Source organism: Hevea brasiliensis, chromosome 2, assembly GCF_030052815.1.
Source record: "Hevea brasiliensis isolate MT/VB/25A 57/8 chromosome 2, ASM3005281v1, whole genome shotgun sequence".
Lineage (NCBI taxonomy): Eukaryota > Viridiplantae > Streptophyta > Magnoliopsida > Malpighiales > Euphorbiaceae > Hevea > Hevea brasiliensis.
In genome coordinates this window covers 88,224,810-88,368,988 of record NC_079494.1, presented here as the reverse complement: position 1 = coordinate 88,368,988, position 144,179 = coordinate 88,224,810, and positions in this window count along the sequence as shown.

Sequence of the window (144,179 nt, the reverse complement as noted above, 5' to 3'; positions counted from 1 at the left end):
TAAATTTCGAGGACGAAATTTAAATTAGAGGGGAAGAGTTGTAACACCCTCTCGGTAGCAACTCCGTACATTCTACTATTTCGGCGACCGGTGTCAGTCCGGACAGCTAGAGCATCTGGAAAAATATTTAAACTAAAGTCAGGAACCATAATTAACTCAAATATTAATAAGAAAAATTTAGGAAAAATTTTTGAAATAAAATACAACCAAGTTAAACGAGCCGGTGCCTAAGCGATGGGTAACCAGAGGGAAGTTGCGGTTCTCGCAACGAGGAGCCCTAGACCAGGGAAAAAATTCATAAAATAATTTTTGGGACTCCAGAGAAGGGTCATTGAGGTTCCTATGGCATTAGAATGCTAAGAAAATATTTAGAAAAATTTTTTAATCGGTACAGACAATTTTGACCCGTTAAGCCAAACGGAGGGCGTTTTGGCCATTTCGCCTTCAGAGACGATTTTTGGCCGACTTGTCCAGTCGAGTAAATAATTATTATGACATAAAATGTAAATAAATATTGCTAAAAATTAAATTGAAAATGAGTAGAGAAGAGAAGAAAAGAAAATGAAAGAAAATGCTAATTATGACATCATATGATGTCATTTAAATTTCCTCCACCAATCACAATTTGTTAAACTCATTAAAAGAGATAAAAGAGATCAAAAATATGAAAAACCAATCTGCATCTTCAACCTTGGGCAGCCTAAAAAACGTTGAGAGAGAGAGAGAGAAGAGGTTCCACCATTAAAGCTCCCTTAAGCTTCATTTCCCACTTCAAACCACCTCAAAACCTTGTCCTCCCTTCACTAAAAATTTCCCTTACCACTAGAGCAAGACTTGGGCAGCAATTAGAAGAAGAGAAAGTGGAAGAAAGTGAGGTGTGAACAAGCTTAGAAAATCACCAAAGAGGTTAGTGCCATAACCTTTGCTTTTACATCTTTTTAATCATGAATTTGAGCTAAGTTAAGTTAAAAATTTGACAAAAATTGAATTAATGAAGCATGGTTATATTCCATGAAGTTTTGGCAGCCTTGACATGAGTTAGGGTTAGGAGAAATCTTTGGTTTAAAGTGACATATTGCTGCCCCTCTTATAAATTATATGATTAGTATAGCAAATTAGGAGTGGGATGCATGAATTGGAGGCTTGGTCAATTGGAATTAGGGTTTTGGGAGTGAAATTTAGACTTGGCTTATGAAGTGGTAAGTGAACATTATAAGGGTCAATTAGTGACCATTTGAGGTAAGTTGACCATAATTTGAAGAGATTTAGAGTAATACAAACTGGATTGGTGGGCTGCCTAATGAGTGCAGCAGGGTGGCTGTGAGTCCAGCCTGTTTGGATTGTCATATCTTTGGCTGTGTAGGTTCAATTGGTGTTTGGCCAATTGGAAATGAAACTAGACATATAATGGCACATTTTTGCGGAAGAAACCATGCCCAAAAGACCAAAGCAAGTGGACCAAAAGTTGGCCCCAATCCGGGTACCCTGTAAGCCAATTCTGCAGAATGACCAAATGAACAGTAACTGCTCATTTGGCCATAACTCACTGTAGAAATGGTCAATTGACCTGAACTTTTTACAGCAACAAGATAAGACATATACAAACAACTTTCATGAAGAAACCTACCCCAAATTATGACCATAATCCAACAAGGCAGTGGCAGTCACTGTTCATGGTACTGTAGATTTGGTAAATTCTGCAGAATTGAAATCCGGCCAGCTATGGTTTTTGGATCATATCTGGAGCTACAAAACTCCAAATGGAGTGATTCAAAAAATGAAATTCAACTAGACAAAATAAGGAACAACTTTCATGTTTACCATTTCCTCAAATTCCCATTGCAACAGGACCCAATGGAACAGTAAAATTGGCTCACAAAAACTGAAAATTCTGCTCTTTTGGTTTTAGGTTTGGAAATGGATTTGGTGGTTAATTCCAACAAGTTTTAAATGTAAAATGTGGTACATTGGGGGTGCTAAAACCAATGTACCTATTTTCTATCCAAAATTCAATATTTTTGTTGACCAATGAGGTGAATAGTGACACCAAAACTTGAAATTCAAAATTTGAAATTAGAAATGCATCTAGGGGACTTTAAATTGCAATTGGCAATTAATACTAGCAAATGTAAAACTCAAAATGTGGGATCTTGGTGTAATTAGAATTAATATATCCATTAAGTATGAAAAAGTCAACATTTTGATTGACTAGTAAGGTGAATAGTAATCTAAATTATTAGTAAATTAAGATGAAAACCTAGAACCAATTCTAAGCTTAAATGCTTAGAATTGTATGACAAATGTAGACTTTGCATCCTAGTCAAAATTGTTAAAAAGGAATTAAGGCCATAAATTTGAAATCCATGAAATGTTTATGGATTACTTGAAACATGAAAAATAAGTCACCTAATTGATGTGAATAGATAGTTAGGGCTTATATGCCCATCACAAATGGAATTCATAAAATATTAGTAACTCAACTTGAAATATAAAATTTGTAATTACATAAGTAGATTCTTGAATGTATAAATGAGAAAGGAAAAATGTTTTGAATACAATGGAACATGTGAACCATTGTTTAGAATTGTGATCAATATGAATAACATAATGAATGAATAAATGAACCATATTAATGTATGAATGAGACATTAGTTCTCATTATTGTAGAGAGGAGAAGTATTTTGAGCACAATAATATAAAAGGATAATTGATGTGAATTGTGATCATATAAATGATCAAATGAATGTATGAATTGTAATTGAAATTTATCATGAAATAATAAACTCATAAAACACAATATATTAATATTTAATGATATTATGTGCCCTTGTATTGCCTAGACATGTGTGTCAGATTGGATAGTTTGGCATGCCAATAGGGTATTGTTTTAGCAGTACTGCGAAAGGCTTTATGCCTATATTCATGGCTTTATGCCCGTATTCATGGCTTTATGCCAACATTTATGGCTTTTATGCCCGATTGTGTTATCATGGCCTTTTTAGCCATACTGACTGCATACGTGGTTGACGTTCTGCGTCCCATGGTATGACGGCCCGAGGCACCACGGCGTCCAGTGCCAACAACCCGTTATCCAGTTTAGTCAGCCTGTCATACGTTACTTGGGCAGTGAAAGTTATTGAAATAAGTTAAGAATATTAGCAATTAAAAATATTAGATATTAAATAAAAGAAATGAGTAAGTTGACTTAAAATAAATTAGAATAGTTATTTATTAAAAAGAATCGAAATGAACTGGACCGATATCAAAATTTACTTATTATGAAATAATTTGAGACAACCTAGAAAGTATTGAGAAAAAGCTAAAAGATTAGCAAGAAAATTATAACACACATAAATATTGCAAATGTGACTTACATGATAATATAAGCATATATTTATTATTTTTAAATCATTTTTCTTTGTACATTATTTCTGTAGATTGGCGAAATAAACACTTTCAAAGAAGACTAAATTAGGATAAAACATATCAAATTTTAGAAACCGCATGTGAAGTATAAATAAATCTTAATTATTTAAATTATGTTTTATTTCTATCTTTATTTGTATATTATTTCCTTGTTATATTATTGCACCACTAAGCAGCAATGCTTAGCGCGATGGAATTGTTTCCTCGCGCAGGTACTGAAGTTAAAGCCCAGCAAATACTAAACAGAGATTTTGGAGATTCGATCTGCAGAGCGTTCAAGGTTGTCACCTCCTCAGCAATGCATGTAGATAGGGCTCACATTAAGCATATCATGTATTTTGTGTATGTTATTTATTTCTTATATTGCAATGTAAATTAGCAAATTGTAATTAATTTGTATATCATGTAAATTAAAGATCTATTTAATTATTGCATATGATGTAAATTAATGAAAATTTGAGAATTTTGCTATAAGAATGGAGCATGAATGAATTTGTACAAATGAGTATAGATTTGAATTACATAATGATTTTTCAAATAATGATATGAGTGTGGAAATGATTATGAAATTGAAATGTATGGATAAGATTTTATTTTAGAAATATTGTTGAATTTCAAACAGGTGAATATTGAAATACGCCAAACGATAATAAAATAGGGGAAACTCCGCTGGTTTCTCCGTCGAAAAATAATTGATATTAAATTAAATGAATTCAAAATTATTTAAGAAAAATAAAGTAAGATAAGTTAGGGTGCTCCTGCACCGAATGTAGCACACTTTGCTCGGCTACACTGTAGTCGGGTGAGGTGGTGTTACACCTACTCCAGCACCGCAGTTTCTTGCTCTGTTTGTACAGCAGATGGCTACGTTTTTCTAGCAAATGGCGTGTAATGTGCCACCCCAAGTTCAGATACAAGCACCTGTAGCACAACCACAGCCCTCAGCTCGGCAGTATGAAAAATTGATGAAATTTGGGGCCATCGAGTTTAAAGTCACTGTGGATTCACTGGAGGCAGAACAGTGGTTGGAAAGAATGGAACGGGTTTTTAGAAAGCTGCAGTGTACTAAAGAATTAAAATTTGAGTATTCAGTATCTCTTCTCCGAGGGGATGCGTATGAATGGTGGAAGACCATCCCCCACAGCCTGGTTGAGCCACCTGTATTAACACAGTCGGACTTTTGAGGAGTTTCGGCGAAGTGGGTTCCCGATGCATATGTGGATATGAAATTACAAGAATTCTTGAGTTTGAAACAAGGGGATCGAACCATAGCAGAGTATGAGAGAGACTTCTCAAGGCTAAGCCACTATGCTGGAAGCTTAGTCTCCACCCCCAGAGATAGATGTAAGAGGTTTGAGTCTGGGTCAAGGTCGAATCTGAGAATGCAAGTTGTGGGTTTTCGACATTAGAATTTCGCTGAGTTGATCTCACAGGCCCTGGAACTAGAAAGGATAGAATCTGAAGGGGCAGTAAAGAAGGGTACACAAGAGAAAGAGAAGACTGAAAAGACTACGGGACAAACATCTGAGAGTGGTTCTGGAAAGAGGAAACAGTTTGGGGGATCCAGCTCCCGTAGATCTGGCAAAGGCAGATTTTCTGGCCAAAGACCACTCCGGTCTGATCAGCAGACCCAGCAGGCAACCCAAGGAGCACTATTAGTACGGCAGTGTGAAACTTATGGTAGAACTCATGGTGGGGTTTGTTTCAAAGCTATCGGTGCATGTTTTAACTGTGGAGGGAGCGGACATTTCGCTAAGGATTGCACTAGTCCGCGCTGGTCTAGACCTTCTGCTACATCTGAAGGATCAGCCCAAGTCTCTGCACCTAGAGGGTCGCAGTTAGCTGCCAGAGGTAGAGGTAGAGGTAGGGGTCCTGGTAACACTCCTGGAAGTCAAAGCACTGTTAACCAGCCAGTACCCAGTGGCACACCAGTCAGAGTGTATACCATGTGTCAGAGGGAGGAGGCTGAAATATCAGATGTTGTAGCTGGTAATTTTTCCATCCTTGACCAAGATGTACATGTGTTATTTGATCCTGGCTCCACACATTCGTATGTTAGCGCTAGTGTGATGTGTTCTACTGCTATTCAGTGTGTACCAATGGACTATGATGTGCTAGTAACTAGTCCATTAAGCCAGGAGGTCAGGGTAAATAGGCTATATAGGGACACACTTTTCTATCTGATTTAATTGAAATGCCCTTCAGAGATTATGACATTATCTTGGGCATGGATTGGTTAGCCAGGCATCATGCAATGATTGACTGTAGACTGAAGATAGTCACTTTTTGTCTTCCTCAGTATGCTGATGTAGTAATTCATGGGGAGAGGTAGCTATTGCCTTCAAACATCATTTCAGCTGCACTGGCCAAAAAAATGATTAGGAAAGGGTGTGAGGCGTACTTAGCACATGTGATAGACACCCAAACGAGGAATCCAGCACTGAGGGAAATTCCTACTATATGTGACTTTCCGGATGTGTTTCCTGATGAATTGCCAGGATTACCTCCAGAAAAAGAAGTGCAGTTTGAAATTGATATTATGCCTGGTGTGAACCCAATCTCCATAATGCCATACAGAATAGCACCAGCAGAACTAAAAGAATTGAAAGTACAGTTGCAAGAGCTGTTTGATAAGGGCTTTATCCGCCCTAGTGTGTCACCTTGGGGAATGCCAGTATTGTTTGTAAAGAAGAAGGATGGCACTCTCCGGTTATGCATTGACTATCGGCAGTTGAATAAAGTGATAATAAAGAACAGATACCCATTCCCCCGCATTGATGACTTATTTGATCAGTTGAGGGGTGCAACTGTGTTCTCCAAAATTGACCTGAGATCAGGTTATTATCAGCTGAGAGTAAAAGAGTAGAGTATTTCTAAAACTGCCTTCAGAACCTGCTATGGCCATTATGAGTTCTTGGTCATGCCATTCGGGTTAACTAATGCTCCGGCTGCTTTTATGGAGCTGATGAACACTATCTTCAGACCATACCTCGACCAGTTTGTTGTGGTATTTATTGATGATATATTGGTCTATTCAAGGAATGTAGAAGAGCATGATAGACATCTGCGGATGGTACTGCAGACTTTTAGGGAGAAACAGCTATATGCCAAATTGTCGAAATGTGAATTTTGGCTGAAGGAGATATCCTTTTTGGGGCACATAGTATCAACAGAGGGTATTAAGGGAGATCCTAGCAAGATTGAAGCTGTCCTTAATTGGAAGCCACCTAGAAATGTTACAGAGATTCGCAGTTTTCTGGGGTTAGCTGGATACTACCGTAGATTTGTGAAGGGATTTTCCATGTTGGCATCTCCATTGACCAAGCTGCTTAGAAAAGATGTGAAATTTCAGTGGACGGACAAATGCCAGCAAAGTTTTGATGAATTGAAAAGATGTTTGACTGAGGCTCCAGTCCTAACTTTACCTACACCGGGTAAAGAATATACAGTTTATAGTGATGTTTCTCACAATGGGTTAGGCTGTGTATTGATGCAAGATCGAAATGTCATTGCCTATGCATCACGCCAGCTAAAACTGCATGAGAGGAATTATCCAACACATGACTTAGAGCTTGCAGCTATTGTGTTTGCTTTTAAGATGTGGAGACATTATTTGTATGGGGAGAAGTGCTACATCTACACAGATCATAAGAGTTTGAAGTATTTGGGCACCCAGAAAGAGTTGAATTTGAGACAGAGGAGATGGTTAGAGTTGATAAAAGACTATGATTGTCTAATAGACTATCAGCCAGGGAAAGCTAATGTTGTGGCTGTCGCCTTAAGTCGCAAGACTATGGCAAGTCTACGGGTTACTCCTTTGTCTTTGGTGCATGAGTTAAGGTCACTGCATGCCAGCTTAGAGATTAATGATAATGGGCAGACGGCAGTTGCATGGCATGTACGGCCAGTGTTGATTGATCAGATCAAAATGGCTGCTCAGAATCATGAAAGGTATCAAAAGTTATTAAAAGAAGTCCAGCAGGGCAAGAAACCAGAATTCTCAATCAGAGATGATGGTTTACTATTACACCAGGACAGAATGTGTGTTCTTAATGATGTTGATTTGAGGCAGATCATTTTGAAGGAAGCACATGAGTCTCCTTTTTCCATGCACCCTGGTGGTACAAAAATGTATAGAGGGCTAAAGGAGCATTATTGGTGGATGGGTATGAAAAGAGATGTGGTAGAGTTTGTATCCAAATGCCTAACTTGTCAGCAAGTAAAGGCAGAGCATCAAGTACCCACTAGGTTGTTACATCCACTACCAATGCCAGAATGGAAATGGGAAAGAATAACGATGGATTTTGTAATGGGACTTTTGAGGACACAGAAGAGTCATGATGTAGTATAGGTCATTGTTGACAGACTGACTAAGTCTGCTCATTTTTTGCCAATCTGAATGGACTACAGTTTAGACAGATTAGCCAGGTTGTACATCGATGAGATTGTGAGACTTCATGGAGTGCCAGTATCCATTGTATCAGACAGAGATCCTAAGTTCACTTCTAGATTCTGGGGTAGTCTTCAGAGAGCCCTAGGAACTAGATTGAACTTCGATCGCATTCCACCCACGCATGCATGGCCACCGAGAGAGTAATTCTGATCTTGGAGGACATGCTACGGGCTTGTGTGATGGAGTTTGAGGGTAGTTGGGATACACACTTGCCTTTGATTGAGTTTGCTTATAATAACAGCTACCAATCAAGCAATGGGATGCCTCCATATGAAGCTTTGTATGGCAAAAAATGTAGAACCTCGTTGTGTTGGGATGACATGGGTGAAAGAAAAATGATTGGACCCAAAATTGTTCAACAGACTGAAGAAAAAATCAGGGTGATCAGAGATCGACTTAAAACTGCATCAGACCGTCAGAAGTCCTATATTGATTTGAAAAGAAGGGATGTTGAGTATGCAGTGGGTGAGAAAATTTTCCTCAAGCTTTCTCATTAGAAGAGGATTATGAGATTCAGCAGAAAGAGGAAACTAAGTCCTCATTTTATCGGGCCATATGAGGTTCTGGAAAGAGTGGGTCCTTTGGCATATCATTTAGCACTACCTCCAGAGTTGGAGAAGATACATAATGTCTTCCATGTGTCTATGTTGAGGAGGTATCGATCAGACCCATCACATGTACTACCAGTAGAAGAAATTGAAGTGAATCCAGACCTCACATATGAGGAAGAACCCATAAAGATTCTAGCTTATGAGGTGAAGCAGCTACGGAACAAGCAGATACCATTGGAAAAAGTGCTATGGAACCATCATTCGGGCCAAGAAGCTACTTGGGAACGAGAGGAGGACATGAGGAGACAACACCCACAACTGTTCAGAGATTGATACCAAGTAAAATTTCGAGACGAAATTTATTTTAAGGGGGGGGGGGGGGGAGGGGGGGGAGAATTGTAACACCCCTATTGGTATAGCCTGGTATATTTCACTGTTCCAGTGACCGGAGTCGGTCCGGACAATTAAGGGGAATAGAACCACACTTAAGTCAATTAGAGAAGCCATAAACACAAATAATTAGCAATGTTCAATTAGTTAAGTATAAATAAGAAAAACAGAACATAAGAGGTTAAATGAGCCGAGAGTCACAGCGATGGGTGACCTTCTCGGGAACGACTGCGAAGTCATTTTAAACTCAAATTTCGAACCATAAAATGTGACACTGCAGTCCTTAGGACCCTTATGAACACAGTGGAAAAGTGAAAATCATGAAAAAGGACTGTTAAGTCAGTCAAATAATTAGGTTAGGGAGCCAGAAGAAATATTGAATTATTTGCAAACCGGGATGAACTGGCGAGGGGTAATTTGGTCAATTGACCCCGAGAGCTGACTCCTGACCTAACTTTCAAATAAAATCGGAGAAAAGAAAATTTAGGAGTCGGGAATTAAATTAAAGAACTAATAGAAAAATAAATTAAAAAAAAAGAAAAAAGAAAAAAAAAGTGTAGGGAGATGACATCATGCATGACATCATGCATGATGTCATAAAAGTAATAATTAATAAATTAAATTAAGTGGGATTTTGGGGTCTTCCATAGGACAAAATAAATAAAGAAAGGAAAAGGAAAAAAAAATAAATTTCATTATCTTCTTCCCTAGCTGCCGCCTCTCTCTCCCAGCTCTCTCTCAAACTTTTCCTCTATGAAAGCTTACTTTTAAGCTTCCTAAATATTAATCCCACCATAAATCGTTTGATTTTCTTGAAGAAAAATTATAAACAAATCTTGGAAGGAAGATTAGAAGGAGAAGAATTGAAGAAAATTGAGAGGAAGTGAAGATCAAAGACTTCATTTAAGCTGAAAAAGACTTGGAAACTCGGAGAGACTGAGTCAAGGCCTAGAGGCGACTCACGTCAGGTCTGTGCACAGTAATTTTTGTTTAAATATATGATTCTTGAAAATTTGATTTTTTTTTGAGTTGATTATGAATTGTGTTGCCATTTATGATTGTGAATATGACTTTGAAAATTTACCAGATTTCTCATAAATTATTTGAATAAATTGTTTTGAATTGATTTTGTGTTCACACTTAGCATGACAGTATCACATTATCCCTCCTCCATTTATGGGGTTGAGATCGTTCATTTTTCTCCCTCTCTGGCTTACCAGTTGAGGTCGAGATCGGATGAGTACTCATTAGCTAGCTAGCCACCTCCCTCATTGATTTCAATTAGTGAGGTTGTAGATTTCTTTGTCATGGTGTACAACACGGCATTGATAAAAAATTTTGTGTTATGGCTTAAGTTGGGTATGATTTTGGCAACACTATGTTTATTAAATTATTTGATTAAATTGTGTTATTCTAAGTTTTGATAATTGTGAAATGTGACTGAGAAATAATTAAATTGTGTTTTGGCAATGAATGATTTATGTATTGTATTTCAAATTTTTATTGTGCACCACTGAGTATTTTTATACTCAGCGATAGCTTATTTTGCTGTCGCAGATAAGAGCAAGGAAAAAGCAGCAGAGTGAGCTGCTATTGAATTGAGGACTACATCGGTCTTTTTATACGGGTATTATTTTATACCCTCATAGTTAATTTTGATGTAAATATAGAAATGTTATATATATCAATGTAAAGTTGAGCAGTTGTAAAATAAATTGTAATAATATTATTTTTGTATTTCCTTCTGTAAATTAATATTTGTGCTTGTGAATTTCATACTCTATGCCTTGTGAATGAAGTTAGTAAATATTTTGAGAGGATAAATTTTGATTTGGATTGTGGAATTATTTTGAAGTGAATTGAATTGAATTGATTTGAGATTTATTAGAGGTTGGGAGCTGAGAAAATTATTGGAAGTGCTTTTTTTTAGGTATTTGAAGAACTGTTTTCTCCAAATACAAACTAAACTCTGTCAAAATATTTATAAAATTTGCGGCAAAATTTAAAATGGACAAAAATTTTTACTAGTATTTAAACTTTGAATAAATGGTTTTTAATTCCTACCAAAATGCTCACCACTCCCAAAATGTAAGAAAATTGTTTTAAAATCCCTTGTAATGTACTTAATGAATTATCGGTAGGTGAAGTTCGGTAGTTCATTAGGTATTCTACGAGATCATGTCATGCCTTACAGAGGGGTGAGGTGTGACAAGACCAATATGATTAGATTTAATTCTTTTATTTTCTTTGGGATGTAATAATTAATTTTATTTATAGAGACATGTAATATAAGTGTTATATTACTTAGGATGTAATTTCATTTGTTTAAGGACTCTAAAGTCCATATTTTGTAAACTCACCTTGGTATGCCAAGGGTTACTTTGTAATTGGATTACAAAAGGGATGAGGAGATCAAGAACATTGGTGGGACCAGTGGGAGCACATCAAGATCAAGGGTTGATTATGTATTCCTTCAGCATCTCTTACAATAGAATAGATGAAATGCACCCAAGAAATGCCTTAATTCAATTCTTGGTGGCTCAAAATTGAATCCCTTAGAAAGTTCGTGATCATGCCATTTTATTTAATTGTTCATATATGCATGAGATATGTATGAATGGATGCTTGTATGTGATATATGCATGCCAAACGTATAATGTGCAAAGTGTGTAACACCCCTATTTGCATAGCCTAGTATATTTCATTGTTCCGATAACTGGTGTCGATCCGGACAACTAAGAGGATTAGAACCACATCTAAGACACCCAGATAAGCCTTGAACACAAATAATTAGTAATTGTCAAATAGTTAAGTATAAATAAGAAAAACAGAACACAAAAAGTTAAATAAGTCGAGAGTCACAGCGATGGGTGACCTTCTCGGGAAGGACTGTGATGTCAATTTAAACTCAAATTTCGAATCATAAAATGTGACGCTGCGGTCCTTAGGACTATTATGAACATAGTGGAAAAGAAAAAATCACAAAAAAAAAAAAAAAAAACTGTTAAGTAGGTCAAATAATTAGGTCAGAGATCCGGAAGAAATATTGAATTACTTGCAAACTGGATTTAACCGGCGAGGGGCAATTTGGTCAATTTACCCCTAGAGCAGACTCCTGACCTAACTGTCCAATAAAATCGAAGAAACGAAAATGTTAGAAGCGATAATTAAATTAAAGAACTAAGGAAAAATAAATGAAAAAAAAAAGAAAAGAAAAAAAAAGAGAAAAGAAAAAGATTATTACATCATGGATGACATCAATTATGATGTCATAATTGAATTTATTTTTCCTACCAAATTTGACTAAGTTAAAATCTATTAATTATGATAAAATAACATAAAAAATAGAAACTATCATCTTCTTCCCTCACCCAAAAGCCGAACCCTCTCTCTCCCTCTCATCTCCATGCTTGTCCACCATGGAAGCTTGCACTCAAGCTTGAAATCCCTCACTTAACCTTAATATTTCCCATAAATACCTCATAAAAGTTTGTTACCTCAACTTAAGAAAGGGATTGAAGAAGAAAGAAAGAAGGAAGAGAGAAGAACTTGGTGGAGTGAACTCCAAAGTTGAGGTAAGGAATTAAATTGACATTTTTAGTTTAAAATACATGTTATGAGTCAAATTAACTTAGATTTCAACTTTAAAATCAAAAGAAAATATGGTTGAGGGACCAAACATAAATTTTGGCCAACCTTAGTTAGAGTTTGAAATGAGTGAATTTGATGCATTTGAATGGTTGCTTAGGTTGAATTATGTATGTAAACTATGGATAGATGTTTAAAATGCATTAGATTTGAATTTTATGAATTAGGGTTCTTGGCACCTAGGGTTTAGGGAGAAAATTTTGAGAATTAGCCAAATGATGTAGTTAACCTTATTTGAGTTGAGTAATGGTCAAGTGTAACCATTTGAGGTGTGTATGAAGTGTTGGAACTAAGTTTAAATTTGGATTGGTTATGGTCATTCTGTAGGCGGCATGACCTAGGTCCCTTTTAGGGACCAAAACTAAAAATTTACCAACCCAATTGGTGTGAGGCCAATTGGGAATGAAACTGGACACAAAATGGCACATTTTTCATTTAGGAATTATGCCCAAAAAGTGATCATTACTTAGTGAACAAATTGGCCAAATCTGGATTAGGAAAATTGACCTGTACAAAATGACTAAATGAACAGTAGTTACATAAATGACCATAACTTGGTCTAGGAAGGCCCAAATGACCTGAAATTTTACTAGTAGAAAGCTGAGACATTGTGCTACAACTTTCATGAAGAAAAAAAACCCAAATTTTGACCATAACCTTTTTGAAAATCCACCTGCAGTCAACCACAAAAATTGCTAAAACCCAGAATTTGCCCAAAATTCTGGGTAAAAACCAAATCCGGCCAGCCATGTTCAAATGGCTATAACTTGGAGCGATTCAAAAAGGAAAATAAAGTTAAGACAATAAGGAACAACTTCTATGAAGAAACCTTAGCCAAATTCTAATAGCAACATGACCAATGGAACAGTACAAAACAGGACACCAAAACTGAAATTTTGAAATTTGTGCCTAAAAGACTTAAGATTTGAGAAAACAACTAAAACAAAAAAATTAGGTAACCAAAATGTGGTATGTGGGTGAAATTGGAATTCCCATACCTATTAAGCATTAAAAAGTCAGCAAATCGACTTAAATAGTGTCGTGAATGGTAACTCCAAAATACAAATTTTAAAGAATGTCATGTTTAGCATATTAAAACTAGGAATAAGTAGATTTGAATTCATTTTTGGACTTATGATAAATTGTGATATTGAAAAACTATGAAATTGTGTGTTTCAGTTGAAAAGAATATCGGGAAAGAACCCGAAGCATCGAGTCAAGGCCAAAAGATGACTCGTATAAGGTTTGTGCACAACATTAATATTCTTTAAAATTCATTTGCAAAGTGCATAAAATGAATTACTTATATTGCAAAATGTTAAATTGTTGAAAGTTTACTTGTATGTGTTTGAAATGGCAATAAATTTTTGATAAATTGCTAAGATAGTTTTGAAACCACAGTGTCATGACCATATATTTGAATGCCTCACTAGCATGACTAGTGGGGAAAATTAGTTTTGAATTTTGATTCCTTCTCTAGCTAAAGTGTTGAGGTGTGTGCCAGTAGAAGAAGAAATTGAATGGATATCCATATATTTGAGCTAGCTAGCCTTGTGATGTGATTTCTCATAAGCCTCTGGCTATTGAGATGATTATTATTTTGCATGGCATGATATAATTGTGTGTTTTTATGAAATTTGTTTGAGACTTTCGAAATGAAATTATTTGGATTAAAAGCTTATAAATCATGTTTTGTATTTATTGTTCATATTCAGTTCAATTTTTGAATAATTATGATTTAAATTATGCATAAAGGTTATTTTAGTATGTTGTGCACTACTGAGTCATAGTACTCCGCGATGGCTGTTATTGCTGTCGCAGATATAGAAACTAGGGGAACAGCAGAGTGAGCTGCTGAGGATCGTAGAGCCACCTTTCCTGAAGTTTTGTCGGGTATAAATTTATACCTTGAATGTAATGTTTATTTTGATGTTTGTAAATGTATGTACATGTAATAACTGGTCATGAGCAGTTATATAGAGCTTGTAATAATAGTATTTTGGATTTGTTAATGTAAAGTTTGGTTGATTAATGTAAAGTGAATTTACTATAATGAAAAATGAATGGAATTACTGAGTACTGTTTTTTTTATGACAACTGAGTTGGGAATTATCGATTTGAATTTTGAAGTTTGAAAAATTATGTTGAGTTGTGTTGAAGTAGTAGTGAGTTTGATGAAAAAGAATTATTGGAAGTGTTTTTCTTAAAATATAGACGGTACTCTACCGAAATTTTTCTAAACTTTGCGTAAAAATAAAATGGATAAAAATTTGAACTAGTTTTTAAACTTATTTTAAAAATAAGAAAATGCTCACCACTTTTAAAAAGTAAGAAAATGGTTTTAAAATCCTTTGTAGAGTACTTAATTAGTTATCGGTAGGTGAAGTTCGGTAGTTCATTAGGTATTCTACGGGATCATGTTATGCCTTACAGAGGGGTAAGGTGTAACAAAGTGAGACCTTAATAGTAATTATGTTGACCACAAAATCTTCCAATTAAATGATTAAATTGGTAATGGTATAATTATGGTAATTATATAATGGCTCTCCACTAGGGAAATTAAATTTGGAAATTTTAGACACTTAGATTGTCAGCTATGGATACATAGGGATAGTTTTTGTGGTCTAAGAGATTTTCTAAATTTAATTGTTAAAGGATGTGATGTTGTGAGTGTTAGTAGTATGCCCTAGAGCATATCATTTTGTATGTGTCTTGTACATGTTTTTATTAAGAAAAGGCATTTTCACTTTTCCGTTTACATAATATATTTATGTGTAAAATAAAAGTTCCATTGATATTTTGTTAGAAATTGTATTCTTAAGTTGTTAAGAATATGAGTGACAGTATTTCTAGTACAAAGTATCATAAATAGGTTCACAATCGAGGATACTTCACAATAAGGACATGACTTATCCAGAAAGATTGTATTCATGCTTGTTCTCAAGTTATTTATGTGAGATATAAATAAGATAGAATGGTGAGTCACATGCCATATAACAAATATGATAGGCACTTATACATGATAAGTAGGTTGAACCAGTGACACTTATGACAAGCACATGGAGTTTACTCTTGTCAATGCATTATCATAAATCATATCAGTGCATATAATCTTTAGACCTAAGATAGCATAGTTATCTTGTATATAGGTGGTTTGAGTTTGATACTGCTTTCATACTTGTACTGTGTATGGGTGTATGGGCATGCGTTGGCTCCTACTAGTTATATATGAAGGTAGGTGTTGATCAAGATGGAATATGTTCCTCTAAGTAAATAGGGATAAAATCCTATGTTCATTTAATTGTTTTTAAAGGAGAGATATATTTAATCAGAAAAGAGTTTCTGATGAGAAAAATCTTTTAATCAAGAACTAAAATTGAAAGAGAACATAATATTCATAGCAAATGGAGTTTGACATAAACCATGACTCCAGCTCGAATTGAGTTTTTGTAACAGGGAGATTCTAGTGCATGGTAACATATGATTATAGGTTCATTTAAGGTAAACCTTATTACTGATTGGGTGGCCATGGCATGCTTTGCTTGGTGTTAACCATGATCTATGAGGTGCATAAAATGGTTTAGAGAAATCATTTATGGTAAGAAAGAGTTCTGATGATATTAAGAGTTGATATCATATCTCATTGCCAATTAGTGATGAGCCTAGTAAGTCACACACATACACAAGTAATCACCAAATTAAATATGATTTAATTAATTAATTAAAGAGTTTAATTGATTAATTAAATAGGTTTGGTTCGTAATTAGATTGCAAAGTCCCTAGCATGGCTTGAAACCAAATCTAGATTATTGGATGTATAGTATAAATTAAATTTATATTTAAAGTGTTTAAATATGAATTTAATTAATGACAAATGAATTAATAGAGATTAATTAATTAATTAATTTATAGTTGATATAAATTGATTAAAAGAAAAGAAATAATTATTGTAATGATCGGGCTCCAACCACTAGAGGAACTGTCCGCTTTGGCCATATGCCTCACGGTTTTGTCCCATAGGTGGAATGGAGAACTTCCCAGGAGGTCACCCATCCTAGGATTTCTCTCAAGCGAGCACGCTTAACCCTGGAGTTCTTTCAACTCTCCAGGCTATTCCACCAAAAGGCGCCTCTAGTGATTATTTTCTCCATTTTATATATCATTACTTTTTGAACCCAAGACCATCTCCGTGCTTTGCCGATGTGGGATTTGCCTAAAACTCTTAGGCAAATCCCACATCGGCAAAGCACGGAGATGGTCTTGGGTTCAAAAAGTAATGATATATAAAATGGAGAAAATAATCACTAGAGGCGATCCCACATCGGCAAAGCACGGAGATGGTCTTAGGTTCAAAAAGTAATGATATATAAAATGGAGAAAATAATCACTAGAGGCGCCTTTTGGTGGAATGGCCTGGAGAGTTGAAAGAACTCCAGGGTTAAGTGTGCTCGCTTGAGAGAAATCCTAGGATGGGTGACCTCCTGGGAAGTTCTCCATTCCACCTATGGGACAAAACCGTGAGGCATATGGCCAAAGCGGACAATTTCTCTAGTGGTTGTAGCCCGATCGTTACAATTATTTTGGGTTGAGAACTCAAAATTAAGACATAGGGGCATTTTGGTCATTTCACAGGGTGACATATGGCACCATGAGATGGTGACACATGACACTATACATAAGCTTGCCAAATGTCTTTTAATTGTATAAGATGATTAAAATTAAGATTAAATATAGGTTTGACACTTGGCACAATGTGATTGAGTCAATTAAACCTAGAGCCAATCAGAAGGTGACATGTGGCAAGGGTTTTAAGTGGTGACCCAGCTATATAAGTGTTGTTATGAAAATAAAAATGACAATCAGCTGCTGCCTCCTTTGTGCCGCCACCCTTGAGGCTCCCATTCTCTCTTCTTGTTCATCTCTTATCAATTCCAAGAGATTAGCAAACAATCTCTTGAATTAAAAATACTAGAAATCGTTTCTAGTGTCCTGTTTACATCTTTAATCTCTTAAAAGGTAAAACTTGATTTTCTAATTCATAGAAAAAACTTTAAAAGCTGTTCAAGGGCTGCCATAGGTGATCTTGGCATGGACAAGCTAGAGAGACAACATCTAGTGTCCTAAAGACGCATCCCAAAGGTACAAATACGTTGCAGTGCATCAAGAGGTTAGTGTATTTGTTCTTGATTTAATCTAGGGTTCTAAAAATATCTGATTAATTCTAAAATCTTAAATGGCAAATAGAGATCCAAAAACATATTAAAAGAGATTTAATATGTTGTTTATCATTGAAATCAAATAGATAAAAATAAATCTTGCATGATGCATGTGACCCTAGGTGAAAACTTTTGAATTCAATGGTATAAACTTGTATTTTTCATGCTTTTGCTCCTTCAATTGGTATCAGAGCCACTACATTTGCCATTTAGATTGTTGATTATATGATTTAATTGTGTAATTTGATCATGAGATGATATATCCATTGCTAGTTGTAATGGATGTGTGGCGGCATGCTTGATGAACTCCAACATGGTGCGCATGGTTTGGGAAGATCATGGTGCGCATGGTTGTTATTAAATTTTGCAATTGTTGCATGATCAAAGGTTCATCAGATGACTAATTAAAATGTTTAATCAGGAGTTTTAATCACACAATTAAATTTTGGTTCAAATCAGAATTTTAAAAATTGTTTGAATATGATTCAAATCTGAATTTTAAAAGTTTTTTGAATGTGATTCAAATATGAATTTTTAAAGTTGTTTGAATCATATTCAAATCTGAATTTTTAAAGTTGTTTGAATAATATTCAAATCTGAATTTTTAAAAATTATTTGAATGTGATTCAAATCTGATTTTTAAAAATTGTTTGAATGTGATTCAAATCTGAATTTTTAAATTTGTTTGAATGTGATTCAAATCTAAATTTTTAAATTTGTTTGAATCATATTCAAATCTGGATTTTTAAGTTGAATATGAGATATTCAATTTAATTTAAGTATGTATGTTTATTTAATTGTTAAATAGTGATATGCATGATGGATGATCATGGACTATAAAGACCAATGTGATTGGATTTATTTCTTTAATATTTCTTTGGGATTGTAAATTAAATAATTTATTTTAATTTATTTTGGGCATGTATTATTAAGGTTGTAATAATTTTGGATTGTAATTTTATTTATTTAAGTTCTTGTAAATTCGCCTTGGTATGCCAAGGATTACTATGTAATTGGATTGTAAGAAGATCAAGGAAGTCAAGAGCATTGGTGGGACCAGTGGGAGGAATTCAATATCCAGTGTTGATTATGTACTCCTTCAGCAACTCTTGTAATATGAATGAATGAAATGCACCTAGGAATACCCTGATTCAATTCTTGGTGGCTCAGAATTAAATCTCTTAGAATGTTTATGATCATACCATATTTATTTATTGTCCATGAATGCGTGAGATGTATGTGAATGTATGCAGTATATGATATATGCATGCTAAATGGATAATGTACAAAGTGAGATCTTAATAGTAATTAGGATGACCATAAGTAAAGTAATTATAACATGGGCCCTCCATTGAGGTAATTATTTTAAGAAATTTTAAATAGTTACATAAGATGCAATTAATTTAAGAGATATTCTCAAGAATAATTGTTAAGCATGAGATGTTATAAATATGTAAATGGTTTGGTGGCCAATATTGGATGTACCTGAGGATATTAAAATTATTTGCATAATTAGTGGCTCAATGGGATCAACATAACTAATGCAAGATAAGTCAATAATGGATGTACCTGAGACTTTAAGCATTAGGGGCTAGGTAAAAGATTGAACCTCACATGAGATGTGATGGGCAAGGAGTTGCTCACTTATAGTTTATTGTAATTCCAATAATGGATGTACCTGAGGATGATCAATAGAATTATAAGAATTCAATCACCCACTAGAAATCCATCCAACTAGGATTTCCGTTTTCTACTTTGGAAGTGTAGGATTCGCTAAGTTAGTGAGAGGACCAATTTGATTAAAAGACTATAATCATTTTGGTTAATTACATGATATATTTACTAATTAATATGGTTATTTTTTTTAGTTAATTTTTTGATAATAATGAGCACAGAACAACCACCACCATCCAATATCCTTGTAAGCATACTTGATCGCAATAGGTTGACAGGACCTAATCTGTCTGATTGGCTAAAAATTTTGAAACTTGTCCTGAACCTTGAACATATAGGATATGTTCTAGACTCAAATGTTCCTGGTCCCTTACCTCCAGAGGCCACCCAAGAGGAATATGAAACTTTGGGCAAGTGGAAGGAGCATGATATGAGAGCTAAGTGTTACATGCTTGCTTCTATGAGTAATGAGTTACAAAAGCAGCATGAGAACATGCAGAGTGGGAGTGAGATCGTCCTTCACCTACAAAGTTGTATGGTGAGCACAGCAGGAAGGCTAGGTATGAGATATCTAGGTAGCTGTTCCGCATAAGAATGTCTGAGGGACAGAATGTTGGGGATCATGTCCACAAGATGATTCGGCTAATTAAGTAGCTAGAACATCTTAACTTTAACATGGATTTCCAATTGCAGACGGATTTGATCCTTCAGTCCTTTCTTGAGTCTTTTGGGAATTTTGTAACAAATTTCCATATGACTAAATAGGAATGCACATTGGCTGGTTTACTCAACATGCTGGTTATTGCCCAAAAGAATATGCTGGGCAATAAAGGAAAAGAAGTAGCTTTGACTACATCTTCTTCTGTTGGAAAGTCTATTAAGAAGAAGGGCAATAAGAAAAAGAAACCTCAGATTCCTGGTCCTTCCAAAAAAATAAGCTAAACAGAAAGGGAAGACTAAAGCTGACAATGGCAAGAGGAAAGTATTTCCACTGCCATAATGATGTGCACAGAAATAGGAACTGCCCAGAGTATAGCCAATAATAGAAGCTTACACTAATGAGATATTAGACTCCGGGTTGGCAAAAGCTCAACTGTTGAAACCTTAGCCACATGATCTAAATCTTTATATATGTGTGGACATGTTTTGTATTTAAATAAGGTTATGCATGTACTTAATGCCTTTTAAGAACATCATTTCTATATCTAGTTTGACTAGAGAGAGTTATGAATTTCAGTTCATAAATGATGTTTGCAATATTTATTTTGGAAATAAATATGTTGGTTTGGATTATATGCATGATGGACTTTATTATTTAGATAATAATGTTAAACACAAATTTAATGCAAGCAATCTAAAAGAATGTAATGCCATGATCAAGATCAACTCAAGTTCAAAATATATTTGGCACTTAAGGTTAGATCATGTTGCAGAAGATAGGATTGCAAAGCGGGGGAAAATGAGGATTTTATCCTCATTGGGTTTTGGACCTACTCCAACTTGTGAATCCTGCCTTCAGAGCAAAATGACTAGATCGCCCTTTGTTGGACAAGGACTAATGTTAGTAGTATGCCCTAGAGCATATCATTTAGTATGTATCTTGTACATATTTTTATTAATAAAAGGCATTTCTACTTTTCCGTTTACATAATATATTTATGTGTAATAGAAAAGGTCCATTGATATTTTGTTAGAAATATTCTTCTTAAGTTGTTAAGAATATGAGTGACAATATTTATAGCACAAAGTATCATAAATAGGTTCACAATCAAGGATACTTCATAATAAGGACATGACTCATCCAGAAAGATTGTATTCATATTTGTTCCTAAGTTATTTATATGAGATATAAATAAGATGGAATGGTGAGTCTCATGCCATATAACAAACATGATAGGCACTTATAAATGATAAGTAGGCCGAACCAGTGACACTTATGACAAGCACATGGAGTTTACTCTTGTCAATGTTTTGTCATAAATCATATCAGTGCATATAATCTTTAGACCTGAGATAGCACAGTTATCTTGTATATAGGTAGTTTGAGTTTAATATTGCTTTCATACTTGTACTATGTATGGGTATATGGGCATCTGTTGGCTCCTACTAGTTATATATGGAGGTAGGTGTTGATCAAGATGGAATCTATTCCTCTAAGTAAATAGAGATAAAATCCTATGTTCATTTAATTGTTCTTGATGTTTCAAGTTCCTGGCCAGGACAGATAGATTTATTTAGAAAAGAGTTTCTGATGAAAAAATCTTTTTAATCAAGAACTGGAATTAAAAGAGAACATAATATTCATAGCAAATGGAGTTTGACATAAACCTTGACTCCAGCTTGAGTTGGGATTTTGTAACAGAGAGATTCTAGTGCATGGTAACATATGATTATAGGTTCATTTAAGGTAAACCTTATTACTAATTGGGTGGCCATGGCATGCTATGCTAGGTGTTAACCATGGTCTATGAGGTTCATAAAATGATTTAGAGAAATCATTTATGGTAAGAAAGAGTTATGATGATATTAAGAGTTGATATCATGTTTCATTGCCAATTAGTGATGAGCCTAGTAAGTCACACACATACACAAGTTATCACCTATTTAAATATGATTTAATTAATTAATTAAAGACTTTAATTGATTAATTAAATAGGTTTGGTTTGCAATTAAATTGCAAAGTCCCTAGCATGGCTTGAAACCAAATCTAGATTATTGGATGTATAGTATAAGTTAAATTTATATTTAAAGTGTTTAAATGTGAATTTAATTAATGAGAAATTAATTTATAGAGATTAATTAATTAATTTATATTTGATACAAATTAGAATAAGAAAAATAATTATTTTGGGTTAAGAACTCAAAATTAAGACACAGGGACATTTTGGTAATTTCACAGTGTGACATGTGGCACCATGAGATGGTGACACTTGGGATTACACATAAGTTTGCCAAGTGTTTTTTAATCATGTAAGATGATTAAAATCAATATTAAATATAGGTTTGACACTTGGCACAATGTGATTGGGTCACTTAAACCTAGAGCTAATTAAAGGGTGACATGTCGCAAGGGTTTAATGTGTTAACCTAGCTATATAAGTGTTGTTATGAAAAAGAAAAATAACCAGCAGCCACTACTCTCCTTTGTCACGCCATTTTGAGGCTCTCTATCTATTCTTCTTCATCTCTCATCAATTCAAAGAGATTAGCCATCAATCTCTTGAATTAAGAACACTAGAAATTGTTTCTAGTGCCCTGTTTACATCTCTAATCTCTTAAAAGGTAGAACTTGAATTTCTAATTAATAGAAAAAGCTTTAGAAGCTGTTCAAGGGCTACCATAGGTGTTCTTGGTGTGGACAAGCTAGAAGGACAACATTTGGTGTCCTAAAGATAAATCTCAAAGGCGCAATCACGCTGCAGTACATCAAGAGGTTAGTGTAATCATTCTTGATTTAATCTAGGGTTCTAAAATTAATTTGATCAATTTTAAAATCTTAAATGGCAAATACAGATCAAAAAACATATTAAAAGAGTTTTAATATATCGTTTATCATTGAAATCAAATAGATAAAAATAAATCTTGCATCATGCATGTAACCCTAGGTGAAAAATTTTGAATTCAATGGTATAAACTTGTGTTTTTCACGCTTCCGTTCTTTCAACTAAAAGCTGAAAATATTTTGGAGCTAATACAAAGTGATGTATGTGGTCCATTTAAAGAAATGGCTAGAGGTGGTTTTCATTACTTTATTACCTTTACTGATGATAAATCAAGGTTTGGGTATTTGTATTTGATGAAATACAAACATGAATCCTTTGAAAAGTTCAAAGAATTTAAATCTGAAGTAGAAAATCAAATAGGAAAGAGTATTAAAGCTCTTCGATCAGATCGTAGAGGTGAATACTTGAGTACTGAATTTGATGAATACTTGAGAGAGCATGGCATTGTTTCCCAATTGACTCCTCTAGGAACACCACAGCTGAATGGTATATCTGAAAGGAGAAATCATACCCTATTGGATATGGTACGTACTATGATGAGCTATACTGATATGCCAATCTCCTTTTGGGGATTTACATTAGAATCAGCTTTGTATATTTTGAATAGGATTCCAACAAATTTAGTATCTTCCATTCCTTATAAGATATGGCATGGAAGAAAACCAAGTCTTAAGCATGTTAAAATTTGGGGTTGTCTAGCTTATATCAAAAAGCTGAACACTGATAAATTGGAAACCAGATCAGAAAAGGGTCAATTTATTGGATATCCAAAAGATAGTTTTGGATATTATTTGCTTACATCATAAAAGGTTGTGATAAGTAGAGATGCCACATTTCTTGAACAACAGTTTGTTCAAGGAGGCAAAGGAAGGCAAATAGAGTTAGAAATGGAGAATTCTGACCAACCAACAGATCAGATGGATATAGATCTATCTAGTCAACCTACACCTGTTGATGAAACATCTACAGCTATTACTCGTAGAACAACCAGGGTATCTCACCCACCAGTGAGATATGGTTTCCTTCATGAAGAAGAACAAGAGTTGTCTACTCATGAAGAAGTTGATCATGGAGATGATCCACTTACCTATGAAGAAGCTATATCAAATATAGACTCTTCAAAATGGATTGATGCTATGAAATTCAAGATTGATTCCATGTATAAGAATCAATTTTGGGATCTTGTTGACCCACCTGAAGATATTGTACCTATAGAGAACATGAAGGAACTGAAGTGTGAAAAACACAGGTTTATACCATTGAATTAAAAAATTTTCACCTAGGGTCACATGCATCATGCAAGATTTACTTTTATCTATTTGATTTCAATGATAAACAACATATTAAAACTCTTTTAATATGTTGTTGGATCTGTATTTGCCATTTAAGATTTTAAAATTAATCAGATTAATTTTAGAACCCTAGATTAAATCAAGAACGATTACACTAACCTCTTGATGCACTGCAGCGTGTCTGCGGCTTTGAGATTCGTCTTCAGGACACCAGATGTTGTCCCTCTAGCTTGTCCACACCAAGAACACCTATGGCAGCCCTTGAACAGCTTCTAAAGCCTTTTCTATTAATTAGAAATTTAAGTTCCGCCTTTTAAGAGATTAGAGATGTAAACAGGACACTAGAAACAATTTCTAGTGTTCTTAATTCAAGAGATTGATGGCTAATCTCTTTGAATTGATGAGAGATGAAGAAGAATAGATGAAAAACCTCAAAGTAGCATGACAAAGGAGAGGAGTGGCTGCTGGTTGCTTTTCTTTTCATAACCACACTTAAATAGCTAGGTTAACACATTAAACCCTTACCACATGTCACCCTTTGATTTGCTCTAGGTTTAAGTGACCCAATCACATTTTGCCAAGTGTCAAACCTATATTTAATCTTGATTTTAATCATCTTACATGATTAAAAAACATTTGACAAGCTTATGTGTAATCCCATGTGTCACCATCTCATGGTGCCACGTGTCACACTGTGAAATGATCAAAATGCCCCTGTGTCTTAATTTTGAGTTCTTAACCCAAAATAATTATTTTTCTTCTTCTAATTAATTTATATCAAATATAAATTAATTAATTAATCTCTATTAATTAATTTCTCACTAATTAAATTCATATTTAAACACTTGAAATATAAATTTAATTTATATTATACATCCAATAATCTAGATTTGGTTTCAAGTCATGCTAGGGACTTTGCAATTTAATTGCATACCAAACCTATTTAATTAATCAATTAAACTCTTTAATTAATTAATTATATCATTTTTAAATAGGTGATTACTTATGTATGTGTGTGACTTACTAGGCTCATCACTAATTGGCAATGAGACATGATATCAACTCTTAATATCATTATAACTCTTTCTTACCATAAATGATTTCTCTAAATCATTTTATGCACCTCATAAACCATGGTTAACACCTAGCATAGCACGCCATGGCCACCCAATTAGTAATAAGGTTTACCTTAAATGAACCTATAATCATATGTTACCATGCACTAGAATCTCTCTGTTACAAAATCCCAACTCAAGCTGAAGTCATGGTTTATGTCAAACTCCATTTGCTATGAATATTATGTTCTCTTTTAATTCTAGTTCTTGATTAAAAAGATTTTCTCATCAGAAACCCTTTTCTGTATAAATCTATATGTCCTGGCCAGGAACTTGAAACATCAAGAATAATTAAATGAACATAGGATTTTATCTCTATTTACTTAGAGGAACAGATTCCATCTTGATCAACACATACCTCCATATATAACTAGTAGGAGCCAACACTTGTCCATATACCCATACATAGTACAAGTATGAAAGCATTATCAAACTCAAACTACCTATATACAAGATAACTGTGCTATCTCAGGTCTAAATATTATATGCATTGATATGATTTATGACAAAACATTGACAAGAGTAAACTCCATGTGCTTGTCATAAGTGTCACTGGTTCGGCCTACTTATCATTTATAAGTGCCTATCATGTTTGTCATATGGCATGAGATTCACCATTCCATCTTATTTATATCTTATATAAATAACTTGGTAACAAACATGAATACAATCTTTCTAGATTAGTCATGTCCTTATTATGAAGTATCCTCGATTGTGAACCTATTTATGATACTTTGTGCTAGAAATATTGTCACTCATATTCTTAACAACTTAAGAATTATATTTCTAACAAAATATCAATGGACCTTTTCTATTACACATAAATATGTTATGTAAACGGAAAAGTGGAAATGCCTTTTATTAATAAAAATATGTACAAGATACATACTAAATGATATGCTCTAGGGCATACTACTAACAATCTCCCACTAGCACTAGAGCCATTCATTACAATACCTTAGACCCATCTTCTCATGATGTCGGTCTAAATGAGCTTATGACAAAAGCTTAGTGAGTGGATCAGCTAGATTTTTCAGCTGATGTTATTTTTCTGCATGGCTATATCGCCTTGCCCAACTATATATCTGATAATGTGATAGTGCCTTTCTATGTGTTTGGATTTTGGGTGAGACCTTAGTTCCTTAGCCTGTATGACTGCTCCATTATTGTCACAGTGTAATGAAACTGCTGACTCAATGGAAGGAACTACTGTAAGTTCTGTCACGAACTTCTTTATCCAAACAGCTTCCTTTGCAGCATCTGATGCAGCAATATACTCAACCTTTGTAGTGGAATCTGCAGTCGTGCTCTGTTTAGAACTCTTCCAACTGACTGCACCTCCATTACAAATGAACACATATCCAGAGTTAGACTTTCTATCATCGATATCTGATTGGAAATCAGAATCAGTATAACCATCCAATTGCAAGTCTCCACCTCCATAAATCAAGAATAAATCCTTAGTTCTTCTCAAATACTTAAGGATATTCTTGACAGCTATTCAGTGCTCCAAACCTGGATTGGATTGATACCTGCTAGTCAAACTAACAGCATATGCGATATCCGGCCTAGTACACAACATTGCATGCATTAAACTTCCAATAGCCGAAGCATATGAAATCCTGGCCATCTTATCTCTTTCTTCAGGTGTCTTTGGAGACATCTCTTTAGAAAGATGGATACCATGTCTCAGTGGTAACAATCCTCTCTTGGAATCAAGCATGCTAAACCTCTTTAACACCTTTTCCAAGTATAGACTTTGGGATAAACTAATTTTTTTTTCTCTATCTCTATAGATGCAAATCCCAACAATATAGGTTGCCTCCCCTAAGTCTTTCATGGAGAATGTATTTGACAACCATACCTTTATAGTTGTCAACATACCTGTGTCATTACCCATCAACAGTATGTCATCCACATGTAATACAAGGGAAGTGATAGCACTGTCACTAACCTTCTTATATACACATGGCTCATCCTCATTTTTGATAAAACCAAAGGATTTAATGGCTTCATCAAAACAGATGTTCCAACTCCTCGAAGCTTGTTTCAACCCATAAATGGATCGCTTTAGCTTGCATACCTTGGAACCATCTTGGGATTCAAATCCCCTAGGTTGTTCCATGAAAATGTTTTCTTCAATGTATCCATTAAGAAAAGCTGTTTTGACATCCATCTGCCAAATCTCATAATCATAGTATGCAACTATTGCTAATAAAATCCTAATTAATTTAAGCATGGCAACAGGCGAGAAAGTCTCCTCATAGTCGATTCCTTGCCTTTGGCGAAACCCGTTCGCTACTAGCCTTGCCTTATAAGTCTCTACCTTTCCATCAGAACCAATTTTCTTCTTGAAAACCCATTTGTTCCCTATAGGTACAATACCTTCAGGTGGGTCAATAAGATCCCAAACTTGATTCTTATACATGGAATCAATCTCAGATTTCATAGCATCAATCCATTTTGAAGAGTCTATATCTGATATAGCTTCTTCATAAGTAAGTGGATCATCTCCATGATCTACTTCTTCACGAGTAGGCAACTCTTGTTCTTCTTCATGAAGAAAACCATATCTCACTGGTGGGTGAGATACCCTAGTTGTTCTACGAGGAACAGCTGTAGATGTTTCATCAATGGGTATAGGTTGACTAGATGGATCTATATCCATCTGATCTGTTGGTTGGTCAGAATTCTCCAATTCTAACTCTATTTGCCTTCCTTTGCCTCCTTCTTAAACAAACTGTTGTTCAAGAAATGTGGCATCTCTACTTATCACAACCTTTTGTGAAGTAGGCAAATAAAAATAATATCCAAAACTATCTTTTGGATATCCAACAAATTGACCTTTTTCTGATCTGGTCTCCAATTTATCAGTGTTCAGCTTTTTGATATAAGCTGGACAATCCCAAATCTTAACATGCTTAAGACTTGGTTTTCTTCCATGCCATATCTCATAAGGTGTGGAAGAAACTGATTTTGATGGAATCCTATTCAGAATATACAAAGCTGATTCTAATGCAAATCCCCAAAAGAAGATTGGCATATCAGTATAGCTCATCATACTACGTACCATATCCAATAGGGTACGATTTCTCCTTTCAGATACACCATTCAGCTGTGGCGCTCCTGGAGGAGTCAGCTGAGAAACAATGCCATGCTCTCTCAAGTATTCATCAAATTCAGTACTCAAACATTCACCTCCACGATCTGATCGAAGAGCTTTAATAATCTTTCCTGTTTGATTTTCTACTTCAGATTTAAATTCTTTAAACTTTTCAAAAGATTCATGTTTGTATTTCATCAAATACAAATACCCAAACCTTGATTTATTATCAGTAAAGGTAATAAAATAATGAAAACCCCCTCTAGCCATTTCTTTAAATGGACCACATACATCACTATGTATTAGCTCCAAAATATTTTTAACTCTTAGCCCTTGTCCAACAAAGGGTGATCTAGTCATTTTGCCCTAAAGGCAAGATTCACAAGTTGGAGTAGGCTCAGAGCCCAATGAGGATAGAATCCCCATTTTCTCCAGTTTTGCAATCCTATCTTCTGCAACATGACATAACCTTAAGTGCCAAATATATTTTGAACTTGAGTTGGTTTTCACCATGGCATTGCATTCTTTTAGATCACTTGTATTCAATTTGTGTTTGTCATTGTTATCCAAATAATAAAGACCATCATTCATATAACCCGAACCAACATATTTATTTCCAAAATAAATATTGCAAACATCATCTGTGAACTAAAATTCATAGCCATTTCTAGTCAAACTAGATATAGAAATGATGTTCTTAAAAGCATCAGGTACATATAAAATATTATCCAAACACAAAACATGTCCAAACATGTAAAAAGATTTAGATCCTATGGCTAAAGCTTCAACAGTTGAACCATTGCCAATCCGGACTCTAATATCTTGAGAACGCAAGCTGCAACTGTTTGCTAGTTCCTGCATATCATTAGAAATCTGATAACTGGCACCAGTATCTAAAACCCAAGCTGAGATGAACTATGAGTATCATCAGAATCTAAATAACAAGATATGGACATACCTTCCGAAGGTGTATCCTTCTTGTCCTTCAGAGAAGCAAGATACTCTGGGCAGTTCCTTTCTAGTGCCCATCCTTTTGGCAGTGGAAACACTTTCCTTTACCTCCATCAGCTTTAGTCTTCCTTTTCTGTTTAGCTATTTTCTTGGAAGGACAAAGAATCTAAGGTTTCTTTTTCTTATTGCCCTTCTACTTGTTGGACTTTCCTGCAGAAGAAGATGCAACCAAAGCTACCTCTTTTCCTTTATTGCCTGGCATATTCTTTTGGGCAGTAACCAGCATGTTGAGTAAAGCAGCTAAGGTGCATTCCTGTTTAGTCATATGGAAATTTGTCACAAAATTCCCAAAAGACTCAGGAAGGGACTGAAGGATCAAATCCGTCTGTAGTTGGAAATCCATGTTGAAGTCAAGATGTTCCAACTGCTCAATCAGCCGAATCATCTTGTGGACATGATCCCCAACATTCTGTCCCTCAGACATCCTCATACGGAATAGCTGTCTAGATATCTCATACCTAGCATTCATGCTGTGCTCACCATACAACTCTTGTAGGTGAAGGAGGATCTCACTCTGCATGTTCTCATGTTGCTTCTGTAACTCATTACTCATGGAAGCAAGCATGTAACATTTAGCTCTCATATCATGCTCCTTCCACTTGTCCAAAGTTTCATGTTCCTCTTGTGTGGCCTCTGGAGGTAAGGGACTAGGAACATTTGAATCTAGAACATATCCTAATGTTCAAGGTTCAGGACAAGTTTCAAATTTCTTAGCCAATCAGACAGATTAGGTCCTGTCAACCTATTGTGATCAAGTATGCTTGCAAGGATATTGGATGGTGGTGGTTGTTTTGTGCTCATTTTTATCAAAAAATTAACTGCAAAAAATAACCAGATTAATTAGTAAATGTATCATGTAATTAACCAAAATGATTATGGTCTTTTAATCAAATTGGTCCTCCCACTAACTTAGCGAATCCTACACTTCCAAAGTAGAAAACGGAAATCCTAGTTGGATGGATTTCTAGTGGGTGATTGAATTCTTATAATTCTATTGATCATCCTCAGGTACATCCATTATTGGAATTACAATAAACTATAAGTGAGCAACTCCTTGCCCATCACATCTCATGTGAGGTTCAATCCTTTACCTAGCCCCTAATGCTCAAAATCTCAGGTATATCCATTATTGACTTATCTTGCATTAGTTAAGTTGATCCCATTGAGCCAGTAATTATGCAAATAGTTTTAATGTCCTCAGGTACATCCAATATTGGTCACCAAACCATTTACATATTTACAACATGTCATGCTTAACAATTATTCTTAAGAAAATCTCTTAAATTAATTGCATCTTATGCAACTATTTAAAATTTCTTAAAATAATTACCCCAATGGATGGCCTATGTTATAATTACTTTAATTATAGTATTTCCAACTTAATCATTTGTTTGGAAGATTTTATGGTCATTCTAATTACTATTAAGGTCTCACTTTGCACATTATCCAATTAGCATGCATATATCATATAATAGCATACATTCCATACATCTCATGCATTCATGGATAAGCAGTAAATATGGTATGATCATGGACTTTCTAAGGGATTCAATTCTGAGCCACCAAGAATTGAATCAGGGCATTCCTAGGTGCATTTCATTCATTCATTCATTTTACAAGAGTTGCTGAAGGAGTACATAATCAACACTTGATCTTGAATTCCTCCCACTGGTCCCACCAATGCTCTTGACCTCCTTGAACTTCTTGCAATCCAATATTATATAGTAATCCTTGGCATACCAAGGCGAATTTACAAGAACTGAAATAAATGAAATTACAACTCAAAAATTATTACAAACTTAATAATACATGCCCAAAATAAATTAAAATAAATTAATTAATTTACAATCCCAAAGAAACATAAAAGAAATAAATCCAATCACATTAGTCTTCTATAATCCATGATCATCCATCATGCATATCACTATTTAACAATTAAATAAAATATACATACTTAAATTAAATTGAATATCTCATATTCAACTTAAAAAACCAGATTTAAATATGATTCAAATAAATTTAAAAATTCAGATTTGAATCTCATTCAAACAAATTTAAAAATTCAGATTTGAATCACATTCAAACAACTTTAAAAATTCAGATTTGAATTACATTCAAACATTTTTTAAAAAATCATATTTGAATCACATTCAAACATTTTTTAAAAAAAAAAAACCAGATCTGAATTTTATTCAATCAATTTTAAAAAATCAGATTTAAATATGATTCAAACAACTTTGAAAATTCAGATTTGAATCACATTCAAACAACTTTTAAAATTCAGATTTGAATCACATTCAAAAAATTTTTAAAATTCTGATTTGAATCATAATTTAATTGTGTGATTAAAATTCTAATTAAACAATTTAATTAGACATAGGATGAGCTTTTAGATCATACAACAATTGCAAATTAAAAGCAAACCTTGCGCCACCTTGAAGAACCATTGTTGCCACCACCAATGGTGGCTTCACCATGTGTGCCGCCACACATCCATTGCAACCAGCAATGGATCAATCATCTCATGATCAAATCACACAATTAAATCATATGATCAACAATCTAAATGGCAAATATAGTGGCTCTGATACAAACTGAAGGAATGGAAGCGTGAAAAGCACAAGTTTATACCATTGAATTCAAAAATTTTCACCTAGGGTCACATGCATCATGCAAGATTTATTTTTATCTATTTGATTTCAATGATAAACAACATATTAAAACTCTTTTAATATGTTTTTGGATCTGTATTTGCCATTTAAGATTTTAAAATTAATCAGATTAATTTATAACCCTAGATTAAATCAAGAACGATTACACTAACCTCTTGATGCATTGCAGCGTGTCTGCGCCTTTGAGATTCATCTTCAGGACACCAGATGTTGTCCCTCTAGCTTGTCCACACCAAGAACACCTATGGGAGCCCTTGAACAGCTTCTAAATCCTTTTCTATTAATTAGAAATTCAAGTTCTGCCTTTTAAGAGATTAGAGATGTAAACAGGACACTAAAAACAATTTCTAGTGTTCTTAATCCAAGAGATTGATGGCTAATCTCTTTGAATTGATGAGAGATGAAGAAGAATAGATGAAAAACCTCAAAGTGGTGTGACAAAGGAGAGGAGTGGCTGCTGGTTGCTTTTCTTTTCATAACCACACTTAAATAGCTAGGTTAACACATTAAACCCTTGCCACATGTCACCCTTTGATTAGCTCTAGGTTTAAGTGACCCAATCACATTGTGCCAAGTGTCAAACCTATATTTAATCTTGATTTTAATCATCTTACATGATTGAAAAACATTTGGCAAGCTTATGTGTAATCCCATGTGCCACCATCTCATGGTGCCACGTGTCACACTGTGAAATGACCAAAATGCCCCTGTGTCTTAATTTTGAGTTCTTAACCCAAAATAATTATTTTTCTTCTTCTAATTAATTTATATCAAATATAAATTAATTAATTAATCTCTATGAATTAATTTCTCATTAATTAAATTCATATTTAAACACTTTAAATATAAATTTAATTTATATTATACATCCAATAATCTAGATTTGGTTTTAAGTCATGCTAGGGACTTTGCAATTTAATTGCAAACCAAACCTATTTAATTAATCAATTAAACTCTTTAATTAATTAATTAAATCATATTTAAATAGGTGATAACTTGCGTATGTGTGTGACTTACTAGGCTCATCACTAATTGGCAATGAGACTTGATATCAACTCTTAATATCATCAGAACTCTTTCTTACCATAAATGATTTCTCTAAATCATTTTATGCACCTCATAGACCATGGTTAACACCTAGCATAGCATGCCATGGCCACCCAATTAGTAATAAGGTTTACCTTAAATAAACCTATAATCATATGTTACCATGCACTAGAATCTCTCTGTTACAAAATCCCAACTCAAGTTAAAGTCATGGTTTATGTCAAACTCCATTTGCTATGAATATTATGTTCTCTTTTAATTCTAGTTCTTGATTAAAAAGATTTTCTCATCATAGACACTTTTCTGTATAAATCTATCTGTCCTGGCCATGAACTTGAAACATCAAGAACAATTAAATGAACATAGGATTTTATCTCTATTTACTTAGAGGAACAGATTCCATCTTGTTCAACACCTACCTCCATATATAACTAGTAGGAGCCAACACATGCCCATATACCCATACATAGTACAAGTATGAAAGCATTATCAAACTCAAACTACCGATATACAAGATAACTGTGTTATCTAAGGTCTAAAGATTATATGCATTGATATGATTTATGACAAAACATTGACAAGAGTAAACTCCATGTGCTTGTCATAAGTGTCACTGGTTCGGCCTACTTATCATTTATAAGTGCCTATCATGTTTGTCATATGGCATGAGACTCACCATTCCATCTTATTTATATCTCATATAAATAACTTGGTAACAAACATGAATACAATCTTTCTGGATAAGTTATGTCCTTATTATGAAGTATCCTCGATTGTGAACCTATTTATGATACTTTGTGCTAGAAATATTGTCACTCATATTCTTAACAACTTAAGAATAATATTTCTAACAAAATATCAATGGACCTTTTCTATTACACAAATATATTATGTAAACGGAAAAGTGGAAATGCCTTTTATTAATAAAAATATGTACGAGATACATACTAAATGATATGCTCTAGGGCATACTACTAACAGAACAAATGGGTTTTCAAGAAGAAAATTAGTTCTGATGGAAAGGTAGAGACCTATAAAACAAGGCTAGTAGTGAAAGGGTTTCGCCAAAGGCAAGGAATCGACTATGAGGAGACTTTCTTATCTGTTGCCATGCTTAAATAAATTAAGATTCTATTAGCAATAATTGCATACTATAATTATGAGATTTGGCAGATGGATGTCAAAATAGCTTTTCTCAATGGATACATTTAAGAAAACATTTTCATGGAACAACCTAAGGGTTTTGAATCCCAAGATTGTTCCAAGGTATGCAAGCTAAAGCAATCCATTTATGAATTGAAACATGCTTTAAGGAGTTGGAACATCCGTTTTGATGAAGCCAGTAAGTCATTTGGTTTTATCAAAAATGAGGATGAGCCACGTGTATATAAGAATGTTAGTGACAGTGCTATCACTTTCCTTATCTTATATGTGGATGACATACTGTTGATGGGTAATTGAAGGAACGGAAGCGTGAAAAACACAAGATTATACCATTGAATTCAAAAAAATTTCGCCTAGGGTCACATGCACCATGCAAGATTTATTTTTATCTATTTGATTTCAATGTTAAACAACATATTAAAACTCTTTTAATATGTTTTTGGATCTGTATTTGCCATTTAAGATTTTAAAATTAATCAGATTAATTTTAGAACCCTAGATTAAATCAAGAATGATTACACTAACCTCTTGATGCACTGCAGCGTGTCTGCGCCTTTGAGATTCGTCTTCAGGACACCAAATGTTGTCCCTCTAGCTTGTCCACACCAAGAACACCTATGGCAGCCCTTGAACAGCCTCTAAAGCTTTTTCTATTAATTAGAAATTCAAGTTCTGCCTTTTAAGAGATTAGAGATGTAAACAGGACACTAGAAACAATTTCTAGTGTTCTTAATTCAAGAGATTGATGGCTAATCTCTTTGAATTGATGAGAGATGAAGAGAAATAGCTGGAGAGGCTCAAAGTGGCGTGACAAATGAGAGGAGAGGCTACTGGTTATTTTTTCTTTTCATAACCACACTTAAATAGCTAGGTTAACACATTAAACCCTAGCCACATGTCACCTTTTGATTAGCTCTAGGTTTAAGTGACCCAATCACATTGTGCCAAGTGTCAAACCTATATTTAATCTTGATTTTAATCATCTTACATGATTAAAAAACATTTGGCAAGCTTATGTGTAATCCCATGTGTCACCATCTCATGGTGCCACGTGTCACACTGTGAAATGACCAAAATGCCCCTGTGTCTTAATTTTGAGTTCTTAACCCAAAATAATTATTTTCTTCTTCTAATTAATTTATATCAAATATAAATTAATTAATTAATCTCTATTAATTAATTTCTCATCAATTAAATTCATATTTAAACACTTTAAATATAAATTTAATTTATACTACACATCCAATAATCTAGATTTGGTTTTAAGTCATGCTAGGGACTTTGCAATTTAATTGCAAACCAAACCTATTTAATTAATCAATTAAACTCTTTAATTAATTAATTAAATCATATTTAAATAGGTGATAACTTGTGCATGTGTGTGACTTACTAGGCTCATCACTAATTGGCAATGAGACATGATATCAACTCTTAATATCATCAGAACTCTTTCATACCATAAATGATTTCTCTAAATCATTTTATGAACCTCATAGACCATGGTTAACACCTAGCATAGGATGCCATGGCCACCCAATTAGTAATAAGATTTACCTTAAATGAACCTATAATCATATGTTACCATGCACTAGAATCTCTCTGTTACAAAATCCCAACTCAAGTGAGTCATGGTTTATGTCAAACTCCATTTGCTATGAATATTATGTTCTCTTTTAATTCCAGTTCTTGATTAAAAGATTTTTCTCATCGAAACTCTTTTACGAATAAATCTATCTGTCTGGCCAGAACTTGAAACATCAAGAACAATTAAATGAACTTAGGATTTTATCTCTATTTACTTAGAGAGCAGATTCCATCTTGATCAACACCTACCTCCATATATAACTAGCGGAGCCAACACATGCCCATATACCCATACATAGTACAAGTATGAAAGCGATATCAAACTCAAACTACCTATATACAAGATAAGCTGCTATCTCGGTCTAAAGATTATATGCCTTGATATGATTTATGACAAAACATTGACAAGAGTAAACTCCATGTGCTTGTCATAAGTGTCACTGGTTCGGCCTACTTATCATTTATAAGTGCCTATCATGTTTGTTATATGGCATGAGACTCACCATTCCATCTTATTTATATCTCATACAAATAACTTGGGAACAAACATGAGTACAATCTTTCTGGATAAGTCAAGTCCTTATTATGAAGTATCCTCGATTGTGAACCTATTTATGATACTTTGTGCTAGAAATATTGTCACTCATATTCTTAACAACTTAAGAATAATACTTCTAACAAAATATCAATGGACCTTTTCTATTACACATAAATATATTATGTAAACGGAAAAGTGGAAATGCCTTTTATTAATAAAATTATGTACAAGATACATACTAAATGATATGCTCTAGGGCATACTACTAACAATCTCCCACTAGCACTAGAGCCATTCATTACAATATCTTAGACCTATCTTCTCAAGATGTCGGTCTAACTGAGTTCTGTGACATAGGCTTAGTGAATGGATCAGCTGGATTTTCAGCTGATTTTATTTTCTGCATGGCTACATCGCCACGCCCAAATATTTCTCTGATAATGTGGTAGCGCCTTTCTATGTGTTTGGATTTCTGGTGAGACCTTGGTTCCTTAGCCTGTATGACTGCTCCATTATTGTCACAGTGTAGTGGAACTGCTGACTCAATGGAAGGAACTCTCGTAAGTTACGTCATGAACTTCTTTATCCAAGCGACTTCTTTTGCGACATCGATGCGACAATATACTCGACCTCGATGAGTGGAATCTGCAGTCATGCTCTGTTTGGAACTCTTCCAACTGACTGCACCTCCATTACAAATGAACACATATCCAGAGGTAGACTTTCTATCATCGTTATGTGATTGGAAGTCAGAATCAGTATAACCATCTAATTGAAAGTCTCCACCTCCATAAATCAAGAATAAATCCTTAGTTCTTCTCAAGTACTTAAGGATATTCTTATTTGCTATCGATGTTCTAAACTGGATTGGATTGATACCGCTAGTCAAACTAACGACATATGCGATATCTGGCCTAGTACACAACATTGCATACATTAAACTTCCAATAGCCGAAGCATATGGAATCCTGGCCATCTTATCTCTTTCTTCGGGTGTCTTTGGAGACATCTCTTTAGAAAGATGGATACCATGTCTCACTGGTAACAATCCTCTCTTGGAATTAAGCATGTTAAACCTCTTTAACACCTTTTCCAAGTATAGACTTTGGGATAAACCTATTATTCTTTTCACTCTATCTCTATAGATGCGAATCCCAAGAATATAGGTTGCCTCCCCTAAGTCTTTCATGGAGAATGTATTTGACAACCATCCCTTTATAGTTGTCAACATACCTGTGTCATTACCTATCAACAGTATGTCATCCACATATAAGACAAGGAAAGTGATATACACATGGCTCATCCTCATTTTTGATAAAACCAAAGGATTTAATGGCTTCATCAAAACGGATGTTCCAACTCCTCGAAGCTTGTTTCAACCCATAAATGGATCGCTTTAGCTTGCATACCTTGGAACCATCTTGGGATTCAAATCCCCTAGGTTGTTCCATGAAAATGTTTTCTTCAATGTATCCATTGAGAAAAGCTGTTTTGACATCCATCTGCCAAATCTCATAATCATAGTATGCAGCTATTGCTAATAAAATCCTAATTGATTTAAGCATGGCAACAAAGCAGAAAGTCTCCTCATAGTCTATTCCTTGCCTTTGGTGAAACCCTTTCGCTACTAGCCTTGCCTTATAGGTCTCTACCTTTCCATCAGAACCAATTTTCTTCTTGAAAACCCATTTGTTCCCTATAGGTACAATACCTTCAGGTGGGTCAACAAGATCCCAAACTTGATTCTTATACATGGAATCAATCTCGGATTTCATAGCATCAATCCATTTTGAAGAGTCTATATCTGATATAGCTTCTTCATAGGTAAGTGGATCATCTCCATGATCTACTTCTTCATGAGTAGACAACTCTTGTTCTTCTTCATGAAGAAAACCATATCTCACTGGTGGGTGAGATACCCTGGTTGTTCAATGAGGAACAGCTGTAGATGTTTCATCAATGGGTATAGGTTGACTAGATGGATTTATATCCATCTGATCTGTTGGTTGGTCAGAATTCTCCAATTTTAACTCTATTTGCCTTCCTTTGCCTCCTTCTTGAACAAACTGTTGTTCAAGAAATGTGGCATCTCTACTTATCACAACCTTTTGTGAAGTAGGCAAATAAAAATAATATCCAAACTATCTTTTGGATATCCAACAAATCGACCCTTTTCTAATGTGGTCTCCAATTTATCAGTGTTTAGCTTTTTGATATAAGCTGGACAACCCCAAATCTTAACATGCTTTAGACTTGGTTTTCTTCCATGCCATATCTCATAAGGTGTGGAAGAAACTGATTTTGATGGAATCCTATTCAGAATATACAAAGCTGATTCTAATGCAAATCCCCAAAAGAAGATTGGCATATCAGTATAGCTCATCATACTACGTACCATATCCAATAGGGTACGATTTCTCCTTTCAGATACACCATTCAGTTGTGGCGTTCCTGGAGGAGTCAGCTGAGAAACAATGCCATGCTCACTCAAGTATTCATCAAATTCAGTACTCAAATATTCACCTCCACGATCTGATCGAAGAGCTTTAACATTCTTTCCTGTTTGATTTTCTACTTCAGATTTAAATTCTTTGAACTTTTCAAAAGATTCATGTTTGTATTTCACCAAATACAAATACCCAAACCTTGATTTATCATCAGTAAAGGTAATAAAATAATGAAAACCCCCTCTAGCCATTTCTTTAAATGGACCACATACATCACCATGTATTAGCTCCAAAATATTTTCAGCTCTTAGCCCTTGTCCAACAAAGGGTGATCTAGTCATTTTGCCTTGAAGGCAAGATTCACAAGTTGGAGTAGGCTCAGAGCCCAATGAGGATAGAATCCCCATTTTCTCCAATTTTGCAATCCTATCTTCTGCAACATGACATAACCTTAAGTGCCAAATATATTTTGAACTTGAGTTGGTTTTCACCATGGCATTGTATTCTTTTAGATCACTTACATTCAATTTGTGTTTGTCATTATTATCCAAATAATAAAGACCATCATTCATATAACCCGAACCAACATATTTATTTCCAAAATAAATATTGCAAACATCATCTGTGAACTGAAATTCATAGCCATTTCTAGTCAAACTAGATATAGAAATGATGTTCTTAAAAGCATCAGGTACATATAAAATATTATCCAAACATAAAACATGTCCAAACATGTAAAAAGATTTAGATCCTATGGCTAAAGCTTCAACAGTTGAGCCATTGCCAATTCAGACTCTAATATCTTAAGAACGCAAGCTGCTACTATTTGCTAGTTCCTGCATATCATTAGAAATGTGAGAACTGGCACCAGTATCTAAAACCCAAGCTGTAGATGAACTATGAGTATCATCATAATCTAAATAACAATATATGGACATACCTTCCGAAGGTGTATCCTTCTTGTCCTTCAGAGAAGCAAGATACTGCAGGCGCCTTCCTTCCAAAGGCCCATCCTTTTGGCAATGGAAACACTTTCCTTTGCCTCCATCGACTTTAGTCTTCCTTTTCTGCTTAGCTATTTTCTTGGAAGGACCAGAATCGAGGTTTCTTTTTCTTATTGCCCTTCTTCATGTTGGACATACCATCAGAAGAAGATGCAACCAAAGGTTCCTCTTTTCCTTTATTGCACGGCATATTCTTTTGGGCAATAACCAGCATGTTGAGTAAACCGGCTAAGGTGCATTCTGTTTAGTCATATGGAAATTTGTCACAAAATTCCCAAAAGACTCGGGAAGGGATCAAGGATCAAATCCGTTTGTAGTTGGAAATCCATGTTGAAGTCAAGATGTTCCAACCGCTCAATCACCAATCATCTTGTGGACATGATCCCCAACATTCTCCCTCAAACATCCTCATACGGAATAGCTATCTAGATATCTCATACCTAGCATTCTCTTTGTGCTCACCATACAACTCTTGTAGGTGAAGGAGGATCTCACTCGCACTCTACATGTTCTCATGTTGCTTCTGTAACTCATTACTCATGGAAGCAAGCATGTAACACTTAGCTCTCATATCATGCTCCTTCCACTTGTCCAAAGTTTCATGTTCCTCTTGTGTGGCCTCTGGAGGTAAGGGACCAGGAACATTTGAATCTAGAACATATCCTATATGTTCAAGGTTCAGGACAAGTTTCAAATTTCTTAGCCAATCGCATGATTAGGTCCTGTCAACCTGTTGTGATCAAGTATGCTTGCAAGGATATTGGATGGTGGTGGTTGTTTTGTGCTCATTTTTATCAGAAAATTAACTGTATAAAATAACCAAATTAATTAGTAAATGTATCATGTAATTAACCAAAATTATTATGGTCTTTTAATCAAATTGGTCCTCCCACTAACTTAGCGAATCCTACACTTCCAGAGTAGAAAACGGAAATCCTAGTTGGATGGATTTCTAGTGGGTGATTGAATTCTTATAATTCTATTGATCATCCTCAGGTACATCCATTATTGGAATTACAATAAACTATAAGTGAGCAACTCCTTGCCCATCACATCTCATGTGAGGTTCAATCCTTTACCTAGCCCCTAATGCTCAAAATCTCAGGTACATCCATTATTGACTTATCTTGCATTAGTTAAGTTGATCCCATTGAGTCAGTAATGTAACACCCTCCCTGTACCAACTCCGTACATTCTACTATTCCGGTGACCGGTGTCGGTCCGGACAGCTAGAACGTCCGGAAAAATATTTAAACTAAAGTGAGGAACCATAATTAACTCAAATATTGATAAGAAAAATTTAGTAAAAATTTTAGAAATAAAATACAAACAAGTTAAACGAGCCGGTGCCCTAGCGATGGGTAACCAGAGGGAAGTTGCGGTTCTCACAACGAGGAGCCCTAGACCCGGGGGAAAAATTATAAAATAATTTTTGGGACTCCAGAGAAGGGTTATTGAGGTTCCCATGGCATTAGAATGCCAAGAAAATACCTAGAAAAATTTTTCAATCGGTACAGACAAATTTGACCCGTTCAGCCAAACGGAGGGCATTTTGGTCATTTCGCCTTCAGAGGTGATTTTTGGCCGACTTGTCCAGTTGAGTAAATAATTAATATGACATAAAATATGAATAAACATTACTAGAAATTAAATTGAAATTGAGTAGTAATGAAAAGAAAAGAAAAATCAAAGAAAAGCTCATTTATGACATCTTGATGATGTCATTTATAAATTATGACCAATCACAATTGAGCTATCATTTGACTAACTATTAAAAGAGATAAAAGAAGACCAAAATAAGAAAAAATTGCAGCAGCCATCCTTCCCCCAAAAGCCAGCCGAAACCCATTCCATAGCCACCCTCCATTAAAGCTTTTTCAAGCTTTAGATTTCCATCATTTCCACCATATTTCTCTAACCTCTCTTCATTAAAATTTTACCCCACACCTTAAACAAGCTTTTGGCAGCCAAGAAAAGGAAGAAAAGTGAAGTTTGGGGCTTTGGAAATTCTGCCCATTCAAGGTTAGTGCAACTATAAACATAAAACTCTTAAATTTCATGATTTTGGACTTGAAATTTAGTAAGACTTGTAATTTAAATGAACAAAAACCTATGTGTATGAGCTCTTGAATTTCGGCTGCCCTAGAAAAGGAATATGTAGGAGTGTTTTTGATGAGCTTGAAGTGAAATAGAAACCATGTTTGAAGTTATAAACATATGAGTAATGCATTAGTAGCTAACCAAGGTAAATGGCATAAATCATGAAATTGAATTAGGGTTTAGGAAGGTGAAAATGTGACTTGGCTTAGGAAATTGTTAGAGAAATTTTTAGTGGTCAATTAGTGACTATTTTAGGTAAGTTGAGCACAATTTGGACTGAAAAATAGGATTGCAAAGAGAAGGAGTAAGCTGCCCTAGGACAGCAGCAATGGACTGAGATTTCAGTCCAATTACACAGCCATAACTTTGGCTGTGTTGGTCCAATTGGTGTTTGGCCAATTGGACATGAAACTAGGCTTATAATGGCACATTTTTGCTGAAGAAACCATGCCCAAAAGACCAAAGCAAGAGGACCAAAACTTGGCCCCAATCCGGACACTCTGCAACAGCCACTGCAGAATTGACCAAATGAACAGTAACTGTTCATTTGGCCATAACTCACTGTAGATTTGGTCAATTGACCTGAAATTTTTACAGCAACAAGTTAAGACATGGACAAACAACTTTCATGCAGTAACCTACCCCAAATTATGGCCAGAACCTAACCCAAATGGCAGTGGCAGTCACTGTTCATGTTACTGTAGATATGGTAATTTCTGTAGAATGCAAATCCGGCCAGCTGTGGTTTTTGGACCATATATGGAGTTACAAAACTCCAAATGGAGTGATTCAAAAAAAGAAATTCAACTAGACAAAATAAGGAAAAACTTTCATGTTTTACATTTCTTCAAATTCCCACAACAACAGTGTCCAATGGAACAGTGAATTTGACTCACAAAAACTGAAAATTCTGCTTGTGTTGGTTTAAACTTTGAAATGGTATAAATGCTTAATGCCAACAAGTTTGGAATGCCAAATGTGGTATGTTGGGAGTGCCAAAGTCAATGTACATATTTTTATTCTAAAAGTCAACATTTTTGTTGACCAATAAGATGAATATTGACACTAAAAATTTGAAATTCACAAAATGAAGAATTTAAAAGTTTCAAATGCCCTAGTATACCTAACAAGATTGGTTTGGATAGTTTGGCATGCCAATAGGGTTCGATTAGCGATCGCACATGGCAATATGCCATTCTGTGATTTCATGGCTTGTAGCCATTCGACTTTGTATTGAGACTTGGCCTTGTGCACGATATTATTCTGACTTGTTACATTGCATTTGCCTGCCGGAGATGCATATGTGACCGATGGTGTGACGGCGAGGTACTAGGTACCCAGTACCAGTTTACCCATTATCCAGTCCAGTCGTCTAGTGTAGGTTTACTTGGGGCAACCAAATGAATAAAAGTGAACAACGTTAACGAAATAATGGATATACCAATACCAAACAAAGAAAGCATACACATTCTATACACATTCATTTTCTTGCTATTTTCTTCTATTATATTATTGCACCACTAAGCATTATTGCTTAGCACGTTGCTTTTGCCACGCGTAGGTACTGGAGATCCCGATCGTGAGCCCAGTAGACCACAGACTGGGTGAGTCCATCCTGCAGTGCATTGTTAGGACACTAGATGTCATTTTGTCATTTTGTAATTAAATTTTTATTTTCTCATATGTATTTGGGATTTATGTAATGTATTTTGAAGTTCATGTAAATAATAAAGATTTATGGTTATGTATGGAAGTAATTTGAGTATTTAATTGTTGTTTATATATGAGAACCCTGAAAAAGAGATGTTTGAGAAATGAAAAGGTTGTTGAGACCTGAAATTGAAAAATTGTTGAGATCTTGATATCGAGTTTTGTGATGATATTGGAGTTGGGAATGAATGAATTTGTTCATTGGAAGTGTTTTTAACAGGTTCCGAAGAACTATTTTCTCCATTTTTAGCCGTTACTCCGTCGGATTTTCTATAAAATTTTCGGAACCTCAAATAAATAAAAATTTTGCTAAATGGCTTAAATAAAGTATATTTCATAAATTATATGCAAAAGCATGATATAAATTAATTAAGGTATATTAGAGTGTGCCGGTACACCGTGTGGCATTACTTACTCGGGTATACTGTACACGGGCAAGGGGTGTCACAAGTAATTATGCAAATAATTTTAATGTCCTCAGGTACATCCAATATTGGCCACAAAACCATTTACATATTTACAACATCTCATGCTTAACAATTATTCTTAAGAAAATCTCTTAAATTAATTGCATCTCATGCAACTATTTAAAATTTCTTAAAATAATTGCCCCAATGGAGGGCTTATGTTATAATTACTTTAATTATAGCATTTCCAACTTAATCATTTGTTTGGAAGATTTTATAGCCATCCTTATTACTATTAAGGTCCCACTTTGCACATTATCCATTTAGCATGAATATATCATATAATTGCATACATTCCCATACATCTCATGCATTCATGGATAAGCAGTAAATATGGTATGATCATGGACTTTCTAAGGGATTCAATTCTGAGCCACCAAGAATTGAATCAGGGCATTCCTAGGTGCATTTCATTCATTCATTTTACAAGAGTTGCTGAAGGAGTACATAATCAACACTTGATATTGAATTCCTCCCCTTTGGTCCCACCAATGCTCTTGACCTCCTTGAACTTCTTGCAATCCAATATTACATAGTAATCCTTGGCATACCAAGGCGAATTTACAAGAACTTAAATAAATGAAATTACAACCCAAAAATATTACAAACTTAATAATACATGCCCAAAATAAATTAAAATAAATTAATTAATTTACAATCCCAAAGAAACATAAAAGAAATAAATCCAATCACATTGGTCTTTTATAGTCCATGATCATCCATCATGCATATCACTATTTAACAATTAAATAAAACATACATTCTTAAATTAAATTGAATATCTCATATTCAACTTAAAAATCCAGATTTGAATATGATTCAAATAAATTTAAAAATTCAGATTTGAATCTCATTCAAACAAATTTAAAAATTCAGATTTGAATCACATTCAAACAACTTCAAAAATTCAGATTTGAATCACATTCAAACATTTTTAAAAAAATCAGATTTGAATCACATTCAAATATTTTTTAAAAAATCAGATCTGAATTTTATTGAATCAATTTTAAAAAATTAGATTTAAATATGATTCAAACAACTTTAAAAATTCATATTTGAATCACATTCAAACAACTTTTAAAATTCAGATTTGAATCACATTCAAACAATTTTTAAAATTCTGATTTGAATCATAATTTAATTGTGTGATAAAAACTACTAATTAAACACTTTAATTAGTCAATGAATAGGCCTTAGATCATACAACAATTGCAGAATTAAAAGCCAAACCTTAAACCACCCATGGAAGCCAAACCATGCGCACCATTGATGGTATTTTTTCAAGTATGCCGCCAACTTGCTTTGCAACCAGCAATGAACTTTTGATCTCATGATCAAACACACAATTAAATCATATAATCAACAATCTAAATGGCAAATATAGTGGCTCTGATACCAATTGAAGGAACGGAAGCGTGAAAAACACAAGATTATACCATTGAATTCAAAAAAATTTCGCCTAGGGTCACATGCACCATGCAAGATTTATTTTTATCTATTTGATTTCAATGATAAACAACATATTAAAACTCTTTTAATATGTTTTTGGATCTGTATTTTCCATTTAAGATTTTAAAATTAATCAGATTAATTTTAGAACCCTAGATTAAATCAATAATGATTACACTAACCTCTTGATGCACTGCAGCGTGTCTGCGCCTTTGAGATTCGTCTTCAGGACACCAAATGTTGTCCCTCTAGCTTGTCCACACCAAGAACACCTATGGCAGCCCTTGAACAGCCTCTAAAGCTTTTTCTATTAATTAGAAATTCAAGTTCTGCCTTTTAAGAGATTAGAGATGTAAACAGGACACTAGAAACAATTTCTAGTGTTCTTAATTCAAGAGATTGATGGCTAATCTCTTTGAATTGATGAGAGATGAAGAGAAATAGCTGGAGAGGCTCAAAGTGGCGTGACAAATGAGAGGAGGCTGCTGGTTATTTTTCTTTTCATAACCACACTTAAATAGCTAGGTTAACACATTAAACCCTAGCCACATGTCACCTTTTGATTAGCTCTAGGTTTAAGTGACCCAATCACATTGTGCCAAGTGTCAAACCTATATTTAATCTTGATTTTAATCATCTTACATGATTAAAAAACATTTGGCAAGCTTATGTGTAATCCCATGTGTCACCATCTCATGGTGCCACATGTCACTGTAATGAAATGACCAAAATGCCCCTGTGTCTTAATTTTGAGTTCTTAACCCAAAATAATTATTTTCTTCTTCTAATTAATTTATATCAAATATAAATTAATTAATTAATCTCTATTAATTAATTTCTCTTCAATTAAATTCATATTTAAACACTTTAAATATAAATTTAATTTATACTACACATCCAATAATCTAGATTTGGTTTCAAGTCATGCTAGGGACTTTGTAATTTAATTGCAAACCAAACCTATTTAATTAATCAATTAAACTCTTTAATTAATTAATTAAATCATATTTAAATAGGTGATAACTTGTGCATGTGTGTGACTTACTAGGCTCATCACTAATTGGCAATGAGACATGATATCAACTCTTAATATCATCAGAACTCTTTCTTACCATAAATGATTTCTCTAAATCATTTTATGAACCTCATAGACCATGGTTAACACCTAGCATAGCATGCCATGGCCACCCAATTAGTAATAAGATTTACCTTAAATGAACCTATAATCATATGTTACCATGCACTAGAATCTCTCTGTTACAAAATCCCAACTCAAACTGGAGTCATGGTTTATGTCAAACTCCATTTGCTATGAATATTATGTTCTCTTTTAATTCCAGTTCTTGATTAAAAAGATTTTTCTCATCAGAAACTCTTTTCTGAATAAATCTATCTGTCCTGGCCAGGAACTTGAAACATCAAGAACAATTAAATGAACTTAGGATTTTATCTCTATTTACTTAGAGAAACAGATTCCATCTTGATCAACACCTACCTCCATATATAACTAGCAGGAGCCAACACATGCCCATATACCCATACATAGTACAAGTATGAAAGCAGTATCAAACTCAAACTACCTATATACAAGATAACTGTGCTATCTCAGGTCTAAAGATTATATGCACTGATATGATTTATGACAAAACATTGACAAGAGTAAACTCCATGTGCTTGTCATAAGTGTCACTGGTTCGGCCTATTTATCATTTATAAGTGCCTATCATGTTTGTTATATGGCATGAGACTCACCATTCCATCTTATTTATATCTCATATAAATAACTTGGGAACAAACATGAGTACAATCTTTCTGGATAAGTCAAGTCCTTATTATGAAGTATCCTCGATTGTGAACCTATTTATGATACTTTGTGCTAGAAATATTGTCACTCATATTCTTAACAACTTAAGAATAATACTTCTAACAAAATATCAATAGACCTTTTCTATTACACATAAATATATTATGTAAACGGAAAAGTGGAAATGCCTTTTATTAATAAAATTATGTACATGATACATACTAAATGATATGCTCTAGGGCATACTACTAACAGTAATAACACAGGCATGTTAACAACTGTAAAGGTATGGTTGTCAAATATATTCTCCATGAAAGACTTAGGGGAGGCAACCTATATTCTTGGGATTCGCATCTATAGAGATAGAGCGAAAAGAATAATTAGTTTATCCCAAAGTCTATATTTGGAAAGTATGTTAAAGAGGTTTAACATGCTTGATTCCAAGAGAGGATTGTTGCCAGTGAGACATGGTATCCACCTTTCTAAAGAGATGTCTCCAAAGACACCTGAAGAAAGAGATAAAATGGCCAGGATTCTATATACTTCGGCTATTGGAAGTTTGATGTATGTAATGTTATGTACTAGGCCGGATATCGCATATGCTGTTAGTTTGACTAGCAGGTATCAATCCAATCCAGGTTTGGAACACTGGATAGCTATCAAGAATATCCTTAAATACTTAAAAAGAACTAAGGATTTATTCTTGATATATGGAGGTGTAGACTTGTAATTGGATGGTTATATTGATTCTAATTTCCAATCAGATATCGATGATAGAAAGTCTATCTCTAGGTTTGTGTTCATTTGTAATGGAGGTGCAGTCAGTTGGAAGAGTTCCAAACAGAGTATGACTGCAGATTCCACTACCGATGCCGAGTATATTGCTGCATCAGATGCTACAAAAGAAGCTGTTTAGATATAAGAAACCCCGGTCTCACTAGAAATCCAAATACATAGAAAGGCACTATCACATTATCAGATAAATAGTTAGGCAAGGCGATGTAGCCATGCAGAAAATAGCATCAGCTGAAAATCTAGCTGATCGATTCACTAAGCCTATGTCATAAACTCAGCTAGGCTGACATCTTGAGAAGATGGGTCTAAGATATTGTAATAAATGGCTCTACTGCTAGTGGGAGATTGTTAGTAGTATGCCCTAGAGCAAATCATTTTTTATGTATCTTGTACATATTTTTATTAATAAAAGGCATTTTCACTTTTTTGTTTACATAATATATTTATGTGTAATAGAAAAGGTCCATTGATATTTTGTTAGAAATTCTATTCTTAAGTTGTTAAAAATATGAGTGACTATATTTCTAGTACAAAGTATCATAAATAGGTTCACAATCGAGGATACTTCACAATAAGGACATGACTTATCCAGAAAGAATGTATTCATGTTTGTTCCAAAGTTATTTATATGAGATATAAATAAGATGGAATGGTGAGTCTCATGCTATATAACAAACATGATAAGTACTTATACATGATAAGTAGGCCGAACCAGTGACACTTATGACAAGCAAATGGAGTTTACTCTTGTCAATGCATTGTCATAAATCATATCAGTGTATATAATCTTTAGACCTGAGATAGCACAATTATCTTGTATATAGGTGGTTTGAGTTTGATACTGCTTTCATACTTGTACTGTGTATGGGTATATGGGCATGTGTTGGCTCCTACTAGTTATATATGGAGATAGGTGTTGATCAAGATTGAATCTATTCCTCTAAGTAAATAGGGATAAAATCCTATGTTCATTTAATTGTTCTTGATATTTCAAGTTCCTGGCCAAGACAGATAGATTTAATCAGAAAAGAGTTTATGATGAGAAAAATCTTTTACTCAAGAACTGGAATTAAAAGAGAACATAATATTCATAGTAAATGGAGTTTGACATAAACCATGACTCCAACTCGAATTGGGATTTTGTAACAGAGAGATTCTAGTGTATGATAACATATGATTGTAGGTTCATTAATGGTAAACCTTATTACTGATTGGGTAGCCATGGCATGCTATGTTAGGTGTTAACCATTGTCTATAAGGTGCATAAAATGGTTCAGAGAAATGATTTATGGTAAGAAAGAGTTCTGATGATATTAAGAGTTGATATCATATCTCATTGCTAATTAGTGATGAGCCTAGTAAGTCACACACATACACAAGTAATCACCAAATTAAATATGATTTAATTAATTAATTAAAAAGTTTAATTGATTAATTAAATAGGTTTGATTTTCAATTAGATTGCAAAGTCCCTAGCACGGCTTGAAACCAAATCTAGATTATTGGATGTATAGTATAAATTAAATTTATATTTAAAATGTTTAAATATGAATTTAATTAATGGGAAATTAATTAATAGAGATTAATCAATTAATTTATATTTGATACAAAATTGATTAGAAGAAGAGAAATAATTATTTTGAGTTGAGAACTCAAAATTAAGACACAGGGGCATTTTGGTCATTTCACAGGGTGACACGTGGCACCATGATATGGTGACATATGGCACTACACATAAGCTTTCCAAATGTCTTTTAATCATGTAAGATGATTAAAATTAAGATTAAATATAGGTTTGACACTTGGCACAATGTGATTGGGTCAATTAAACCTAGAGCCAATCAGAAGGTGACATGTGGTAAGGGTTTTAAGTGGTGACCTAACAATATAAGTGTTATTATGAAAAGAAAAATGACAATCAGCTGCTGCCTCCTTTGTGCCGCCACCCTTGAGGCTCCCATTCTCTCTTCTTCTTCATCTCTCATCAATTCCAAGAGATTAGCAAATAATCTCTTGAATTAAAAATACTAGAAATCGTTTCTAGTGTCCTGTTTACATCTTTAATCTCTTAAAAGGCAAAACTTGATTTTTCTAATTCATAGAAAAAGCTTTAGAAGATGTTCAAGGGCTGCCATAGGTGATCTTGGTATGGACAAGCTAGAGGGACAACATCTGGTGTCCTAAAGATGCATCCCAAAGGTATAAATATGTTGCAGTGCATCAAGAGGTTAGTGTATTTGTTCTTGATTTAATCTAGAGTTCTAAAATTAATCTGATTAATTCTAAAATCTTAAATAGCAAATAGAGATCCCAAAACATATTAAAAGAGTTTTAATATGTTGTTTATCATTGAAATCAAATAGATAAAAAATAAATCTTGCATGATGCATGTGACCCTAGGTGAAAATTTTTGAATTCAATGGTATAAACTTTTGTTTTTATGCTTTCGCTCCTTCAGTGAGTATGTGGGTACTTTGATGGTGAAGAATGGATGTACCTGAGGTTATCAAGGTTCAAACTTTCATACTCATTGACCTAGTGGGCTCAACTTAACTAATGCAAGATAAGCCAAGAATGGATGTACCTGAGGCTTTGAGCATTAGGGGCCAAAACCAAAGATTAAATTTCACATGAGATGTGTTGAACAAGAGTTGTTCACTCATGTAATGTTGATAGTATCCAAGAAAATGTGATTTGATGACATTTAACAATATATAAGAATTCAATCACGCACTAGAAATCCATCTAACTAGGATTTTTTATTCTTACTATGGAAGTGTAGGATTCGCCAAGTTAGTGGGAGGACCAATTTGATTAAAAGACCATAATCATATTGGGGTTAATTTACTTGATACAAGATAACTAATTTGAATCTTGCTCTTTCTGCAGTAAAACATCTTATAATTATGGCACAAAGATCCAACCCGTTATCACTCATATTAGATGATAATAGGCTCACTGGACCTAACTTTTCTGACTGGCTAAGGAATTTGAGAATTGTTCTCAATCTTGAGCGTATAGGATACGTTCTTGATTCTAAGATTCCTAGTCCATTACCACTTAAGGCCACAGAAGAGGAACACGACACTTTGAGAAAGTGGCATGAAGATGACATGCAACCTAAATGCTATATGCTTGCTTCTATAACTAATCAGTTATAGAAGTAGCATGAGAAAATGCAAACTTCTTCTGAAATACTGAGTCACCTTTAAGAGTTAGTTGGTGAAAATAGTAGGTTGGCAAGATATGAGACATCTAAACAACTGTTTAGAATGAAAATGCATGAAGGCTAGGATGTGGGAGAACATGTCTATACCATGATCCGGCTTATAGAGCAGCTGGAGGCATTGGATTTCACTATGGATTTTCTCTCCAGACAGATTTGATTCTACAATTCTTGCCTGAGTCTTTTGGAAGCTTTATTACAAACTTTCATATGACTAAACAAGAGTGCACTTTAGCTGGTCTTCTTAATATTTTTATGATTGCTCAAGGTAATATGCCTGGCAGGAAGGGAAAGGAAGTGGCACTTGTTGCTTCTTCTTCTTCTGGTAAGACTAAGAAGAAGAAGAAAAGCAATAAGAAGAAGCCATCTTCTATCCTTGGCCCTTCTGGTAAAGTGGGCAAAAAGAGCTAAATAGTGAAGAAGAAGGCAGAAGCAGCTCCTACTAACAAGGAAAAGTGTTTCCACTATCAAAAGGATGGGCACTAGAAGAGGAACTGCCTAGAACACCTAGAGTTGGTAAAGAGCAAGAAGGCAAGACCTTCTAATGGTATAGCTATTTCTTATTTCTTAGATTCTAGTATTGCTTGTCATACTAGTTTTACTTGGGTCATTGATACTGGTTCTAATTCACATATAATTTCTGATATGCAGGAACTAGTAAATCTTAAGAGCTTAGATCATGAAGAAGTGAGGCTGAAGATTGGTGATGGAACAAGTGTTGATGCCGAAGCCTTTGGATCTACTTCTCTTATTGTACATAATCATTTTGATGATAATGTGTTGCAGTTAAAGGATGTTTTGTATGTACCCAACATGTATAAAAACATTATTTCTGTATCTAGTTTAACTAAAGACGGTTATGAATTTAGATTCATAAATGATGTGTGTACAATTTATTATGGTAATAAAATTGTATGTTTAGGTTACTTATAAAATAGTCTTTATTATGTTGATAGTGAATGCAAAATAGCTCCAAGCACTGAATATGAAATTGATGCAACAGAAATGCCAACCTTAATCTAAAACAACTTTGGCACTTAAGATTGGGTCATGTAGCAGAAGATATGATCGCAAAACTGGAAAGGATAGGGAATTTGTCCACTTTGGGAAATGAACCATCACCAACTTATGAGTCCTGCCTTTAAGGCAAGATGACCAGATCTCCTTTTGTTGGATAAAGGAAAAGAGCTAAAGATATTTTAGAACTCATACATAGTGATGTATGTGGGCCATTTAAAGAAATGGCTAGAGGTGGATATAACTACTTCATTATCTTCACTGATGATAAATCTTGATTTGAGTATTTGTATTTAATGAAATACAAGTCTAAATTATTTGAAGAGTTCAAAGAATTCAAGGCTAAAGTAGAAAATCAAACAAGAAAGAGTATTAAAATCCTTCGATCTGATCGAGGAGGTGAATACTTAAGTATAGAGTTTGATGAGTTCCTTCGGGAAAAGGGCATAATTTCACAATTGACCCCTCTTGGTACACCATAGTTGAATGGTGTGTCAGAAAGGAGAAATCGTACTTTTTTAGACATGGTACAGAGCATGATGAGCTTCACTAATTTCCCTATTTACTTATGGGGATATACATTGGAAACTACACTGTACAGTCTTAATAGAGTTCCAACTAAATCAATTTCTTCTACACCATATGAGATATGGCATGGAAGACAACCATCCCTTAAACATGTTAAGATATGGGGTTGTCCAACTTTTATCAAAAAGTTAAAAAATGATAAATTGGAAACAAGATCCAAAAAAGGTAGATTTGTTAGATATCCAAAAGACAGTTTTGGATATTATTTCTATCTTCCACAATCACAAATAGTTGTGATAAGTAGAGATGCAATTTTCTTGGAAAAAGAGTTTCTTCAAGAAGGTGCAAAGGAAGGAAGATAGAATTGGAATTAGAGAATTCCACAAATAACCAACAACCTACACCCATAGATGTGTTAGTAGTATGCCCTAGAGCATATCATTAGTATGTATCTTGTACATATTTTTATTAATAAAAGGCATTTTCACTTTTCCATTTACATAATATATTTATGTGTAAAAGAAAAGGTCCATTGATATTTTGTTAGAAATTCTATTCTTAAGTTGTTAAGAATATGAGTGACAGTATTTCTAGCCCAAAGTATCATAAATAGGTTCACAATCGAGGATACTTCATAATAAGGACATGAATTATCCAGAAAGATTGTATTCATGTTTGTTCCTAAGTTATTTATATGAGATATAAATAAGATGGAATGGTGAGTCTCATGCCATATGACAAACATGATAGGCACTTATATATGATAAGTAGGTCGAACCAGTGACACTTATGACAAGCACATGGAGTTTACTCTTGTCAATGCATTGCCATAAATCATATCAATGCATATAATCTTTAGACCTGAGATAGCACAGTTATCTTGTATATAGGTGGTTTGAGTTTGATACTGCTTTCATACTTATACTGTGTATGGGTATATGGGCATGTGTTGGCTCCTACTAGTTATATATGGAGGTAGGTGTTGATCAAGATGGAATATGTTCCTCTAAGTAAATAGAGATAAAATCCTATGTTCATTTAATTGTTCTTGATGTTTGAAGTTCCTAGCCAGGACAGATAGATTTATTCAGAAAGAGTTTCTGATGAGAAAATCTTTTAATCAAGAACTGGAATTAAAAGAGAACATAATATTCATAGTAAATGAGGTTTGACATAAACCATGACTCCAGCTTGAGTTAGGATTTTGTAACAGAGAGATTCTAGTGCATGGTAACATATGATTATGGGTTCATTTAAGGTAAACCTTATTACTGATTGGGTGGCCATGGCATGCTATGCTAGGTGTTAACCATAGTCTATGAAGTGCATAAAATGATTTAAAGAAATCATTTATGGTAAGAAAGAGTTTTGATTATATTAAGAGTTGATATCATGTCTCATTGCCAATTAGTAATGAGCTTAGTAAGTCACACACATACACAAGTAATCACCAAATTAAATATGATTTAATTAATCAATTAAAGAGTTTAATTGGTTAATTAAATAGGTTTGGTTTGCAATTAGATTGCAAAGTCCCTAGCATGACTTGAAACCAAATCTAGATTATTAGATGCATAGTATAAGTTAAATTTATATTTAAAGTGTTTAAATATGAATTTAATTAATGAGAAATTAATTAATAAAGATTAATTAATTAATTTATATTTGATATAAATTGATTAGAAGAAGAGAAATATTTATTTTGCGTTGAGAACTCAAAATTAAGACACAGGGGCATTTTTGGTCATTTCACAATGTGACATGTGGCACTACACATAAGCTTGCCAAATGTTTTTTAATCATGTAAGATGATTAAAATTAAGATTAAATATAGGTTTGACACTTGGCACAATGTGATTGGGTCAAGTAAACCTAGAACCAATCAGAGGGTGACATGTGGTAAGGGTTTTATGTGTTGACCTACCTATATAATTGTTATTATGAAAAGAAAACAACACAATCAGCAGCTATTTTCTTTGGTGCTGCCACCCAAGAAGGTCTCCCTCCTCTTCATCTTTTTCTCTCATCTATTCTAAGAGATTAGCAAACAATTTCTTGAATTAAAAATACTAGAAATTGTTTCTAGTGTCCTGTTTACATCTTTAATCTCTTAAAAGGCAAAACTTGATTTTCTAATTAATAGAAAAAGCTTTAGAAGCTGTTCAAGGGCTGCCATAGGTGATCTTGGTGTGGACAATCTAGAGGGACAACATCTGGTGTCTTAAAGACGCATCCCAAAGGTACAAATATGCTGCAATGCATCAAGAGGTTAGTGTATTTGTTCTTGATCTAATCTAGGGTTCTAAAATTAATCTAATTAATTTTAAAATCTTAAATGACAAATACAGATCCAAAAACATATTAAAAGAGTTTTAATATGTTGTTTATCATTGAAATTAAATAGATAAAAATAAATCTTGCATGATGCATGTGACCTTAGGTGAAAATTTTTGAATTCAATGGTATAAACTTGTGTTTTTCATGCTTTCGCTCCTTTTGGATGTTGATCCAGTAGGAGAGCCTATCCTTATAGATAATACATCCACAACACTGGTTCTTCGTAAATCTAGTAGAATATTTCATCCACCAAAGAGATATGGATTTCTTCATGAGAATGAACAAGAGTTATTTATTCATGAAGAAGTTAATCATGGAGATGATCCTACTAGTTATGAAGAAGCTATATCATATATAAATTCTTCAAAATGGCTAGAAGCCATGAAATTTGAAATGGTTTTCATGCATAAGAACCAAGTTTGAGATCTTGTAGACCCACCTGAGGGTATTATACCCATAGGATGTAAATGGGTTTTCAAGAGAAAAATTGGTCCTGATGAAAAAGTAGAGACCTTCAAAGCTAGGCTTGTAGCGAAAGGGTTTCACCAAAGGGAAGGAATTGATTATGAAGAAACATTCTCTCCCGTAGCCATGCTTAAATCCATAAGGATTCTTCTAGCTATTGCAGCACACTATGACCATGAGGTTTGGCAAATGGATGTCAAAACCGCTTTTCTCAATAGTGTTATTGAGGAAAACATATATATGGAACAATCCAAGGGTTTTGAATCCAAAGAAGGTTCCAATGTGTGCAAGCTTAAGAGATCCATTTATGATCTTAAGCAAGCTTCTAGAAGCTGGAATAAACGTTTTGATAAAGCCATTAAATCTTTTGGTTTTATTCAAAATATTGATGAGCCGTGTGTATATAAGAAAACTAGTGGAAGTATAACTACCTTTCTAGTGTTATATGTGAATGATATATTATTAATAGGCAATGATATTGGTATGCTAACATCTATAAAAACTTGGTTATCAAGTACTTTTTCTATGAAATACCTTGGGGAAGCTGCCTATATTTTGGGAATTCGAATCTATAAAGATAGACTGAAAAGAATAATAGATTTATCCCAAAGGCTTTCCTTAGAAAAGGTGTTGAAGAAGTTCAACATGCTTGATTCCAAAAGGGGATTGTTACCAGTTAGGCATGGTATTCACCTTTGTAAGGATCAGTCTCCTAAGACTCCTGAAGAAAGGGAAAAATGACCAAGGTTCCTTATGCTTCGGCTATAGGAAATCTAATGTATGTCATGTTGTGTACTAGGCCTGGTATTGCCTATGCTATTAGTATGACTAGCAGGTTTCAATCTAATCCATGTTTGGAACACTAGATAGCTATCAAGAATATCCTTAAATACTTGAGAATGAGTAAGGAGTTATTCTTGATATATGGAGGAGGTGAACTTCAACTAGAAGGATTTAAAGATTCTGATTTTCAATCGGATATTGATGATAACAAGTCTATCTCAGGGTTTGTATTTTTGTGTAATGGAGGCGCTGTTTATTGGAAAAGTTCTAAGCAGACAACTACAGCAGACTCCACCACTGAAGCCGAATATGTTAATGCATGTGATGTTGAAAAAGAGGCTATTTGGATCAAGAAGTTTGTTTCAAAACTAGAAGTGGTTCCTTCCATTGAGTCAATAGCTCCTCTCTACTATGACAACAATGGAGCCATTGCACAGGAAAAAGAGCTTAGGGCTCACCAGTGATCCAAACACATAGAGCGGCGATTTCATATTATCAGAGAGATAGTTGGAAGAGGCGACATCACCATGCAGAAAATAGCTTTAGTTGACAACCCGACTGATCCATTGACCAAGGCCATGACACAACAACAGTTAGACAGACATCTTGAGAAGATGGGTCTTACATACTGTAGTGAATGGCTCTAGGCCAAGTGGGAGATTATTAGTTATGTGTGCCCTAGAGCATGCACTAATCTTGTAACTTGTAAATATTGTAAATATATTAATGGCAATAAACATTTCATTTAAATGTTGTATATATTTAATAACATTTTTATTTGAAATCGTCCATTAGCAATATATCATATATTCTATTCTTATGAGATAAGAATATGAGTGACAAAATATATGGTACATTTGCTATAAATCAGAAATCGTAGCTAATGGATATTTTAGTGGACACATTATATCCAAAGAGTTGTCACCTCTTTTTATCTCCATTGGTCAATATGAGATACTGATGTATATGTAATGGTGAGTCACGTCCCTTTTAATATGAGATATCAGGATAAATACAGTGGACACTTATGAGATAAGTAGGTCGAACTTGTGACGTATAGATAACATGAACATGGCATTTACTCGAGTCAATAAAATGTTATCTATGTCATACTAGTGCATATAATCCTCAAACCTAAGATGACACGGTTGTCTCTTATATGGGTGGTTTGAGTTTGATACCACTTACATATTTGTACTGTGTATGGATATTTTGGTGTGTGTTGGCTCAAATTAGTTATATGTTGGGATAGGTGTTCAGTCAAAAGGGGATCTGTAGCCTTGAGTAAACATGGTTAAAAGTCCTATGTGGATTTAAGCTATTCTTTACAAGATTAAGTTCTTGGCCAAGATGAATGACTTTTTTAGGAAAGATGTTTCTTGATGGTAAAGTCTTATATGTCAAGAATCAGATTTCAAATGAGTGCATAAGATTCCATGATAAGGGTTTGACTCCACCATGACCCTTAATGGGATTGGAATGTTATACGGAAGGATTTTAGTCCATGATTATGTATGATTAAAGGTTCATTTTAAGATATTTCTTATTGCTAATTGAGAAGCCATGGCATGCTATGCTAGGTGTCAACCATGGTCTATGAGATGCCTAAAATGATTTGGCGAAATCATTTGCTATTTAGCAGAGTTCTAATGATATTAAGAGTTAATATCATTTCTCATTTCCAATTAGTAATGAGCCTAGTAAGTTACACACCTACACAAGTTTTACCACCAACTAAATTATGATTTAATTAATTAATTAAAGAGTTTAATTAATTAATTAATTAGATTTGGTTTACAATAAGATTGCAAAGTCTCTAGCATTACTTGAAACCAAATCTTAGATATTGGATGTATGATGTAAATTGAATTTAATTAATGGAGATTAATTGATAAAGTAATTTATATATGATATAAATTAATTTGTGAGAGAAATTACTATTTTGAGTTGAGAACTCAAAATTTAATACAAGGGTAAAATGGTAATTTTACATGGTGACACATGGCACCTATAAATGTGTGCCATTTGTCTTCCATGTGATGGAAGATGATATTTGATGATTCAATCTTATATTAACACTTGACTTAATGAGATTAAGACACACTAAAAGCAATATTAAATGGGATCTTGACATGTGGCACTCAATAAACGGTTTGTCTCTTGTATATAAATGTTAGATAAGAAGAAAACTCACTCTTATTCTTCTACACCAAGTTGGATGGCAATAAAAGAGGTTTCTCTCTCTCCTAATTTCTTCCATTGATGCTTGAAAGGAAGCTTGTTTTCTTTCTTGAATCAAAAATTTAGAAATTGTTTTTAGTCACCTACGTCCATTAGAAAATCACCAAAAGCAAACACCCTAATAGTTAGTGGTTGGCAAACACCTAAGAGAGGATTTGGGTTGCCAAAAGTGATCTTGGTGATAGTTTGTGGTGAACAAATTAGAGAAGTTACAAGTGGAGCTCTAGAGACTACTAAAGGGAGCAAGAAGTGTAATTCTACACCTTTGAGGTTAGTCTTTTTCAAACCCTTTTTAATCTAGGGTTAAATTAGTTTAATTGTTAAACTACAATCTTTAATGGAAAATGAAAGAATCGTGCATGTTAAAAGTGTGTTTTAACATGCCTTGGGTGTTTAAGGTTGGTTAGGATCATATAACATATTGTATGTTTGCATGAAACCCTAAAAAAATTTTTCAAATCCAACCTTCAAACTGCTTTCGTTGCGCCTTCACATGGACAAAAGATACAAAACATCCCTAAAGATGTAGAGGCTTTTCTTTACTAATTTTCTAGGCTAGCAACTTAGGAAGCCATAGGGATTCTGCCACTCCTTCTATGTTGGGTAAGATCAATAACATTGCACTGTTTCTTCTTCTTGGAAGGGCTTTTTCTGGTATAATCATTTGGATGCTTGAAGGAATGGGTAAAACTAATTTTCTAGCTTGCATCTTGGTTCCTGTAAGACCATATTACATAGGTAAAGAGAGATGATTCAGGTGCTGGTTAAGAACTAGTAAAAGTTGGATTTGATTGGTCAGAAGGTGGGTCTTATGGCTACTAATCTAAAGTGCTGCCATCATCTCCTTTTTCCTTCTCCTATCTTGAGCTATTGCCGGTGCCATTCTTCCTATTCTCACTACTGCTACTACTCTTAGATTTATGGGACTCTTCCTTATCAAATTCTTCTACCTCTTTAGATTTCTCTTCTTTTTCTGACTTCTCTTCTTTAATATATTCCTTCTCATCAAATTTCTCTTTTATTTCAACTTCAACTTGCTTAGATTCTTCCTTTCCCTTCTCATCACCTTCCATATTTTTATCTTCATCAATTTCAGCAATATTTACATCACTTAAATGATTTATTTCATATTTCTTTGTTACACTACTACCAGCAATTCCTTCTAGATAATTGCCAAAATCTCCAAACTTCCCAAATGAGTCACCAAATAATTTCTATGAAACTTTTTTCATAAACCACTCCCACCTATTTATCCTTTGATCAACATATTTGTCATAATGCTTTACTGTAGATCTTGAGAGTTTTCCAAAATACTAAAACTTAAACTACTAAATTCTTTAATTTCCCTTACAATCTCTAAATTAGCCATAGCTAGTTCAACAAAATCAAGCATTTTTTTTTTTGCTTCTTTTTCTTCTTCTTCTTTGAACTCTCCCCTTTTTCTACGTTTTTCTTTACATTACTTGTAACACCCCTATTTGCATAGCCTAGTATATTTCACTATTCCAATCACCGATATTGGTCCGGACAATTAAGGGGATTAGAATCACATCTAAGACAACTAGATAAGCCCTGAACATAAATAATTAGTAATTGTCAAATAGTTAAGTATAAAGAAGAAATATAAAGCATAAAAAGTTAAATGAGCCAGGAGTCACAGCGATGGGTGACCTTCCCGGGAAATGACTACGAGGTCAATCGTAACCCGAATTCTGAACTAGAAAATGTGACGCCACGGTCCTTAGAACTATTGCGAACATAGTGGAAAAGAGAAAATCATGAAAAAGAGTTGTTAAGCAAATCAAATAATTAGGTCAGAGATTTGGAAGAAATATCGAATAACTTACAAACCGGATTGAACCGGTGAGGGGCAATTTGGTCAATTCACCCCTAAAAGTGACTCCTGACCTAACTGTCCAATAAAATTGGAGAAAAAAAATTTTGAAATCAGGAATTAAATTTAAGAACTAATGGAAAAATGAATACCAAAGAAAAATAAAATTAAAAAAGTTTATTACATCATTGGATGACATCATCATGATATCAAAACTCATTTTAATTTTCCTACAACTTTTGACCAAGTTAATTAAAGTTAATTACATATAAAATACCTAAAAAAGGAAAAGAAAATTCATTTTCTTGTCTTCTCCCCATGTGGCCGGCTTGCTCCTCTCTCTCTCCACCATTAAAGAACCACCATGAATGCTTGAATCCAAGCTTGATTTCAACCACTTAAACCTACTTTGACCCCAAATTAATCCAATAGAACTTGATAGACTCACTTGAGAAGGTGATTGAGTAGGAAAAAAAGAAGAAGCAAGGAGGGAAATTGTAAAGTTGAACATCAATGAAAGGTTAGTGGTTTGAATTGAAAATTTATGTTTAATACTTATGTTTTTATTATAAGTGGCTTAGATCTTAACTTAAAATCAAAAGAAAACACTTGTTGGGGGATCAAAAAAGAATTTTAGCCAGCTTATGTTAGGGTTTGAAATGAATGATTTTGATGTGTTTGATTGGTTGTTTAGGTTGAATGAAGTATGTAGACATTGAATATGCATTTTGAATGCATTATATTTGAACTTTACATAATTAGGGTTTTGAGCATGTGAAAAATTGAAAAAAAAAATTGAGAATTAGTCAATTGATGTAGTTGACCTTACTTGAGTGAAGAAATGGTCAATTATGACCATTTGTGGTGTGTGTGAATTGCTAGAACTAAGTTTCAATTCAGATTGGTTAGGGTCAGTATGCTGACAGCTTGACCTAGGTCCATTTTAGAGACCAAAAATGAAAATTTACCAACCCAATTAGTGTGAAACCAATTGGGAATGAAATTAGACACAAAATGGACCATTTTTCATTTAGGAATCATGCCCAGAAAATGACCATAACTTAGTGAACAATTAGGCCAAATCTGGATTTGGGCACAGTGCCCTGTACAAAAATGACTAAATAAACAGTAGTTACTTAAATGACCATAACTTGGCCTAGGAAGGTCCAAATGACCTGAATCTTATAGAGATGGATATCTGAGACATAGCCCTACAACTTTCATGAAGAAAACAAATCCAAATTTTGACCATAACCTATCTAAAAAGTCACCTGCAATCAGCACACCAAAACTGCCAAAATCCAAAAAATGCCCAGAATTCTAAGTAACACCAAATCCGGCCAGCCTTAGGAAAATATTCATAACTTGGGCTAAAAAACTCCAAATGGAGTGATTCAAATAGGGAATTAAAGCTAAGACAATAAGTAACAACTTTGATGAAGGACACTTAGCCAAATTCTTACAGTAACCAGACTAATGGAACAGTAGAAAATAGGGGACTAAAACTGAAAAATTGTAATTTCTCTTAGGAGACTTAAAAATTGAATTGGCAATCAATGCCAATAAAATTAACACCCAAAATATGGTATATGGGTGCAATTAGAACTAATAAACCTATTAAGTATAGAAAAGTCAATATTTTGACTTGAATAGTGCCATAAATAGTGCCACCATACACAAAAATAGGAAAGACCCGAAATTTATAAACCGTAATAGGTAAGATAAGTCTGCAAAGAAATTGTTGGAATTTAAGTATTAGAAATGGATACTAGAGCACTTTAAATTTATGTGTTTCAGTTGGAAAGGGATCTTCGAAGGAGAAATGAAAGTTTGAGTAAATTTAGTCGACAAAAGAGGTTTGTGCACAACTATTTTTAAATTACTAATGTTTTGCATATCTAATTAGAGTAAATGATTTTATGTTCTTTATTTATTATGTTTACCAATTATTAAATTTATTTCAATGATTATTGAAATGTGTTATAGTATAAATGAGTTTAGTTGTGGGAAAATGATTAAGTTATGATTTTAGTTTAGATATGAATGGAATGAATTCAGTTTTGGAAATTTATTAATGAAATGGGATTTGCATGGAAAAATACAAATTTTTGTTTTAAATTGTTATGAGCATAAAAATTATTGGATATTAGAATTGACTTTGAATTGAATTGTGTTGTGATTTATGCTCGCAAAAAGGACAAAGAAATTTATGATATTGTTTTATATCTCACTATAGATGCTTGACTAGGTTATTACCCGTCTCCCTCATTTGTTAAGGAGACAATGGAGTTAGCTTTGTTTTGTTTTGAATACCATGGTATGTGCACAGGCTTAGATTCTCCTCTTATTCGAGGAAGTTTCATTATTGTGTTGTGTACTGTGCACGATGATTCGACCTCCCCAACCATAAGGAGTTAGAATTCCGATTCAACCTCTCCAACCATAGGGAGTTAGAATCGCCCCAAAGATGGCCCTTTCGGATTAGTCTTGCAGAGTTAGCGAGATAAAGAACGGTTTTTGAGTAGTAAAGAATTGTGATTTCAATTAGGATTTATGTATATTTGATTTTATTGAAATTAAAATTTGTTTCTATAAATTACTGGAATTACTTTAAATGTTCAGTTTTGATTTGATAAATTAAAATTCTTAAGCAGAGTCATTTTAACAAATGATTTATTTTATTGGCAATGAATATTTTGATTTTTGGAATTTTGATTGACTTTCAAGGCTAAAATTTTGGTAAGATATTGAATATTATGTTTTAAATTATGATTGTGCACCACTGAGTTCACCACTCAGCGATAGCTTTGTATACTGTTGTAGGTAAAAGTAAAGATACAGCAGCCAAGTGAGATTTGCAGTAGCTGCACCTTGAAGACTCATTGGGATTAACTTCAAGTATATTAGAGGTATACCCTTGTACAATAGATTTTGATGTATGCATATAATTATATATATATAAATTGTTGGAGCAGTTGTATACAAACTTTTGTAATATTATTTTGGTATGTAATGAAATGCAAATTATTGTAATGTTCAAACTTATTTTTGAGTTTTGTAATGAATGTAAATTAATCTTTCTTTAATGGAATATGAATGAAGTTATTTAATATTATTTTTGAAGACAATTGAATTGAGAATTGTTTTGAATTATGGAGTTGGGAGAAATGATGTTGATTTGTGTTGTGGCAGTGGTTTTTTTTTTTTTATGAAATGAATTATTAGAAGTGTTTGTACAGGTGTTTGAAGAACTGTTTTTCCCAAATATAGACGACACTCTGCCGAAAAATTTTTCAAAATTTGAGTAAAAATAAAAATGGACAAAATTTTTAACTAGTCTTTAAACTTTAAGTAAATGTTTTTAATACCTGCTATAAAAGCTTACCACTTTCAAAAAGTAAGAAAATTATTTTAAAATCCCTTGTAGTGTATTTCATGGGTTATCGATAAACGTAGTCGGTAATTCATTAGGTATACTACGGGATTATGTTATGCCTTACAGAGGGATAAGGTGTGACATATTTTAGTGGTATCAGAGCAATGGTTTTAAAGTAAATTTTAAACTGTAAATTTGAAATATTTTGTCAAAAATTACAATAGCTTAAATGTTTGATACATATAGTAGATTTACATCATAAATATTAATTGACGGAGAGAAATCTCCTTATGTTGGTTGTCCCAGAAAAGAAGATTTTGTGAATAGAAATGGAGGAGAGAGATAAACCAGTAGAACAACCAGTTACAGTTGAGGCACAAAGGGAGGCCTCAGCTCCTCAGAGTGTTGAAAATCCGATTGTACCAGTTCTACCAGTACAAATTACAACACAAATGGCCCAGCAAATGGCCACTTTCTTTCAGCAAATGGCTAATCATCTGTCAGCCCAAGCCCAAGCACAAACCCAACCCCCGCAAGAGCTATATGAAAAAGGAAAAAGTGGGGAACGGACTGGCAAAAGTTCTAATAGTAATTTGGGAAAAAGGAAGAACACTGGAGAGCCTAGTAGTTATGGATCTGATAGAGGTGGATCTTCAAGGCAAAAGCAGTTGAGAACCCATCGGCAAAGAATTAGAAGTTTCTACCCTATCCGTGTCTGTGAGGTATATGGCAAGTTACATGGGTGTATGTGTCATAAGGCCACTAGAGCCTGCTACAATTGTGGTGAACATGGACACTTTGTTAGAGATTGTACTAGAGCACCTTGATCTACTCTCTGAAATTCACAGACAGTTAATCAAGGCCAAGCTAGAAATAGAGTTTGTACTCCTCGCAATCCAAGCATAGTGAATCCACCTAATCATAGTAGCTCATCAGTTAGAGCATCCATTATGCGCTAAAGAGAAATAGCAGAAACTTCAGATGTAGCTGTTGGTAAGTTTTTAATTTTTAGAGGATACAATTAGTTATTATTTGACCGCAGCACTACTTATTTGTATGTTAGTGTTAGAATTATATGTTCTGCTGTTATTCCTTTGCATGGGAATAAATTTTGACGCATTAGTAACTAGTCCTTTAGGATATAAACTATGATAATAAGTGTGATTGACATTAGTTTTGGAAGAGTTTGTTAGCGAAAAGTAATTATTAGTATACAATAAATTATAAGTTAATTAGTAAGCCTATTTAATATAAGGTAAAAGGACCTAAAAGTAAATTATAGTAATATAATTGCTCTAGATGAGGGCAAAGATGTTACTGTTAATAATTATCAATGAATATTGTAATCAGAATAAGTTCTGGATATTAGTGAATTTGAAAAGGATAAGATATAGGAAAGTTTGATCTATTGGGCTGTATCGTAGTAACTATGCAATGTTCTTAATGTTTGTATTGTAAGCTGCAGATTACAGTACCAACTTAGGATTATTGTGTAGAGCTACGTACTACCCGATAGTGTACCAAGATAAGAATAGTTGCAAACGACATCTGTTTTGATATAGTTATGATAAGATAATGTTTTCTTATTAGAAAAGAGCTTGAAAATCCTAACCCGAGATTTAAAACTCTAAAATTATAATATTAAAAGGTTATAGTACAGTACAAAAGGAAGTAATGATTACACATTAGTGCAAAATAAGTTATAGAAAATTGATAGATAAAAAGAGTTATGGAAGTGAAAATTCAAATACTTAGTTTAGATGTAATAAAGAAATGTTACGAATATCAGTAAGATTATTGAATAGAATGGTCAGAGGACCAATGATTAGGCAAATAGTATTAGTTAAAGTACTGTGGAACCATCATTCAGGCTAAGAGGCTACTTGGGAACGAGAGGAGGACATGAGGAGACCACACCCACAGCTGTTCAGAGACTGATACCAGGTAAAAATTTCGAGACGAAATTTATTTTAAGGGGGAGAGAATTGTAACACCCCTATTTGCACAGCCTGGTATATTTCACTGTTCTGGTGATCGGTATCGATCCGGACAATTAAGGGGATTAGAATCACATCTAAGACAACTAGATAAGCTCTGAACGCAAATAATTAGTAATTGCTAAATAGTTAAGTATAAAGAAAAAAAACAAAGCATAAAAAGTTAAATGAGCCAGGAGTCACAGTGATGGGTGACCTTACCAGGAAATGACTGTGAGGTCAATCGTAACCTGAATTTTGAATTAGAAAATGTGATGTCGTGGTCCTTAGGACTATTGCGAATATAGTAGAAAAGAGAAAATCACGAAAAAGAGTTGTTAAGCAGGTCAAATAATTAGGTTAAGAATCTGGAAGAAATATTGAATAACTTACAAACTGGATTGAACCAGCGAGGGACAATTTGATTAATTCACCCTTAGAGCTGACTCATGACCTAACTGTCCAATAAAATTGGAGAAAAGAAACTTTCGGAATTGGGAATTAAATTTAAGAACTAATAGAAAAATAAAGGCAAAAGAAAAAGAAAATTAAAAAAGTTTATTACATCATTGAATGGCATCATCATAATGTCAAATCTCATTTTAATTTTCCTACAACTTTTGACCAAGTTAATTAAAGTTAATTACATATAAAATACCTAAAAAAGGAAAAGAAAAATCATTTTCTTGTCTTCTCCCAAAGTGGCCGGCTTGCTCCTCTCTCTCTCCACCATTAAAGAACCACCATGAAAGCTTGAATCCAAGCTTGATTTCAACCACTTAAACCTACTTTGACCCCAAATTAATCCAATAGAACTTAATAGACTCACTTAAGAAGGTGATTGAGCAAGAAAGAAAGAAGAAACAAGGAGGGAAATTGTAGAGTTGAACATCAAAGAAAGGTTAGTGGTTTGAATTGAAAATTTATGTTTAATACTTATGTTTTTAGTGTAAGTAGCTTAGATCTTAACTTAAAATCAAAAGAAAACACTTGTTGGGGGATCAAAGAAGAATTTCGGCCAGCTTATATTAGGGTTTTAAATGAATGATTTTGATGTGTTTGATTGGTTGTTTAGGTTGAATGAAGTATGTAGACATTGAATGTGCATTTTGAATGCATTAGATTTGAACTTTATGTAATTAGGGTTCTGAGCATGTGAAAAATTAGAAAAAATTTTGAGAATTAGTCAATTGATGTAGTTGACCTTAATTGAGTTGAGAAATGGTCAATTGTGACCATTTGTGGTGTGTGTGAATTGCTAGAACTAAGTTTCAACTCGGATTGGTTAGGGTCAATATGCTGACAGCTTGACCTAGGTCCATTTCATAGACCAAATATGAAAATTTACCAACCCAATTGGTGTGAGACAAAATGGGAATGAAACTAGACAATTATTTAAATGACTATATGAATAGTAGTTACTTAAATGACCATAACTTGGTCTAGGAAGGTCTAAATGACCTGACTCTTATACCGATGGAAAGTTGAGACATATCCGTACAACTTTCACGAAGAAAATAAACCCAAATTTTGACCATAACCTATCCAAAGAGTCACCTGTAATCAGCACACCAAAACTGCCAATATCCAGAAAATGCTCAGAATTCTGGGTAACACCAAATCTGGCCAGCCTTAGGAAAATAGGTATAACTTGGGCTAAAAGACTCCAAATTGAGTGATTCAAAAAGGGAATTAAATCTAAGACAATAAGTAACAACTTTGATGAAGGACACTTAGCCAAATTCACACAGTAACCAGACCAATGGAATAGTAGAAAACAGGGGACCAAAACTGAAAAATTATAATTTCTCTTAGGAGACTTAGAAATTGAATTGGCAATCAATGCCAACAAAATTGACACCTAAAATGTAGTATATGGGTGCAATTAGAACTAATAAACCTATTAAATATAGAAAAGTCAACATTTTGACTTGAATATTGCCATGAATAGTGCCACCATACACAAAAATGTGAAAGACCCGAAATTTATAAACCGTAATAGGTAGGATAAGTCTGCAAAGAAATTGTTAGAATTTAAGTATTAGAAATGGATACTGAAGTTCTTTAAATTTATGTGTTTCAGTTGGAAAGGGATCTTCGAAGGAGAAACGAAAGTTTGAGTAAATTGAGTCAACAAAAGAGGTTTATACACAACTAGTTTTAAATTGCTAATGTTTTGCATATCTAATTAGAGTAAATGATTTTATGTTCTTTATTTATTATGTTTACCAATTATTAAATTTATTTCACTGATTATTGAAATGTGTTATAGTATAAATGAGTTTAGTTATGGGAAAATGAATAAGTTATGATTTTATTTTAGATATGAATGGAATGAGTTCAGTTTTGGAAATTTATTACTGAAATGGGATTTGCATGGAAAAATACAAATTTATGTTTTGAATTGTGATGAGCATAAAAATTATTGAATATTGAAATTGACTTTGAATTAAATTGTGTTGTGATTTATGCTCGCAAAAAGGATAAAAAAAAATTATGATATTGTTTTATATCTCACTATAGATGTTTGACTAGGTTATTACTCGTCTCCCTCAATTATTGAGGAGACAATGGAGTTAGCTTTGTTTTGTTTTGAATACCATGGTATGTGTACAGGCTTAGATTTTCCTTTTATTAGAGGTTAGATCTAAGTTTTTTGTTGGCCCTTTTGGAATTTTCATTATTGTGTTATGTATTGTGCACGATGATTTGTCCTCCCCGACCATAGGGAGTTAGAATCGCCCCGAAGATGGCCCTTTCAGATTAGTCTTACAGAGTTAGTGAGATAAAAAACGGTTTTTGAATAGTAAAGAATTGTGATTTCAATTAGGATTTATGTATATTTGATTTTATTGAAATTAAAATTTGTTTCCATAAATTACTGGAATTACTTTAAATGTTCAGTTATGATTTGATAAATTGAAATTCTTGAGCAGAGTCATTTTAACAAATGATTTATTTTATTGGCAACGAATATTTTAATTTTTGGAATTTTAATTGAATTTCAAGATTTCCAAATTCTTTGCTAAAATTTTGGTAAGATATTGTATATTATGTTTTAAATTATGCTTGTGTACCACTGACTTCACCACTCAACGAAAGCTTTGTATACTGTCGCAGGTGAAAGTAAAGATAGAGCAGCCAAGTGAGATTTTTGATAGCTGCACCTTGAAGACTCATTGGGATTAACTTCGGGTATATTAGAGCTATACCCTTGTACATTAGATTTTGATGTATGCATGTAATTATATGTATATAAATTGTTTGAGCAGTTGTACAAATACTTTTGTAATATTATTTTGGTATGTATTGAAATGCAAATTATTGTAATGTTCAAACTTACTTTTGAGTTTTGTAATGAATGTAAATTAATCTTTCTTTAGTGGAATATGAATGAAGTTATTTAATATTATTTTTGAAGACAATTGAATTAAGAATTATTTTGAATTATGGAGTTGGGAGAAATGATGTTGATTTGTGTTGTGGTAGTGGTTTATTTTGATGAAATGAATTATTGGAAGTGTTTGTACAGGTGTTTGAAGAACTATTTTTCCCAAATATAGACGGCACTCTGCTAAAAATTTTCTAAAATTTGCGTGAAAATAAAAATGGACAAAAATTTTAAGTAGTCTTTAAACTTTAAGTAAATGTTTTTAATACCTGCTGTAAAAGCTCACCACTTTCAAAAAGTAAAAAAATTGTTTTAAAATTCCTTGTAGTGTATTTAATGAGTTACCGGTAGACGGAGTCGGTAATTCATTAGGTATGCTACGGGATCTTGCTATGCCTTACAGAGGGGTAAGGTGTGACATTACTTCCTTTTCTTTTATCTCCAAGCATATCAGATTTAGCTTCAGAATCTAATTTAATTTTGGATTCAACTTCAATTTCAATTCATCATTTTTCTTTTTCTCTACCTTATTTATCCTTTTTCTTCCATAATCAACTTTGAAAATTTCCTTAATAGGAATAGGGTTACTATACTTCTCCTTACTCACATCAACTTCCATAGCCTAAAAAAATAGGATCAAAGGCATAGCATATGGTAGTTTTCTATACTTACTAGAGTAGCAATCACTTTGAAAATCAAGTATTGTATATTAGACTTAACTTTGTTGACCAAGTGCTACATAATGCATAGATCAAGACTATTAACATATAAGTGAATACCACTTATAGGAATGAGCAAGTACCGAATAACAGACTACAAATTTTATATTTTTGAGGTATTAGACTAATGTTGGTTAACTCATCATCACAGGTAGCTTCAGGAAATATAGATTGCGGAACTCCTTTTCCTTATTGTCTTCAAACTCCTTAACTTTGAAATTCCTTATCGTATTTGTAATGTTGGGAAGGATTAATGAAAAAGATAAAAACTCAACAATAATAATCTGATCTTTTTTTTTTTAACTTTCACATTAAAACTTTCTCCTTTCACCACTTCTTTCACACTCCCATAAAATTCTTGAATCAAATTAGAGTAGTAAAATTCATTTAACTTAGAAAATTCCATCCACCCTTAAAAAGTAAACAGATTCTCAAATTCATAAGGCAAATAAGAGAAAATGTAATACCCCTATTTGCATAGCCTGGTATATTTCACTGTTCCGGTGACCAGTGTCGGTCTGGATAATTAAGGGGATTAGAACCACATGTAAGACAACTAGATAAGCCTTGAAAATAAATAATTATTAATTGTCAATTAGTTAAGTATAAATAAGAAAAATAGAACATAAGAAGTTAAATGAGCCGAGAGTCATCGCGATGGATGACCTTCTCAGGAAGGACTGCGAGGTTGGTTTAAACTCGAATTTCGAACCGTAAAATGTGACGCTGCACTCCTTAGGACTATTGCAAACATAGTGGAAAATAGAAAATCACAAAAAAGAATTGTTAAGCCTATCAAATAATTAGGCCAGGGATCCGGAAGAAATATTGAATTAATTGTAAACCGGATTGAACCAGCGAGGGATAATTAGGTCAATTGACCCCTAGAGCTGACTCCTGACCTAACTGTCCAATAAAATCAGAGAAAAAAAAATTTCAAGATCAAGAATTAAATTAACGAACTAAGAAAAGATAAATGAAAAAAAAAAGAAAAAGAAAAAAAAAAGGTTGAAAAAGGTTATTACATCATGCATGACATCATGCATGATGCAATAAACCTAATATTTAAATAATTGAAAATTTGGGGATAAATCTTAATAATTAAAAGACAAAATAAAAAGAAAAAAAAATGATTTCCTCTTCCATTTTCCGTCACGTCTCTTCTCTCTCTCATTTTTTCTTCTTCCACCATTGAAGCACACTTTCAAAGCTTCCTTAGCCCAAAAATCAGCCATAAAACTTATAGATTTCTTAATTAAATCTTGTAGTTAAACCTTGATAAGGAGTTTGACAACAACAAGAAGAAGAAAGGAAGAAGTTTGGAGAGGTGAAAAATTATGCATAAAGGTTAGTATTTAACCACTAGATTTTTCTTTAGAATTATGTTTATATGCATGAGTTAATCTAGAAATTGTGGAAAAATTAAACAAAATCAAGCATGGTGGACCAAATAGAAATTTGGCTAGCAGTAGGGTAGGGTTTGAGAATGAATGAATTTTATGTATTTGAATGGGTGTTTAAGTTGAATTATGTATGTAAACTATGTATTGGTGATTGGAATGCATTAGATTTGAATTGCATGAAAATTAGGGTTTGGCACCTAGGTTTTTGGGAGATAAAATGTGAGAATTAGCCAAATAATATGTTTGACCTTGTTTGAGATGAGAAATGGTCATGTATGACCAATTGTGGTGTGTAGGAAGTGTTGGAATTAAGTTTGAATTCGGATTGCTTATGATCCTTCTGTAGGCAGCATGACCAAGGTCCCTTTCAGGGATGAAAAATGAAAATTTACCAACACAATTGGTGTGAGGCCAATTGAGAATGAAACTAGACACAAAATGGCACATTTTTCATTTAGGAATCATGCCCAGAAAGTGACCAAAACCTAGTGAACAAATTGACCAAATCTGAACTAGGTGTTCTGACCTGTACAAAAATGACTAAATGAATAGTATTTGTTCATTTCACCATAACTTGGGCTAGGCAGGTCCAAATGACCTGAAATTTTACTAGTAGAAAGCTGAGATATAGCCCTAAAACTTTCATGAGGAACACAAGTCCAAATTATGCCCTTAACCAAGTCATTTAGCCACCCAAAATTAGTAACCTAAAACTACTAGAACCAAGTTGGTGCCCAGAAAATCTAGGTTAGACCAATCCGGCTAGCCAAGTTCAAATGGCTATAACTTGAGCTACAAAACTCCAAATGGATTGATTCAAAAAGGAAAATAAAGTTAAGACAATAAAGAATAACTTCTATGAAGAAAACTTAGCCAAATTCAACAGGACCAATGGAACAGTGCAAAACAGGACACCAAAACTAAAAATTTGTAATTTTGCCTAAAAGACTTAAAATTTGAGAAAAGAACCAAAACCAACAAATTAGGTAACCAAAATATGGTATGTGATTGGAAATAGAATTCCCATACCTATTAAGCCTTCGAAAGTCAACAAATTGACTTGAATAGTATCGTGAATAGTAATCTCGAAATACAAATTTTAAAGAATGTCAAGTTTAGCATATTAAAGATAGGTATAAGTAGAGTTGAATTTATTTGTGGAGTTATGATAAATTGTGATACTGAAACACTGTGAAATTGTATGTTTCAGTGGAAAAGAATACCGGGAAAGAACCAAAAATATCAAGTCAAGGCCAAGAGGTGACTCGTATAAGGTTTGCGCACAACTAACTATTTTGTTACTTTTCACTTCTAAATTGATTTGAACAAGTTTATTTGATGATTTATAATTTTGTTGTGTTGAGGATTTTAATTTGTTTAATGAAATTGTATAAATTAAATGTAAATTTTCTTATGCATTTAAGGATTTATTGCATGGTTTTGAGAATTTTAAATTTTAAGTTTGATATGTTGCCAACCTTGAGCATGAATTTATGATGATTCAATATGTTAATGGTTTGTAAACACTTTGCAAATAGAAATTTTTTTGAATATGATTTGAAACCATAGTTGACATGGCAATATATGTTGTGAATTCTCATTAGCTTGTCTAGTGAGATATCTCCTCCACTAGATGGGGTGAGTTCCTTCCTCTCTAGCTTGCCAGTTGGGGAAGAGTTTGAATGAGTACTCATATATACTATCTAGTCTTTGTTCCTCCCTTTTAGCCTTGGTTATTGAGAGAGTTTGAAATGTCGTGGTGTACAACATGGCATCTATTTGAATTTTGGGTCATGGGTCCAACTGTATGAATTATTGGCAATGCCCTTTAAATTATGCATTGTTTGATAAATTGTGGTTGAAATATATAATTTGTCAGTGATTCAAAATATTTTTGTATTGTTTCGAGATTTAAAATAAATGTAGATAAATAATTACTATTTGATTAAAATGTTATTCAAATGAATAATTTGCATGAATGAAAATATTGATTTCTGAATGGTATGAATTTTGAAGAATTTAAAAATTTTAAATTGTTATTTGTTATGAATTATCAAAGCATAAATTGTATTAAGTTTTAAATTATTAGTTTGTGTACCACTGAGTTCACCACTCAGCGATAGCTGTGTATGCTGTCGCAGATGAAAGAAAATATAAAGTAGCTGAACAAGATTACTGAAAGACATAGTGAGACCATCTTCGGGTATATCATAGATATACCCTTATACTTTAGATTTTAATGTAATTATGTAATTATATGTATGAAATTTCCTTTGAGCAGTTGTACCAACTCTTTTGTAATATATTTTTGGATTGTAATCAAATACAAATTATTGTAAGGTTATCTTGAGATTTTATGTATTTATAAAGTTTTGCACTACTAAATTTTTAATGATCCCATGAATGTAAATATTAATTTTGTTATCTTAATGAGATATTTCAATGTTTGATTTAATTTAAATTGTGTATTGAGTTGCTTGTGCTGATTTGAGAAATGAAATTGATTAATGGAGTTGTGATTGAGAAATATATTGGGAGTATTTTTATTTTCAGGTTTTAAAGAACTGTTTTTTCAAAATACAGATGGCACTCTGCCGAAATTTTTGTAAAAATTACAGAGATTTTAAATGTAACACCCCTATGTTCGGTAGTGCGTTCTACTGTTCCTGTGACCAGTGTTGTTCGGACAGCTAGGATGCTTAAAACTACACTTGGATATGAGTGAGGAGACATAAAATAATGAAATACAAGAAAAGAAAATACAAGAAAAACAAAGAAAAAATAATAACAATGAAATGTAACCAAGTTAAACGAGCCGAGAACCCTAGCGATGGGTGACCGCACCGGGAAGTTACGGCGTGGACCGTTGACTAGCCCTGGACCGTGGGGAACCCTGGAAAATATTTTTAGTACTTAAATAAAGACCTATTGAAGTATAAATATCATTAGAAATATCAAAGAAAAATTAATTAATTAGTACAAAGAAAAGTGAGAAATCGAAAAGCGGACAAAACTCGGTGTTACTGAAAATTCGGGAATGCAACCTGAACAGGGGCATTGTGGTCATTTGACACCCCGAGTTGTCTTTTGACTTAAATGTCCATTAAAAATACATGATATTACACTTGGAAAATGTCATGAAAAATTAAATTAGTGGTACCTAATGTAAATAGCAAAAATGGGAAGCTTAATGTGGGAAAATGAAACTTATGAATAAACTAATATTAAACAACCCTTAGTGCTCCACTCACCCACCAAAGTGGACCACTTATTCATCAATTTGGACAGCAGATTAAACTTCATCTTCAAGCTCTCAAATTCAGCCGAAATTGCTCCCAACAAACCTCCATTGCCGCATGACTTGAAAGCTCCATGCAAGTGAGATTCAAGCTCCTTTCTTGGCACTTTCCTTCATGAAAAGTTGTCCATACACCATGGGCAGTAGATAGGCAGCAAGAAGACCAAGTTTTGGTGATGTTTTGAAGAGTTTCCAAAGTAGTAAGTAGGTGTTTTTGATGCTTGCTTCATTAAAGATTGTGTGGATGTTATGGGTACTTTAATTGTAGAGAGATTTTTGGAGTTTGATGTTTAAAGGGAGATGTGTATTTTTTGTAGCCATGGAAACTCCTTAAGGGCAGTTTATTCTTGCTTGTAAATGGTAGATTAAAGGGTTGATTATGTGTTTATGTGTGTAGGAATAAATTGGGTGATGTATACTAAGTATATTGTGAATGTATACTTGAAATTGGAAGCTTGGACATTAATGGAGAGAGGTGTATGAATCGGCAGCTTGAATGGTGAACCATAAAAATGTTATTTCATGTTTGGTTTATGCAATATTAATGTTGAATTGTGGTACTTGTTATGGCAGCTTGTGTATATGTATGATGGTGTGAGGTTGGACATGTAAATGAGCTAGGTTAGGTGATTGAATTGTTGTAATTTGAGCTTGAAAAATTCTGTACTATATGGTGCATATTGAGTGTGATTATAAGCTGCCAAAATGACCAACAATATGTTGTGAAATGTGTTTGTGTTATGGTACAAAATAGAAATGGCATGAATGTGCAACATGGCAAGTGTTAAAAGTGTATTGGTATGTAATGAAGAGTGTTGCTATAGGGCAGTGTGCATTTTGGCCTAGAACCTTAAGTGTGTGGCTCCAATTGGTATGAAACCAATTGGAGGTCAAACTAGGCACAAAATGTGCCAACTTTCATGAAGGAAGCTTACCAAAATTTTGCTTGTAAGGTAACTTGAAAAATGACCAAATCCGGATTAGTGCATTTAAGGCCTGAAAATTGACCATTTGGGTAGTAGTTAGTGTTTTGGCCATAACTCACATAAAACAGGTCCAATTGACCTGAAATTTTACCATGAATAGTTGAGACATATATCTACAAGTCTTATGAAGACACCAAAGCTCAGAAATGACCATAAGCAAGTCAAATAGCTTGCACAAGTTTGGGTCCAAAAACTGGCCGAACCTAAAGTGACCTAAAGTGACCAATTTTGGCACATTTTGACCAATAATAGTAAAATGACCATAACTTGGTCCACATAACTCAGAATGACCTGAAATTTTGCCCCGTGTGCAATAAGACATAGATCTACAAGTTTGTAGTTTTGACCGAAACCCGAAAACTGAGGGAACTAGGTTGTCCGGCTAGGTCAAATTGGTATACCGGAATCAGACAAATTGCAATAAAATGCAACAAACATGGAAATGAATTGGGTAACATGTAAAAGGCTACAAATGTGACATATTGGTAACATTAAAACCTAATTCACCAAGAAAGCATCGAGGGTTAACATCTTAGGTTAACTAAGGAAATAATGGAATTCAATGAATTAATTATTAAGCATTATTGTTAGAGACAGTTTAAATGAGTACTGAAACACTTCAAATTGTGTGTTTCAGTTAGCAAAGACTCAAGGAAAGGGAAGGAAACACTGAGTCAAAGCCAAAAGATAGTTATCAAAGGTTTGTGCACAATAGTTATTTCTTTTGAATTTTTCAATTAAAATAAATTATGATTATTTGTATGTTATTGCTTAAAATGGTGTTTGTGCACAATAGTTATTTCTTTTGAATTTTTCAATTGAAATAAATTATGATTATTTGTATGTTATTGTTTTAAATTGTGTTTGTGCGCAATAATTTTGATTTCTTATTTTCTACTTAAAAATTTATTTGAAATTATAGTTTTAAATTGTGTTTGTGCACAATACTTTTTATATTCACTGTTTTTACTAGAAAATTTATTTGGAGAAATGAGTTATGAATAGTTTTTTATTATTTTGGCTTTGAGAATCTTATTTGGAAATTATTGTGTTGCCTACTTTGCAAATGAAAATTTTGAGATAAAATATGATTTGTAGTTTGTATGAAATATTTAAATATTGTGATTTGGAATTGTTTTGATTCACACTTGGCATGACACTGTTATTATGTTCCTCCCTCTTTGACTTATCAGTCTGGGGTAAGTTTGATTATTTTCCTCCCTCTCTGGTTTGCCAGTTGAGGTTGTAGATCGGATGAGTACTCATTAGCTAGCTAGCCACCTCCCTCATTGATTTCGATTAGTGGGGTTATAGATTGCTTTTTCGTGGTGTACAACACGGCATTGATCAGAAATTTTGTGTCATGGCTTAAGTTGTGTATGAATTGGAAACACTGTGTTTATTAAATTATTTGAGCCAAAATTTTTCTATAATGAGCTTTGATAATTTGTGAAATGTAATTGTGTAGCATTTAAATTGTGTTATTGATTTGCAAAACGGTATTATTCAGTTATTTGATCAAATTGTGTTATTGATTGGCAAAACTGTATTCTTCAGTTATTTGATCGAATTGTGTTATTGATTTGCAAAACGGTATTATTCAGTTATTTGATCAAATTTGTGTTATATGAACTTTGTAAATTGTAAAATAGAATTGTGAACTATTTGATTTGTGAATTGTCAATAAAAGATTTATGTATCGCATTTCAAATTGTTATTGTACACCACTGAGTAAATTTTACTCAGCGATAGCTTTTCATTCTTTATCCGCAGTGAAATGATCCAGTGAGGCGTGAGACTAGGCTGCTAATGCTATATTGAGAGTTCATCGAGTATAATGAGTATACCATATTTTGCATTTTGTATTGTAATGTATGTTCACTGTATGTATATAGTGTTCTTGGTTTTGAGCAGTTGTAAATTAAAATTGTACATTGAAGTTGTAAAATAAATTGTAAATTATTTTTGTTTGTAAATATTGCGGTATATTTTTTTTTATCTCAGCCTTTGAAAATACTGAAAAATTACTGTGGATTTGAGTTGAGAAACATATTGAGTTGATCAAATATTGGAGTTGAGATTGAGAAATATATTTGAAGTGCTTTTTACAGGTTTTTGAAGAACTGTTTTACTCAAAATATAGATGACACTCCGCCAAAAATTTTATAGAAATTACTAATAATTCAAATATGTTAGCTGTTTCACTTCAGTTTACAAAAAATTTTAACACCTGTAAATAGTGCTTACCACTATAAAAAGAAGTAAAAAAAGTTTTAAAGTCCCTTGTAGTGTATTTAATGGGTTACCAGTAGACGAAGTTGGTAATTCATTAGGTATACTACGGGATCATGTTATGCCTTACAAAGGGGTAGGGTGTGACATTAACTATCTAAAAATTTGATTAATGTTTGGACTTTAAATAAAGGTTTTTAATACCTAAAAAAAATTTTACCCGCCAATTTAAAAATGAACGAAAATTATTTTAAAATCCCTTGTAGTATATTTAATGGGTTATTGGTAGGCGAAGTATGGTAATTCATTAGGTGTACTTCGGGAGCATGTTACATCTTACGAGGAGTAGGGTGTGACAGAAAAAGTCCCATTTGTTGTACTTTGGTTTGAAGATGTTCTATTACATAAAGGGTTTTGGGGCAAGGGCCTTTTGAACTTTCTTCTTTTTCTTTAACAGTTCAGACACAGCAACACCCTTTTCTTTTCTCTTTCTAATATTTCAGCCACATTGTCTCTCTCTTCTTCACTATCTTTAACTTTTGTCTCTTCTTCGCTTTCTTTCTTACTCCCACTAGCAACTTTCATAGCATCTCCCATGAATTTTCAAGGTCTATGAGCCACTTGCTTTACTATTGCCATAGGTTTTAAAGGATTTCGGTGATAGGTGAAGATATAAGGAAGAAATAGGTTTTGATGTTTAGGGATTTTGATAGAGAAAATTAGGGATTTTTGGTTTTGAGAGAATATGAGGGTTCCTTTGGTAGTGGAGAATTAAATGCAGCAGAAAATAAGGAAGTCTTTAAGGGATTGATTGAAGAGATAGGTAGCAGTTGCCAAAAATGTGAAGAAAATTCAAATTTTGAAAATAAAAACTTATATTCATGGAGAACTAAGAAACACTTTTTGTCAAAAATTATTTTTACCTTTTAAAAAATATAAAGAGAGCCAAAATATCCATTAGAAAGAAACTAATTTTAGAACAGATATGTTTTCTCAAACGTATACAGAGATAAAATTAGTTAACTAATTTTTAAACCCAATTGGCTAATTTTTGTATAGGAATAAAATTAGATAACTGTAATAGGAAAAATAATTAACTAGAAATACATACATGCAAGAATTAACACATTTTGCGATTAAACTTATATCCAACCAATTCAAATAGCAAATTTACATCAAATACATCAAATATCATTCAATAGCTTCAATCATGCCAAGTTCTCTTCTGATTCTACAAAAATTTTTCTCACGGAGTGGTTTTGTAAAAGTGTCTACTAGTTGTTGTTCTGTGGGAAAAACCCTAACTTAATATCACCATTATGAACATGATCTCAAATAAAGTGATGTCTAATCTATATGTGCTTAGATCTAGAGTTCCAGAATGGATTTTTTGTTAGGTTGATAACACTGGTGTTATCACACCTTATAGGAACATGATCAACCTTTATACCAAAATCTTCTAATTGTTGCTCATTTGTAGGATTTGTGTAGAACAATTTCTTACAGTAATGTATTTTGGCTTAACAGTAAAAAGTCTATAGAAATTTCTTCGTTGCTATACCAAGACACTAAGGCATGACCTAGGAATTGGTAAGTACCTAAATTATTCTTTCTATCTAGCCTACTTCCAATAAAGTCAAAATCACTATAACTAACTAGATATAATATGTCACACTTAGGATACCATAAACTAATTGAGTGTGCACCAATGATGTGTTTGAAAATTCTTTTAATAGTAATTAGATGAGATTCCTTAGGGTATGATTGAAAAAGATTACACAAATATGCATTAAAATGAATGTCAGGCCTAGATGCAGCTAGATACAAAAGTGAGCTAATTCCTCTACATAGCTTTTGATCAACATCTTTACCTTTTTCATCTTTTTCCAAATTGATGGTGAAGTTCTAATACTCTTCAAATCATCCATCTTGAATTTATTTAGCATATCTTTGATGTACTTAGATTGGTTAATAAAGATACCATCATTGTGTTGCTTAATTTGTAATCCAAGGAAAAAAAAGGTGAGTTTTCCCATAATACTCATATCAAATTCATTTTGCATTATTTTAGAAAAATTTTTACATAAAAAGGCATTAGTGGCACCAAAAATAATTTCATCAACATAAATTTGAATAATAAGCATATAATGTTGGTGTGTCTTTGTAAAAAGTGTGTTATCTACTTTTCCTTTTTGAAAATCATTTTCCAAAAGAAACTTACTAAGCCTCTCATACCAAGTTTTAAGGGCTTATTTAATCCAAACAAAGCCTTGGTGAGTTTGTAAACATGGTTAGGAAATTCATAGCTTCCAAAACCTAATGATTGTTTTATAACATCCTCATATTTACCCTCAAATTTACCCATACTCTTTGCACAACTAATTATATGGAAAGTAGAATTTAATTATGGAGGCACAAACCATGAAACTTATCATGTAAATATTAGTATGAAATTACTTTCAAACATATTGTGTAAATTGGTCATAAAGTAATTGATAAGTTAAGGGGTAATCAAGGGACTAGAGGATTAACTTGAACATATTAATAAGTTGTGGAGAAGAATAGAAATATTAGAAAAAAAAAACAACAGAAAACAATTAACAAATAGAAATTTGAAAACTCACCATCAACCAATGGACAAAGCTAAGGACCATTGGAAAAAAACCAAAAGAATTCTCTTATATTCTTCACTCCAAGCTGGCCGGCCAATATACTCAACCATTTCTCTTTTCTTTTGCTTCTCTTCCACAGCCAATTCTCTCAAAAATCTGAGGTAAAGACACCAAACTAACCCATAGATCCCACCAATTTTGAAGATTTAGATGAAGGGAGCAAGGAAAGCTTAGAGATTTAAGCTTGAGGAGACTTTTCCTTGAAAGATTTGTGGAAAGTTGAAGGAAGGCAAGGGTAGCAGCTGGTTTTCATCAAGGTTAGTGCTATAACCTTCTTCTTTTATCATGTTTTGGTAGGAGTTTCATGGATACACTAGGCTAGAAGTGATTTCGAACTTAAAAGAGTGATGAAAACCCTAGTCTGCCAATGGGGGATAACAGGACTATATTACTTAAAAAATTCATAACTTGAGCTAGGATTATTGGATTTTGGTGATCTTTATGTCAATGGAAACTTTAAAGAGTGCCCTACAATTTTTTAGTTTCATGAAAACCCTAATTCCTCTGTTATGATGAGGTTTTAGGGCAAAATTTTTTTATTGCTCAGAATTGGAATACTACCTTGGAAATTTTCCAGAACAGGACACCTAATTTTAAAAATTCATAACTTGAGCTACAAAACTTGAAATAGGGTGATTCTTAAACCATTGGAAAGCTTATTGAATGCTTTACAACTTTGTAGTTATGATAAAAAATTGATTTTGTTGGCTTCATAGTGAAATTCTTGCATTTCCAATTATTATTCTGATTGTAACTAGAGTCCAGGACAGTTTTCATATTTTCATTCATAACTTGAGTTGTAGCCCTGACTATGAGATGATTCAAATTGGAAATTGAAAAGGATATATGAAAGTTGAATTCTAGATAATATGATGAGGATACCCTATTTCTATGATTTTTAGTGAAATTTCAAAGTGACTGCTCCTACTATCCAGTTTAACTGGAGTTAGAAAAATTTGTGATTTTCATGGTAGTTGTTCTATATAAGTTGTGAATGAAAAAGGGAATTTGTGAGCATGATTGATTGAATAAATTTCATGTAATGTTCATAATATGTATGCCCATTATAAGGCTAGAGCTAGGTGGCATGATGAGGAAATTGACTAGTCAATGCTTGAAATTATGCACAATTACTTGGCTTTATGCTATGAGATGATTACTTGGCTTCATGCCATGAGATTATTACTTAGATTTATGCCATGATATGATTACTTATCACTTGAGTCATCTAGGCATTAGAATTGGGCTAATGAAACAAATGAAAAGAGGCATGTAAAGAATTATTCATGACACTATGTACTATAATTATAGTTATTTTATGTGATTAATTGCTATGTAATATTCCATTATTTGTGTGGGAGTGCATTTATTACTATTGAACTAAACCTAGTAGAAACATTTTTCATGAGACTATTTATGTTTAGCTTACACACATATGACGTGATGTGTTATTTTTAAGTTATAGCACCACTAAGCATTCTGCTTAGCGGAGAGTTGTTTGAACTTTCTATAGGTAATAAAGGTAAAGATCAATAACCGACACGGGGGTAAAGGCCAAGAGAGATATTTTGCTCAAGACAAGAAAAGACATAATGTGATTTTTGTACACATTAAAAAGACTACATTGTTGTAACACCCCTATGTTCGGTAGTGCGTTCTACTGTTCCAGTGACCAGTGTTGTCCGGACAGCTAGGATGCCTAGAATTGCACTTCGATATGAGTGAGGAGACATAAAATAATGAAATACAAGAAAAGAAAATACAAGAAAAACAAAGGAAAAATAGTAGTAAAGAAATGCAATCAAGTTAAGCGAGCCGAGAACCCTAGCGATGGGTGACCGCACCAGGAAGTCACGGCGTGGACCGTTGACTAGCCCTGGACTGCGGGGAACCCTGAAAAATATTTTTAGGACTCAAATAAATATTTATTGAAGTATAAATATCATTAGAAATATCAAAGAAAAATTAAAAAGTTACCGAAAAATCGGGAATGCAACCCGAACAGGGGCATTGTGGTCATTTGACATCCCGAGTTATCTTTTGACCTAAATGTCCATTAAAAATAAATGATATTAAACTTTGAAAATGCAATGAAAAATAAAAATATGGTACATAATATAAAAGTGGAAAGAATGAGGCAAAATTGTAAATTTGGTAACTTTAATTAAATAAGTCATTTCCTAAAGTTAGTGGTCCACTAACTCACATTGTGGGACACCTTTATAATGCATTTGGACAGAAATTCAGTCCATCTTCTTCCTCCCAAATGACCAGCCGTGAGCCTCCACTGAAGAACCTCCATGGCCATCCATGGCCAAGCTCCATGCATGCTTGAAGTAAGCTAAATTCTTCCTAAATTCCTTCATCAAAGTTAGTCTACACCACTTGGGCAGTAGATAGGCAGTAAGAAATTTAAGTTTTGGTGAGGTTTTGGAGAATTTCAAAAGTGGTAAGTTTGTGTTTTTGAAAATTTCTTTGTTAAAGTTTGTAAGGATGTTATGGGTGTTTGATTTATGGAGAGATTTTTTAGGTTTGATGTTGAATGGGGAAGTGTACTTTTGGCAGCCATGGAAACACTTTGAAGACAGTTTGTTTTTGCTTGTAAATGATGAATTAAATGATTGATTAAATATATATTGTGTAGGAAATTGTTTGGGTGATGTATACTTAGTATATGTAAATGTGAAATGAAATTTAAAGCTTGGAAATTAATGGAATGTAAATGTACCATTGTGGCATTTTGTTAGCTCTTGAAGAATGCTGGAATTCATGCTTGGTTTATGGAATAATGATGTTAATTTGTGATAGGGGTTATGGCAGTTTGAGTGCATGTATGATGGTGTGAAGTTGGACATGTAAATGAGCATGAATTGGTGATTGAATTGTTGTAAATTGAGTTGGACAAATTCTGCACTTGTTGGTGCACATTGAATGTAATTGTAAGCTGCCAAAATGACCTATAATATGTTGTAAATTATGTTTAGGTTGTGGTACAACCAGAATTGGTTTGAATGTTGAGTTTGGTAAGTGTTAAAAGTGATCCTTGATGTGTATGCAAAAAAAATGCAATAAGGAAGTTTGTGTTTTAGGCCTATAACTTTGAGTGTGTGGCTCCAATTGGTATGAGACCAATTGAAGGTGAAACTAGGCACAAAATGTGCCAACTTTCATGAAGGAAGCTTGCCAAAATTCTGCTTGCAAGGTAGCTTGAAAAATGACCAAATCCGGATTAAGTGCAATTGAGGCCTGAAAATTGACCATTTGGGCAGCAGTTAGTGTTTAGGTCATAACTCACTCAAAACAGGTCCAATTGACCTGCAATTTTGACCATGAATAGCTAAGACCCATATCTACAAGTCCTATGAAGACACCAAAGCCCAGAAATGACCATAAGCAAGTCAAAAAGCTTGCACAAGTTCGGGTCCAAAAACTGGCCGAACCTAAAATGACCTAAAGTGACCTAAAATGACCAATTTTAGTGCAATTTGACCAGCAATAGTAAAATGACCATAACTTGGTCTACATAACTCAAAATGACCTGAAATTTTGCCCTGCGTGCAATAAGACATAGATCTACAATTTTGTAGTTTTGACCGAAACCCGAAAACGGGGGGAACTAGGTCTTCCGGCTAGGTCAAACTAGTATCCCGGAATCCAGCAAATTGCAAGAAAATGCAAGATACATGGAAATGAAATTGGTAACATGTACCAACCCTAAAAGACTATCGAATGTGACATATTGGTAACCTTAAAACCTAATTTACCTAGAAAGCATCGAGGGTCGATATATTAGGTTGATTAAGAAAATAATAGCATTCAGTGAATTACTTATCAAGCATTATCGTTAGAGACAGTTTAAATGAGTACTGAAACACTTCAAATTATGTTTCTCAGTTAGCAAAGACTCAGGGAAAGGGAAGGAAACACTGAGTCAAGGCTAGGGGACAGTTATCAGAGGTTTGTGCACAACAGCTATTTCTTTTGAATTAATTTCAATTGAAATAAATTATGACTATTTGTATATTATTGTTTTAAATTGTGAAACTGTGAAAAATTATTTGAATGATATTTGATGGATACTTATTGCTTGAAAAGCATTGTAAATGGTTTAAAACTGTGGAAAAAATTATTTAGTGTGATTTGTGGAAATTGAAGTTACTTATGAATTGTGTTGCCATTTTGTGAATGAAATTATGACTTTGGAAATTTATTGGATTCTCACAAATCATTTGAATGAAATGTTTGGAATTGATTTTGTGTTCACACTTAGCATGACAGTATCGTATCATTCCTTCTCCATTTATGGAGTCGTGATGGTTTATTTTTCTCCCTCTCTGGTTTACCAGTTGAGGTGATCGGATGAGTACTCATTATATAGCTAGCTCCCTTCCTCATTGATTTCGATTAGTGGGGTTGTGATTGCTTTGTCGTGGTGTACAATGCGGCATTGATCGGAAATTTTGTGTCATGGCTTAAGTTGTGTATGAATTGGTAACACTGTGTTCGTAAATTATTTGACTAAATTGTGTTATTATGAGCTTTGATAATTTGTGAAATGGAGTTTAAATTCTTATTAACATTCACTGTCTTTTGAATTTAACTACGTTTTGATTACTGAGATTTATTGTGATATTGTGTTAAATTCCTTATGACATTCATTGTCTTGAATTTAACTATGGTTTTACGTATCTATCATTTATATGATTTATGAATTGTGATTTAAAGTTGTATTTGGTTAATGTTGTGCACCACTGAGACATTGTCTCAGCGATAGCTTTTCATTGCTGTCGCAGGTAGACAGACTGACAGGGCAGCAGACTAGGCTACTAGTACATTCAGCGAGAAATCAATTGAGTATACCACATTTGCATTTTGTACTGTAATGTATGTTCACTGTATGTATATATTGTTCTTGATTTTGAGCAGTTGTAAATTAAAATTGGACACTGAAGTTGTAAAGTAAATTATGAGTATTTTGACTTGTAAAAATTATATTATATTTCTTTTATCTCAGTCTTTGAAAAATTATTGTGGATTTGAGTTGAAAAAGATATTGTGTTGTTTAACTGTTGAAGTGGAGATTGAGAATTATGTTGAAGTGCTTTTACAGGTTTTCTGAAGAACTGTTTTATTCAAAATACAGAAGGCACTCCGCCAAAATTTTTGCAGAAATTCCTAATAATTCAAATGTGTTTTCTCTTTCATTTAAGTTCAAAAATTTTTTTTTAACACCTGTAAATAGTGCTCACCACTGTAAAAAGAAGTAAGAAAAGTTTTAAAATCCCTTATAGTGTATTTAATGGGTTATCAGTAGACGAAGTTGGTAATTCATTAGGTATACTACGGGATCATGTTATGCCTTACAGAGGGGTAGGGTGTGACAATTGTACTAGGCATTTTGATTTGGGAATGTAATTCTTTAATGTGTAATTATTTAAATTGTATAAATTACATGGATGTGAAAAACAAGTCTTGTGTTTGTAAATATTTTCATATATGATATAAGGAGAATTTCTCAAGTATATTGAATTATTTTATTGGATGAGATGTTATATACCATAATAGTATTGTGATGTAGGTTGTGAATGAAACCATATAGGTTTCACATGTATAGTGGATTGATGTGATAAATGTGGATAGAAATATTAACAAGTCACTTACAATTATTGAAATATTAAGGGAAACTCTGTTCGGCTTCTGTTAGAAATTTTAAATTAACTATCACTAATTTGAGAAGTTTCAAATAATTGAAACATTTATCAATTAATCTACTTATAGTTTAAATAAATTGACAAATTTGTAAATCTTTATTTATTTCCTTCAATTGAAGCATAAATGGGAATTAAAGTAAACTAAGCTTCACCTTGGGGAGAGAGTGTTGACCCTTGAGATATACTCTTGGGTGTGTCTCAGGGGCATGTACACACTGCTCTAGCTACAGTTAAGGTTTGGGTGTTATATGCTAAAGTGGTATCAGAGCTTAGGTTAAAGAGTCCTAGGGCAAGACATGTGGAGATGTCTTAAGGATAAAATTGGTTGTAATTGTTAATATTGAGTTGTCTACTTGTAAAAAAAAAAAATTATTTAAATGTTTGATGTTGAAATTGAAAGACTTGTTTGTATCCATGTTTACTCATTTATGGTTATGTGAACCTAATGAGTGTGATCTTCTCTTAATAAAGGTACTTGAGCAAAAGTAATGGCCACTAACAATCGGAATGAGATAGATAAGGAGGTAGTGAGTGTGGCACCCCAGCATCCTAAGGTTGGCAACCAGGGCTAACAAGAAGCTTCGGTTGATCCAGTTGTAGAGCTTTTGAGAAGGGTTGCAACTCAAATTTAGAATCGTGATAGAAGGGATTATAAAGGGTTTAGACAGCATGAGGTGCCAAAATTTCATGGCATGACAGATCCACAGGAGGCTAAGCGATGGCTTGAAAGATTAGAGAGGGTGTTTAATATCATGCACTGTGACAACAGGCAAAAGTTTAACTTTACTATATATTTGCTTCATGGGAATGCGTATGACTAGTGGAAAAGATTCCCCAACAGTAGTGCAAGATCACTAATCCTCACATGGAATGATTTCCTCAATGCATTTAATACAAAATATGTGTCTTCGGTGTATGTGGATGCGATGCTAAAAGAGTTCATTGATCTGAAACAAAGGGGATGCACAATAATTAAGTATGAGTAGGACTTCCTCAGATTAAGCAGGTATAGAGGAAGTCTAATTGACTCAGAAGAGAAGCACACGAAGAGGTTTAAAGATGGGCTGGACAAGGAGTTACAGAAATTGGCAGCTGCAGAGCATGATACATTTGCTGAAATGGTGAATCATGCCAAGGAATTGGAGGAAATTGATAACAAAATAGCTGATCAAAAGGAACCAAGGCAAGGGCCATAGAAGCAGACCACTTTTGAGCATGGTGGTTCATCTAATAAGAAAGGGAAGTTTCAGCCTATCCCCTATCATCAGAGGTCAAGGCGTTTTAGACCTTCACCACCACTACCACAGAGACAGTTTAACTGGCCTATCTACTCTCATGCCAGTTCTCCTGCTACTAGCTAGAGTAGACATTCTCATATCCCCACTTGCAATATTTATGGAGGACTTCATAGAGGGGTCTGGAAGAGCACTACAGGGGCATGCTACACATGTGGCCCAATCGGTCACTTTGCTAGAGAGTGCCTAAATATCAGATCTACTATAGCCCCAGTCCAGACAAAAGGGTCTACAAGGAGACCACAGACTCCTGCTACACATGGACTGAAGAGGGGTAGAGGAGGCAGTTCACAGGCATCCCCATCAGCCACCATTGATCAGCTAGGAGGTTTTGGTACATCGGCAATGGTTTATGCTATCCGTCAGAGGGATGAGGCTGATGCATTGAATGTGGTCGTCGGTATATTCTCCCTCTTTGACTCAGACGCATTTGTGCTATTTGATCCTGGATCCACACATTCATATGTTAGTGTTGTATTATCTTATCATGTTAATGTGGAGCCAATTCGCATGATGATGTGCTTGTTTCTAACCCTATGGGGCAAGAGGTTATGATTAATAAGATATTCCGAGACTGTCCTCTAGTTATCCAAGGAGTAGAGTTTCCTGTTGATTTGATTGAAATGCCATTTCAAGATTATGATGTGATTATTGGGATAGACTAGTTGTATAGGCATCATGTGTTAATACATTATCGATTAAATCAGATAACTTTCAAAACCCTAAAATGTGCTTATGTTGTGGTTCACGGTTAGAGGCATAGTATGCCATCTAATGTAATCTCTGCAGCTAAGGCTAGATGGATGATGAGGAGTGGATGTATGGCTTATTTGGCTTATGTAGTAGATACACAGGTAGAGAGTCCTAGCATCAAGGATATTCCCACTGTGTGTGATTTTGAGGATGTCTTCCTAGAAGACTTGCCAGGGCTACCACCAAAGCAAAAAGTAGAATTTGGGATAGAAGTTCTATCTGGGACAAATCCCATTTCTATGACACCCTATAGAATGGCACCCGCAAAACTGAAGGGGTTGAAGTTGCAATTACAAGAGCTACTTGATAAAGGCTTTATTAGGCCTAGCTCTTCACCTTAGGGAGCACCTGTTCTTTTTGTTAAAAAGAAAGATGGTAGTCTCAGATTATACATCGACTACCGGTAATTGAATAAAGTCACAATTAAGAATAGGTTTCCATTACCTAGAATTGGTGATCTCTTTGATCAACTTAGAGGTGCTAGTGTTTTCTCCAAAATTGATCTAAGGTTGGGATATCATCAGTTGAAAGTGAAGGATCAAAATGTAGCAAAAACTGCTTTTCTGTAACACCCCTAAGTTCGGTAGTGCATTCTACTGTTCCAGTGACCAGTGTTGTCCGGACAGCTAGGATGCCTAGAACTACACTACGATATGAGTGAGGAGACATAAAATAATGAAATACAAGAAAAGAAAATACAAGAAAAATAAAGGAAAAATAATAGCAAAGAAATGTAACCAAGTTAAGCAAGCCGAGAACCTTAGCGATGGGTGACCGCACCAGAAAGTCACGGCGTGGACCGTTGACTAGCCCTGAACTGCGGAGAACCCTGGAAAATATTTTTAGGACTTAAATAAATGTCTATTGAAGTATAAAAGCCATTAGAAATATCAAAGAAAAATTAATTAATTAGTACAAAGAAAAGTGAGAAATCAAAAAACGGAGAAAACCTGGTGTTACCGAAAAATAGGGAATGCAACACGAACAGGGGCATTGTGATCATTTGACACCCTGAGTTGTCTTTTTGAAGGAACGGAAGCGTGAAAAACACAAGATTATACCATTGAATTCAAAAATTTTCACCTAGGGTCACATGCACCATGCAAGATTTATTTTTATCTATTTGATTTCAATGATAAACAGCATATTAAAACTCTTTTAATATGTTTTTTGGATCTGTATTTGCCATTTAAGATTTTAAAATGAATCAGATTAATTTTAGAGCCCTAGATTAAATCAAGAACGATTACACTAACCTCTTGATGTGCTGCAGCGTGTCTGCGCCTTTGAGATTCGTCTTCAGGACACCAGATGTTGTCCCTCTAGCTTGTCCACACCAAGAACACCTATGGCAGCCCTTGAACAGCTTCTAAAGCCTTTTCTATTAATTAGAAATTCAAGTTCTGCCTTTTAAGAGATTAGAGATGTAAACAGGACACTAGAAACAATTTCTAGTGTTCTTAATTCAAGAGATTGATGGCTAATCTCTTTGAATTGATGAGAGATGAAGAGAAATAGCTGGAGAGGCTCAAAGTGGTGTGACAATTGAGAGGAGAGGCTGCTGGTTATGTTTTCTTTTCACAACCACACTTAAATAGCTAGGTTAACACATTAAACCCTAGCCACATGTCACCTTTTGATTAGCTCTAGGTTTAAGTTACCCAATCACATTGTGCCAAGTGTCAAACCTATATTTAATCTTGATTTTAATAATCTTACATGATTAAAAAACATTTGGCAAGCTTATGTGTTATGCCATGTGTCACCATCTCATGGTGCCACGTGTCACACTGTGAAATGACCAAAATGCCCCTGTGTCTTAATTTTGAGTTCTTAACCCAAAATAATTATTTTCTTCTTCTAATTAATTTATATCAAATATAAATTAATTAATTAATCTCTATTAATTAATTTCTCATCAATTAAATTCATATTTAAACACTTTAAATATAAATTTAATTTATACTACACATCCAATAATCTAGATTTGGTTTCAAGTCATGCTAGGGACTTTGCAATTTAATTGCAAACCAAATCTATTTAATTAATCAATTAAACTCTTTAATTAATTAATTAAATCATATTTAAATAGGTGATAACTTGTTTATGTGTGTGACTTACTAGGCTCATCACTAATTGGCAATGAGACATGATATCAACTCTTAATATCATCAGAACTCTTTTTACCATAAATGATTTCTCTAAATCATTTTATGAACCTCATAGACCATGGTTAACACCTAGCATAGCATGCCATGGCCACCCAATTAGTAATAAGATTTACCTTAAATGAACCTATAATCATATGTTACCATGCACTAGAATCTCTCTGTTACAAAATCCCAACTCAAGCTGGAGTCATGGTTTATGTCAAACTCCATTTGCTATGAATATTATGTTCTCTTTTAATTCCAGTTCTTGATTAAAAGATTTTTCTCATCAGAAACTCTTTTCTGAATAAATCTATCTGTCCTGGCCAGGAACTTGAAACATCAAGAACAATTAAATGAACATAGGATTTTATCTCTATTTACTTAGAGGAACAGATTCCATCTTGATCAACACCTACCTCCATATATAACTAGTAGGAGCCAACACATGCCCATATACCCATACACAGTACAAGTATGAAAGCAGTATCAAACTCAAACTACCTATATACAAGATAACTGTGCTATCTCAGGTCTAAAGATTATATGCACTGATATGATTTATGACAAAACATTGACAAGAGTAAACTCCATGTGCTTGTCATAAGTGTCACTGGTTCGGCCTACTTATCATTTATAAGTGCCTATCATGTTTGTTATTGAAGGAACGGAAGCGTGAAAAATACAAGATTATACCATTGAATTCAAAAATTTTCACCTAGGGTCACATGCACCATGCAAGATTTATTTTTATCTATTTAATTTCAATGATAAACAACATATTAAAACTCTTTTAATATGTTTTTGGATCTGTATTTGCCATTTAAGATTTTAAAATTAATCAGATTAATTTTAGAACCCTAGATTAAATCAAGAACGATTACACTAACCTCTTGATGTGCTGCAGCGTGTCTGCGCCTTTGAGATTCGTCTTCAGGACACCAGATGTTGTCCCTCTAGCTTGTCCACACCAAGAACACCTATGGCAGCCCTTGAATAGCTTCTAAAGCATTTTCTATTAATTAGAAATTCAAGTTCTGCCTTTTAAGAGATTAAAGATGTAAACAGGACACTAGAAACAATTTCTAGTGTTCTTAATTCAAGAGATTGATGGCTAATCTCTTGGAATTGATGAGAGATGAAGAAGAATGGCTGGAGAGGCTCAAAGTGGCATGACATATGAGAGGAGAGGCTGCTGGTTATGTTTTCTTTTCATAACCACGCTTAAATAGCTAGGTTAACACATTAAACCCTAGCCACATGTCACCTTTTGATTAGCTCTAGGTTTAAGTGACCCAATCACATTGTGCCAAGTGTCAAACCTATATTTAATCTTGATTTTAATCATCTTACATGATTAAAAAACATTTGGCAAGCTTATGTGTTATGCCATGTGTCACCATCTCATGGTGCCACGTGTCACACTGCAAAATGACCAAAATGCCCCTGTGTCTTAATTTTGAGTTCTTAACCCAAAATAATTATTTTCTTCTTCTAATTAATTTATATCAAATATAAATTAATTAATTAATCTCTATTAATTAATTTCTCATCAATTAAATTCATATTTAAACACTTTAAATATAAATTTAATTTATACTACACATCCAATAATCTAGATTTGGTTTCAAGTCATGCTAGGGACTTTGCAATTTTATTGCAAACCAAATCTATTTAATTAATCAATTAAACTCTTTAATTAATTAATTAAATCATATTTAAATAGGTGATAACTTGTGTATGTGTGTGACTTACTAGGCTCATCACTAATTGGCAATGAGACATGATATCAACTCTTAATATCATCGAACTCTTTCTTACCATAAATGATTTCTCTAAATCATTTTATGAACCTCATAGACCATGGTTAACACCTAGCATAGCATGCCATGGCCACCCAATTAGTAATAAGGTTTACCTTAAATGAACCTATAATCATATGTTACCATGCACTAGAATCTCTACATTACAAAATCCCAACTCAAGCCGAGTCATGGTTTATGTCAAACTCCATTTGCTATGAATATTATGTTCTCTTTTAATTCCAGTTCTTGATTAAAAGATTTTTCTCATCGAAACTCTTTTACGAATAAATCTATCTGTCTGGCAGGAACTTGAAACATCAAGAACAATTAAATGAACATAGGATTTTAACTCTATTTACTTAGAGGAACAGATTCCTTCTTGATCAACACCTACCTCCATATATAACTAGCGAGAGCCAACACATGCCCATATACCCATACATAGTACAAGTATGAAAGCGATCAAACTCAAACTACCTATATACAAGATAATCGTGCTATCTCAGTCTAAAGATTATATGCCTCGATATGATTTATGACAAAACATTGACAAGAGTAAACTCCATGTGCTTGTCATAAGTGTCACTGGTTCGGCCTACTTATCATTTATAAGTGCCTATCATGTTTGTTATATGGCATGAGACTCACCATTCCATCTTATTTATATCTCATATAAATAACTTGGGAACAAACATGAATACAATCTTTCTGGATAAGTCATGTCCTTATTATGAAGTATCCTCGATTGTGAACCTATTTATGATACTTTGTGCTAGAAATATTGTCACTCATATTCTTAACAACTTAAGAATAATATTTCTAACAAAATATCAACGGACCTTTTCTATTACACATAAATATATTATGTAAACGGAAAAGTGGAAATGCCTTTTATTATTAAAAATATGTACAAGATACATACTAAATGATATGCTCTAGGGCATACTACTAACAATCTCCCACTAGCACTAGAGCCATTCATTACAATACCTTAGACCTATCTTCTCAAGATGTCGGTCTAACTGAACTTGTGACAAAAGCTTAGTGAATGGATCAGCTGAATTTTTTAGCTGATGTTATTTTTCTGCATGGCTATATCGCCTTGCCCAACTATATCTCTGATAATGTGGTAGTGCCTTTCTATGTGTTTGGATTTTGGGTGAGACCTTAGTTCCTTAGCTCAGATGATCGCTCCATTGTTGTCACGATTGTAGTGGAACTGGCGACTCAATGGAAGGAACTCTCGTAAGTTACATCACGAACTTCTTTATCCAAAGCGACTTCCTTTGCGACATCGATGCAACAATATACTCACCTCGATGAGTGGAATCTGCAATGCGTGCTCTGTTTGGAACTCTTCCAACCGATCGCACCTCCATTACAAATGAACACATATCCAGGTAGACTTTATAACATCGATATCTGATTGTAAATCAGAATCAGTATAACCATCAAATTGAAAGTCTCCAACTCAATAAATCAAGAATAAATCCGAAGTTCTACTAAAGTACTTAAAGATATTCTTGACGACTATCGATGTTCCAAACTGGATTGGATTGATACCGCTAGTCAAACTAACGACATATGCGATATCCGGCCTAGTACACAACATTGCATACATTAAACTGCCAATCGCCGAAGCATATGGAATCCTTGCCATCTTATTTCTTTCTTCAGGTGTCTTTGGAGACATCTCTTTAGAAAGGTGGATACCATGTCTCACTGGTAACAATCCTCTCTTGGAATCAAGCATGTTAAACCTCTTTAACACCTTTTCCAAGTATAGACTTTTGGATAAACCAATTATTCTTTTCACTCTATCTCTATAGATGCGAATCCCAAGAATATAGGTTGCCTCCCCTAAGTCTTTCATGGAGAATGTATTTGACAACCATATCTTTATAGTCGTCAACATACCGTATCATTACCCATCAACAAGATGTCATCCACATATAAGACAAGGAAAGTGATAGGATCACTAACCTTCTTATATACACATGGCTCATCCTCATTTTTGATAAAACCAAAAGATTTAATGGCTTCATCAAAACGGATGTTCCAACTCCTCAAGCTTGTTTCAACCCATAAATGGATCGCTTTAGCTTGCATACCTTGGAACCATCTTGGGATTCAAATCCCTAGGTTGTTCCATGAAAATGTTTTCTTCAATGTATCCATTGAGAAAAGTCGCTTTGACATCCATCCGCCAAATCTCATAATCATAGTATGCACTATTGCTAATAAAATCCTAATTGATTTAAGCATGGCAACAAAGTAGAAAGTCTCCTCATAGTCTATTCCTTGCCTTTGGCGAAACCCTTTCGCTACTAGCCTTGCCTTATAGGTCTCTACCTTTCCATCGTAACCAATTTTCTTCTTGAAAACCCATTTGTTCCCTATAGGTACAATACCTTCTGTGTGGGTCAACAAGATCCCAAACTTGATTCTTATACATGGAATCAATCTGATTTCATAGCTTCAATCCATTTTGAAGAGTCTATATCCGATATAGCTTCTTCATAGGTAAGTGGATCATCTCCATGATCTACTTCTTCATGAGTAGACAACTCTTGTTCTTCTTCATGAAGAAAACCATATCTCATCGCTGGGTGAGATACCACGGTTGTTCTACGAGGAACAGTGTAGATGTTTCATCAACGGGTATAGGTTGACTAGATGGATCTATATCCATCCTGATGCATTGGTTGGTCGAATTCTCCAATTCTAACTCTATTTGCCTTCCTTTGCCTCCTTCTTGGACAAATTGTTGTTCAAGAAATGTGGCATCTCTACTTATCACAACCTTTGTGAAGTAGGCAAATAAAAATAATATCCAAAACTATCTTTTGGATATCCAACAAATCGACCTTTTACGATCTGTCTCCAATTTATCGTTGTTCACTTTTTGATATAAGTCGGACAACCCCAAATCTTAACATGCTTAAGACTTGGTTTTCTTCCATGCCATATCTCATAAGGTGTGGAAGAAACCGATTTTGATGGAATCCTATTCAGAATATATAAAGTCGATTCTAATGCAAATCCCCAAAAGGAGATTGGCATATCAAGATAGCTCATCATACTACGTACCATATCTAATAGGTACGATTTCTCCTTCAGATACACCATTCACCGTATGGCGTTCTGGAGGAGTCACCGAGAAACAATGCCATGCTCTCTCAAGTATTCATCAAATTCAAGACTCAAATATTCACCTCCACGATCCGATCGAAGAGCTTTAATATTCTTTCTGCTTGATTTTCTACTTGATTTAAATTCTTTGAACTTTTCAAAGGATTCATGTTTGTATTTCATTAAATACAAATACCCAAACCTTGATTTATCATCAAAGGTAATAAAATAATGAAAACCCTCTAGCCATTTCTTTAAACGGACCACATACATCACTATGTATTAGTTCCAAAATATTTTTCACTCTTAGCCCTTGTCCAACAAAGGGTGATCTAGTCATTTTCCCTTGAAGGCAAGATTCACAAGTTGGAGTAGGCTCAGAGCCCAATGAGGATAGAATCCCCATTTTCTCCAATTTTGCAATCCTATCTTCGCAACATGACATAACCTTAAGTGCCAAATATATTTTGAACTTGAGTTGGTTTTCACCATGGCATTGCATTCATTTAGATTGCTATACTGCTAGTGGAAACACTTTCTTCGGCAATGGAAACACTTTCTGTTAGCAATGGAAACACTTTCCTGCTAAGTGGAAACACTTTCCTTTGCCTTTATCGACTTTGGTCTTCCCTTTCTGCTTAGCTATTTTCTTGAAGGACCAGAATCTGAGGTTTCTTTTTCTTATTGCCCTTCTTCTTATTGGACTTTCCAGTGGAAGAAGATGCAACCAAAGCTACCTCTTTTCCTTTATTGCCCAAAGATATTCTTTTGGGCAATAACTAGCATGTTGAGTAAACCAGTTAAGGTGCATTCCTATTTAGTCATATGGAAATTTGTCACAAAATTCCCAAAAGACTCGTGAAGGGATCAAGGATCAAATCCGTTTGTAGTTGGAAATCCATGTTGAAGTCAAGATGTTCCAACCGCTCAATCACCAATCATCTTGTGGACATGATCCCCAACCTTCTGTCCCTCAGACATCCTCATACGGAATAACTGTTTAGATATCTCATACCTAGCATTCCTGCTGTGCTCACCATACAACTCTTGTAGGTGAAGGAGGATCTCACTAGCACTCTGCATGTTCTCATGTTGCTTCAGAACTCATTACTCATGGAAGCAAGCATGTAATACTTAGCTCTCATATCATGCTCCTTCCACTTGTCCAAAGTATCATGTTCCTCTTGTGTGGCCTCCGGAGGTAAGGGACCAGAACATTTGAATATAGAACATATCCTATATGTTCAAGGTTCAGACAAGTTTCAAATTTCTTAGCCAATCGCATGATTAGGTCCTGTCAACTGTTGTGATCAAGTATGCTTGCAAGGATATTGGATGGTGGTGGTTGTTTTGTGCTCATTTTTATCGTAAAATTAATCGCAGAAAATAACCAGATTAATTAGTAAATGTATCATGTAATTAACCAAAATGATTATGGTCTTTTAATCAAATTGGTCCTCCCACTAACTTAGCGAATCCTACACTTCCAAAGTAGAAAACGGAAATCCTAGTTGGATGGATTTCTAGTGGGTGATTGAATTCTTATAATTCTATTGATCATCCTCAGTAACATCCATTATTGGAATTACAATAAACTAAAAGTGAGCAAATCCAAGCACAACACATCTCATGTGAGACTCAACTTTTTACTAGCCCCTAATGCTCAAAATCTCGTGTACATCCAATATTGACTTATCTTGCATTAGTTAAGTTGATCCCATTGAGCCAAGAATTATGCAAATAATTTTAATGTCCTCAGGTACATCCAATATTGGCCACCAAACCATTTACATATTTACAACATCTCATGCTTAACAATTATTCTTAAGAAAATCTCTTAAATTAATTGCATCTCATGCAACTATTTAAAATTTCTTAAAATAATTGCCCCAATGGAGGGCTTATGTTATAATTACTTTAATTATAGCATTTCCAACTTAATCATTTGTTTGGAAGATTTTATAGCCATCCTAATTACTATTAAGGTCTCACTTTGCACATTATCCATTTAGCATGCATATATCATATAATTGCATACATTCCCATACATCTCATGCATTCATGGATAAGCAGTAAATATGGTATGATCATGGACTTTCTAAGGGATTCAATTCTGAGCCACCAAGAATTGAATCAGGGCATTCCTAGGTGCATTTCATTCATTCATTTTACAAGAGTTGCTGAAGGTGTACATAATCAACACTTGATATTGAATTCCTCCCACTGGTCCCACCAATGCTCTTGACCTCCTTGAACTTCTTGCAATCCAATATTACATAGTAATCCTTGGCATACCAAGGCGAATTTACAAGAACTTAAATAAATGAAATTACAACCCAAAAATATTACAAACTTAATAATACATGCCCAAAAAAAAATTAAAATAAATTAATTAATTTATAATCCCAAAGAAACATAAAAGAAATAAATCCAATCACATTGGTCTTTTATAGTCCATGATCATCCACCATACATACTTAAATTAAATTGAATATCTCATATTCAACTTAAAAATCCAGATTTGAATATGATTCAAATAAATTTAAAAATTCAGATTTGAATCTCATTCAAACAAATTTAAAAATTCAGATTTGAATCACATTCAAACAACTTCAAAAATTCAGATTTGAATCACATTCAAACATTTTTTAAAAAATCAGATTTGAATCCCATTCAAATATTTTTTAAAAAATCAGATCTGAATTTTATTGAATCAATTTAAAAAAAAAAAACAGATTTAAATATGATTCAAACAACTTTAAAAATTCAGATTTGAATCACATTCAAACAACTTTTAAAATTCAGATTTGAATCACATTCAAACAATTTTTAAAATTCTGATTTGAATCATAATTTAATTGTGTGATTAAAACAACTAATTAAACACTTTAATTAGTCAAAGAATAGGCCTTAGATCATACAACAATTGCAGAATTAAAAGCCAAACCTTGAACCACCCAAGGAACCATTGTTGCCGCCACCAATGGTGGCTTCACCATGTGTGTCGCCACACCTCATGATCCAACCAGCAATGAATCTCTTGATCTCATGATCAAACACACAATTAAATTATATAATCAAAAATCTAAATGGCAAATATAGTGGCTCTGATACCAATTGAAGGAACGGAAGCGTGAAAAACACAAGATTATACCATTGAATTCAAAAATTTTCACCTAGGGTCACATGCACCATGCAAGATTTATTTTTATCTATTTAATTTCAATGATAAACAACATATTAAAACTCTTTTAATATGTTTTTGGATCTGTATTTGCCATTTAAGATTTTAAAATTAATCAGATTAATTTTAGAACCCTAGATTAAATTAAGAACGATTACACTAACCTCTTGATGTGCTGCAGCGTGTCTGCGCCTTTGAGATTCGTCTTCAGGACACCAGATGTTGTCCTTCTAGCTTGTCCACACCAAGAACACCTATGGCAGCCCTTGAATAGCTTCTAAAGCATTTTCTATTAATTAGAAATTCAAGTTCTGCCTTTTAAGAGATTAAAGATGCAAACAGGACACTAGAAACAATTTCTAGTGTTCTTAATTCAAGAGATTGATGGCTAATCTCTTTGAATTGATGAGAGATGAAGAAGAATGGCTGGAGAGGCTCAAAGTGGCGTGACATATGAGAGGAGAGGCTGCTGGTTATGTTTTCTTTTCATAACCACACTTAAATAGCTAGGTTAACACATTAAACCCTAGCCACATGTCACCTTTTGATTAGCTCTAGGTTTAAGTGACCCAATCACATTGTGCCAAGTGTCAAACCTATATTTAATCTTGATTTTAATCATCTTACATGATTAAAAAAACATTTGGCAAGCTTATGTGTTATGCCATGTGTCACCATCTCATGGTGCCACGTGTCACACTGCAAAATGACCAAAATGCCCCTGTGTCTTAATTTTGAGTTCTTAACCCAAAATAATTATTTTCTTCTTCTAATTAATTTATATCAAATATAAATTAATTAATTAATCTCTATTAATTAATTTCTCATCAATTAAATTCATATTTAAACACTTTAAATATAAATTTAATTTATACTACACATCCAATAATCTAGATTTGGTTTCAAGTCATGCTAGGGACTTTGCAATTTTATTGCAAACCAAATCTATTTAATTAATCAATTAAACTCTTTAATTAATTAATTAAATCATATTTAAATAGGTGATAACTTGTGTATGTGTGTGACTTACTAGGCTCATCACTAATTGGCAATGAGACATGATATCAACTCTTAATATCATCGAACTCTTTCTTACCATAAATGATTTCTCTAAATCATTTTATGAACCTCATAGACCATGGTTAACACCTAGCATAGCATGCCATGGCCACCCAATTAGTAATAAGGTTTACCTTAAATGAACCTATAATCATATGTTACCATGCACTAGAATCTCTCTGTTACAAAATCCCAACTCAAGCCGAGTCATGGTTTATGTCAAACTCCATTTGCTATGAATATTATGTTCTCTTTTAATTCCAGTTCTTGATTAAAAGATTTTTCTCATCGTAAACTCTTTCTCGAATAAATCTATATGTCTGGCCAGAACTTGAAACATCAAGAACAATTAAATGAACATAGGATTTTAACTCTATTTACTTAGAGGAACAGATTCCTTCTTGATCAACACCTACCTCCATATATAACTAGCAGAGCCAACACATGCCCATATACCCATACATAGTACAAGTATGAAAGCAGATCAAACTCAAACTACCTATATACAAGATAACTGTGCTATCTCAGTCTAAAGATTATATGCATCGATATGATTTATGACAAAACATTGACAAGAGTAAACTCCATGTGCTTGTCATAAGTGTCACTGGTTCGGCCTACTTATCATTTATAAGTGCCTATCATGTTTGTTATATGGCATGAGACTCACCATTCCATCTTATTTATATCTCATATAAATAACTTGGGAACAAACATGAATACAATCTTTCTGGATAAGTCATGTCCTTATTATGAAGTATCCTCGATTGTGAACCTATTTATGATACTTTGTGCTAGAAATATTGTCACTCATATTCTTAACAACTTAAGAATAATATTTCTAACAAAATATCAACGGACCTTTTCTATTACACATAAATATATTATGTAAACGGAAAAGTGGAAATGCCTTTTATTATTAAAAATATGTACAAGATACATACTAAATGATATGCTCTAGGGCATACTACTAACAGTTATATGGCATGAGACTCACCATTCCATCTTATTTATATCTCATATAAATAACTTGGGAACAAACATGAATACAATCTTTCTGGATAAGTCATGTCCTTATTATGAAGTATCCTCGATTGTGAACCTATTTATGATACTTTGTGCTAGAAATATTGTCAGTCATATTCTTAACAACTTAAGAATAATATTTCTAACAAAATATCAATGGACCTTTTCTATTACACATAAATATATTATGTAAACGGAAAAGTGGAAATGCCTTTTATTAATAAAAATATGTACAAGATACATACTAAATGATATGCTCTAGGGCATACTACTAACAATCTCCCACTAGCACTAGAGCCATTCATTACAATACCTTAGACCCATCTTCTCAAGATGTCAGTCTAACTGAGCTTGTAACAAAGGCTTAGTGAATGGATCAGCTGAATTTTTCAGCTGATGTTATTTTTCTGCTTGGCTATATCTCCTTTGCCCAACTATATGTCTGATAATGTGGCAGTGCCTTTCTATGTGTTTGGATTTTGGGTGAGACCTTAGTTCCTTAGCTCAGATGGATCGCTCCATTGTTGTCACGGTGTAGTGGAACCGCCGACTCAATGGAAGGAACTACTGTAAGTTCTCACTACGAACTTTTTATCCAAGCAGCTTCCTTTGCAGCATCCGATGCAAAGAATATAATCACCTCAGAGTGGAATCTGCAATGTGCTCGCTTGGAACTCTTCCAACCGATCGCACCTCCATTACAAATGAACACATATCCAGAGGTAGACTTTCTATCATCGATATCCGATTGGAAATCGAATCGTGATAACCATCCAATTGCAAGTCTCCACCTCCATAAATCAAGAATAAATCCTTAGTTCTTCTCAAGTACTTAAGGATATTCTTGACAGCTATCCAGTGTTCCAAACCTGGATTGGATTGATACCTGCTAGTCAAACATGCAGCATATGCGATATCCGGCCTAGTATACAACATTGCATACATTAAACTTCCAATAGTCGAAGCATATGGAATCCTGGCCATCTTATCTCTTTCTTCAGGTGTCTTTGGAGACATCTGTTTAGAAAGGTGGATACCATGTCTCACTGGTAACAATCCTCTCTTGGAATCAAGCATGTTAAACCTCTTTAACACCTTTTCCAAGTATAGACTTTGGGATAAACCAATTATTCTTTTCGCTCTATCTCTATAGATGCGAATCCCAAGAATATAGGTTGCCTCCCCTAAGTCTTTCATGGAGAATGTAATTGACAACCATACCTTTATAGTCGTCAACATACCTGTATCATTACCTATCAACAATATGTCATCCACATATAAGACAAGGAAAGTGATAGCACTGTCACTAACCTTCTTATATACATATGGCTCATCCTCATTTTTGATAAAACCAAAGGATTTAATGGCTTCATCAAAACGGATGTTCCAACTCCTCGAAGCTTGTTTCAACCCATAAATGGATCGCTTTAGCTTGCATACCTTGGAACCATCTTGGGATTCAAATCCCCTAGGTTGTTCCATGAAAATGTTTTCTTTAATGTATCCATTGAGAAAAGCTGTTTTGACATCAATCTGCCAAATCTCATAATCATAGTATGCAGCTATTGCTAATAAAATCCTAATTGATTTAAGCATGGCAACAGGCGAGAAAGTCTCCTCATAGTCTATTCCTTGCCTTTGGCGAAACCCTTTCGCTACTAGCCTTGCCTTATAGGTCTCTACCTTTCCATCAGAACCAATTTTCTTCTTGAAAACCCATTTGTTCCCTATAGGTACAATACCTTCAGGTGGGTCAACAAGATCCCAAACTTGATTCTTATACATGGAATCAATCTCGGATTTCATAGCATCAATCCATTTTGAAGAGTCTATATCTGATATAGCTTCTTCATAGGTAAGTGGATCATCTCCATGATCTACTTCTTCATGAGTAGACAACTCTTGTTCTTCTTCATGAAGAAAACCATATCTCACTGATGGGTGAGATACCCTGGTTGTTCTACGAGGAACAGCTGTAGATGTTTCATCAATGGGTATAGGTTGACTAGATGGATCTATATCCATCTGATCTGTTGGTTGGTCAGAATTCTCCAATTCTAATTCTATTTGCCTTCCTTTGCCTCCTTCTTGAACAAACTGTTGTTCAAGAAATGTGGCATTTCTACTTATCACAACCTTTTGTGAAGTAGGCAAATAAAATAATATCCAAAACTATCTTTTGGATATCCAACAAATCGACCTTTTTCTGATCTGGTTTCCAATTTATCAGTGTTCAGCTTTTTGATATAAGCTGGACAACCCCAAATCTTAACATGCTTAAGACTTGGTTTTCTTCCATGCCATATCTCATAAGGTGTGGAAAAAACTGATTTTGATGGAATCCTATTCATAATATACAAAGCTGATTCTAATGCAAATCCCCAAAAGAAGATTGGCATATTAGTATAGCTCATCATACTACGTACCATATCCAATAGGGTACGATTTCTCCTTTTAGATACACCATTCAGTTGTGGCGTTCCTGGAGGAGTCAGCTGAGAAACAATGCCATGCTCTCTCAAGTATTCATCAAATTCAGTACTCAAATATTCACCTCCACGATCTGATCGAAGAGCTTTAATACTTTTTCCTGTTTGATTTTCTACTTCAGATTTAAATTCCTTAAACTTTTCAAAGGATTCATGTTTGTATTTCATCAAATACAAATACCCAAACCTTGATTTATCATCAGTAAAGGTAATAAAATAATGAAAGCCCCCTCTAGCCATTTCTTTAAATGGACCACATACATCACTATGTATTAGCTCCAAAATATTTTCAGCTCTTAGCCCTTGTCCAACAAAGGGTGATCTAGTCATTTTGCCCTGAAGGCAAGATTCACAAGTTGGAGTAGGCTCAGAGCCCAATGAGGATAAAATCCCCATTTTCTCCAGTTTTGCAATCCTATCTTCTGCAACATGACATAACCTTAAGTGCCAAATATATTTTGAACTTGAGTTGGTTTTCACCATGGCATTGCATTCATTTAGATTGCTATACTCTGGCCAGTGGAAACACTTTCTTACTGGCAATGGAAACACTTTCCTGTTGGTAATGGAAACACTTTCCTGTTGGCAGTGGAGACACTTTCCTTTGCCTTTATCAGCTTTAGTCTTCCTTTTCTGTTTAGCTATTTTCTTGGAAGGACCAGGAATCTGAGGTTTCTTTTTCTTATTGCCCTTTTTCTTGTTGGACTTTCCAGCAGAAGAAGATGCAACCAAAGCTACCTCTTTTCCTTTATTGCCTGGCATATTCTTTTGGGCAATAACCAGCATGTTGAGTAATTCAGCTAAGGTGCATTCCTGTTTAGTCATATGGAAATTTGTCACAAAATTCCCAAAAGACTCGTGAAGGGATGAAGGATCAAATCCGTTTGTAGTTGGAAATCCATGTTGAAGTCAAGATGTTCCAACCGCTCAATCATCGAATCATCTTGTGGACATGATCCCCAACATTTTGTCCCTCAGACATCCTCATACGGAATAGCTGTCTAGATATCTCATACCTAGCATTCCTGCTGTGCTCACCATACAACTCTTGTAGGTGAAGGAGGATTTCACTCGCACTCTGCATGTTCTCATGTTGCTTCTGTAACTCATTACTCATGGAAGCAAGCATGTAACACTTAGCTCTCATATCATGCTCCTTCCACTTGTCCAAAGTTTCATGTTCCTCTTGTGTGGCCTCTGGAGGTAAGGGACCAGGAACATTTGAATCTAGAACATATCCTATATGTTCAAGGTTCATAGACAAGTTTCAAATTTCTTAGCCAATCGCATGATTAGGTCCTGTCAACTCACAGTGATCAAGTATGCTTGCAAGGATATTGGATGGTGGTGGTTGTTTTGTGCTCATTTTTATCAGAAAATTAACTGCAGAAAATAACCAGATTAATTAGTAAATGTATCATGTATTTAACCAAAATAATTATGGTCTTTTAATCAAATTGGTCCTCCCACTAACTTAGCGAATCCTACACTTCCAAAGTAGAAAACGGAAATCCTAGTTAGATGGATTTCTAGTGGGTAATTGAATTCTTATAATTCTATTGATCATCCTCAGGTACATCCATTATTGGAATTACAATAAACTATAAGTGAGCAACTCCTTGCCCATCACATCTCATGTGAGGTTCAATCCTTTACCTAGCCCCTAATGCTCAAAATCTCAGGTACATCCATTATTGACTTATCTTGCATTAGTTAAGTTGATCCCATTGAGCCAGTAATTATGCAAATAATTTTAATGTCCTCAGGTACATCCAATATTGGCCACCAAACTATTTACATATTTACAACATCTCATGCTTAACAATTATTCTTAAGAAAATCTCTTAAATTAATTGCATCTCATGCAACTATTTAAAATTTCTTAAAATAATTGCCCCAATGGAGGGCTTATGTTATAATTACTTTAATTATAGCATTTCCAACTTAATCATTTGTTTGGAAGATTTTATAGCCATCCTAATTACTATTAAGGTCTCACTTTGCACATTATCCATTTAGCATGCATATATCATATAATTGCATACATTCCCATACATCTCATGCATTCATGGATAAGCAGTAAATATGGTATGATCATAGACTTTCTAAGGGATTCAATTCTGAGCCACCAAGAATTGAATTTGGGCATTCCTAGGTGCATTTCATTCATTCATTTTACAAGAGTTGCTGAAGGAGTACATAATCAACACTTGATATTGAATTCCTCCCACTGGTCCCATCAATGCTCTTGACCTCCTTGAACTTCTTGCAATCCAATATTACATAGTAATCCTTGGCATACCAAGGCGAATTTACAAGAACTTAAATAAATGAAATTACAACCCAAAAATATTACAAAATTAATAATACATGCCCAAAATAAATTAAAATAAATTAATTAATTTACAATCCCAAAGAAACATAAAAGAAATAAATCCAATCACATTGGTCTTTTATAGTCCATGATCATCCATCATGCATATCACTATTTAACAATTAAATAAAACATACATACTAAAATTAAATTGAATATCTCATATTCAACTTAAAAATCCAGATTTGAATATGATTCAAATAAATTTAAAAATTCAGATTTGAATCTCATTCAAACAAATTTAAAAATTCAGATTTGAATCACATTCAAACAACTTCAAAATTCAGATTTGAATCACATACAAACATTTTTTATAATCTGATATTTGAATCACATTCAAATATTTTTTTAAAAATCAGATCTGAATTTTATTGAATCAATTTTAAAAAATCAGATTTAAATATGATTCAAACAACTTTAAAAATTCAGATTTGAATCACATTCAAACAACTTTTAAAATTCAGATTTGAATCACATTCAAACAATTTTTAAAATTCTGATTTGAATCATAATTTAATTATGTGATTAAAACAACTAATTAAACACTTTAATTAGTCAAAGAATAGGCCTTAGATCATACAACAATTGCAGAATTAAAAGCCAAACCTTGAACCACCCAAGGAACCATTGTTGCCGCCACCAATGGTGGCTTCACCATGTGTGCCGCCACACCTCATGATCCAACCAGCAATGAATCTCTTGATCTCATGATCAAACACACAATTAAATTATATAATCAACAATATAAAAGGCAAATATAGTGGCTCTGATACCAATTGAAGGAATGGAAGCGTGAAAAACACAAGATTATACCATTGAATTCAAAAATTTTCACCTAGGGTCACATGCACCATGCAAGATTTATTTTTATCTATTTGATTTCAATGATAAACAACATATTAAAACTCTTTTAATATGTTTTTGGATCTGTATTTGCCATTTAAGATTTTAAAATGAATCAGATTAATTTTAGAACCCTAGATTAAATCAAGAACGATTACACTAACCTCTTGATGTGTTTGCGTAGTGTTTGCGCCTTTGAGATTCGTCTTCAGGACACCAGATGTTGTCCCTCTAGCTTGTCCACACCAAGAACACCTATGGCAGCCCTTGAACAGCTTCTAAAGCCTTTTCTATTAATTAGAAATTCAAGTTCTGCCTTTTAAGAGATTAGAGATGTAAACAGGACACTAGAAACAATTTCTAGTGTTCTTAATTCAAGAGATTGATGGCTAATCTCTTTGAATTGATGAGAGATGAAGAGAAATAGCTGGAGAGGCTCAAAGTGGCATGACAATTAAGAGGAGAGGCTGCTGGTTATGTTTTCTTTTCATAACCACACTTAAATAGCTAGGTTAACACATTAAACCCTAGCCACATGTCACCTTTTGATTAGCTCTAGGTTTAAGTGACCCAATCACATTGTGCCAAGTGTCAAACCTATATTTAATCTTGATTTTAATCATCTTACATGATTAAAAAACATTTGGCAAGCTTATGTGTTATGCCATGTGTCACCATCTCATGGTGCCACGTGTCACACTGTGAAATGACCAAAATGCCCTTGTGTCTTAATTTTGAGTTCTTAACCCAAAATAATTATTTTCTTCTTCTAATTAATTTATATCAAATATAAATTAATTAATTAATCTCTATTAATTAATTTCTCATCAATTAAATTCATATTTAAACACTTTAAATATAAATTTAATTTATACTACACATCCAATAATCTAGATTTGGTTTCAAGTCATGCTAGGGACTTTGCAATTTAATTGCAAACCAAATCTATTTAATTAATCAATTAAACTCTTTAATTAATTAATTAAATCATATTTAAATAGGTGATAACTTGTGTATGTGTGTGACTTACTAGGCTCATCACTAATTAGCAATGAGACATGATATCAACTCTTAATATCATCAGAACTCTTTCTTACCATAAATGATTTCTCTAAATTATTTTATGAACCTCATAGACCATGGTTAACACCTAGCATAGCATGCCATGGCCACCCAATTAGTAATAAGATTTACCTTAAATGAACCTATAATCATATGTTACCATGCACTAGAATCTCTCTATTACAAAATCCCAACTCAAGCTGGAGTCATGGTTTATGTCAAACTCCATTTGCTATGAATATTATGTTCTCTTTTAATTCCAGTTCTTGATTAAAAGATTTTTCTCATCGTAAACTCTTTTACGAATAAATCTATCTGTCCTGGCCAGGAACTTGAAACATCAAGAATAATTAAATGAACATAGGATTTTATCTCTATTTACTTAGAGGAACAGATTCCATCTTGATCAACACCTACCTCCATATATAACTAGTAGGAGCCAACACATGCCCATATACCCATACACAGTACAAGTATGAAAGCAGTATCAAACTCAAACTACCTATATACAAGATAACTGTGCTATCTCAGGTCTAAAGATTATATCACTGATATGATTTATGACAAAACATTGACAAGAGTAAACTCCATGTGCTTATCATAAGTGTCACTGGTTCGGCCTACTTATCATTTATAAGTGCCTATCATGTTTGTTATATGGCATGAGACTCACCATTCCATCTTATTTATATCTCATATAAATAACTTGGGAACAAATATGAATACAATCTTTCTGGATAAGTCATGTCCTTATTATGAAGTATCCTCGATTGTGAACCTATTTATGATACTTTGTGCTAGAAATATTGTCACTCATATTCTTAACAACTTAAGAATAATATTTCTAACAAAATATCAACGGACCTTTTCTATTACACATAAATATATTATGTAAACGGAAAAGTGGAAATGCCTTTTATTAATAAAATTATGTACAAGATACATACTAAATGATATGCTCTAGGGCATACTACTAACACTTTTGACCTAAATTTCCATTAAAAAGTAAATGATATTACACTTGGAAATTGTCATGAAAAATTAAATTAGTGGTACCTAATGTAAATAGCAAAAATGGGAAGCTTAATGTGGGAAAATGAAATCTTATATTAAACTAATATTTAATTTAAGCTTAGTGCTCCACCCACCCATCAAAGTGGACCACTAACTCATCATCTTGGGCAGAATACACATCTTCATCTTCAACCTTAGAACCAGTAGAAATTTGCTCCCAAAAAACTCCATTGACGCATGGTTTGAAGCTCCATGCATGTGAGATTCAAGCTCCTTTCTTGGCACTTTCCTTCATTAAAGATTGTCCATACACCTTGGGCAGTAGATAGGCAACAAGAAGAACAAGTTTTGGAGAGATTTTGAAGAGTTTCCAAAGTGGTAAGTTTGTGTTTTTGGGTTATGGCTTCATTAAAGTTAGTAAGAATGTTATGGGTACTTAAATTATGGAGAGATTTTTGAGGTTTGATATTTAAAGGAAGAGGTGTATTTTTGGCAGCCATGGAAACTCCTTAAGGGCAGTTTATTCTTGCTTGTAAATGGTAGATTAAAGGGTTGATTAAAAGTTTATGTGTGTAGGAATTAATTTGGGTGATGTATACTTAGTATATGTGAATGTGTACTTGAATTTGGAAGCTTGGAAATTAATGGATCAGAATGTATGAATCGGTAGCTTGGTTTGGTGAACCATAAAGATGTTATTTCATATTTTGTTTATGGAATATTAATGTTGAATTGTGATAGTTGTTATGGCAGCTTGTGTATATGTATGATGGTGTGAGGTTGGACATGTAAATGAGCTAGGTTAGGTGATTGAATTGTTGTAATTTGAGCATGAAAAATTCTGTACTATATGGTACATATTAAGTGTGATTATAAGCTGCCAAAATGACCAAAAATATGTTGTAAATTGTGTTTAGGTTATGGTACAAACCAGAATTGGCATGAATATTTAGTTTGGTAAATGTTAAAAGTATCCTTTGATGAGTAATGAATAAAATGCAATAGGGCAGTTTATGTTATGGGCCTAGAACCTTAAGTGTGTGGCTCCAATTGGTATGAGACCAATTGGAGGTGAAACTAGGCACAAAATGTGCCAATTTTCATGAAGGAAGCTTACCAAAATTCTGCTTGCAACGTAACTTGAAAAGTGACCAAATCCGGATTAGTGCATTTAAGACCTGAAAATTGACCATTTGGGCAGCAGTTAGTATTTTGGCCATAACTCACTCAAAACAGGTCCAATTGACCTGAAATTTTGACCATGAATAGTTAAGACATATATCTACAAGTCTTATGAAGATACCAAAGCCAGAAATGACCATAAGCAAGTCAAACAGCTTGCACAAATTCGGGTCCAAAAACTGGTTGAACCTAAAATGACCTAAAATGTCCTAAAGTGACCAATTTTGGTACATTCTGACCAACAACAGTAAAATGACCATAACTTGGTCTAGTAAACTCAGAATGACTTGAAATTTTGCCCCGCGTGCAATAAGACATAGATCTACAAGTTTGTAGTTTTGACCGAAACCCGAAAGCCGAGGAAACTAGGTCATCCGGCTAGGTCAAATTAGTATACCGGGATCCGACAAATTGCAATAAAACGCAATATACATGGAAATGAATTTGGTAACATGTACCAATACTAAAAGGCTACAAATGTGAAATATTGGTAATATTAAAACCTAATTCACCTAGACTACATCGAGAGTTGACATCTTAGGTTGACTAAGGAAATAATAGAATTCGATAAATTAATTATTGAACCTTATTCTTAGAGACAGTTTAAATGAGTACTGAAACACTTCAAAATTGTGTTTCTCAGTTAGCAAAGACTCAGGGAAGGGGAAGGAAACACCGAGTCAGAGCCAAGAGACAGTTATCAGATATTTGTGCATAACTAGTTTTTAACTGATTTTGTTTTGAATATTTCATATGATTAAATGACATATTTTTCTTATGTATTATGTTTAACAAGCATTGGATTTAATTCAATGATCATTGAAATTGTTATAGTATGTATGAATTTAGCTTTGTGAAATGGTATTTCCACAAGTATTAAGCATTGTTATGGAATGAATAAATTATGTTTTGAAAAATTGTGATAGAACATATTTTGAATTGTGATGGTAATTTTCATTGAAAAATGCAAATTTATAATTTGAATTGTGATGAGCATAAAAATTATTGGATATTGGAATTTAATTTGAATCGAATTATACTGTGATTTATGCTCACTAAAAGGATTGTGATATTGTTTTATATCTCACTATAGATACTTGACTAAGTTATTACCCGTCTCTCTCATTTGTTGAGAAGACAATGGAGTTAGTTGTGCTTTGAATACCATGGTACGTGCACAGGCTAAGATTTTCCTCTGATTTGAGTTAAATCTAAGTTTTTTTTATCGTTATGGCCCTTGCGGAAGATTCATTATTGTGATGTGTACTGTGCATGATGATTCGACCTCCCTGACCATAGGGAGTTAGAATCTGATTCGACCTCCCCGACCATAAGGAGTTAGAATCACTTCGAATATGGCCCTTTCGGATTAGCTTGCATAGTTAGTGAGATAAAGAATGATTTTTGAGATACAGCATGGTTTTTGAGATACAGCATGGTTTTTGAGATACAACATGGTTTTTGAGATACAGAATCTTTTTGAATAGTAAAGAATTGTGATTTTAGTTATGATTTATGTATAATTGATTTTGTTGAAACTACCTTAAATGGTTAGTCATGATTTGATAAATTGAATTTCATGATCAAAGTCATTTCATACAAATGATTTACACTATTGGCAATGAATATTTTGAGTTTTAGAATTTGATGAGTATTTAGATTTCCAAATTGTTTGCTGTAAATTTTGTCGATGTATATTTTACTATATTTTAAATTATAGTTGTGCACCACTAAGTTCACCACTCAGCAATAGCTTTGTATGCTATCGCAGGTAAGAAGAGCATAGAGCAGTGAGTTAGTTTCTTTGAAGACACATTCAGATCAGCTCCAGGTATATCATAGGTGTACCCATGTACATAGGTTTTGATGTATGCATGTAATAATATGTATGTAAATTATTTGAGCAGTTGTATAAAAACTCTTGTAAAATATTTTGGTATGTAATTAAATGTAAATTATTGTAAATATAAATTTGGGATTTCATTTATCTGAATAGTTTTGAAATATTAATTTTGAGTCTTGTAATCAATGAAATGTTTCTTTTATGAGGAGATTGATTTGATTATTGAGATTTGAATTATGGGTTCAAATGAAGTTATTGAAGTTGTATTTGAGAAAACATATTGGGAGTGTGTTCTTTGCAGGTTTTGAAGAACTGTTTTCTCAAAATACAACCGGCACTTTCCCGAAATTTTGAAAAAAAATTTATAACACTAGATTTTAATTGATGATTTAAATTTCATGAAAAATGTTTTAAAATCCCTTGTAGTATATTTAATGGATTATCGGTAGGGAAAGTACGGTAATTCATTAGGTGTACTACGGGATCATGTTACGTCTTACAGGGGAGTAGGGTGCGACATGTTTTGTGGTATCAGAGCAATGGTTTTAAAGTAAATTTCGAACTGTGAATTTGAAATCTTTTTGTCGGTAACTACAACTGCTCAAATGTTTGATACATATAGTACATTTACATCATAAATATGAACTAATGGAGAGGAATCTCCTTATGTTGGTTGTACAGGAATAGAAAATCTTGGAAAAAGTATGGAAAAGAAGAATAAGACAATAGAACAGTCTGTGATGGCAGAAGTACAAGTTGAGGCCCCAACTCCACAAAGTGTCGAAGGCCCGACTGTACCAGTTTTACCAGTACAAATTACTACACAAATGGCCCAGCAAATGGCCACTTTCTTCCAACAAATGGCTAATAATCTATCAGCCCAAGCCCAAGTACAGACTCAACCCCCACAAGGGCAGTGTGAAAGAGAGAAGAGGGAGAAATCTACGGGTCAGAACTCGAGCAGTAATTTGGGGAAGAGAAAAGAATTTGAGGAACCCCGAGCTCAGAGATATGACAGAGGCAGATTATTAGGGCAGAGAACACCAAGATCTAGTCGTCGAACAACCAGAAGTTCCTTTTCTGCCCGTTTCTGCCATGTTTGTGGTAAGCTACATGGAGGCATTTGTCGTAAGGCCTCTGGAGCCTGCTACAATTGTGGAAAACTTGGACACTTTGCTAAATATTGTACTAAAGCACCTCGATCTACTCTCCGGAATCCACAGACCGTCAATCAGAGTCGAGATAGAAATAGAGTTGGTACTCCTCACCACTATAACATAATGAATCAACCCGAATATAGTAGTGCACCAGTTAGACAGTCCACTATGCGCCAAGGAGAAAGAGCAGAAACTTCGGATGTAGCTGCTGGTAAGTTCTTAATTTTTGAAAGAAATAATGAGTTATTATTTGATCCCAGCACTACTTATTTATATGTTAGTGTTAGAATTCTATGTTTTGTTGCTATTCCTTTACAGGGGAATAAATTTTGATGCGTTAGTGACTAGTCTTTTAGGATTAAAACTACAATAACAAGTATGATTGACATTAATTTTGGAAGAATTGTTAGCTAAAAGTATTTTCTAACATACCATAAATTATAAAGCTAATTGGCGAGCCTACTTAATGTAAGGCAAGAGAACCTAAAAGTAAGTTACAGTAATAGAATTGCTCTAGATGAGGGCAAAGATGTTACTGTTAGTAATTATTAATGGATATTGTAATCAGAATCGGTTTAGGATATTAGTGGATTCGAGAAAGATAAGATGTTAGAAAACCTAGTCCATGAGGTTATAACGTAGCGACTATGTAATGTTCTCGATGTTTATATTGTAAGCTACAGATTACAGTACTGACACAGGATTATTATGTAGAGCTACGTGCTTCCTCATAGTATAATAAATTAAGACTATTTGTAAGTAATCTATAAATTGATACAATTGCGCCTGAATAGAGTACTATTATGGGAAATAAATGTGAAAATTCTAGTAAAAAATTTAAAACTTCAGAACTAGCCTATCAAACGACTTCACTTGTAAGGTAGCTAGAGTCAGTGACTCGGTTACATTAATGTGAATTTCCTGTACCACAATAATTGCTATAAGCTTAGAGATATCAGTACGACTTATCATCCTCAGACGGATGGATAGTCGAAACAAGTGATTCAGGTTAATTTTGAAACTCATTAAATTTCTATAAATAATGAAATGAAATGATAATAATAACCTGTAATATGTGATAAGCCCTTAAGAATATACTGAGAACTTGTGTCATTGAATCCGAGGGGAGATGGGACAGATACATCTCACTAACAGAATTTGTATACAATAATAAGTGTCAAGCTAGCATACAAGTGGCACCCTATGAAACATTGTAAGGGAACAGGTAACTATGGATTTTGTGATGAGACTTCCGAGGACACAGAATAGTCATGATGCAGTATGGGTTATAGTTGATAGACTAACCAAGTCTGCTCACTTTTGCGATCTGGATGGACTATAGCACAGGAAGATTGGCGGATTGTACATAAATTAAATTGTAAAACTACATGGAGTCCCAGTATCAATTGTATCTGATAGAGATCCTAGGTTCACTTCTAGATTCTGGGGTAGTCTGCAGAGAGCCCTATGAACTAGATTAAACTTTAGCAAAGCATTCCACCCACAAACAGATGGCTAGTTTGAGAGCGTTATTCAAATATTGGATGATATGCTACGGGCTTGTGTGATTGAGTTTGAAGGTAGTTGGAATACACACTTGCCTTTGATTGAGTTTGCTTATAATAATAGCTACCAATCAATTATTGGAATGCCTCCATATGAAGCTTTGTATGGCAGGAAGTACAGAACTCCCCTATGTTGGGATGAAGTAGGTGAAAGGAAGAATATTGGGCTAGAAATTGTTCGGCAGACAGAGGAAAAGATCAGATTGAACAGAGATAGACTCAAGGCTGCATCAGACCATCAGAAGTCCTATGTTGGTCTGAAGAGAAGAGATATTGAATATGTAGTGGGTGATAAGGTATTCCTCAAAGTTTCTCCTTGGAAGAGGATAATGAGATTTGGCAGAAAGGGGAAACTGAGTCCTCGTTCCATCGGACCATATAAGATTCTGGAAAGAGTGGGTCCTTTAGCATATCGATTGGCATTACCTCCGGAGTTAACAAGGATACACAGTGTCTTCCATGTGTCCATGTTAAGGAGGTACAGATCTGACCCATCTCATGTACTATCAATTGAAGAGATTGAGGTAAATCAAGACCTCTCCTATGAGGAAGAACCATAGAAATTCTTACTTATGAGGTGAAGCAGCTGAGAAACAAACAGATACACCTGGTTAAAGTGCTGTGGAACCATCATTTAGGCTAGGAAGCTACTTGGAAACGTGAAAAGGATATGAAGAGACAGCACCACAGCTGTTCAGAGACTAATGCCAGGTAAAATTTTGAGACGAAATCTATTTTAAGGGGGGAGAATTGTAACACCCCTAAGTTTGATAGTGCGTTTTACTGTTCCAGTGACCATTGTTGTCCGGACAGCTAGGATGCCTAGAACTACACTTCGATATGAGTGAGAAGACATAAAATAATGAAATAAAAGAAAAGAAAATAAAAGAAAAACAAAGGAAAAATAATAGCAAAGAAATGTAACCAAGTTAAGCGAGCCGAGAACCCTAGCGATGGGTGACCGCACCAGGAAGTCGCGGCGTGGACCGTTGACTAGCCCTGGACCGCGGGGAACCCTGGAAAATATTTTTAGGACTTAAATAAATATCTATTGAAGTATAAATGCCATTAGAAATATCAAAGAAAAATTAATTAATTAGTACAAAGAAAAGTGAGAAATCGAAAAACGGACAAAACCAGGTGTTACGAAAAATCGGAATGCAATCTGACAGGGGGCATTGCGGTCATTTGACACCCCAAGTTGTCTTTTGACCTAAATGTCCATTAAAAATAAATGATATTACACTTGGAAAATGTCATGAAAAATTAAATTAGTGGTACCTAATGTAAATAGCAAAAATGGGAAGCTTAATGTGGGAAAATGAAATCTTATATTAAACTAATATTTAATTTAAGCTTAGTGCTCCACTCACCCATCAAAGTGGACCACTAACTCATCATCTTGGGCAGAATACACATCTTCATCTTCAACCTTAGAACCAGTAGAAATTTGCTCCCAAAAAACTCCATTGACGCATGGTTTGAAGCTCCATGCATGTGAGATTCAAGCTCCTTTATTGGCACTTTCCTTCATTAAAGATTGTCCATACACCTTGGGCAGTAGATAGGCAACAAGAAGACCAAGTTTTGGAGAGATTTTGAATAGTTTCCAAAGTGGTAAGTTTGTGTTTTTGGGTTATGGCTTCATTAAAGTTAGTAAGAATGTTATGGGTACTTGAATTATGGAGAGATTTTTAAGGTTTGATGTTTAAAGGAGAGGTGTATTTTTGGCAGCCATGGAAACTCCTTAAGGGCAGTTTATTCTTGCTTGTAAATGGTAGATTAAAGGGTTGATTAAATGTTTATGTGTGTAGGAATTAATTTGGGTTATGTATACTTAGTATATGTGAATGTGTACTTGAATTTGGAAGCTTGGAAATTAAGGGACTGTAATGTATGAATCGGCAGCTTGGTTTAGTGAACCATAAAGATGTTATTTCATGTTTGGTTTATAGAATATTAATGTTGAATTGTGATAGTTGTTATGGCAGCTTGTGTATATGTATGATGGTATGAGGTTGGACATGTAAATGAGCTAGGTTAGGTGATTTGAGCTTGAAAAATTCTATACTATATGGTACATATTGAGTGTGATTATAAGCTTCCAAAATGACCAACAATATGTTGTGAATTGTGTTTAGGCTATGGTACAAGCCAGAATTGGCATGAATGTTTAGTTTGGTAAATGTTAAAAGTGTCCTTTGATGAGTAATGAATAAAATGCAATAGGGCAGTTTATGTTATGGGCCTAGAACCTTAAGTGTGTGGCTCCAATTGGTATGAGACCAATTTGAGGTGAAACTAGGCACAAAATGTGCCAACTTTCATGAAGGAAGCTTACCAAAATTCTGCTTGTAAGGTAACTTGAAAAGTGACCAAATCCGGATTAGTGCATTTAAGGCCTGAAAATTGACCATTTGGGCAGCAGTTAGTATTTTGGCCATAACTCACTCAAAACAGGTCCAATTGACCTGAAATTTTGACCATGCATAGTTAAGACATATATCTACAAGTCTTATGCAGACACAAAAGCCCAGAAATGACCATAATCAAGTCAAACCGCTTGCACAAGTTCGGTTCCAAAAACTGGTCGAACCTAAAATGAGCTAAAATGACATAAAGTGACCAATTTCGGTACATTATGACCAGCAATAGTAAAATGACCATAACTTGGTCTAGTAAACTCAGAATGACCTAAAATTTTGCCCCGCATGCAATAAGACATAGATCTACAAGTTTGTGGTTTTGACTGAAACCCAAAAGCCGAGGAAACTAGGTCATCCGACTAGGACAAATTAGTATACCAGGATCCGAAAAATTGCAATAAAACGCAATGTACATGGAAATGAAATTGGTAACATGTACCAATACTAAAAGGCTACAAATGTGACATATTGGTAACATTAAAACCTAATTCACCTAGACTGCATCGAAGGTTGACATCTTAGGTTGACTAAGGAAATAATAGAATTCGATAAATTAACTATTGAACCTTATTCTTAGAGACAGTTTAAATGAGTACTGAAACACTTCAAAATTGTGTTTCTCAGTTAGCAAAGACTCAGGGAAGGGGAAGGAAATTACAGTCGAGCCAAGAGACGATTATCGAGAGGTTTGTGCACAACTAGTTTTTAACTGATTTTGTTTTGAATATTTCATATGATTAAATGACATATTTTTCTTATGTATTATGTTTAACAAGCATTGGATTTAATTCAATGATTATTGAAATTGTTATAGTATGTATGAATTTAGCTTTGTGAAATGGTATTTCCACAAGTATTAAGCATTGTTATGGATAGAATAAATTATGTTTTGGAAAATTGTGATAGAACATATTTTGAATTATGATGTTAATTTTCATAGAAAAATACAAATTTATGATTTGAATTGTGATGAGCATAAAAATTATTGGATATTGGAATTGAATTTGAATCGAATTATATTGTGATTTATGCTCACTAAAAGGATTGTGATAATATTTTATATCTCACTATAGATGCTTGACTAAGTTGTTACCCGTCTCTCTCATTTGTTGAGAAGACAATGGAGTTAGTTGTGTTTTGATTACCATGGTACGTGCACAGGCTTAGATTTTCCTCTGATTTGTGGTTAGATTTAAGTTTTTTTTATCGTTATGGCCCTTGCGGAAGATTCATTATTGTGATGTGTCCTGTGCACGATGATTCGACCTCCCCGACCATAGGGAGTTAGAATCTGATTCGACCTCCCCAACCATAGGGAGTTACAATCACTTCGAATATGGCCCTTTCGGATTAGTCTTGCATAGTTAGTGAGATAAAGAATGATTTTTTAGATCTGACTTGATTTTTGAGATCTGACATGATTTTTGAGATCTGACATGGTTTTGAGATACAACATGGTTTTGAGATCTGAGAATCTTTTGAATAATAAAGAATTGTGATTTCAGTTATGATTTATGTATAATTGATTTTGTTGGAACTACCTTAAGTGGTTAGTCATGATTTGATAAATTGAATTTCGTGATCAAAGTCATTTCATACAAATGATTTACACTATTAGTAATGAATATTTTGAGTTTTAGAATTTGATGAGTATTTAGATTTCCAAATTATTTGCTGTAAATTTTATCGATGTATATTGTACTATGTTTTAAATTATAGTTGTGCACCACTGAGTTCACCACTTAGCGATAGCTTTGTATATTGTCGTAGGTAAGAAGAGCACGGAGCAGTGAGTAAGTTTCTTTCAAGACACATTCAGATCAGCTCCAGGTATATCATAGGTGTACCCATGTACATAGGTTTTGATGTATGCATGTAATAATATGTATGTAAATTATTTGAGCAGTTGTATAAAAACTCTTGTAAAATATTTTGGTATGTAATTAAATGTAAATTACTGTAAATGTAAATTTGGGATTTCATTTATCTGAATAGTTTTGTAATATTAATTTTGAGTCTTGTAATCAAAGAAATGTTTCTTTTATGAGGAGATTGATTTGATTATTGAGATTTGAATTATGGGTTCAAATGAAGTTATTGAAGTTGTATTTGAGAAAACATATTGGGAGTGTGTTCTTTGCAAGTTTTGAAGAACTGTTTTCTCAAAATACAACCAGCACTTTGCTGAAATTTTGAAAAAAAATTTATAACACCAGATTTTAATCGATGATTTAAATTTCATGAAAATTGTTTTTAAAATCACTTGTAGTATATTTAATGGATTATCGGTAGGCGAAGTACGGTAATTCATTAAGTGTACTACAGGATCATGTTATGTAATACCCTCCATTAATCATTAGTACATTCTCTATTCGGTGACGGTGTCGTCGGACAGCTAGAACGTCCAGAAAAATAATTAAACTTAAGAGAGGGACCATAATTAACTCAAATATTAATAAGAAACACTTAGTAAAAATTTTAGAAATAAAATACAACCAAGTAAAGCAATGATGCCCAAGCGAGGTAGCAGGAGGAAGTTGCGGTTCTATAGCGAGGAGTCCTAGACAGGAAAAAATTCATAAAATAATTTTGGGACTCCAGAGAAGGGTCATTGAGGTTCCTATGGCATTAGAATGCCAAGAAAATACCTAGAAAAATATTTCAATTAGTGCAGACAATTTTGACCCGTTAAGCCAAGCGGAGGGCATTTTGGTCATTTCGCCTTAGAGGTGATTTTTGGCCGACCTGTCCAGTTGAGTAAATAATTAATATGACATAAAATATGAATTAATGTTGATGAAAAATTTATTAAAAATGAGAAATGAAAATAAGAAAACAAAAGTAAGAAGAAAAGTAAGTAAATGGGAATTGTGACATCATAATTAGGTCATTTAAAAATGGTCCACCAATCACCATTCAACAAAGACACTTAAAACAAACTAAAGAGGATGAAATTAAAAGAAAAATGTCATCTTCTTCCTTTGAACCCCAACCAGCGAAATTTCTTCTACTCCTCCCTCCATTGATTTTCAATCCAAACCTTAAATTCCCTCTTCATTTCACCTTAAAACCCTAGAGACCTTCCACTAAAATTTGCCCTAGCACCTTGCTAAACCTTTTGGCAGCCAAGAAGGAGAAAGAAAGTGAGGTTTAGGGGCTTGGAAAATTCTGCCACTTGAGGTTAGTGCATCTATATCTTGAAAACTCTTTATTTTCATGGTTTGGGACTTGAAACTAGTAAGAATTGTGATTTAAATGAACAAAAACCTATGTGTATGAGCTTGTGAATTTCGGCTGCCCTAGCTATGGAATAGGAGGGAGTTTTTTTATGAACTTGAAGTGAACTAGAGCTATGTTGGAAAGTTATAAACACAAGAACAATGGATTAAAAGTTAACTAAGATAACTTGTATAAAACATGAATTTGAATTTTGTGAGCAAAATGTAAACTTGGTTTAGGAAATTATTAGAGAGCATTTTAATGGTCAATTGGTGACCATTTTAGGTAAGTTGACCATTAAATGGACTGAAAAATAGGATTGCAAAGTGAGGTTGCAGGCTGCCCTAGGGCAATGACATAGGGTGAAAATTCAGCCCAATTACACAGCCATAACTTTGGCTGTGTTAGTCCAATTGGTGTTTGGCCAGTTGGACATGAAACTAGGCTTATAATGGCACATTTTTCTGAAGAAACCATGCCCAAAAGACCAAAGCAAGAGGACCAAAACTTGGCCCCAATCCGGATACCACAGCGATTCTGCAGAATTGACCAAATGAATAGTAACTGTTCATTTGGCCATAACTCACTGTAGATTTGGTCAATTGACCTGAAATTTTTACAGCAACAAGTTAAGACATAGACAAACAACTTTCATGAAGGAACCTACCCCAAATTATGGCCAGAACCCATCCAACCAAGAGACTCTAGTTACTGTTCCTGTTATTATATATATGGTCAATTCTACAGATTGGCAATCCAGCCAGCTGTGGTTTTTGAGCCATATCTGGAGCTACAAAACTCCAAATGGAGTGATTCAAAAAAGGAAATTCAACTAGACAAATTTCATGTGTTACATTTCATCAAATCTCCACGATATGATGTCAATGGAGCAGTGAAATTGACTCATCAAAGCTGAAAATTACGCTTGTGTTGGTTTAAACTTTGAAATGGTATAAATGCTTAATGCCAACAAGTTTGGAATGCCAAATGTGGTATGTAGGGAGTGCCAAAGTCAATGTACATATTTTTATTCTAAAAGTCAATATTTTTGTTGACCAATAAGATGAATAGTGACACTAAAAATTTGAAATTCACAAATTGAAGAATTTAAAAGTTTCAAATGCCCTAGTATACCTAACATGATTGGTTTGGATAGTTTGGCATGCCAATAGGGTTGATTAGCGATCGCACATGGCAATATGCCATTACGTGAATTTATGGCTTTTAGCCATTCGACTTTGTATTGATCTTTGGCCTTGTGCACGATATATTCTGACTTGTTAGCATTTGTTACATTTGCCAGGAGATGCATATGTGGCCGATGGTGTGGCGGCGAGTACTTGATACCCAGTGCGGTTACCCGTTATCGATCCGATCGTCTAGTGTAGGTTACTTGGGCAACCAAATGAATGAAAGTGAACAAAGTTATCGAATTAATGTATATATAACCATACTAAACAAATGAATCATACACATTCACTATATATTCGTTTTCTTGCTATTTTCTTTTATTATATTATTGCACCACTAAGCATTATTGCTTAGCGCGTTGCTTTTGCCACGCGTGAGTCTTGGAGATCCCGATCGTGAGCCTAGTAGGCAATGCGGTAGGTGAGTTCATCCTGCAGATCTGCACAGTTTCCGTGTCACCTCACTACCTGCAGTGCATTGGTAGGGCACTAGGTGTCATTTTGTCATTTTGTAATTAAATTTTTATTTGGGATTATGTAATGTATTTTGAGGTTCATGTAAATAATAAAGATTTATGGTTATGTATGGAAGTAATTTGAGCTTTTAATTGTTATTTATATATATGAGAACCCTGAGAAATGGATGTTTGAGAAATGAAAAGGCTATTGAGAACTGAAATTGAGAAATATTTTTGAGTTTTTGATATTGAGACTCTGTTGATGAATTGAAGTTGGGTTTGTTTGAAAATTATTTGGAAGTGTTTTCCACGAGTTCAGAAGCAGTTTTCTCCATTTTTAGCGGTACTCATGATTTTCTTTAAAATTTTCGGAACCTTAAAGAAATAATACTTTTGATAAATGGCTTAAATAAATTGTATTTCATAAATTATATGCAAAAGCATGATATAAATTAATTGAGGAATATTAGAGTGTGCCGATACACGTGTGGCATTACTTACTCGGGTATCTTGTACGGGTAAGGGGTTTCACATTTAGTGGTATCGAGCACGGTTTAAGCGTTTACGGGCCTAGATTGAGTCCATACCATGCATTGCATTTGTAAGAGTCGAGGTGACACTACTTGAGATCTGTTTATCTTTCTTATTTTGAATAGAATATGGATCCTTCATCTCGAGCCGTTGAGGAGGAAGTGGAGAGTCATGCTCCACTGCGGCGGTGAGGCGGGGGCATGAGAGAATCTGCTCCACCGGCTCAAGCAAAGCACTGCTCGGCCTCCACGAGCCATGTTTCAACAAATGGCCGACTTCTTTAGACAAATGGTCGGGGTAATGGCAGCACCACCACCACCACCACCAGCTCCACAGCAGAAATCACACCTGGAAAGACTAAGAAAGTTTGGAGCTGTGGACTTCTATGGCAAGAGAGAAGATGACTCTATTGCGGTAGAATTGGTTGAGCAGAATAGGCGAGTCCTAAAACAACTCCACTTGCACTCTAGAGCAAAACCTGGAAGCTGCCATATCTTTGCTGCAAGACGATGCATATGAGTGGTGGGACACTGTGTCCAGTGAAGTGCAGCCAGAAGCTGTAACTTGGGACTTCTTCCTCTCTGAATTCAAGAAGAAATATGTGGGTACCGTATACCTGGAAGAGAGAAGAAGAGAGTTTATTAACCTGAGACAGAGACAGCTGTCAGTGGCCAAATATGAGAAGGAGTTTGTTCGATTAAGCCGTTATGGAAGGGAGATAGTCCCTAATGAAGCTGAAAGGTGCAAGAGATTTGAAGAGGGACTGAATGACAATATCAAGATCTGACTCAACGCCTTGGGAATCACAGAATTTACCAAGTTAGTGGAAGCTGCAATAAAGGTGGAAAAAGTAAGAATCAGTGAGCAGACTAGAAGAGAGAGACAGCAGAAGAGGGGACCGGGTCAGTCTAGTTCAGCCCCTGCATTTGGGAAGAAGTTCAAGGGTCCTCCTGCACAGAGTTCAGCTCAGCCACAGGGTCAAGGTCAGTCTCAGGGGCCCAGGCCACAGTTCACCTCTAGGAGAGGTCAGTCCACACCATCAGTGGGCAGCTCTCCAGGGATGGGGTTCAGGGGACCAGCCCCAGCATCTTCTGCATGTCCACACTGCCTGAAGTGGCATAAGAAGTGTTGGAAGTAGTGGTGCCTACTTGAGATGTGGGTCGTGAGCATCGGTGAGCGTCCATGCAGAACCACTACAAGTTGCTCCAACACAAGCGAGCAGACTGCTCTGCACCACGAGAGGTAGAAAACACGGCAAATCGGCGGTGGGACCATCACGAGGCACTGCATCGAGCGGCAGAGAGGCGGATAACGGACCACTGCGAGAAATTATGCCACGAGAGCTCGGGAGGAGCAAGATGCCGGGCGTCATCGAGTGCGTTCTCCCTCTACAATACTCCTGTGCATGCATTGGTGGATCCGAGATCCACTCATTCCTACATTTGCATCAACCTACCCGTAGAAAGGGGATACTAGTAGGGAGAGTGACCAAGACATTACGGTCACTAATCCATTGGGCCTGATGTGGTAGTGAACAAGATATACAAAGGTTGCGTTGAGGATTGAGGGTATGAATTCTTGGCGAACTGATTGAGTTGCCTTTCCATGAGTTTGGCGTGATTTTGGGAATGGGTGGTTGTCACGTCATCGGGCAATAGTTGATTGCAAATTGAAGAGAGTTTCTCTAAAAACTTGAGAGGATAATGAAATCACGATTGTGGGGAAAGGATGATTTCTTGTCCAATGTCACTCGACCACGATTGCAAGAAGAATGATGAGAAAAGGTGTGAAGCCTACCTAGCACATGTGGTGGATACTAGGCGAGCTAAGCCAAACTTGAGTGACATACCCATAGTAAGAGACTTCCAGGTATTTCTGAAGAGTTGCAGTTTGCCACGAAGGGAAGTTGAATTTGCTATTGAGACAACTGCAGATCTGACACCCATTTCCATTGCTCCTTATAGGATAGCACCCATTGAATTGAGGAGTTGAAAACTTCGGTTGCTAGAGTTGCTAGATAAAGGGGTTCATACGCTGATGTGTCACCATGGGAGCTCGGTCTTTGTTGTGAAGAAGAAGGATGGGACTTTGAGGCTATGCATTGATTACAAGCAGTTGAATAAAGTAGCGATGAAGAACAAATATCCGTTGCCTAGAATTGATGATCTGTTTGATCGGTTGAAGGAAGCGAGTATTTTCTAAGATTGATCTCGGATCGAGGTATCATCGGTGAGGGTGAAGGATGTTGATGTGCCCAAGATCGCATTCGGACCCGATATGGGCATTATGAGTTCCTAGTGATGCCCTTTGGCTTAACAAATGCACCAGTATTCATGGACCTTATGAACCGTATCTTCCATCCATACTTAGATCGGTTCGTAGTGGTCTTTATTGATGATATTTTGGTGTATTCCAAGACCGAGGAAGAACATGATGAGCATTTGAGGATTGTTACGCAAACCACGAGAGAAAAGAAGGCTGTATGCTAAGTTGTCCAAGTGTGACTTTTGGCTAAATGAGATTGCATTCCTTGGACACATAGTGTCGGTGATGGGATTAAGTGGATCCCAAAAAGATAGAAGCGATGATGGAATGGAAGCCTCCCGAAACACAAGCGAGGTCGAAGCTTCTTGGGGCTAGTAGGTATTACAGAAGATTTGTGAAGGATTTTCCCTAATAGTTGCTCCAATGACCAAGTTGTTACACAAGAATGTCGGTTGTTGGAATGACAAGTGTCGAGACCAGTTTTGAGAAGTTGAAGGCTATATTGTGAGGCACGGTGTTAACACGGCCCGGTGTTAGGAAAGGACTTCGTGGTCTACAGTGATGCCTCACATAATGGGTTAGGGTGTGTATTGATGCGAGAGTTGAAAGTGATCGCTTATGCTTCCAGGCAGCTAAGGCCACATGAATAGAATTATCCTACCCATGATCTAGAGCTTGCAGCAATTATCTTCGCACTGAAGATATGGAGGCATTACCTGTATGGTGAAAAATGCTACATTTACACAGACCACAAAAGACTAAAATACTTGCCAACCCAGAAGGAGCTCAACCTTAGACAGAGGCGATGGATTGAATTCCTGAAGGATTATGGTATGTAATTGACTACCATCACAGGAAGGCAAATGTAGTTCTTGATGCTTTAGCGAGAAAGTCCATCACCGCTTTGAGATCATTGAATGCCCGTCTAACTTTGATTCGAGATGGAACTATTTTGGCAGAGTTGCAAATGAGGCCAAACCTGCTACAACAGATTTTAGATGGGCAAAAGGCAGATGGAAAGTTAACGGCCATTATGAGCAAAATCCCAGAAGGAAAAACAACTGAGTATGTGGTGAAAGCAGATGGGTGCCTGTACTACAAAGGAAGGCGTATGTGTACGGATGATGGGAATTGAAAGCCAATATACTAAAAGAGGCACACACTAGTGTATATGCTATACACCCGGAAGTACAAAGATGTATCATGACACGAAGCTTGATATTGGTGGCACAGTATGAAGAGGATATAGTGACTATGTGACTAAATGCTTGACATGTCGGCAAGTCAAGGCGAACATCAAGTTCCATCGGGTTTGCTCGACTATACGCATACACGAATGGAAGTGGGATCGGTCACCATGGATTTTGTAAGTGGTCTACCTCTCACCGGAAGAAACATGATGCGGCATGGGTAATAGTGGATAGATTGACCAAGTCGACACTTTACGCGATTAGGGTGACTACTCCTTTGGATAAGTTAGCAGAATTGTATATCAGTGAGATAGTTAGACTGCATGGAATTCCTCTTTCCATCATATCTGATCGAGACCCAATGTTTACATCGAGATTTTGGAAGAAGTTGCATGAATCCTTGGGTACACAACTCCACTTCAGCACAGCTTTCCATCCTCAGACGGATGGGTAATCAGAAAGAGTAATCCAGGTAAACAATTGAAACCAATGAAATTGATACAAATATTGAATTGAAATGATAACAATAACATGAAATATATGTCAGGTCCTTGAGGATATCTTTGAGGAGTTGTGTCATTGAGTTTGAGGAAGTTGGGATAGATACCTCCCAGCGGCGGAATTTGCATACAACAATAGCTACCAAGCTAGCATCCAAATGGCCCCATATGAAGCCTTGTATGGGAGAAAATGTAGAACTCGGTGTCTTTGGACTGAATTGGCGAAGACAAGCGGTAGGGCGGACACAGTGAAATAAGTGAGGAGAAGGTAAAATCAATCAAAGCCAACTTAAAGTTGCCTCAGACAGACAGAAGTCTTATGCCGGCCTGAAGAGAAAAGAAATAGAATATGTGGTTGGCGACAAGGTGTTCCTCAAGGTGTCACCATGGAAGAAAGTACTGAGGTTTGGAAGAAAAGGTAAGTTAAGCCCTAGGTTCATTGGCCCATATGAAATCATCGAACGTGTGGGTCTAGTGGCCTATAAGCTAGCTTTACCACCAGAGCTGGACAAGATTGACAATGTGTTTCACGTATCCATGCTCAGAAGATACCGCTCAGACCCTTCACATGTCATCTCCAGAGAAGAAATTGATATACAATCAGATTTGACATATGAAGAAGAACCTCTACGAATCCTAGCTCGGGAAGTAAAAGAGTTGAGGAACAAGCAGATTCCACTGGTGAAAGTGCTTTGGAGGCACCACAACACCGAGGAGACAACTTGGGAAAGTGAAGAGGCGATGAGGCAACAGTTCCCTCAGCTGTTTGCATCGGGTAAATTCGAGGACGAAATTTAAATTAGAGGAAGAGTTGTAACACCCTCCGGTAATCATTCCGTACATTCTCTTGTTCCGGTGACGGTGTCGGTCGGATAGCTAGAAACGTCGAGAAAAATAATTAAACTTAAGAGAGGGACCATAATTAACTCAAATATTAATAAGAAACACTTAGTAAAAATTTTAGAAATAAAATACAACCAAGTAAAGCAGTAGGTGCCCAAGCGAGGGTAGCAGGAGGAAGTTGCGGTTCTCATAGCGATGAGCCCTAGACCAGGAAAAAATTCATAAAATAATTTTGGGACTCCAAAGAAGGGTCATTGAGGTTCCTATGGCATTAGAATGCCAAGAAAATACCTAGAAAAATATTTCAATCAGTCAGACAATTTTGACCCGTTAAGCCAAGCGGAGGGCATTTTGGTCATTTCGCCTTGAGGTGATTTTTGGCCGACCTGTCGAGTTGAGTAAATAATTAATATGACATAAAATATGAATTAATGTTGATGAAAAATTTATTAAAAATGAGAAATGAAAATAAGAAAACAAAAGTAAGAAGAAAAGTAAGTAAATGGGAATTGTGACATCATAGTTAGGTCATTTAAAAATGGTCCACCAATCACCATTCAACAAAGACACTTAAAACAAACTAAAGAGGCTGAAATTAAAGAAAAATGTCATCTTCTTCCTTTGAACCCCAACCAGCCGAAATTTCTTCTACTCCTCCCTCCATTGATTTTCAATCCAAACCTTAAATTCCCTCTTCATTTCACCTTAAAACCCTAGAGACCTTCCACTAAAATTTGCCCTAGCACCTTGCTAAACCTTTTGGCAGCCAAGAAGGAGAAAGAAAGTGAGGTTTAGGGGCTTGGAAAATTCTGCCACTTGAGGTTAGTGCATCTATATCTTGAAAACTCTTTATTTTCATGGTTTGGGACTTGAAACTAGTAAGAATTGTGATTTAAATGAACAAAAACCTATGTGTATGAGCTTGTGAATTTCGGTTGCCCTAGCTATGGAATAGGAGGAGTGTTTTTATGAGCTTGAAGTGAACTAGAGCTATGTTGGAAGGTTATAAACACAAGAATAATGGATTAAAAGTTAACTAAGATAACTTGTATAAAACATGAATTTGAATTAGGGTTTTGTGAGCAAAATGTAAACTTGGTTTAGGAAATTATTAGAGAGCATTTTAATGGTCAATTGGTGACCATTTTAGGTAAGTTGACCATTAAATGGACTAAAAAATAGGATTGCAAATTTATTGTAAGGCCTAAATGGACCATTTTAGGTAAGTTGACCATTTTAGGTAAGTTGACCATTAAATGGACTAAAAAATAAGATTGCAGGCTGCCCTAGGACAGCAGCATAGGGACTGAAAATTCAGCCCAATTACACAGCCATAACTTTGGCTGTGTTAGTCCAATTGGTGTTTGGCCAATTGGACATGAAACTAGGCTTATAATGGCACATTTTTTCTGAAGAAACCATGCCCAAAAGACCAAAGCAAGAGGACCAAAACTTGGCCCCAATCCGGATACCTGAAACTGATTCTGCAGAATTGACCAAATGAACAGTAACTGTTCATTTGGCCATAACTCACTGTAGATTTGGTCAATTGCCTGAAATTTTACAGCAACAAGTTAAGACATAGAAAAACAACTTTCATGAAGGAACTTACCCCAAATTATGGCCAGAACCCATCCAACCAAGTGACTCTAGTTACTGTTCATGTTATTATATATATGGTCAGTTCTGCAGATTGGCAATCCGGCCAGCTGTGGTTTTTGAGCCATATCTGGAGCTACAAAACTCCAAATGGAGTGATTCAGAAAAGGAAATTCAACTAGACAAAATAAGGAACAACTTTCATGTTTTTCATTTCTTCAAATCTCTACAGTAACAGTGTCCAATGGAACAGTGAAATTGACTCACCAAAACTGAAAATTCTGCTTGTGTTGGTTTAAACTTTGAAATGGTATAAATGCTTAATGCCAACAAGTTTGGAATGCCAAATGTGGTATGTAGGGAGTGCCAAAGTCAATGTACATATTTTTATTCTAAAAGTCAACAAAAATGTTGACCAATAAGATGAATAGTGACACTAAAAATTTGAAATTCACAAATTGAAGAATTTAAAAGTTTCGAATGCCCTAGTATACCTAACATGATTGGGTTGGATAGTTTGGCATGCCAATAGGGTTCGATTAGCGATCTGCACATGGCAATATGCCATTACGTGATTTTATGGCTTTTAGCCATTCGACTTTGTATTGAGCTTTGGCCTTGTGCGATATATTCTGACTTGTTGTACATTACATTGCACCGGGAGATGCATATGTGACCGATGGTGTGGCGGCCGAGTACTTGATACCAGTGCGGTTACCCGTTATCTAGTCCAGTCGTCTAGTGTACGTTACTTGGGCAACCAAATGAATGAAAGTGAACAAAGTTACTGAATTAATGTATATATAACCATACTAAACAAATGAATCATACACATTCACTATATATTCGTTTTCTTGCTATTTTCTTTTATTATATTATTGCACCACTAAGCATTATTACTTAGCGCGTTGCTTGCCACGCGTAGGTGCTGAGAGATCCCGATCGTGAGCCCAGAGATGGCAGATCGGGTGAGTTCATCCTGCAGATCTGCATAGTGTCAGTGTCACCTCACTACTGCAGTGCATTGGTAGGGCACTAGGTGTCATTTGTCATTTGTAATTAAATTTTTATTTTCTCATATGTATTTGGGATTATGTAATGTATTTTGAGGTTCATGTAAATAATAAAGATTTATGGTTATGTATGGAAGTAATTTGAGCTTTTAATTGTTATTTATATATATGAGAACCCTGAGAAATGGATGTTTGAGAAATGAAAAGGCTATTGAGAACTGAAATTGAGAAATATTTTTGAGTTTTTGATATTGAGACTCTGTTGATGAATTGAAGTTGGGTTTGTTTGAAAATTATTTGGAAGTGTTTTCACAGGTTCCGAAGAACGGTTTTCTCCATTTTTAGCCGGTACTCCGCCAGATTTTCTTTAAAATTTTCGGAACCTTAAAGAAATAATACTTTTGATAAATGGCTTAAATAAATTGTATTTCATAAATTATATGCAAAAGCATGATATAAATTAATTGAGGAATATTAGAGTGTGCCGATACACCGTGTGGCATTACTTACTCGGGTATACTGTACACGGGTAAGTAGGGTGTGACATGTTTTGTGGTATCAGAGCAATGGTTTTAAAGTAAATTTCAAACTGTGAATTTGAAATCTTTTTGTCGGTAACTACAACTACTCAAATGTTTGATACATATAGTACATTTACATCATAAATATGAACTAATGGAGAGGAATCTCCTTATGTTGGTTGTACAGGAATAGAAAATCTTGTGAAAAGGTATGGAAGAGAGGAATGAGACAATATAACAGTTCGTGATGGCAGAAGTACAAGTTGAGGCCCCAACTCCACAAAGTGTCGAAGGCCCGATTGTACCAGTTTTACCAGTACAAATTACTGCACAAATGGCCCAGCAAATGGCCACTTTTTTCCAGCAAATGGCCACTTTTTTCCAACAAATGGCTGATAATCTGCCAGCCCAAGCCCAAGTACAGACCCAACCCCCACAAGGTTAGTGTGAAATAGAGAAGAGGGAGAAATCTACGGGTCAGAACTCGAGCAGTAATTTGGGGAAGAGAAAAGAATTTAAGGAACCCCGAGCTCAGAGATATGACAGAGGCGGATCATTAGGGCAGAAAACACCAAGATCTAGTCGTCGAACAACCTGAAGATCCTATTCTGCCCGTTTTTGCCATGTTTATGGTAAGCTACATGGAGGTATTTATTGTAAGGCCTCTGGAGCCTGCTACAATTGTGGAAAACTTGGACACTTTGCTAAAGATTGTACTAGAGCACCTCGATTTACTCTCCGGAGTCCACAGACCGTCAGTCAGAGTCGAGATAGAAATAGAGTTGGTACTCCTCACCACTATAACACAATGAATCAACCCGAATATAGTAGCGCACCAATCAGAGCGTCCACTATACGCCAAGGAGAAAGAGCAAAAACATCGGATGTAGCTGCTGGTAAGTTCTTAATTTTTGAAGGAAACAATGAGTTATTATTTGATCCCAGCACTACTTATTTATATGTTAGTGTTAGAATTCTATATTTTGTTGCTATTCCTTTACAGGGGAATAAATTTTGATGCATTAGTGACTAGTCTTTTAGGATCAAAACTACAATAACAAGTATGATTGACATTAATTTTGGAAGAATTGTTAGATAAAAGTATTTTCTAACATACCATAAATTACAAAGCTAATTGGCTAGCCTACTTAATGTAAGGCAAGAGGACCTAAAAGTAAGTTACAGTAATAGAATTGTTCTAGATGAGGGCAAAGATGTTACTGTTAGTAATTATTAATGGATATTATAATCAGAATCGATTTAGGATATTAGTGGATTCGTGAAAGATAAGATGTTAGAAAACCTAGTCCATGAGGTTATAACGTAGTAACTATGGAATGTTCTCGATGTTTGTATTGTAAGCTGCAGATTACAAAACCGACACAGGATTATAATGTAGAGCTACGTGCTTCCTCGTGGTACAATAAATTAAGAATATTTGTAAGTAATCTATAAATTGATATAGTTGCGCCCGAATAGAGTATTATTACAGGAAATAAATGTTAAAATTCTAGTAAGAAATTTAAAACTTCAGAACTAGCCTATCAAACGACTACACTTGTAAGGTAGCTAGAGTCAGTGACTCGGTTACTTTAATGTGAATTACCTGTACCACAGTAATTGCCATAAGTTTAGAGATATCAGTACGACTTATCATCCTCAGACGGATGGACATTCGAAAAAAGTGATTCAGGTAAATTTTGAAACTCATTGAGTTTCTATAAATAATGAAATAAAATGATAATAATAACCTGTAATATGTGATAAGCCCTTAAGAATATACTGAGAACTTGTGTCATTGAATCCGAGGGGAGATGGGACAGATACATCCCACTAACAAAATTTGTATACAATAATAAGTGTCAAGCTAGCATACAAGTGGCACCCTATGAAACATTGTAAGGGAACAGATAACTATGGATTTTGTGATGAGACTTCAGAGGACATAGAATAGTAATGATGCATTATGGGTTATAGTTGATATACTAACCAAGTCTGCTCACTTTTTGCCAGTCAGGATAGACTATAACATGAGAAGATTGGCCAGATTGTACATAAATGAAATTGTAAAACTACATGGAGTGCGATCGATTGTATCGATAGATCCTAGGTTCACTTTTAGATGCAGGGTAGTCTCTGAGAGCCCTAGGAACTAGATTGAACTTTAGCACAGCATTCCACCCACAGACAGATGGCCAGCTTGAGAGGGTTATTCAGATATTGGAGGATATGCTACGGGCTTGTGTGATTGAGTTTGAAGGTAGTTGGAATACACACTTGCCTTTGATTGAGTTTGCTTATGACAATAGCTACCAATCAAGCATTGGAATGCCTCCATATGAAGCTTTGTATGGCGGAAGTCTGAGAACTCCCCTATGTTGGGATAAAGTAGGTGAAAGGAAGATGATTGGGCTAGAAATTGTTGTGAGACAGAGGAAAAGATCAGTTGAGCAGAGATAGACTCAAGGTGCATCGGACCATCGAAGTCCTATTTTGGTGCAAGAGAAGAGATATTGAATCGTAGTGGGTGATAAGGTATTCCTCAAAGTTTCTCCTTGGAAGAGGATTATGAGATTTGGCAGAAAGGGGAAACTGAGTCCTCGTTTCATCGGACCATATGAGATTCTAGAAAGAGTGCGTCCTTTGGCATATCGGTTGGCATTACCTTCGAAGTTAACAAGGATACACAGTGTCTTCCATGTGTCCATGTTAAGGAGGTACAGATCTGACCCATCTCATGTACTATCAATTGAAGAGATTGAGGTAAATCGGACCTCTCCTATGAGGAAGAACCCATAGAAATTCGACTTATGAGGTGAAGCGGTGAGAAACAAGCAGATATACTGGTTAAAGTCTTTGTGGAACCATCATTCAGTGAGGAAGCTACTTGGGAGCGTGTAAAGGATATGAGGAGACAGCACCACAGCTGTTCAAAGACTAATGCCAGGTAAAATTTCGAGACGAAATCTATTTTAAGGGGGGGAGAATTGTAACACCCCTAAGTTTGGTAGTGCGTTCTACTGTTCCAGTGACCAGTGTTATCCGGACAGCTAGGATGCCTAGAAACACTTCGATATGAGTGAGGAGACATAAAATTGTGAAATACAAGAAAATAAAATACAAGAAAAACAAAGGAAAAATAATAGCAAAGAAATGTAACCAAGTTAAGCGGCGAGGCCCTAGCGATGGTTGGCCTTGCCAGGAAGTCGGCGTGGATCGTTGACTAGCCCTGGACTGTGTTGAACACTATAAAATATTTTTAGGACTTAAATAAATGTCTATTGAAGTATAAATTCCATTAGAAATGTCAAAAAAAAATAATTAATTAGTACAAAGAAAAGTAAGAAATCGAAAAACGGATAAAACTAGGTGTTACCGAAAAATCGGGAATGCAACACAAACAGGGGCATTGTGGTCATTTGATACCCCGAGTTATCTTTGGACCTAAATGTTCATTAAAAATAAATGATATTACACTTGGAAAATGTCATGAAAAATTAAATTAGTGGTACCTAATGTAAATAGCAAAAATGGGAAGCTTAATGTGGGAAAATGAAATCTTATAGTAAACTAATATTTAATTTAAGCTTAGTGCTCCACTCACCCATCAAAGTGGACCACTAACTCATCATCTTGAGCAGAATACACATCTTCATCTTCAACCTTAGAACCAGTAGAAATTTGCTCCCAAAAAACTCCATTGACGCATGGTTTGAAGCTCCATGCATGTGAGATTCAAGCTCCTTTCTTGGCACTTTCCTTCATTGAAGATTGTCCATACACCTTGGGCAGTAGATAGGAAACAAGAAAACCAAGTTTTGGAGAGATTTTGAAGAGTTTCCAAAGTGGTAAGTTTGTGTTTTTGGGTTATGGCTTCATTAAAGTTAGTAAGAATGTTATGGGTACTTGAATTATTGATAGATTTTTGAGGTTTGATGTTTAAAGGGGAGGTGTATTTTTGGCAGCCATGGAAAATCCTTAAGGGCAGTTTATTCTTGCTTGTAAATGGTAGATTAAAGGGTTGATTAAATGTTTATGTTGTAGGAATTAATTTGGGTGATGTATACTTAGTATATGTGAATGTGTACTTCAATTTGGAAGCTTGAAATTAATGGACTGTAATGTATGAATCGGCAGCTTGGTTTGGTGAACCATAAAGATGTTATTTCATGTTTGGTTTATGGAATATTAATATTAAATTGTGATAGTTGTTATGGCAGCTTGTGTATATGTATGATGGTGTGAGGTTGGACATGTAAATGAGCTAGGTTAGGTGGTTGAATTGTTGTAATTTGAGCTTGAAAAATTCTATGCTATATGGTACATATTGAGTGTGATTATAAGCTGCCAAAATGTGTAACACCCCTAAGTTCGATAGTGCATTCTACTGTTCCGGTGACCAGTGTTGTCCGGACAGCTAGGATGCCTAGAACTACACCGTTATGAGTGAGGAGACATAAAATAATGAAATACAAGAAAAGAAAATACAAGAAAAACAAAGGAAAATAATAGCAAAGAAATGTAACCAAGTTAAGCGGCGAGAACCCTAGCGATGGGTGATCATGCCAAGGAAGTCACGGCGTGGACCGTTGACTAATACTGGACCGCGGAACCACGGAAAATATTTTAGGACTTAAATAGACCCTTATGGAAGTATAAATATCATTAGAAATATCAAAGAAAAATTAAATAATTAGTACAAAGAAAAGTGAGAAATCGAAAAGCAGACAAAACCGATTGTTCAGAAAAATCGAGAATGCAACGAGCAGGGGCATTGTGGTCATTTGACATCCCGAATTGTCTTTTGACCTAAATGTCCATTAAAAATAAGTAATATTACACTTTGAAAATAAAATGAAAAATTAATTTGGTGGTACCTAAAGTAAATAGCAAAAATTAAGGGTTTAATGTGGAATAAGTGGGAGTTAAACTTATTATATGATTTATTTGAGTGAGTGGGCCACTAAAGGATTAATTAAAAGCTAAATGGGGCAGGTGTACACCCTTTATCCCATCTGCAATTTCATTTCCTCTAAGTTCTTCATCCATGCCGAATTGAGAAGGAAGAAAATCCTCCATTGCCGTTTCACTTAGAGCTTGATCCTTTCCTCCATTTCACCTCTAATCACTTAGATTGCTTCATAAAAAATTGTCCCCACATCACAAGGAAGAGCTTGATACCAAAATCAAGAAGTTTGGTGAAGGTTTAACAAGCCCCAACCATAGGTAAGTTTGTATTTTTGAACTTTGCTTTATTAAAGTTTGTATACTTGTTATGGGTGTTTGAATTGTGAAGAAAATTTTCAAGTTTGAGGAGTTCTTGATATATCAATTTTGGGCAGCCATGGAGTTGTATATTTGATGATTTATTTTACATATGTTTGATGGGAATTCATGTTGAATAGGGTGAATTGATATCCTAGTAGTTAATTCCACATGTAAATGGTGATTATGCACTTGGAATGGAAATTGATGAATTATGGACACTTTGGCATGGTGAAGCTTTTTCGCAGCCTTGAGGCTTCTTTGATAAATGTATGTGTTCATGAAGATATGGGCAGAATTGTGACATTGAGGATTGATGAGTGTGTATGTAAATTGGTTGTGTAAAGTATGTGTAAGAATTAGAAATGTCCATGTGTATGTATTGTTTTATTTGGACTTTATGAATTAGAGTTTAATTTGGTGTGTTAAGGATGTTTGTAATCTGTCCAAAATGATTTTTATGTGAAGGGGTAAATGGTTTTGGTAATGTACCAAAACAGAATGGGTAAGAGAGATGGACTTAGAGTAAGGTAAATGTGTAATTGATACATGTTTATGCAATGTAATTAAGGGCAGTGTGCATTTTAACCTATAAAACTAAATGTGTAACTCCAATTGGTATGAGACCAATTGGAGGTGAAACTAGGCACAAAATGTGCCAACTTTCTTTGAGAAAGCATACCAAAATTCTGCTTGCAAGGTAGCATAAAAATTGACCAATTCGGATTAAGTGCAAGTGAAACCTGAAAACTGACCATTTGGGCAGCAGTTAGTGTTTAGGCCATAACTCACTCAAAACAGGTCCAATTGACCTGAAATTTTAACCATGTATAGTTAAGACCCATACCTACAAGTCTTATGAAGACACCAAAGCCCATAAATGACCATAAGCAAGTCAAAAAACTTGCACAAGTTCGGGTCCAAAAACTGGCCGAACCAAAGTTGACCAAATTGACTTAAAATGACCAAATTTGATGCCATTTGACCAGCAACAGTAAAATGACCATAACTTGGTCTACATAACTCGGATTGACCTAAACCTTTGCCCCGCGTTCCATAAGACATAGATATACAAGTTTGTAGTTTTGACGAAACCGAAAATCGAGGAACTAGGTCGTCAGGCTAGGTCAAACTAGTATACCGGAATCCAGCAAGTTGCATTAAAATGCACGAAACAAGGAAATGAGTTCGGTAAAACGTACCAACCCTAAAACCCTATCGAATGTGACATATTAATGACACTAAAACCTAATTTACCTAGAACGCATCGAGGGTCGGTATATTAGGTGATTAAGCAAATAATAGCTTTCAGTGAATTATTTATCAAACATTATCGATAGAGACAATTTAATTTAGAAATCTTGAAACACTTCAAATTGTGTTTCTCGATTAGCAAAGACTCAGAAAAGGGAAGGAAATCTGAGTCGGACAGAGACGATTATCAGAGGTTTGTGCACAACAACTATTTCTTTTGAAATTTTCAATTGAAATGAATTATGACTATTTGTACATTATTGTTTTAAAATATGGAAATGTGTTTGAATGGATATTTATTGCTTGAAAAGCATTTTAAATGGTTTGAAACTGTGTAAAATTGTTTGAATGATATTGATGGATACTTATTGATTGAAAAGAATTGGAAATGGTTTGAAACCACAGCTATCATGTATATTGATTGTATTACTCACTAGCTTGTCTAGTGGGGCGAATTAATTCCCTCTCTGTTGAAGTGTTTAGGTGTGTGCTGTTGAGGACCAATTGGATGAGTACTCATATTTTTGCTAGCTAGCTATGTTATTCCTCATTAGTCATTGACTTTTGGGACGAATTGAATACCTCATTAGCCATCGGCTTTTGGGACGAATTGAACTTTGGTACATGATTAAGGCGTGTGTGATTTATTGATATGTATTGTGAGATTGTGAAATGAATTTAAACTCTTATTGACATATCTTGTCTTTTGAATTCAACCATGATCGACTTATTGAAAATTATTGTGATATTGAGAAATGGAGTTTAAATTCTTGTTGACAATTCTTGTCTTGAAATTAACTATGGTTTTAAGTATCCACTCTTTGTATGATTTATGAATTGTGATTTAAAGATGTATTTGGTTAATGTTGTTCACCACTGAGACATCGTCTCAGCGATAGTTTTTATTGCTGTCACTGGTAGACGACAGACAGGGCAGCAGACTAGGCTGCTATTACCTCCAGCGAGAGATTACCGGGTATAATGAGTATACCAACATCTTGCATTTTATACTGTATTGTAAGACCACTGAATGTACATATTGTTTTAGGATTTGAGCAGTTGTAAATACAAATTGTACCTTGAAGTTGTAAAATAATTATGAGTTATTTTGGCTTGTAAAAGTTGTATTATATTTCTCTTATCTCAGACTTTGAAAAATCACTGTGGATTTGAGTTGAGAAAAATGTTGTGTTGAGAAATATGTTGAAGTTGAGATTTAGAAAAATATGGAAGTGCTTTTTACAGGTTTTCTGAAGAACTGTTTTATCCAAAATACAAATGGCACTCTATCAAAATTTTTACAGAAATTCCAAATAATTCAAATGTGTTAGTTCTATCACTTCAGTTCACAAAAGTTTTTAACGCCTGTAAATAGTGCTCACCACTGTAAAAGAAGTAAGAAAAGTTTTTAAAATCCCTTGTAGTGTATTTAATGGGTTATCAGTAGATGGAGTTTGTAATTCATTTGATATACTACGGGATCATGTTATGCCTTATAGAGGGGTAGGGTGTGACATGTTTTAGTGGTATCAGAGCAAAGTTTTTAAATTCTGTTTTCACATGTTACTTGAATATTCTTTCTTCTTAGTACAACTGCTCAATATCATTGTTTGATACATACAGTACATTACATTATAAATATGCACTAACGGGAGGAAATCTCCTTGTGTCATTTGTTTAGGAGATCTAAAATCCTCGCATTGACTATGGAAGAGGGTGATCGTTCAGTCGATCAATCTATTGAGGCTGAGGTGCAAGGGGATGCCCAAGGCCTACACAATGTCAGTGGTTTAGCAGCACTGACCCTGCTGATCGCATTTCTGCTCGATTCGCTCGGAGATGGTCGCAATGTTCCAACAAATGGTAGTAATGTGCCTACTCAAGTCCCAATCTGAGACACGGTGGTACAACCACAATCTCCTACTAGGCAGTATGATAAATTGATGAAGTATGGGGCTACAGAGTTCAAGGAGACAGTAGATCCTCTAGAGGCTGAACAGTGGTTAGAAAGGATGGATAGGGTATTCAAGAAACTGCATCTTTATTCTGGGGATGCTTATGGTGGTGGAAAACCATTCCCCACGATGCAGTAGAACTGCGATACTAACATGGAATGACTTTCTCAGGAATTGGATGCAAATATGTCACGATGCTTATGTAGACCGAAGCTACAAGAATTCCTAAGTGCGAAATAGGGAATAGATCGATGGTTGAGTATGAAAGAGAATTTTCCACTTTGAGCCATTATGCGATAAGTTTACTTGCTACCGGCAGGAGAGATGCAAGAGGTTTGAACGGCTTGAAGCCCGGATTAGATTACAAGTAGTTGGCTTCAAACACACTAACTTCTACGAACTTATTTCTCAAGCTCTAGAGTTAGAAAGAATTGAGTGCAAGTTGCTCTGAGAAAAGAAATCGGAGAAGGCAGAGAAAGAGGGAAAATCTGAGAAACGAGTTCCAGTGGTCCTCTTGAAAGAGGAAGAACTATGGGGACATGGCGAGGTGGCAAGAAGTCTAGTAGGGGAAGATATTCGGGATGAAGCCTCCCTATCTGGTCACAGAGTGCAGAGGTTCCTACCCTCCGTCAATGTGAGACATGTGGAAGAAATCATGGTGGGATCTGCTACAAGGCTATTGGAGCTGTTATAGCTGTGTAGGCATAGGACACTTTGCCAAGGACCGCACCGGTAGTCAGAGTTGGACCACCTCCTACTCTGCAGAAGGGTCAATTGAGCCACATCACTAGAAGTTCACAACCACCCACAGAGGTAGAGGTAGGGGTAGAGGTAGCCAAGAGTGACCCAAGGTACAATGAAACATTGAGCAAGGCGGTTCGGTCGAGTCTATGCAATGAGACAGAGGGAAGAGGCCGAGACATCTAATGTTGTGGCTGGTACCTTCTCAACTTTTAACCAAGATGTGTTTGTGTTATTTGATCTGGGTTCTACCCATTCTTATGTGAGTGCTAGCATCATTGATTGCATTGCTGTTCCATGTACAAAAATGGACTTTGAGGTGCTAGTAACAAGTCCGTTAGGACAGGAAGTTAGGGTTAATAGAATGTATAGAGATTGTGCTTTGGTGATCAAAGGACGCACTTTCCTGTCTGATCTCATTGAAATGCCCTTCAGAGATTATGATATCATCTTGGGCATGGATTGGTTAGCTAGGCATCATGCCATGATTGATCAGAGGTGAAGACAATCACTTTTGGCCTTCCTCGATCTGATGATGTGGTAATACATGGGGAAAGGCAGTTATTGCCATCAAACGTCATTTCGGCTGCACTAGCCAGAAAGATGATCATAAAGGGGTGTGAAGCATACTTGGCACATGTGGTAGACACCCAAGTGGGGAGTCCAGCATTGAAGGACATCCCTACGATGCATGACTTTCGGATGTGTTTCTTGATGAATTGCGGGATTACCTGCGGAAAGAGAAGTGCGATTTGAAATTAATGTTATGCACGGTGTGGATCCAATCTCCATAACGCCATACGAATGGCACCAGTGAGTTGAAGGAGTTGAAGATACAATTGCAAGAACTACTTGAAAAGGGCTTCATCCGCCCTAGTGTGTCACCTTGGGGAGCACGGTGTTGTTTGTTAAGAAGAAGGATGGTACTCTCCGCTTATGCATTGACTACCGACAGTTGAATAAGGTGACAATAAAGAACAGATATCCATTGCCTCGCATTGATGATCTGTTTGATCAGTTGAAGGGTGCAGCTGTATTCTCCAAAATTGATCTACGATCTGGTTATTATCAGTTGAAGGTCAAGAGCAGAGTATTCCAAAACCTGCTTTCAGAACTCGGTATGGCCACTATGAGTTTCTAGTAATGCCATTCGGGTTAACAAATGCTCCAGCTGCTTTTATGGATCTGATGAACACTATCTTCAGACCATATCTTGATCAATTTGTGGTTGTGTTTATTGATGACATTTTGATATATTCAAGGAATGCGAAGAGCATGCCAGACATCTGCGGATTATCTGCAGACTTTAAGGGAGAAACAGCTATACGCCAAGTTGTCGAAATGTGAATTTTGGCTAAAAGAGCATTACTGGTGGATGGGTATGAAGAGAGATATAGCTGAATTTGTTTCCAAATGCCTAACTTGTCAGCAAGTAAAGGCAGAACATCAAGTTCGAGCTGTTTTGTTACATACTTTGTCGATGCAGTGGAAATGGGAGCGAATAACTATGGATTTTGTTACAGGACTTCCAAGGACACAGAGTAGTCATGATGCGGTATGGGTTATAGTTGTGATTGACCAAGTCTGCTCACTTTTGCGATTCGGATGGACTATAGCCTAGAAAGATTGGCGGATTGTACATATATGAGATTGTAAAATTGCATGGAGTGCGAGAATCAATTGTGTGACAGAGATCCTAGGTTCACTTCTAGATTAGGGTAGTCTTGAGAGAGCCCTAGGAACTAGATTGAACTCAAACTGACATTCCACCCACGCATGATGGCGACCGAGAGGGTTATTCAGATATTGGAGGATATGCTACGGGCTTGTGTGATTGAGTTTGAAGGTAGTTGGGATACACACTTGCCTTTGATTGAGTTTGCTTATAACAACTACCAATCAAGCATTCGGATGCCTCCATATGAAGCTTTGTATGGCGAAAGTGCGAAACTCCCTTATGTTGGGATGAAGTAGGTGAAAGGAAGATGATTGGGCGTAAATTGTTCGTGAGATAGAGGAAAAGATCAAATTGATTAGAGATAGACTCAAGGCGCATCGATCGTCAAGTCCTATGTTGATCTAAAAGAAGAGATATTGAATATGCGATGGGTGATAAGGTATTCCTCAAAGTTTCTCCTTGGAAGAGGATTATGAGATTTGGCGAAAGGGGAAGCGAGTCCTCGTTTCATTGGACCATATGAAGTTACGGAAAGAGTGGGTCCTTTGGCATATTGGTTGGCATTACCTCGAGCTAGCAAGGATACAGTGTCTTCCATGTGTCCATGTTAAGGAGGTACAGATCGACCCATCTCATGTATTATCGATTGAAGAGATTGAGGTAAATCCATACCTCTCATATGAGGAAGAACCCATAAAAATTACGCATATGAGGTGAAGCGGTGAGAACAAGCAGATACACTGGTTAAAGTCTTTGTGGAACCATCATTGAGCCAGGAAGCTACTTGGGAGCGTGAAGAGGATATGAGGAGACAGCACCCACAATTGTTCAGAGACTAATACCAAATAAAATTTGAGGCGAAATTTATTTAAGGGGGAGAATTGTAACACCCCTAAGTTGATGAGTGCGTTCTCTGTTAGGTGACGATGTTGTCGGACGACTAGGATGCCTAGAACTAAACCGTTATGAGTGATGAGACATAAAATAATGAAATACAAGAAAAGAAAATACAAGAAAAACAAAGGAAAAATAATAGCAAAGAAATGTAACCAAGTTAAGCGAGCCGAGAACCCTAGCGATGGGTGACCGCACTGGGAAGTCACGGCGTGGACCGTTGACTAGTCCTGGACCGCGGGGACCCCTGGAAAATATTTTAGGACTTAAATAGACCCTTATTGAAGTGTAAATATCATTAGAAATATCAAAGAAAAATTAAATAATTAGTACAAAGAAAAGTGAGAAATCGAAAAATAGACAAAACCCTGTTATTCTTGAAAAATCGGAATGCAACGAGCAGGCATTGTAGTCATTTGACATCCCGAATTGTCTTTTGACCTAAATGTCCATTAAAAATAAGTAATATTACACTTAGAAAATAAAATGAAAAATTAATTTGGTGGTACCTAAAGTAAATAGCAACAATTAAGGGTTTAATGTGGAATAAGTGGGAGTTAAACTTATTATATGATTTATTTGAGTGAGTGGGCCACTAAAAGGATTAATTAAAAGCTAAATGGGGCAGGTGTACACCCTTTATCCCATCTGCAAATACATTTCCTCTAAGTTCTTCATCCATGCCGAATTGAGAAGGAAGAAAATCCTCCATTGCCGTTTCACTTAGAGCTTGATCCTTTCCTCCATTTCACCTCTAATCACTTAGATTGCTTCATAAAAATTGTCCCTACATCACAAGGAAGAGCTTGATACCAAAATCAAGAAGTTTGGTGAAGGTTTAACAAGCCCCAACCATAGGTAAGTTTGTATTTTTGAACTTTGCTTTGTTAAAGTTTGTATACTTGTTAAGGGTGTTTGAATTGTGAAGAAAATTTTCAAGTTTGAGGAGTTCTTGATATATCAATTTTGGGCAGCCATGGAGTTGTCTATTTGATGATTTATTTTACATATGTTTGATGGGAATTCATGTTGAATAGGGTGAATTGATGTCCTATTAGTTAATTCCACATGTAAATGGTGATTATGCACTTGGAATGGAAATTGATGAATTATGGACACTTTGGCATGGTGAAGCTTTTCGGCAGCCTTGAGGCTTCTTTGATAAATGTATGTATTCATGAAGATATGGGCAGAATTGTGACATTGAGGATTGATGAGTGTGTATGTAAATTGGTTGTGTAAAGTATGTGTAAGAATTAGAAATGTCCATGTGTATGTATTGTTTTATTTGGACTTTATTAATTAGAGTTTAATTTGGTGTGTTAAGGATGTTTGTAAGCTGTCCAAAATGATTTTTATGTGAAGTGGTAAATGGTTTTGGTAATGTACCAAAACAGAATGGGTAAGAGAGATGGACTTAGAGTAAGGTAAATGTGTAATTGATACATGTTTATGCAATGTAATTAAGGGCAGTGTGCATTTTAACCTATAAAACTAAATGGGTAACTCCAATTGGTATGAGACCAATTGGAGGTGCAACTAGGCACAAAATGTGCCAACTTTCATTGAGAAAGCATACCAAAATTCTGCTTGCAAGGTAGCATAAAAAATTACCAGATCGGATTAAGTGCAAGTGAAACCTGAAAACTGACCATTTGGGCAGCAGTTAGTGTTTAGGCCATAACTCACTCAAAACAGGTCCAATTGACCTGAAATTTTAACCATGAATAGTTAAGACCCATACCTACAAGTCTTATGAAGACACCAAAGCCCAGAAATGATCATAAGCAAGTCAAACAACTTGCACAAGTTCGGGTCCAAAAACTGGCCGAACCAAAGTTGACCAAATTGACTTAAAATGACCAAATTTGATGCCATTTGACCAGCAACAGTAAAATGACCATAACTTGGTCTACATAACTCGGATTGACCTAAAACTTTGCCCCGAGTTCTGTAAGGCATAGAGCTACAAGTTTGTAGTTTTGACCGAAACCCGAAAACTGAGGGAACTAGGTCGTCCGGCTAGGTCAAACTAGTATACCGGAATCCAGCAAGTTGCATTAAAATGCACGAAACAAGGAAATGAGTTTGGTAAAACGTACCAACCCTAAAACCCTATCGAATGTGACATATTAATGACACTAAAACTTAATTTACCTAGAACGCATCGAGGGTCGGTATATTAGGTGATTAAGCAAATAATAGCTTTCAGTGAATTATTTGTCAAACATTATCGATAGAGACAGTTTAATTTAATCTTGAAACACTTCAAATTGTGTTTCTCGATTAGCAAAGACTCGGAAAAGGGAAGGAAATCTCGAGTCGGACAGAGATAGTTATCAGAGG